Below are 123,494 nucleotides of genomic sequence, written 5' to 3'. Positions count from 1 at the left end.
AGACATGCAGGCTAGATATTATGCATACAAAAGGCCAAACACAAGATTAGTTATCAAGGAAGTCAATCATTCCATTGTTCTTCCAGCCACTAGTCCCATTGTGTGGATGGGGATTGTAGACCCAGCAGAGCTGTCACTACAGAGGGTCTCACATGCAGTCCCAGGTGAAGGGCTTATGGAATATTCTTCATTCTTTGAGCTAAAAGTAAATGTTTAAGGGGAGGGTGTGAAGAATTCTGCACGTTCAGGGGGCTGAACCCAGGAAGGGAGGAAAAGGAGCCACAGTTTAATCAGGGAGTTGGGAGAGTGACGTTGAAGGGAGAGGATGTAGACAGAAGTCAAGGAGCCATGGATGGATGGCCTATGGAGTTTTGGAGATCGGTTTTCGGCTGGGATGGAACTCCTGCTATGGTTGAGGGATCTGTTGTCTGGGTTTCAGGAACTTTCTTAAGGTTTGTTGCTCCTAGATACATGGGCTTCGGCTGAACAGGCGTGGAATGTGCCTACAAATTGTACTACTGACGTGAGATGTAAAATCTGTAGGCCAACCAAAAGCTGGGAAACAGTGTGTATCGCCTGGCACGAGAGCAGTGGGACTACCGGTCCCGGGGAGGGGATTTTGTGGACTGGGGGCAATTTATTTTGACCGTCTACCTGGATTTGCTGTAAAACCATGGACTTAAGGAATAAAAAATAGTTGCATTGTTAACCTGCCTAGGTGATTATTACAACCCACAACCTCAGATCCCCAAAACTGGCCTATTAGTGGAAACAGCCTGCGGCCTTCTCCATTGATTGTCAGTCAATCGTGCAATTGTCCGGATGATAGAGGGCATCAGAGAGCTGTACAACACAAAGATTCTGCGTGACCTTCCTGGGCTGTGATATCTTGACAGAGAGAGAAGGGGGTAGAAAGAAAAAGATAGGAAGAAATGGCAAATAAGGAGAAGAGGATAGTGGAAAAAAGGGAGGGAGAATGTGAAAAAGAAAAGAAAGCCGGAAAGAAAAAGAGGAAATGACAGTCAAAGAGAGAACAAAAAAGGGCGAAATGGAGAGAGAATGGGAGAAGAAAAATGATACAAGGTAAAAACAGAAAAAAGAAAAAATAGAGAGGGAAAGGCATATAGAAACGTTAGGAGGGAATGGCAAATAAAGAGGAGAGGATAGAGGAAGAGAGAGAGCGGAAAAAAGGAAAAGAGAAAGGGAAAATGGAAGAGAGGTAAGGGCAGTCATAGAGAGAATGAAAAAAAGAGGAAGGAAGAGAGAGAAAAGAGTGGAGAAGAGGAAAAGTAGAGAGGAGAAGGGATAACAAAAGAAAGAGCAACATAAGGGAGAGCGAGGTTGAGGGAGCAATGGAAAGTTAAAGGGTAAAAGAGAGGAAAGATGAAAGGAAAAGAGAAGGTATATGGGAAGAGAGAGCAAGGTGAAGGAATAGTGGAAAAGAAAGAAAAAAATGAAGGGAGTGGAGTCAAAAAGAAACAAAAATGGAAAGAAATGGATGTAGAGAAACAGAGAAAAGAAGGAAGTGGAAGGAACAAAGAGAGAGAACAAGCAAAAGAAAGGAAAGAGAGAGGACAAAAAAGAGAAGGGAAGGAAGTTAGAAGTTGAATGGATGAAGAAAAATAAAAGGAAAAAAAGAGGAATGGAGAGAAATAAAGTCAAGGAGGAAGGGAGGAAAAGTAGAGCGAGCAAAGAAGGGAGGATGAAAGAGGACGGAAGACAAAAGGAGGAAGTAATAGAGAGGAAGGATGAGTGAAAACAGGAGATGAGGGAAGAAGAGGAAGGGATAAAAGAAAAGGGAATGAAAAAGATCAAGGAAAATAGGAGAAAGAGAGATGGGAAATACAAATGTAGAAAGAGAGACAGAGTGAGTGAAAGTAAAGAAGGGAGAAAAAGAGACAGAGAAAGAAGTGAGAGAGGTAAAGAAAGACAGAAAACTGAAAAGAAGAGAGAAAAAACAGAGGAAGCAAAATAAAAGGAAGAAGTAAAGGAGGAAGAAAGGAGAGAGGGGGATGTAAAAAAAGAGGAGAGAGAAAGTAACATGAAGAGGGAAAGGAGAAGATAGAAAGTATTAGAGGGAGTAAAAGTTGAGGATAGGAAAATAATGTGAGGAGGGGGAGGGGAAGGATTAGAGGAAGAGAAAGCGAGAGAGATGAAGAGAGAAGGAGAAAGTAAAGGTGGAGGGAATGGAGAGAGTGTTCCATGCAAACAAGGAAGAGATAGAAAGAGAGAAAGATGGAGGACGGAGAAAGTAGAAAAGAGAACAGTGGAGCAATAGAGGAAGGAAGGCAAAAAGAGTAAAGTGAGGAGAATGCTGGAAGAAAGAGAGAGGGAACGTGGGTGGAATTCTGTAAAAACATGCGGCAGTCCTATGAATATTTTTTCTGATACAGACTGGAATAAAAAAAAAACACATAGAAAAACTTAAAAAAAAAAAAAACCTTTGAACCCAGATGGCCATTGTTTCTTTAGGCTAACACATATTTTCAGATGAGTTTCGGCTGCACTTTCCTTGTGTAAGTCGGTGAAGAGTCATTTCAGGTTTCTCATATTAAGTCATAAAATCAAACAAATAAACCCATTTGAGAGGCACATTTTTTTCTCCGCTTAATGAGAACTGAGATAAATAGTTTAAATATATACTGATTTTGACAGAAAATTGTTCCAAAATAAATATATTTGCAGAAAAAAAGCACAGATGGAAGTTGACTTGTGTTCTACACATGTCCTGGCATATATTACAGCTTTCAAATCAAATTAAAGTGAGCGTGCAGAATGTTACTTTATAACTCTTATTTAAGGATAAAGTCCACATTTTTAAGCTTTTTTTTTGTAAATTGTTAATTATTGCCGGAAACCCCTTTTTTATCCAAAATATTTCATTGTCTGAAATTTCCCCATCATGGGTTTGGTTATCACGGATTTAAGAATGTGAGAGTGTAGTATTTTGTTATCCAGTTATCATATGTTCATTATCTTAAAGGTAAAGACTATAGAGTTAAAATAAACTATAAAGTATGATAAAGCCATTACACCGTTCAAAAACTTTGGAAGCAATCATAATATATTAAGGATCGGTTTACATGAAAGGGCGGAGAACAAAAATCTAAAATGTTCCTCCTCCTTGTTATGGCCCCATAAGCACACAAAAAAAGTCAGATTATAATCCACAAAAATGGCCAATTTTTCTCCTTCGTTTTTATGCATCAAAATTTATTAAAAAAAAGTTCTAAAAATGTACAAGACCAAATATACACTGCTCAAAAAAATAAAGGGAACACTTAAACAACAGAATAGAACTTTAAGTAAATCAAACTTCTGTGAAATCAAACTGTCCACTTAGGAAGCAACACTGATTGACAATCAATTTCACATGCTGTTGTGCAAATGGAATAGACAACAGATGGAAATTACTGGCAATTATCAAGACACCCTCAATAAAGGAGTGGTTCTGCAGGTGGGGACCACAGACCACATCTCAGCACCAATGCTTTCTGGCTGATGTTTTGGTCACTTTTGAATGTTGGTTGTGCTTTCACACTCGTGGTAGCACGAGACGGACTCTACAACCCACACAAGTGGCTCAGGTAGTGCAGCTCATCCAGGATGGCACATCAATGCGAGCTGTGGCAAGGTACACAGGAGACGTGGAGGGGGCTGTAGGAGGGCAACAACCCAGCAGCAGGACTGCTACCTCAGCCTTTGTGCAAGGAAGAACAGGAGGAGCACTGCCAGAGCCCTGCAAAATGACCTCCAGCAGGCCACAAATGTGCATGTGTCTGCACAAATGGTTAGAATCCGACTCCATGAGGATGGTCTGAGTGCCCGAGGTCCACAGATGGGGGTTGTGCTCACAGCCCAACACCGTGCAGGACACTTGGCATTTGTCACAGTACACCAGGATTGGCAAATTCATAACTGGTGCCCTGTGCTCTTCACAGATGAAAGCAGGTTCACACTGAGCACATGTGACAGACGTGACAGAGTCTGGAGACGCCGTGGAGAGCGATCTGCTGCCTGCAACATCCTTCAGCATGACCGGTTTGGCAGTGGGTCAGTAATGGTGTGGGGTGGCATTTCTTTCGAGGGCCACACATCCCTCCATGTGCTCTCCAGAGGTAGCCTGACTGCCATTAGGTACCGAGATGAGATCCTCAGACCCCTTGTGAGACCATATGCTGGTGCGGTTGGCCCTGGGTTCCTCCTAATGCAGGACAATGCCAGACCTCATGTGGCTGGAGTGTGTCAGCAGTTCCTGCAAGATGAAGGCATTGAAGCTATGGACAGGCCCACCCATTCCCCAGACCTGAATCCGATTGAACACATCTGGGACATCATGTCTCGCTCCATCCACCAAGGTCACGTTGCACCACAGACTGTCCAGGAGTTGGCGGATGCTTAATCCAGATTTGGGAAGAGATCCCTCAGGAGACCATCAGCCGCCTCATCAGGAGCATGCCCAGGCATCGTAGGGAGGTCATACAGGCACATGGAGGCCACACACACTACTGAGCATCATTTCCTTGTCTTGAGGCATTTCCACTGAAGTTGGATCAGCTTGTAATTTGATTTTCCACTTTGATTTTGAGCATCATTCCAACTCCAGACCTCCGTGGGATATTAGTTGTGATTTACATTGATAATTTTTAGGTTTTACTGTTCTCAACGCATTCCACCATATAATGAATAAAGATTTGCAACTGGAATATTTCATTCAGTGATATCTAGGATGTGGGATTTTAGTGTTCCCTTAATTTTTTTGAGTAGTTTAGTTTCCTATGTTAAAAAATTGTAATAAAAATCGGATGCTACACGATTAATCCATATGGGATCGGAATTGTTTTGCGCACCCATAGGCTTGGCGAGTCTCATGCGAAACCCAGAAGAGAAAAATGCAGGCTGCGATTTTATTCATATGAAAATTGAGCCAAATTGAATAAAGTTGGTCCAAATGTTGTCAGGTTTTTTATTTTTCACTCAGACCAAAAATATGGTCATGTGACTGTAGCTTTACAGAGATATAGACATGTTTCTGCTTTGTTCCAGAAATGCAACAAATATTGGCTTTCAGATTAAAACTATATGAACATGTTTGATAAAATATTTTTTTTACATAAGCTATAAGTTTTAGTTAAAACAATAAGTTGCAGTCTGAAATGCCCATTTCTTCATTAATTTTTAAGCCTACCTGATATGTAGCTTTCAGTCTTTTCCTGTTCTCAGACTTTTCATTCATGGGAGTGGCTATCTCAGAAATACATGCTGGATGTGAGGTCTGTATGTCCAGGATGCTGTTATCTTCATTAGTTCTCATATATTAGCACAGCTTCATTTCTGTATTGATTTCCTCTTTTTAAGCTCATGAAACTCCAACTATTCAACCTGAGTTTTCCTCTAAATACTTTTCCTTCCCTTCTGTTCTATTTGATCTGTTATGTATAGGGACATAATGTGACCATTACCGAACACGTGCTAGAGATTTGAAACGAGGGACAATATTTCTGGAAGGGGTTCAGGATGGGGGACGTTATACTAGGAAGATGCTCAGGACAGTGGACATTGTTATAGGAGGGGGTACAAGATGGAGGGAGGCATTATTACAGGAAGGGCCCAGGAGATGGACATTATTACTGGAGGGGGCCCAGGATGGGAAACATTAAACTGGGATGAGAGACATTATTATTGGAAGCAGTCCAGGATGGGGACATTAAACCAGGAAGGGGCCTAAGATGTGGGACATTGTTATAGGATGGCAGGGTGGGATGGACATTTTTACAGATTGGGACCCAGAACTGAGGGCATTTATTCAGGAAGAGGCCAGGAGGGGACATTATAACAGGGAGGAACAAGATCAGTCACATCATTAAAGAGGTTTCCACTACTAGGACAACCCCTTCTTAAACTAAGTGTTTGGCCCCTCGCTCTCTATGGGGCTGTGATGTGGTGTTGTGACACGTAACACTGGTGCCCAATCAGCACTGATGTCACTGTCTCCACCGTCAGACGAACTGAACATGAAGAGGAAGTTAGGGCCTCAGCTCATCCTGGACTTCCTCTTCATGTTCAGATTTTTCGAAGGTGGGGACAGTGACGCCGGTGCTTATTGGTCGCCGGGCATCACCTGTCATTCCTCCACATCACAGATGTGGGCAGCGAATGGTGACACCGCTAGAATGGAGCTGGCAAGAGAGGTGAGTCTAGGCTTTGTTATTTTATCAGGGCTGAACAATTAGATTAAGAAATTGTTGTCCTAGTAGTGGACAACCCCTTTAAATGAGGTAGAATACACACATTTGTATAGGTTCTAGAACGGTACAAGGGCCCATACATCTGACCAACATGCAGGTAGGGGCCCAGGTCCAAATTTTGCACCAGGGCCCCGCAGACTCTAGTTACGTCACTAGTTATGTACAACCTCCTTCCCTCCCTGCCACTGTCTTTACCAATGTGACAGCAAAAAGATTCAGAAAGAGTCAAGAACAGAGATTTATGCCAGTTTTTTCAGACCAACTAGTTGTGTGAAGGACTCTGCCGGAGAAAAATAGTACTACATTTATTTAATGAAGGCTATTTAGAAAGTTGCTTCACTTTGAATTTGGTAAGCGCAAAAAAATAGAATGTGCAATAAATATGTATTTTTATCTACCTGGTGTAAATGCCAGTGTTCTCCTGAATCCAGTGATGTTTTTCTTTTTCGTTTCTGAGATATAGCTGTATCTTTCTTGTGTGTAAATGCCATTTTTGTCAAATGGGTGTGGCCTTCAACTCCTCTATGTGGGCGTTTTCTTTAACCACACCCACTCGGCAGACAAGAACAAATTTATATACAGTAAATAGAAGGCCATATCTCAGGAACGGAGAGGCGCAGGAAGAAAAGAAAAACATTTCCGGATTCAGGAGAACAGCGGCATTTACACCATATAAAGAAAATCTCTAAAAATGTGATTGATACATCGATTTTGTATTCCATACAGCAGATATCGTGACCCTGCTTTGTTCTCAACTTGTGCCATGATTTTCATGACTTGGTTTAATAATGGAAATTGAGAACTAATGTAAGAGAAGAGAATTTACCACTCGGAAGACTTTCTAATTGTCTTATGATATGATCAATTACAGCAAAAGCCACAATTTGTTTATCTACATTAAGGAAATAAATTGCAGGCTAGACGGGTGAATTAGCCGAGAGCTCAGGTAAATGAGCCATTGAGCTGGTGGAGAGATGACGCTGCGAGATGAGAAGGCGGCACGCCATCAGATGTGGAGGTTTTTTTTTATATTTTACTTTCTGATCTTTCTGATACCTTCCTTGACCTTGTTCCTTAAGACTAATGAGAGGAGTCTCTAGAAACTTGCTCGGGAGAGAGTCGTCTGATATATTGCTGCGCACAAGAGAAATCTTTTTAGGGACGAGACTTTATCATGATCAGTGAGCGTTTATTTCATATATCTCCTTTAGGAACAGTGACCAGGTCATTGTCCGGCGTGAAGGATAACTAATGGAGGAAAACTTTGCAAAGTGTGCAGTTTCTGTGGAATAGTTATTATCGGCGTGGGCAGAACGATTCCACTCTATACAGATGTAAGAATAACCTCCAATCTGACCGTAACATAGGATGAAATTATAATAGAAATATCTTATTATTTATTGTACTGGATTAAATAGCGCCATCATATTCCATAGCGCTGTACAGACATCATCACTGTCCCCATCGGGGCTCACAATCTAGATTCCCTATCAGTATGTCTTTGGAGTATGGGAGGAAAACGGAGAAAACCCACAGAAAAACGGGGAGAACATACAAACTCCTTGCAGATGTTGTCCTCGGACCCCAGCACTGCAAGGCTACAATTCTAACCACTGAGAATACTACACCAATCGTACAATTCTCCGACACTTAAATGCAAATGATAGATAATAAGTTATTGATCGGTCGTGGTCCAACCGCTGGTACCCTCATTGAAAGGGGTACTTTTATCCCTGTAAGAATTGAGACCACCAATCCATTTATTCCCTACGTGACTGCGGCTTTGTCGCACAGCCATGTAGAGAATAAATGGTGGTTGAGCGCGCACACTCCATTCCAATGGGGATAAAAGTGTCCGTTCTGATGATTGGTGTGGCAGGTCCCAGTAGTCGGACCCCCAGCGATCTGCAGTTTGTTATGTAATGATGGGGGCCGTGTGTCCAATTACCTACAGAAAATGGTTTTAACCGGAACCTTTAAATATAGAAAACTGCAACACCCAACAGGACCCTATGCAATTCTTTTATACTCTATAAATAAAAGTGTCCTCCAAATATGAATAAATGTAGCAGGAATTCAATTTTTTTGTCAAATTCGAGCAAACTCTTTCGTATCTCAATACTGGACATGATTATATACACTGTTATTATACTCTATACACAGAATATTACAACCCCCCTAATGTGACCTGACCATTGGCCATGAGATACAGGGCATGCCCAGGACATTATAAGCCCCCATTGTGACCTGACCATTGGCTATGTGATACAGGACATACACAGGACACTATAACACTCTAATGTGACCTGACCATTGGCCATGAGATACAGGGCATACGCAGGACACTACAACCCCCCAATGTGACCTGACCATTGGCCATGAGATACAGGGCATACACAGGACACTATAACCCCCAATGTGACCTGACCATTGGCCGTGAGACACAGGACATACACAGGACACTATAACTCCCTAATGTGACCTGACCATTGGCCGTGAGACACAGGACATACACAGGACACTATAACTCCCTAATGTGACCTGACCATTGGCCGTGAGATACAGGGCATACATAGGACACTACAACCCCCCCAATGTGACCTGACAATTGGCCATGAGATACAGGACATACACAGGACACTACAACCCCCCAATGTGACCTGTCCATTGGCTATGAGATACAGATCACAACAACCCACCAATGTGACCTGGCCATTGGCCGTGAGATGCAAGATATATACACAGGACACTACAATCTCCAATGTGCTTGACCATTGGCCATGAGATACAGGACACACACACAGGCCACTACAACTCCCGACAAGACCTGACCATTGGCCATGAGATACAGGGCATGCCCTGGACATTATAAGCCCCCATTGTGACCTAACCATTGGCTATGAGATACAGGACATACACAGGACACTATAACCCCCTAATGTGACCTGACCCTTGGCCATGAGATACAGGGCATACATAGGACTCTGCAACCCCACCAATGTGACCTGGCCATTGGCCGTGAGATACAGGGCATACGCAGAACACTACAACCTCCCAATGTGACTTGACCATTGGCCGTGAGATACAAGATATATACACAGGACACTACAATCTCCAATGTGCTTGACCATTGGCCATGAAATACAGGACACACACACAGGACACTACAACTGCCGACAAGACCTGACCATTGGCCATGAGATACAGGACAAACACAAGACACTACAACTCCCGACAAGACCTGACCATTGCCGTGAGATACAGGGCATACACAGGATACTACAACTCCCCAATGTGACCTGATCATTGGCTGTGAGATACAGGGCATACACAAATCACTACAACTGCATGGCCTTTAAGTCTCCTTACATTCATCCAGAAGAAAGGTTCCTCCTTAGAACATTGTATCTCTGTGTCCCAATATTTACTATTGTTATGTAATACAATGTATCTTGTTGCTTTCACATTCTTCTAAAATGGCATCATTTAGCAGAACTTTCCGGGGAGCTCATTATAAATCTCTCGGAGCAGAATCTCAGGTTAAACAAGGATTTCTCAGTCGTACAATGAGACTTTCTGTCAGACGAATATTTCATCCGCGTCTATGGGTGAACTCTGAATTACCCTCGGCCTTTCATATTTTCCAGCTAACATACATGCAGCTGCTCCCGACATGTAATCAACTGATTGTTACACGGGCATTTTCCAAAGGTACGACAAGCCGAGATTTATAAGGTCGCCCGGTGCAGACATAATCCATCCGATAGCTACAATTTATTGTCTGATTATAATTGTATACACAAACAGCGCCGTGATTTACGTGACGCGGCGCGAAGATGAAATCCCTTTATTTTAAAAGGGGTTCTAACCTCGAAAATAAGTTACCAGAACACCTTCCTGTGTACCCTTTTAACAGCGTTGTTATTTTGTCTTATTGATTGGGATTTTATCACCGCAGTGACACTTATATTTCATGTTAATCGAAGAAGATGTAATTTTCCTGCATGTTTTTTTTTTGCAAGAATATGACTGCAATTAATTACAATGCTATTATACTCCGGCTGCGTTTTGAGTATTTAGTTCTCGGAAGAGGTAATCGTGCACAGAGACTCATGGATTGTTGTATGCCGTCATTGTGAACGTATATGGGGGATAGATAATAGATAGATGGATAATAGATAGATAGATAGATAGATAGATAGATAGATAGTTAATAGATAGATAGATAGATAGATAGATAGATAGATAGATAGATAGATAGATAATAGATAGATGATAGATAGATAATAGATAGATGATAGATAAATAATAGATAGATAATAGATAATAGACAGTTAATGGATAATAAATAGATAGATAATAGATAGATACTGTAATAGATAGGTACTGTAGATAGATAGATAGATAGATAGATAGATAGATAGAAAGATAGATAGATAATAGACAGATAGATGATAGGTAATAGATAATAAATAGATAATATATAGATTATAGATTATAGATAGATAATAGATAATAAATAGATGATAGAAAGATAGATAGATAGATAGATAGATAGATAGATAGATAGATAGATAGATAGATAGAATTCACTTCCAGGAGGAATAACAGAAATGACACAACATAATTCTAAAAAAAAAGAGTAGATCCAGAATTGTAGACTACAAGTTCTCACTAATCCGGAAGACATGTAACAAGAGCTGACCGGTCTTTATTTCCAGTAAGGGTATAAGACATTACATAGATTGATGTTCTGTCTGACTGGAGCAGCATTTGGGGGTCTCCGTCAGAAGCCCCCGCAGTGTGGGATCAGTAGTCAGCACTCCGCTGCACTCTCACTTACTGACATACTTTCCCCCTTATAAGACCCCAGTGATGATAACACTTAGAAATGACATGTGAATACGTATAGCAATAACTGGATCACATGTTGTAGAATTTCCAGTCGTGTCTTGTAAGCGTGGGCCGGACTTATCTCCCGCTAAGTGCAACATTTATTATGCTGAGTGCACTTTAAATGGAAGACACGTAGAAAATAGTAGTTTTCATCATAGTAAAGTGAAAAATACATGGTTGGAGAACTATGGGAAAATGTCTTGATATATTTGCATTAATCATCTTCCATTTGCTAAGTTTCGCAAATTCATCAAATGCACCCCTCATGTGTGACTCTCCGCAGCCCTCCACTATCAATCAGGACTGATTTTTGATGCTAGGGTATAAGTAATAAACATATAAATCACAGTAATAAAAGCAATCACACTTTGGCTTCTGCCTTCAGACATCATCAATAGAATAAATCTCGTTTAATTTATTAGATTCATTTAACAATGAAGAGTACATACATAATCCCCGGAGTTTTCACTCTTGCCGCTTGCTAGCTATTTATGCTTAATAGATATTCATGCCTAATTGGGAGCAGTGATTATCTCCTCCCGCGAGACCTACCCATCTCGATGCTAATTCAGATTTAGGAAAAGCCCTTCAAATAAACCCTCCAGTTAAGTACAATTAAACATTTTTGGTCCAATTGCAGGGTCATTCCATATAACCTTGTGCGGGTAATTAACGACTCGGCCAACAATTACTGGAGATTGCAAGATTGGCATAGACTTAGAGATGTAAACCGTAGGTGCTATAATTAATGAGGTTGTGCAGGATTGGAAAACTAGGGCTGCTTGCTACCAAAGAAACAGCACCCCATTGGGTTACAGGTTGCGTGTGATATTGCATCTCAGCCCCATTCATTTCAATAGAGCTGCAATACCAAAGACTACCAAGGTGGCGCTATTTCTGGAAGAAAGTAGGTGGGTTCTTCTATTAGCAGACAACCCCTAGTGATGCACCCATATCTCTTCAAAGATGTAAAAAGTAAGATAACTTTTTGACCTTGACTGACCTTGTCTGGTCTCAGCGCTGGAAGAATCAAAAACTTGTGTGGAGCATTGGGAAGTGGAGGAGGAAATGGCCAAAGGGTGTATAGGATAATACAGAGCACAAATTTTGAGGTTTGAAGGCACAGATGTGTCCCTCCTTATCCTGGCTGGGCATTTCTTGAAATAAGTGGCAATTACCAACTTGGAAAACAAACCACATTGTTTTGTGCTACTATGTTGGAAGATGTTTCTGCCGTACGTCTCCACCCAGTACTTCACCCAATATTGAATCTATTTACTGGAAACTATTCCGTGAAGATGCATTGAACAGAAAAACCTGGGGTCCTCCTGAGTTCAAACCCCAACATCTCCATGAAGTTTGTATGTTCTTGCTATACTTTGGCTTTATCCAGGTTTACTCCAAAACCCTAACATTCTAATAGGATTATTAACTTCATTCACTCAACATCATAGAGAAACCAGTGCTACCCACCTGTCCCAGCTGAAGAGTTGACTTCCCTGCTTGTCAGCTTCTATGGCAAGATTTTTCTGTTGCGCTGCATGTTGGCTTATCATAGAAACATGACGCTCCTCAATTTTAATATTCCCTGGCCAGCTCAGGCCGTGAATGCCACATGAGTATTCAGGTAGATGACATTGAAGCCACTATTTATGAATATTCTACTGTTCTTTTCTACTGAACATCGCATGAGTGATTGTCCTGAAATACTGAGCTCTGCAAAGTCTCAGGGCTTTGCTACATTAACATTGAGTCTTCTGACTTACTCAACTTTGTTACATCTCTAAACTCTGCTATATAGCTACAGTAAATCTTCTAACTTACTCAATTCTGTTACATTGCTGTGCTCTACTACATTTCTACAGTGAGTCTCTTAACTTACGCAATTATGTTACATCCAAAGACATACTGATAGGGAATTTAGATTGTGAGCCCCATTGGGGACAGTGATGATAATGTGTGCAAACTGTAAAGCGCTGCGGAATATGTTAGCGCTATATAAAAATAAAGATTATTATTATTATTATTACATCGCTGGGCTCTACTACATTACTACAATGAGTTTCTTAACTTACTCAATTATGTTACAACACTGGGCTCTACTACATTACTACAATGAGTTTCTTAACTTACTCAACTCTGTTACATCGCTGGGCACTACTACATTTCTACAGTGAGTCTCTTAACTTACGCAATTATGTTACATCGCTGGGCTCTATTACATTACTACAATGAGTTTCTTAACTTACTCAACTCTGTTACATCGCTGGGCACTACTACATTTCTACAGTGAGTCTCTTAACTTACTCAACTCTGTTACATCGCTGGGCACTACTACATTTCTACAGTGAGTCTCTTAACTTACTAAATTATGTTACATCACTGGGCACTACTACATTACTACAATGAGTTTCTTAACTTACTCAACTCTGTTACATCACTGGGCTCTACTACATTACTATAATGAGTTTCTTAACTTACTCAATTATGTTACATCACTGGGCACTACTACATTACTACAATGAGTTTCTTAACTTACTCAACTCTGTTACATCACTGGGCTCTACTACAATTCTACATTGAGTTTCTTAACTTACTAAATTCTGTTACATTGCTGGGCTCTACTTCATTTCTACAGTGAGTCTCTTACTCAATTCTGTTACGTTGCTGGGCTCTACTACATTTCTACAGTGCATCTCCTAACTTACTAAATTCTGTTACATCGCTGGGCTCTACTACATTTCTACACTGAGTCTCTTAACTTACTCAATTCTGCTACATTGCTGGGCTCTACTACATTTCTACAGTGCATATCCTAACTTACTCAATTCTGTTACATCACTGGGCTCTACTACATTTCTACAGTGAGTCTCTTAGCTTACTAAACTCTGTTACATCGTTGGGCTCTACTACATTACGACAGTGAGTTTCTTAACTTATTCAATTCTGTTACATCGCTGGGCTCTGTTACATTTACGTGTTTTCTCTGCTGTGTGAAGTTATTTTTTGCTAATTTAATCTCTTATTATGCTCTCCAGAACCCAGAGCATAGCAAACATAATATGTAAAAAAAATAAAAAAAAAATCCTTATACTCACTTCACTGCTCCTCACCGTCTCCCATCTGGTCCTTGTCACATCTTCTGATCACTGCTAGTTTCACTGAAATCCTTGGGCTTCTGACGCTGAGCCTGGACTTCACGAGTGCCATGACTTCACATACGCATGTACAGAACATTTCCCCTGTATACTCTAACTTGGAAGCGTGAGAGACCTGGGATCGATCTGAAAATGCGACGAGGACCAGACAGGTGACGCTGAAGAGTGGAGGGGCCATCGAAGTGAGTAATGTGAGTTTCTTTTTTCATTTTGATTTTTTAAGGTTCCAAAAAAGACCATGTTGCTAAATCCTTGCAGAAGCAAATTATTTAAAAAAATCTACATTTTGTAAATTTCGAGTAGAATTCAATTTCCCCCAAAATTTTTTGCACCTTTCTATTGCCAATTCTACTTGGCCCATGGATAGATGGAGGATGGGCAGCACTCCTGTCCTGTATTATTATTTTAATTTTCTGCCCTTCCCTAAAAAATAATAAGATGATAGTAATGTTTGACAATGTTATTTTAGTTGTCAAAAATTGTGTAAAAATTCTAGGTAACGTACACGTACACAATAAGCCGAGAAATACGAGTCGCTGTAAGTCACAGCTGTCCGCACACTCTAGTTACCAACAAAGAGCTCATTTTATTCATCCCTTTTGCCATGTAAATATATACATGAAGCTTCAATTTAGCAACTAAAATGGCTGCAATGAATAATTTACCTCCGAGACATCTGACGACCAGAATGATAAAAAATTAAGCTTTTTATGAGATAATTTTGATGCAAATGCTTAATAACCTTTTTACGATACAGTAAATTCATATAGGTCAAGCAGATTTTCCCCAGAATATTCCATTCTCCATAATAAATAATTTTCCAAATTATATCACTAGGTAGAGCCATTTTCTTTACAAGATCCTTTGTTAATTTGCTTTTAAGAATGTAACATGATTTATAGGTCTGGCATATTCTAACGAAGAAAGAAAAAGCCACATAAAGGCATAAAATCTACGCAACATAAAAAAAGCTAAATGGGTTTTAAATACCTTGCCAAAAAATGTCATCTAGTTTTTTTTTTTAGTTTGACATGTGGAGAAGATCATGTGTGGTCCAAACAACACGCACCTAAAAATGGTACATAGTGTGCATAAGGGAGATATTTTTAGAGGTGGCCGACAAAAGACGGAGAACATCTAAAAATCATTTCATGGTACAGTTGTGTACCTCCTTAACTTTCTATGAATTTCTTTAGTGTTTACTCATTTTTTCGCTAAACATTTCCATATATCAAAAACTCTTGATATTCTGCAACTCATATCATAACCACATTCCATATAGACACAGATAGCATAAACATCTCCTAGCAGAGTATCACCAAATCATGTGTCGAGCCATGAAGAAAAATTACAAAAGTAGTTGCTGAGGGTCAGAGATAGGGAGTCTGGCAGGACTTGAGTGTTGTTCCTAGATCCCAACACTCTGCCTCAACCTGGCTATTTAGGACAATTTATGGCAGCTAAATGCTGAGATAGTCGCCTGATCTTATAAATCTCAATTCCTCCATTATAGCACTATCAGTTTCCACTGATTCCACTTGACATACCTCTAGAAGCCATATAATAATTAACCATCCATCAAAGGTACTGGAAGTAGTGGGACAGATCATGTAAGGTATGGTGTAGCAACCTTGGTGTGCAGACATCGACAAGTCATATCATCAGGACTATTGAGCAAAGTTTTTGAACTCTGAATTTGCCAGCTTCATAGAATTTTTCACAAAAATTGACTTGCAACAAATATTTCAAAGCCACCAATTGCCCTGAAAAGACACATGTAACCCTCTAAGGTCTCATAGGACTGTATCCAAACCCCTTTTAAGATCTGTAACGAAAATACAGCCATATTAATGTTAAAATGACCTCAACATATCTGATTATGGGTAAACGAGTGCTAACTGTTGCAGTTTCATAATTGACTGTGGCCAAGGAACGCTGTGAGTGACTGCTCAGCTTCCCTATGGAGTCTGGAATTTGCTGGACTACTGGTTGTGTGAGTGACTGTCCAGTCATCCAATCTGATCCTAGGGTGTGCTGGGCTGTCAGCATTTTGAGTGATAGCCCATGCTGCTCTATCTGGTTTAGTCTGCGGGTCTTTCCTCAGGTGTCTCCTGTCTTTAATCATTTGCAAGGTATTTAGCTGACTAGCTGTTAGTAGTCAGTGTCAGTTGTAGCTTTGCCTAAGCTGGATGTGTTTTCTTAGTTTTGTGTCTCTTTCCTCTAACCCTGTTGCTGGACTTTGGATCTGTTGTTACTTCTCTTGTGGATTCCCATTTCTGTTTTTGAAGCTCTCAGATTTTAGGTATCTAACCCTGGAATTGGTCTCTGACTATACATTTGTTGTACTCCCTGGTTTTGATGTACATTCCTGGCATTTGACCCTGGACTGTTTCATGACCATGTCTTTGACTAACCCCTCTGTACTTCAAGCCCTCCTGGTATCTGACCTCAGAGCTCCTGTCTGTAATATCTCATGGATTACCCATGAGTGGTGACTCAGCATCACACTAGCTCTTCTTCATGCCTGTGCTATTTACTCATTTTCTGTAAGGTGTATTCGTTGTTTTAAAACGTTCTCTAACTATTGCTACGCTGTGAGTTTTGATGTCTTCTTATTTTTCAGATTCACTACAAAACATCCGCTACTTTTCCTGCCTCAACTTTTATACAGGCTATGATAGTTAACAATCCTCTGCTTGGCATCCTGGGTGGTTCTGCCACTTATTAGGTTCCACAACGTCATGATATAGCGGCGCAGCGCATGTCATGACATTATGTGAGGCCTAGTGACTATGAGTCACTGGGGTCTAGTCAACGGTAGAGGCACCTAAGATATGGGGCAGAGGATTGCAGGTGCAGAAGTCAACATTGCCCTGATTCAGTATGGAGACATGGAGAACCAAACTGGATTCTCGATTACGGTAATTCAAATATTTTCTCAAATCTAGTTTCCACCACACCATTCCACTAAGGAAGAGTCTAAAGAAAAGTGACTGTAGAGAGGCTGCTGAATTACACCATGTGCAAGAATCATTGAATTTCTGAACTTAGTACTGGTCCTTTAACATCTCAAATGCCCCTCCCTCTTAAGTATACGCCCCTGCTTAACACACTCACCTATTATATTAGTAGTAAAAGTCTTCAATGAACCTTTTTTCCTTTAGAACGGTTTCGAATGAGTTACCAGGATAACCCAATAATTTGTTTAGTAGTAATTGAGAGTTTGATTTATTAATAGACTGGCATATTTTACTCCGGGTAACAGAGCTAAATAATATATTCATTTTGGATTACCAGTTTTCTCACGGGAGTGTTGCTGTTTGCTAAACTGCTTCTTCAATAATTACTCATTGCCTGAAAAAATGAATTATTTCTTTTTTAGTGACTCTTAATTTTGCTTACCAAGCGTGGCCTAAAGCATGCTGGAAATCCGCCTCTACATAAAAGGGCTTTGTTTGTTATTTTTTGTTCCCGAAACATTTTATTTTATAATTTTGCACAAGCTGATCATTATCCGGAAAGTGTGAAAGCTATGTAAAAAAAAAGCCACCAACCTTTTATTTTTCTCTTTTTTTTTCATTGCACGCTTTTAAATTGGCTGAAAGTGCTTTGAATGTAGCGTAAATTACAACAACCTCATGTAATGGCAGATGTATAATGGAATGTGATACTGTGTATATTATTGTAATTTGTTTTCAAAACATTTTTGCATCTATCAGGACATGTCGGTAAGCAAAGATTTTTTTTGTATATCTGTAAGCAAAGTCTAGGTGTTTAGTAAATTTTATAGTAATATTGGTTTCTGTATATGGGATAAAATCTGTATTAGAGTCCACGACCATATTAAAGCACAAGACAGTGGAACTAGTGCTTTTTATTTTAGGTCATTATTCAGAAAAGCCATCAGATAATCTTTATAAATATCATTCATACTGGATATATATATATACTGTAGTCAAGACAAAGTGGCCAGTTGAATAAAATCATAACTCAGCACCTCAGGGGTGTAACTTCTCTCACTGTAGCTCCACCCCTGAGGTGAGACTTTGTTTCTAAAATTTTATATATCCACCACAGTCATACACTGTTTACTATAGAGACCATCAGCAGTGACTTGAGTAGAAAACAGTCATCACTGGTTGATCCCCAACCTTTTGGGCCTGTTTTTCTAATTTCATACTTAATCCCATCATAGACATTTATGACATATCTACAAGATGCCCAGTAGAGATGAGAGAATCAATTTGTGGTTAATCAAATTTGGTTCAAATTTTCCAAAATATTCTGAATCACTAAAACCAATTTTTTTGTGCAATTCGAATGCGTTTAATCAAGAAAAACGGACACTAGTTTGCTTGATTGTTTTTGAGGTCAAGATGAAGTTTTAAAGAAAACCTCATGATACTCACAAGTCATGATGCCACATCTCCTTGCCCTCCTCTACTGTCTCACTTCCTCCCTCCAACTCCTTTCTCACTTTTGTCTTCATTCTTAGGTGCCTCCAGCACTGACAAAGCTTAAAGTGATATTGGAGCGCCCCCACGTTCAGGGCAATGGGGTACTCGGTACCGGGTCTATCTCTTCTCGGTTCTGGGGATGTCACGGTGGCCCGACCCGGTCCGTGGCCCTTCTGAGGGGCGTCCAATCAAAGGAGAAGTTTGTCTGGTGTTCGTGACGCCACCTGTGGCACTCGGTCAGAGTGACCGACGCTGCTAGGGGTCCGCTGGGGTGATGGAATGGCAGCTAGATGGTATACCTTCCCACAGGTGAAGTATGTCCCCAGGGCTTCCCAGATGTGTAGGTGGTGATGGTGGATGTTGTAAGGCGCAATGAATAATGAGGACACAAGTTTGCAGTCTCTTTACCTTTTACTGAAGACTTCAGGGTCGACAGTCCAGAGTACCGTTCACAGGGCAGGCAGAGTCTGGCCGGTCCGAAGGCACATCCAGAGTTCCCTTATCCAGGTGGAAATCAGTAGCCTTTCTACTAGCGCCTGTGTGTTGTAGTACCTCCCTGCTGAGCACCACGGGATAGTCCTCACAACTTTCGTGGATGTTTCTGATGTTCTCTCTCTCTCTGTCCCCCAGATGATATGGATAGGATGACCCGTATGAGGGGGTAGGCCTGGAGCTAATTTATACGGACCCTGGTGACGCCCCTCTCCCACAATTTGCCTCCGTGTCTTCTTAGGTATTAAGGTCGGGCAACCAACTTGGAATTGACTGTCCTGCCGATCTCTGAAGTAATACGTAGAGTCAATTACTCCCTCGGTGTTCCGGCCACCGGCTACGCGCCTCAGAAGGAGGCTGCCGATCTTGGGGCAGAACTCCTCCCGGTGTTATCTCCTTGTGCTGTGACTTCGTTTCTCACTCTCCACAATACAATTCTCTTCATGTCCTTTCTTAGGATGCTGCCGCAATGGGTGCAGGCGCAGCTCCGTAACTATCTATCTCGTGCTTGGCCTCTGTCAGGATCCCACCCCTGACAGGGACCCTCTGTCTGCAGCTCAGATGTTCCTCCACTCCCCTGTCTGCCTGACAGTTCCTCTCTGGGTCAAACCCAGGTAGCTTCTGACTAACTTCCTATTCAACCCACCAGTTTTACCCGTGTGTGAGGAGTGCCCTAATAGGTAGAAGCAAGGCTCCCCCTGGTGGACTGGAGTGTGAAGTGTAGTGTGTGACTTGTGATACCTGGTGAACTCCTTTAGTACCATCAGACGTAATATCACTCTCCCTGGTGGAAGAGCGACATTACTGCAATGACCAGGACTCTGGGGCGCTGCACTATCATGAGACAGTCTAGTCAACGGAGGAGGCCCCAAAGAGTGAAGAAGACTGACAAAAGAAGAGAAGAATGGAACTGGATGGATAAAGTGAGTAAGCCAAGGACGGTTTTCAGGACAGGTAAGGAACAGGGTGAATATAATATTTTTTTAACCCCTCCCTTTATTAGGTTCTAGGGTCTGGAGATATTTCTTTTTCTACTCTTGTTGAAAAAAATTGATGCAAATCTAATGTCCTGCCTGTATTCAAAGGAATCTGAGTATTCTAATTGTGGTTTGTCCTGATGAAGAGGTTGAATAACCTCAAAACATGTTGATGATTAAAACCGCATCTACACTTCATTTGGTTTCCCATTGTATATTATATCTTTTGGCTTTACACCCATCTCATTGCAGCGCCCAGAGTCCTGGTCGTTGCAGTAATGTCGCTCTGCCACTAAGGGGAGTGATGTTACGTCTGATTGTACAAAAGGAGTTCACCTGACCAGGTATCACAGTCACACACTACACTTCACACTCTGGCCACCAGGGGGAGCAAAAGGTCCTATCTATTAGGCCACTCCTCACACTCGGGTAAAACTGGGGGTTGGATAGGAAGTTAGAGAGAAAGCTGCTGGGTGAGACCCAGGAAAGACCTGTCAGGCAGACAGGGGGAGAAGGAGGAACATCGGAGCTGCAGACAGAGGTCCCTGTCAGGGGTGGGATCCTGACAGAGACTTAGCAAGAGATAGAACGTTACGGAGCTGCACCTGCACCCCATTGCGGCAGCATCCTAAGAAAGGACACGAAGCAAAGTATATTGTGGAGAAGTTAGAAACGGGATCACAGCACAAGGAGATAATACCAGGAGGAGTCCTGCCTTGAGATCGGCAACATCCTTCTGAGGCGCGTAGCCGGTGGCCGGAACGCCGAGGGAGTGATTGGCTCTACGCATTACTCTGAACTACAGCAGGGTAGTTAATTCCAAGTTGGCTGTCCAACCTTTACACTTAATGAAGACAACGGAGGCAAATTGTGGGAGAGGGGCATCTCTAGGGTCCCTATAAAAAAGCTCCAGGCCTACCTCGTCATACGGGTGCGTCCTATCCATATCATCTGGGGGACATAGAGAGAGAGAAACAGAAACATACATGACAGTTGTGAGGACTATCCCGTGGTGCTCAGCAGGGTGGTACTACAACACACAGGCGCTAGTAGGAAGGCTACTGATTTCCACCTGCAAAGGGAACTCTGGATGTGCCTTTGGACCGGCCGGTCTCAGCCAGCCCTGTTAGCAGTGCTCTGGATTGTGGATGCCGTAGCCTTCAGTAAAAAGGTAAAGAGACTGCAACCCTGTGTCCTCGTCATTTACTGTGACCTACACCATTACTATCTACTCATCAAGGGAAGCCCTGGGGACACACTTCACCTGTGGGAAGGTATACCATCTAGCTGCCATTCCATCACCCCAGCGGACCCCTAGCAGCGTCGGTCACCCTGACCGAATACCACAGGTGGCGTCACGAACACTTGACAAACTAACTACACCTTTAATTGGGCACCCCTTAGCAGGGTCACGGACCGGGTCGGGCCACCGTGACATCCCCAGAACCGAGACAGAAGGGACCCGGTACCGAGTACACCACTGCCCTGTGCCTGGGGGCGCTCCATCATCTTCCAGCATTTGCTTCAAATCTAGTTTTGGCAGATTCACTCATCTTTAGTGCCCACCAATCTCATAGTTTCCAACAATCCAAAATTTTACTGGTACTGTCCGAAATCCTTTTAGAAACAATTCAATTAAGTCCTGATTTGGAAATAGGTGGATTAAATAAACCACGACCAGTCATGGAGTGTCCCATTTGGTTTGGGTTTTCAGGTGGAGTGACTGGGGACAAGACTTTTTCCACCATCAAGTTCATGAATGTTCCTGGCTGAAAATGGGTTTAGTTGACAAAAACCCAAGGAGGAAGTCATCTCAGTTGTGAGTGATGGACTGCAGCAGTCACATATCTCTGTCGAGACATCATCACTAGACACAAAAGAATAGAGTCTGGCGGAGGACCAGGAGGCATCGAACTGAGAATCGTGGATGATCAGCAGAATCAGTATTACATTTTTCAATATTTCATGATTTTCTAAGTGACATCTATGGAAATTATAAGGGGAAACTCTTTAAGTGTAAAGTTCTGTTGCTTATAATGATGATTAAGTCTTATGTTAAAGCGCTTCATGGTACAGCCAAAACCAAATGTTCCCATGAAACGACAGGTCGGGACTAAAATATCTCTGTTTTACCAACAGTGATGTTAGTACATGCGTGCCATAATGGAGTTTCCGCCCCCTATATCACATCTCTTCTGCAATAAATGTTGATGACAACCCATGTTCACAGCTCTCTACATCCATTACCACAAAAGATATAGAAAGATCCAAGGAAGAATGCCACCGCCTCATTCCCCACCAGCATGTAGCAGCTAGTAGCCATCTTACTAGGTGGGATATGGATGGGGTCCCCCATTTAGGAGATAGGCCTGTGTCCTAAGGATGGAACTTGCTCCGATTAAACATTTTAACCCATCCTGTGGATTTACCATAAATACTGTTATTACAGATGGTCGTACCCCTTTAAATATCCTTCTCATTTTGAGTAATACAATTAGTTCTTAATCATAAAATTAAATTCCTAATTGCATAACAAATAAATAAGTCATGTATTCCTGCTTCGTAGTGTTTATTATCGAATAACATTTCATTATCCCGCTGTTATGTGCAGCCTGGTTTGTCGCGTTAACAGATTAAACCACAAACAATTAATTAAGATAATATCAGAATGTAAAAACATCTTAAACATTGAGATGTGAAATCAGTTTCTTTCCAAGTTCGGCTTTTTTTTCACCTCGTTAATTAAGCGAATCAGACTGATCAGCAAGCAACAACAATAGCTCCAATCATTACAAACATAGCCACAATAGGATATTTCCATTATGTTAGTTCCTCACCGATCCCAGCGAACCTTCAGCCTTCCAGATGCTCGAAAAAAATCTCGACTTTTTGGCTTAGCTATGAAGACTATCAGCAGTTCCACCTTTTCCTGGAACTTCAATCATGTGTACATTGTGAACCTTCAGTGGCTGGTGGCAATAGCTGTAAGCAAGGGTGGCGTAGGGGTGCAGAGGACTATAAGCACCCAGATCTTGGTGTTAATAAAGATGCACTAAGTTTTTAGTCTGCAATCTTTTATTCAAAGGGCCTTTAGATATTCTTTAAAATTTAGCCATGGATAAACTTTTTATTGCACTGGATATGCATCTGTATTATAGCGAAGGAAAAGTGTAATGTTGCACCAAACCAGCGCCAACACCTCAGGGGCATAGCTACCCTTACTGTAGCTCCACCCCCGAGGTACGACTTTGTTTCTAATGGTATATGTTGAGCCTGTTTTTATAAATCCAGTCATTTATTTTTAGACACTTATTCAAGTTTCAGATTTTTAACTTCTGGGATTCTCTCTCAGAAATATAGGCTGGATTTGAGATCAGTTTTATCCACATTGCTGTTGTCTTAACTTGGTTTCCTGTATCACCACAGCTATCCTCTCCATGTGCTTTCTTCTTTGTCTTTAGCTTGCTTTTTTTCTGCTCTGTATAAGGCTTTAGGTACTGTGACATCTGTATCGGTGCCTACCCTTCCTGCCTCTACTTCTGTTGCTAGGCCGCCCCACACTGTCATTGCTGTTGACGTGGGTTGACAGTTCTAGTTTTGTGTTCTCTTGGACTTGAAGCACCGTCCATAGATATTGAGATAACTGTTGTGTGGTTTGGGTGGGACCTGCAAGCTTTTGAAGATCCTGAAATCCTGCTGTCCGCTGCCAGTTATATTTTGACTTTCTTCTGTGTAGCTTGTGCCATACTATTTTCTCAGTGGACATTCTTAATTTTTGACCTTGGCTAGCTTTTTGACTATTCTCATTCTTTATTATTTTGTCCCTACACCGACCTCCTGATTCTGACCTGGCTACTCGACTATTCTCTTGTCTCTGGTTCACATCCTCCAGACAGCAACCCCTCCATGGAAGCAATCCAGTGGACCCTGTTTTACGTTCAGATCCCTGTACAGTGGCTTAAGGGTCAAGGCTGGGGTTCTTTGTGAATGTGCAAGATGGAGTGGCTCATGTCATATCTGTCCGAGGTAGCCTTTCCGAGCCTGCGGCCTCTGTCAGACGTGACAGATACTAACTCCTCTCTCCATTGCAAATCTGTGTACTTCCCCTCCCCCTCTATCCTGCTATCTCTAAGTATATGTTCACTCTTGCATTTTGAAATTAAACAAAACACCTATAGTATATCCTATATGGTAGCCAACCAATACAAATACACCTACAAAGAAAGGCACCACACACAAACAATTTAGCAATAAAAAATATATTTATTCATAACAAGGGATAAAACAAGACCAAACATGGTCATAAAAAAGCCATATAGGCACAGATAAGAAACAACAAACACAGAAAACAGATGGACAAACCTGGAGAATAATAGTACAAATACCAGTGTATAAATATAAATCACTCTTGGGTAATGAGTGGTAAGTAAAAAATAGAAAGAGACAAAAAAATGGCACTAATTTTTCATTGCTAGCCAGTGCTATACCATCCAAACTAGTAGATGGAGATAAATATTAAAACAGATTACCATATATACATATTAATACAAGGGAATCAAGCATTTATATAGTATTAATAAATGGGGCTAAATGTACCACCCATGACAAAATACATTGCGTCTAAGTACAGCCATTTTACAAATATGTCTAATGAAATACACAGAACACACTCATTTACCAGAACAGATAGAGGGAATCCAGGTGTCCACCACACCCGACGCGCGTTTTGCAATGAAATGCTTTGTCCAGGGGGAAATTAATGTAAAAACCAGATCCATTTCATAACTGATGTAAACGGAAGCATAGGAACCGTATTGGTAATTTTCCCAGTATGTCTCCGCTTTCAAAAGGTAAGATAAAGCACAGGCAGCTAAACTTTTTCTTTCTTTCTAAAAGATGACATACAATGGAACCCAAATGGGGCCCATAATGATGAAAGGGGTCTCTCTGCTTCCTTTCGCATCAGTTATGCAACGGATCAATTTTTAAAAAATTATTTCAAATTTGTTCATAAAAATGGAAGCAACAGAATGTAATATTGGAAATGGGAACATAGCCGAGAAAGGAAGCGAGAGCAGTGAGAACAGTCAGAATCAGGAGCAGGAGCTTTGACAGATTTTTATCAGTTTTGCAAATACACTGAGCTGCATAATAAAAACTTGCTTGCAGAGACTCTGCGGGAGCAAAATGGTAGAAAAATTGTATGAAGACTGTTTAGAAAGTTGCTTAATTTTTGCATTTAGGAAGCAAATGAACAATAATAAAAATGGTGCATGTAAGTGTACATATATAGCCTTTAAATTCAGATCTGACCCTACGAAAATCAAAATCTTAAATGTAAATTGAGTCTATTTTCTTTGAATTAGCCCTTAATAAAGCTGTGATTCTTAAGACTCAGCTTTCAGAAATGCATTTACCAATCCTCGGAGAAAATGGTTTGTTTAACGCCGTCATTATTTCTTCATTATTTATTCCAGATACTTCCACATTTGCAAATGCAACAGTGTGTTTATATAGCACAAATCTTTCCTTGCTCCATTTGCTACCTGGTCTATCTATTAGTTTCATAGAAAGGCCATTCCATTTCGTTACAATGTTTATGTGTGTATTATTTTTTTTTTTTTTCCTCCTGTATAATTATTTTTCTCCAATTCTCGGAAAGTGTTACCAGTTTTCATGGATAATTAAATCAAATCTGAATATCTCCTCTCCCTTGATGTTCAATTACTTTTACTTTGCTTCCATAAATACGTCCCTACGCCCCGGTTGGTATGGATAGCTTAGTTTTACTGTCCGTATAAACCTGTTTTAAACTTCTGGTTCATCTTCTGTGCTCAGTTGTTAAAGTTAATAATTCAGAAATTCCAGCAGAGGGCAGCCAAGCAAGAATAATGAATTCTTTAAAGACTTTGCTGACGATGATGATCTTGGCTTCAACAAAAGTTTTTCTCGAGGCTGTTGTCTTCTATTTTTTTTTTAGTTCTTTCAAAAAGGAAAGAACAATTGAAAAAGATAGGATAAGATTTGATTTATCTGCTTAGAAAAATGTTGCATAAAGTCAGTTTCCCATCATCACTTTAAGGGGTCGTCTCATTGCAGATATTATATACAGGATACGCCGTATGGAGATTTCCTTCTCTTGAATGACCCTCATTCCTCCAATCAAAGAAGCTATCGGCAGCATCCCAGTAGGGCCAGAATGGAGACATGGCCATGTATAAAAGTGAATCTCCATGGAAATCTATTGGAGTTGTTTCTATAGTCAATAGACTTCAATAGAGAAAGCTCCAGGAATCCTGGCTGTTGAATAGGGAGGTTCAAGACATTAAAAAAAGTGTCATATATTTTCTGGCTATACCATAAATGCATGAATAATCCACCATATCTGATGTTCTTGAGATACAGGTCTTTAATACAGATGAAAATTAAAGGGGTCCGCTCCTGTGGACAATTTTACTTGTTTGAAAGTTACTTTGACAGTAAGGTGTTCACAAATTAGCCACATGTTGGGACCTCCAGCGATCAGTAATGAACGGTTGAGGAATCTGGGAGTAAGTGTTCGGTTTGCCTGCAGCACCTCTACAGGGGAAAATAGGTATAACATAATATTCATTCAAACCAGTGGGATTTCCAGAGTAAAAAGATGCACGTTTTATCGGTCTTGTTAGACTTTCAAAACTGGGCAACACTTTAAAATTTGACATGCTTAAAATTTTCTTGGTCAGTAGAGATCAACAAATTGATTTTTAATGATTTCCATTGTGTTGGATTCTTTATGGGGTGTGGAAAAGGCCTAAAAAAATAATTAGCGATTATATCTACCTGTCCTTGACCCAATCCACACCTGTCCTGCTGCTGCAGCTCCATGCCTGGTCCTGTGCTTGCATTAGGTCTTTGGTCCTAATGTCTTTAGACTTCTCATCTTCGCTCTTCTATTCTTCTCATCATCTGTCCAGTATCTTCCGGTGCTGACAAAGTCTCAAACTAAATGGCATCCAAGGAAGAGAGACTGGAGGGAGACAAAGAGCAAAATAGTGTCTTATCTGGGTAACAATATTAGGATCAAATTGTGCTCACCTGGTTGGGCTGTGTGCACACAACCATTGAGAGCACGTAGGCTACTGCAGACCCACGAGGAGATGAAAGCATAAATAAAGGAAAATACAAATGGATGGTTGTCCTGATGAAGAAGTTGTATACTATGAAGCTTGTTGACAAATAAACTTCTTGCTATTGGATGAGCATCGTACCCCATCTGACCACATTGTAAGGACCAAAAGATCCCAGACAGAAGATAGAAGAGTAGTAGACTGAGGGTGAGAAGACCAAATTTCCTGAAGAGAAAAAAACCGAAGCGAAGACCGAAGATCCTAAAGAGGAGAAAACCAAAAAGAAGACCGAAGATCCGAAAGAGGAGAAACCCGAAGAGAAGACCAAAGATCCTGAAGAAGAGAAAACCAAAAAGAAGACCGAAGAACCAAAAGAGGAGAAACCCGAAGCGAAGACTGAAGATCCAGAAGAGGAGAAAACAAAAAAACGACCGAGGATTCCAAAAAAGAGAAACCCGAAGCTAAGACTGAAGATCCTGAAGAGGAGAAAGCCAAAAAGAAGACCGAAGATCCGAAAGAGGAGAAATCCGAAGAGAAGACCGATGACCAGAAGAGCGTGGAGGCCCGGTGGCATGACAGGTGAGGGGCAGGCGAAGGATAGGTGAGTATAATCGTTATTATTATATTTTATCCTAATTATCTTGTAACCTCTCTAGTCTTCTATTTATTATGCTTTGGGGTCTGGAGAAACCTGAAAGCATAAGAAATGACACTTTCGTTTCTGATCAAATTTATTTGGGTCAAATCAAATTTGCCACCGTTTAGAGGAAATCTGCCTAAAATAAATTTCTAGAGGTTTTCTTATCCTTTAGTTATCATAAATTTACCTTAAATAATTTACACCAGCTTTAATGGGACCTCATTGGTGTCAGACTAGTAGATATTCCATTTAATTCTAGATATAAAATCCACTAGTAAGGTAGAGAAACTCAGGATGAAAACTCAAATAATATGAGGACCCAGGACATGGAAAACTTATAGATTTCAATAAAAACAGTGTAATGCTTATTTTTTCCTGCAGAGGCACTGCAGGGAAATCAAACACCTGCTCAATGTCTGATCAGGTTCTGATGCGGAATATTATAACTGATTGTGGAGGGTCCCAGTTCTCTGAGAGTGGTGATCTTCTTTGTAAAGCAAGGCAACCCCTTTAATTTAGATTTGCAATGGAGAACTTTGGTTTTTCATTTGAGTTTCCCTTTTAACTAACGGAATAGATTAAATAGTTCTAGATTTATTGAGTAAGGTGCATTATGCAATCTCACATATCAGAATGAAACAGTTTATAAAAGTAAGAAAAGAGAACGTGAATTCTGAATTTTTCTACATTTTTTGGCTTGCAAACCTTTTTCTATCACTTCATTTATAACAGGCACAATCCGGGACTTGTGTATTCTGTTATTGTAATTTTAAAAAAGCAAGACAAAGAAAAGTGTTTTATATAAGTTGTATAATAGTGCGAGGAGAGATTCTGCCAGGCTTGTTGGAAATTTGCCCCCAAATTGAATATTCCAGTAAATGCTTTCTTAGTTGTAAGCCAAAGCAGAGACTTGCAGGTAACTTATCAAAGTCCACGGTGTCCTGTACATACGACAGTCATGTGAAGTAAAGTCTACATTCAGAGCTTTTCTTAAGATTATCGAGCCAGACATGGACATCCTATAACACCCACCCAATACCATTTTTGTCTCTCTTGTATCTAGGAAACTTGAGGACCCCATTGAGCTTTTAGTGGCCTTAGGAATTGTTAAACTCTTCCTTTCACATTACGGATAGTGTAGGTTTCTCCCCAGAGGTATAATTTACAAGTTATTGCCGCAAATGTAAAATCCGCCATCTACTGTCAGGGAGAGACTAGGTGAGCGAGAGCTAATAACCCGGGCTCCTGCAATTTCCCTAAGACTAGGGAAATCCTGACTGACCCTCTACCTGAAGTTTACACTGATGGTGTGCATGTTCAGGCCTCGAACCTCACCCTAACTCCTGAGCTCAGCCCTAGGCTGAAACCTCCGCGCACCACCCAGTGAAGAGGTAATACTTAAATACCCACAGTTAGCACAGACAAGGATAAAGGAAAATATACACCACGCCGCAGACACTCAGGAATACACTATAAATGTGCAGGGCAAAATAAACACAAATATAGGAAGGAGTAAATAAGACGAAGGAATATGCACCACCAGCAACGAATCTCCAACCACCAGCTCTCTACTCCAGACCGAGATAACAACGCAAGACAGAAGCTATAATCGGCGACACCCAATGATCAGGAGAACTATTTAAAGGCAATGGGCATGGCCCAGCCTCCAATCCGAGGATCAGGTAAATTAACCCCGGAAGAGCTAGACAAAATCTAGCGGACGCCAATGAGTAAATAGTGGTCAAAAGCGGAATTACCGCTGTCTGTCGGACGACCTGGTCTGAACAGCGTCCGACATGACATCTACCATGTGCCATTTAGAACACTAGTATATCTTACTTGCCAAAGGAGCATTTGGGAACATTAATCACCATGGTACAAGTACGGCTAACTCTCCTATAAGTGCGCCATGTTCCTGCTAGCTGACTAAAAGACAAAAAAATTGTAATGATTTGACACTAGGATGATATTCCAGTATAAGAGGGAATCTATCATCAGGATTTTATATTCCAAAATGATGGCATGTGTGGAGAAACTGGGGTTCAGTGGTTTGTCTCATCTGCTGTCCTGAACCGGCATGGACCAGGGCTCATCTCTCTGAATGTCTGCTCTCCATTCATGTGGGAATAATTCTAGTCAGACAACAAGGTGAGGGTAAAACAGTGAGGCAATACTCTATTGAACTAAGAAAAAAGACAAATAACATATATAACAGTCCTAGCAAAATGCCAAAGATAGTGCAAAATTACAGAGTCACTCCCAGGATTAGAGCAACTGCGACTTCGGGGCTTCTAGTTCGACTACCTCCACATGTGGCACACCGCTTTTGGCCGGCACACACAAAGAGGCAGTAACGTCAAGCTTAGGAAGCTGAAATTCCATTAAGGTATGTAGTCAGACTGGAGGGTCACAACCTGGCTTCTCGGAATGCCTCGATGGATCCAGGTGACCTGTGGGTCCCAATCATTGCTTCCCCAAATGTATCTATAGGGCTCAGGTGACTGGTGGGTCCAAATACTCGCTTCCCCAGACGTATCCATGGAGCCAGGTGACCGGATGTTTCCAACCTGGTGTCTTCAAAGATATCAAAGGGGTTCTGTGATAGTCAATGAAGTAGATCTGTATTCTTGCACCCGGGGCTGTGGTCTCCTAAGGTGGCATCCTGTAGAATGACAAATCTGTAACCCTCGTGATGGAGGCATGATGTCCGGGCTGCTGTCCTGTAGAGTGTTCCTGGCTGTGGTTTTGTAAAGAGTCTCTGAATCACCTTGCAGAATGATAGAAATCCTTTTTATGCCCACATCTGTGTTTCGGGTTATTATCCACAGATCAGGGAGAAGTGGTATAAGTTTAACTCACTGGTTGAGTATTTAATCAATTTGCATAGTTTTTCCTCCTCTGCTTTGCAGATCAAGAAACTATCTCTCCTGGTACAATCTGTACTAAACATATTAGCAAACAGCTATTGTTCAATTACCCTGCATCCCTGTCATCCAAGGAAACAGACAATAAGTTACAACAAACATCAACTCAAAAGTCAACATTAAAGGCTCATACAAACAACAGTCTGTTTCTTGACCAACCAAAGAAAAACACATAAACTCAAAAGTCAACAGAAAGATAATAGCGTATATGTCCTCGTCTATGGAATTTACATCGGGATAATTAAGATAAAATGCTGTGTCATCGTCTGTTTTGCCATTTTAGAGAAATCCATCATTGAAATTGTAAGTGAGTCGCAACTGCAGCAGGGTTGGACATTGGACTTGCAAAACTCCTGCCTCACTGCTTTTTCAATGCCCTACGCCTGTTTCCTGTTTCTGATTGACAGGTCACTCTTGTTTCAGTGACATGCTTTCCTTGACCGAAATCTCTTGTAGGTGCTATCAGTGCCTGAGGCAGCGTATGCCCATTAAAGTCCTCATGATGTTTCAAGACCCAATGTTTGTGTCACCGCATGTAATGATGCAACTTGCATGAGAGCTCAATCTAGGCAGGCAGGTTACATAAACATGAGTGACCTGTCAGTCAGAGGCACGAGGCAGGTGGCGGACGGAGAGGTTCTTGTGCAATGTCCAATCCTGCTGCACCTGTAATTCATTAGCATATTCTACCAAAGATTGATTTCTGAAAAATGCAAAAAAGAATTCCACAAGCAAGGTAAAGATTTAATTAGCAATAAAGTGCCTTGACATACATGCCATTAGTTTGAGGTCTGACATCCTAAAGGCAGGTTCCCGCTCAGTGAAAATAACAATGTGATGTAACTTATTCAACAAGTACCACATAACATGTACCATATTTACAGAAATTTTGTGTCATAATTGAGAAGGTAGCCTCTTGATATTGCCTCTTGTTGCTACATCCCTGTCCCTGGTCTGGACTCTGCTCCATCTGCCCCACTCCGTTGAACTTTCTTGTGCTCCACGTTGGGCTTTGCAGGTGGGCTGGAGTGTATTCATGTGATTAACTGTCTGGGCCTATTTAAGGTCCTCTAAGACACACACCTTGGTGTTTAATCTGAGTCTAACTTGCAGTTTGTGTGTGAACAGCTGCCTGGCTGCTGGCTGCATTCATGTCCTGTAGACCAGCGGCTTAGGCTTCTTTCACACTTCCGTCGTTCGGGGTGCGTCATAATGCAGTGAAGTGACGTATCGACGGATGTTGTGAAAATAGTGGAAAACATGTGTAACGCATCCAGTGCTATGACGGATGCGTCGAAGGAGTTCCTGCCTGCATTTTCAGGTATAAAAAAAATCCTTCCAGGCATGATCAGAATGAAAAAATGGGATACGTCGCTGTATTCTTGTGTTTGACGGTCAGCGACGGATCCTGCGTCCATAGGCTTCCATTATAGCCAACGATGGACAGCGCTGGATCCGTCGCTGACCGATTTTCTGACGTGCAGAAAAAAACGTTCCACTGAACTTTTTTTCCGCACAACGGACCGCTATTTTCCGACGGATCCACTGCACGACGGATGAAACGGATGGCCATCCGTCACAATCCGTCGCTAATACAAGTCTATGGGAAAAAACAGGATCCTGCAGAAAAATTTGCAGGATCCTGTTTTTTCAAAACTCAACGGATTTCGATGGGAGGAAAAAGACGGAAGCGTGAAGGAGGCCTTATATTGCCTCTACCTGCTTGTCTGTGGCTTCTAGTGATTCCATAGTTCTGTTGGCTACCTGTCCCCAGGGCTTCTGGACCTTTTCTTCATTTTCGCTTGTAGTTTTCAGGATGTTTTCCTGGCTGTGTGCATCTTTCTTGGTTGCTGACTTTTCCTTTACTCCAGAGTGTTATCTACTACCTGCCTGTGGTTTCCATCCTTGCAATAACAGTCTACAGTTTCCTGATGTCCTCCGCTTGCCTGTGGTTTTCTGCACTCCACCTGCCTGCCTGCTGTTTCCTGCACTCCACCTGCTTGCCTGTGATTTTCTGATGTACTCCACCTGCCTGCAGTTTCCTGCACTCCATTTGTCTACCTACAGTTTTCAGTCCACCTACTGACCAACCAACTACTCCTACACCCGTAGCCCATGTGCCCACCTGGACCTTGGCCATAGGGCAGAGACAGACTGCCATATTTCTCGTGCATGAATCGCATCGTAAACCTTGTACTGGCTGTTGGCTCTCCTGACCTGAGCTTGACAGCTACATAGTAATCCATCACTCTGCCTTGCTCAGATCAGGAGAGGTGCCAGGCCAGTCCATGCAGTGTGATGCAATTCTCGCATGAGAAATACAGCAGTCTGTCTCTGCTCTAAGAGTATCTACCTCACCCAGTCAGCTCCTTAAACTTCTCAAAACACTAGTTCAGTGAGCATCACCTAATTGGCATACAGGTCCTACACTCCAGAGAATACTTTTAGTCAGCTGAAGCTAAAGAGTTCATAGGAATAGTCAACTGTCTACAGTAATGTGTATTAGAGTCTTCCATTCTTCCCTGACATTAGCTTAAATTCAAACGCTCAGTTGCAAGTCAAATTCAGCTGCCAGAAGTGTCTGGCACAAGTTGACCATTTAATGTCTGTTGGAACCTACCAGTTGTCCACCAACATCAGTTTGACTTCAAATACAGTTGCCATGGAAGTTTGGCTATAAATTATGGATTTCTCCACCTAGAGAACACATGAAAGCTCAGCTGAGACAAGTGTTCCTGTTTATGGGTGAGTTCGAAGAGATAGATGTATTCTTACAGCTATCTTAAGATTATGGGCAGCCTAACAGTGTCAGGATTTATGTCAATGGACAGAGCATTATCATACTCCTCAGAAAATGTTAGGCATATTGAGACCCAAGATGTCTAACTATTGTTTTACCCTTTAGTTGATATTGGAACGCATTCTGAACATTTTTAGATTGTCGGTAGATCTATGTATGGGCAGCATAAAGGTGTCCATAGACATAAGAGAAAATTGTCTGAATCTGCTGATTTCTGAGTGATCTGATGACTATCTTAAGTTTGTTTTTTGTTTTTTTAAGAGCTTTTGGCTTGGTCCTGAGCCATGGTGATTTAATGGATGAATGCTTTATAGGAAGATCAATCGTGTGCAAGCCTACATAAGTTCACCAGGGTCTTCCCTGCCATGAACTTGATAGTATAAAGCCATCGGTTTGCAGGTCTCCCTCTTCGCCTTGTTCTTTCTGTTCTTCCGACCATGATGTCCATCTCTAGTGATTGCTGTCTTCGTATGATGTGTCCAAAGTAGGAAAGTTGTAGCTTGGTGATGCTTTCTTCGAGTGACATGTCTGGCTTGCTTTGTTCAAAAATTGATTTATTTGGTCTTCTTGTCATTTTTCTCTAGCACCATAATTTAAAGGCATCATTTCTTCTTCTGTCTTGTTTTTATATCTTCCAGGTTTTGCATCCGTATGTTACCACAGGAAAAAACAAACTATGTAAGAGCCTATTTGATTTGAAGACCTTGTCCAATGACTTCATTGTTGATCTACCCACAGCTATTCTCCTATTGTCTTTCGGTGTCTTTGCTGCATCTTGAGTGACCATTGATCCGAGTAGGTTGAAGTCCTTTACAACTTCCAGTTAGTCATCATCCATCTCAAATGTATCCTGGTCATACCTTTATACCTGGCACTAGTCAATATCTTTGTCTTTATTGTGTTGAGTAGCAGTCCCGTGCTTGAGCATTCCATCTTGACACTCACTAAGTCCTTCATTCCATTTACGCTTGTTGGTAACAATGTGCATGAAAAAAACAGAGGGATAACATTTGACTGGCAGCAATTGAAAATGTGTGTGCACCTTTAGTTGGTTTGACTAACACTTGAACTAGAAGATGGAACAGATAAGCTAATAGACATAGTAGCATTGGGCATAGTCCTAAGTGTATTATAGGGCGATTCTCATTGTTTTAGATGTCTTCTGTTATTCCAAAACCCATTTGTTTTCAGAAATATCTTGAAGACAGCGTGTTAGAGACTATATCACCAATTCCCAAACTTAACAGTGGAAAAGATCACCTTTGTCATTATTCTGAGATGTCCCACCTTTGAACCACTAAGGTCGGCAATACACATTAGAAGCCAAAAGATGCTTCAGCCAATCGTTAGGCCAACAGCCATGTGAGCTGACACTCCTATACACAGGAGGGCTTGCTCGGCTGAGTGCTCTTGTGTTCTCTACGAGAAAGGAACGTGTTAGTCAGCTGCTTATCTCCTGTAGAACAATGCGATCAGCAGTCCGAGATCAAATATGCACAATCAACATGACTTCCGACCATCTGTCGGCTGGCACCTCCATTCATTTTAGACCATCGGCCATATCCGCGATTATCAGCTGACATTAATTTAATGTTGGCCTTGAGATCCATGAAGAATAATTCTAAATGATATTGACCATGCAAAAACTCTGAAAGGTTTTGGAGGGCTGAAGTTTTTTAGGTTTTTGAGTTTCATATGAAGCATTATTATTTTTTATTTAGAAATCAGTAGGTAGACCTCCCTATCCAAACTGTCTCTTGACATATTACTTTTCTGTGATCGACATCTGTAAATTATACTGTAAATACATACTGTATACCAAAACTGAATTTTGAGAAACTCGTACAGGAATATCATCAGAAAAGATGAAGATTCAAGAGAAACTTTTAAATTAACCGGATCAATTTCTCCTTTATTATAAAAAAGTATTTTTCCTATAATTTTCTCTAGCTGTCTTTTGTAGCTTTTAGCACAAGCGACTGTGTGGGTAATAATAATAAGACACATATTATGTAGCAATTATCTATTATTGTTGAGTAGATGAATAATCTTGTCAGTAAAGTCAAGCATAGTTTGCATTTTTAAGCCATTTTGGAGGTAAAACGCAACGTTGTTAATAATGGTTTTTTAAGATGCAGTCCCACAAATCCCTTTTCAAGATTAATCTCTTGGTGAGTCCGTTACTGTATTTTTTGTATTTTTAGCATAAATACAGTAGCTGAATGGTTGTTGAAGGTAAGTACTTATAATTACACAATGATCCCGGCTTTGTGTTGCTTCCGGTAGAGAGATGCAGACTCTCCTGTCCACAATTGGTCTCCAACTATGTCAAGACAGAAAATTATAGTATCCTAACATCTCTATTCTTCCATTTTATTTCTCTATTCTTCATTTTTATAAAGAACCTTATTATGTTTTGTCCTGAAAAACGAAAAATAAGTCTATAAGTTGTAAAGTGCACCCAAGGTTTGAGACCTTTAACTACGAGAAACAGACTTTTGTGCAAAGTTTTACCGGTCTGTAACATAGCAGTCGATCAGATCTTAGAGTCTGATAGAGTCTGCTGCAAGCATAGCTTACTTAGCTCATAATATAAGGAATATTACACCACATCTCAATCATAAGTGTGATGTAGTGACCCCTGTTACAGGTAGGGGGCGCTGCATGGTCTTCCCAGGATACGCACGGAGGCGTATTGAGTTCGTGAGAGTGCATGGCAGTTGCACGCATATATATGATGGTGTGACAAAGTCCGGCATTATTGTGAATGGCCGGTATGTGTGTTGCAGAGGAAGTTACTCTGCACTGTCAGCTTAAAGCAATGTTGTAGTTCTGGGACCTGTAGTCCCACAAGTATAGTTGTTGGTATAATTATGAAGGGAGGCTGGCAGGGCTAGTTATGAGAGATGGGCGGGTCGAACTAGCCACACACACACTCCCATCTAGGGGAGTGGTTACAACCATATAATGTGACTGAGGTCTGGTCACATGAGCTCTGAGTATGGACCTGAATGGTTCTGTGCTGAAGGTCCTGAAAGAGCCTATGTGTTGGGAGTGCTATCTCCCTGAACAGCACATGGTGGGGCTTTGGACTTGGTAGCCTGGGATGTTGGACGATTGTCCTGAATAGCACCCGGACAGGCCACATGCCTGTGTGTTGGATGGTCGAAGGTGGGATGGACGTCCTGAATAGCGCACATTGAGACTGTGACCCTGGATGGTCTGTGTTGGAAGCTCCTGTGAGTGGAGTCTTCCTGGAGCACCTGAGAGATCATGGACCTGGACAGTCTGTGTTGGGGAAGCTACTGTCCTTCGGTGGCTTTGGACTGACTGATGTGTGCCTGCCAGGCAAGTTGGTGATCCCCGTGAGGCAGCTTTCCCATAAAGCGAGGACTGACAAGGAGTCAGTGTGAGGAGCGGAGCTCCTGGAAGGTAACCCCGGACAAGGGGATTGTCATATACTATAATATACGGCATAGAAGTGTATCTGCCATATGAACTGTGCGGTCACCCATGGCAACTGGTCAGATAAGGATCCGCGTGTTTAGTGACGCAAGCTAAAGATGTGAAGCCTGATATAAAGACTGTCCATCTGTTGTTGGTTTTAGTGGCTTATGCTGTATAAAATAAACCCACATAGACTGTTTAAGTGAAAAATCGTGCCCGTGTGCTTGAATCCCATGCCAAGCGAGTGTTCTCCAACACATGTAGTGAGTGCTATCTCACATAAGTGATAAGAATATAAGCATGGAGGTCCATGACAATGCAAAAATATTACACCTCAGCACGTGGGAATACTTGCCAAATATTTTTTCTGCATAAACACTAATCCTTTTCTACAGACCCTTCACAGTTCCTGCCAGCTGAATGTTCCATTGGTTACAAGAGTTTCGCGTCACGATTGAGGTGGTGGAGTGACTTGTCACCTCTTCCGGAAACCTGGCAGGTCTCAGTTTTGCCATCTCTTTTGAGAGCCTCTTTTTCTGAGAGCCTTCTAGACATTTCAGGAGAGTTGTCATCTATACAGAAATGTAAATCTTCTATGCAGTAGTAGCTTGTTCTTTATAATTTATAAGAGAGAGCAAACTACTCCATATCATGGACACCTCAGCTGTGGATGACCCTCTTCCTCTTCATGACGCTTCATGCCTACCAAGGGCATAATTATGAAAGAGGCTACTGTTGGATCATTGAACAAAGGAGGTCCAGCCCTTGTGTTTCCCTTTACTTTTCCACCAGGTGGTAAAAGACTTTCCATAGGGTGAGGAATTAGCCCAAAGGTGATGTCTTCTTCTATAACGGGTAGTCAATGAGGCTTGAGATGACTCTCATATTCTGCTTTTTCATTACTTTGAGGTTTCATGTTTTGCACATGTAAATGGCGTTTTAATTGGCACAGCTTTGCCAAGATATTTAGTAGCCAGAAAAGGCCATTGGGTCAAATACTGTTTCTACATGGTTTTCCAGTTGGCTTACACTGTCCCGTCACGTGTATCCAATTGGCCCATATTCTACCTTTGAATGCCATGTAACGGTAAATGTCTGTATCTTTCAGATGTTGCATAATAGGGGTAATCTTCTCTATAAATCTTCCCTACTTTTTTACTTACTATGTGGCTGCATGTATTGCCTACATAAGTGGTTCTATAATCTGCAAAGTTTTCCCAAAATACTGCATGTAAAGTTTAAAGGAAAGGCTCACAGAGTCATATGAAAGGGTCATATAGTCTTACAGCAAGATGTGATAAGCCTATACTGTAACTTCATGATCCTACAGTTGGCCCATAATAGATAACTATGTGTGTATCTAATTTGCCGACATTGCACCTTCATGTTTCTCCAGTTGCCCTATAATAATAATAATAATAATAATTTTTATTTATATAGCGCCAACATATTCCGCAGCGCTTTACAACTTATAGAGGGGACTTATACAGACAACAGACATTACAGCATAACAGAAATCACAGTTCAAAATAGATACCAGGAGGAATGAGGGCCCTGCTGCTCGCAAGCTTACAAACTATGAGGAAAAGGAGAGACACGAGAGGTGGATGGTAACAATTGCTTTAGTTATTTGGACCAGCCATAGTGTAAGGCTCGGGTGTTCATGTAAAGCTGTATGAACCAGTTAACAGCCTAAGTATGTAGCAGTACAGACACAGAGGCTATTAACTGCATAAAGGGTATGAGAACATGATGCGAGGAACCTGATTATGTGTTTTGTTTTTTTCTATTTTTAATAGGCCACACAGGGATAGTTAGGTTAATGCGTTGAGGCGGTAGGCCAGTCTGAACAAATGCGTTTTTAGGGCACGCTATAATGTCTCTTCATGGTTATCCAATTGTCCCATATTGCACTTTCATGTTCCTCCTGTTGGCCAATAATGTCCCTTCATACTTATCCAATTGTCCCATATTGCACCTTCATGTTGCTCTTGTTGGCATATAATACCCCTTCATACTTATCCCATGGACCCATATTGCACCTTCATGTTCCTCCTGTTGGCCTATAATGTCCCTTCATGCTTATCCAATTGTCCCATATTGCACCTTCATGTTCCTCCTGTTGGCCTATAATATCCCTTCATACTTATCCCATGGACCCATATTGCACCTTCATATTCCTCCTGTTGGCCGATAATGTCCCTTCATACTTATCCAATTGTCCCATATTGCACCTTCATGTTCCTCCTGTTGGCTTATAATATCCCTTAATACTTATCCCATGGACCCATATTGCACCTTCATGTTCCTCCTGTTGGCCTATAATGTCCCTTCATGCTTATCCAATTGTCCCATATTGCACCTTCATGTTCCTCCTCTTGGCCTATCATATCCCTTCATACTTATCCCATGGACCCATTTTGCACCTTCATATTCCTCAATTTGGCCAATACTGTCCATACTGTACATGTGTATCCAGTGATCCTGAATTGGACCTTCTTATACTATGTGATGGGAAATGATTTGATCCATCACATGTCGTATGTTCTCTAGAAGTTTTGGGAGTGTGCATGGCCATACGTTGGGCACAATATGATGGCTTGAGCGGTACCCAATTGTATAGACTCTACGCATAAGTTGTGCCGTATGCAATAGACATAAGACATCGTGATGGCATATTGAGCTTCCCCAAAATGACAAACTAAGCTCTTTTACTATCTAAAATGTAATTTAACACCCAGAATAAAGCTTTGAAATTCCTTCTGTTTTCTTATTGTTTCAAGAGAACCTAAAGATGCGAAGCCAACTCAGCATTGTGCCTTTCCCGGCGGCTGAGCAGCTGAAAATCACTCATCTGAGTGTCTCGGAGATGATCGGCTCTGTAGACCGTTTACAGCAGTTGTAAGCTGCAGTCAATTACATAATTGAGCTGGTAGTTGCCATCAATCAGTTGACTGAAAGAGCCGGCATTTATTTACTCTTAAGATGTTGATCATGCACTCTAAACAATAATCTAGAAAGGTTGGGAGATCACTGTGTAAAGATGAATCCCTCATCCTACAACATCAATATACATCACCGTGGAATTACCATGCATTATTGAAGATTACGAGACAAGCAAAGCGGAACGTGGACGATGTGTAGTGTACGCACTGATCTTTAAGGTCGCGTCTGCAAGAAAATGCAAGGAAATAGGGAATTTTTATGTTCTTTTTTTTATATCACTTAGTGGGAAAATGAAGCCAAATATATAGAAAGGAGAAAAATCATTCATCTCTGCATATCTTGGCACAGACCAGCAGCTTTTCAAATCTGTATAAATAATAACATTTCAAGACTCGGAAATCAACTCGGTGCAATGAGCATGGACTAGTGATGAGAGAACGCATTCGGATAAAGTGTTATCAGAGCATGCTCGGGTGCTAACCGAGTGACTTTGGCATACTCGAAAAATATATGGCGGCATGTATCACAGCTGTTCAACAGCCGCAACAGGGATTGCCTGTTTTTTAGGCAACCCCTGCATGCATTACGGCTGTCTAACAGCCGCGGGGAATCAAGCATATTATTCGAGCACACCGAAGACACTCTTATCCCAGCACCTAACATCCCTAACACCTTATCCCAGCACATTCGGTCATCACTTGTGTGGATGCGTTACTAGACAATACTAAAGAAGGGAACAATAGGAAATATAAGTTCTAAGCTGAAAATTTGGGGAATCATTCTTTTTTTTTAAGAAGGACATTAATAAAGGAAAGGGCAGATGCAGACGGGCATATCCGAGGTGCAGTTCAAGTGCGCTCCAAAAAACATTTCGGACCAATGTTAGACTATGGGGCCATGGACATGTCTAATTGTTTTCCTTGGACAAGGAAAAAATTACAGCATGCGCGATTTGTATCCGATATTTGGATCACACTCGGTCATGCAAGTCAATGAGTGCGTGGGAAACATCAGACTGCACTCAGATGACATCTGCGTACAGTCCAATTTTCGTGCACTGACAGAATGGAGAAGATGAAGAAATAGTTTTCTCCATCTTCTCCTCATCAAAGAGATTCGGATCACACTATTGTCACACTCTGATCAGAGTGTGATTAGCATAATTGGCCCGATTCTCTCCGAAGAGAGAACCTACGGCCATCCACACCTGCCCAAAGGAGAATAGGTTTTATACTACTTGGCTGGTTCAAAATGTTTTGGGGCATTTTTTCCATTTATGGCTCATGCAGACCTCTCTGGTTCCTTTATTATAGACTTGAAGTTGTCAAATTCTTCTATTTCCAGAGCAATGATACATCCCATACAAACATCTAGATGCAGCTGTACAGCAGATGACTTACCCACCTCAATGGAACCCCAATATTTTAAAGACCATGTTTATGAGTGTCTTCCCAGGACTAAAGTATAAAGCTGAAAATGTAAGGCTGGCCATCCGCATTAGATATCTATTGCCGAAATGCTCGTTTGGCCAAAACCTGTTCCTTACGATTTCTCCATTCATTTGCATGATCAATTTGTATGAGTGTGCATATGTTCTGCATAGGGGGAATGCTGGAACGAGATATATCCAGGCTTGGCTTATCTCTTGTAATATCAAAGGGATCTAGCATGTTGAAATGTAAAAGCCGATCCTTCTTTCACCGACATCTGCGGCCAGCGAAGAGTCAGAAGGTCATTATACAAATTGGACTGGAACCTGAGAAATGATCTGGGCACTGTATGCACTATTTGAAAAGGTAATGTATGGAACTATTTGTCCTTGGAAGGTTTAATAAAATAAGCACCTCTTTTGGTGCTGTTTTTGTCATACTGGCACCACTAATCAGAGGGTTGTGTGCCAGTATTTGTGAACATTAGGGCACTATTTATCTGGGCATCGCATAGAATTATCTGGGCAGTGTATGTGCAGTTTTTCTGGTACTGGCACTACTTATTTGAATATTGGGTGGCACTGTTTGTCACAGAAAAGTCCATCCATATACATTAGACTAATGTCGCCCAAAGCCACTGATATCAATGGGTTTGGTGTATAGACTACTGTGTATGGGGGCACAGTTGATTGTTGGGGAGTTAAGGATCCAGCATGTCTGATTTTGGAGAGCCAATACTTCTGTTCTCGAAGAGATAGGCCACCGTCAGAGACGTCTGGCAGCCACTTTCTGGGACAGTCGGGGGAAATAGCTGCTGACGATCAGTCATCATTTGGCCAACAGATATCTAAAATGTATAGGAGGCTTATGGAACTATTTATCTTGGCATCATGCAGAATTATCTGGCTACTGTATAATACAATCTGGGAACTATGTGACAAAACCTGTTCAATGTGTAATAAACATACACTATATGAATAAAATAGCTACTCTGATATATATGTATTGTAGCTCTCCTGGCATTTATTTTCCATAATCCTTCATCAAAATGTGAATAGTGTATTATAAGTGCAATAATATACTTACTGATTGTCGTCTTCTCCAGTTTCCAGCGCTGCTCTTTTCCTCTTCTGGATCACGTGTTCTCAAATTAGTGTAGCCAGCTGATACAAGGGTTAAAGTGATGACTGTAAATGGTTTTCTCAATGTAAGTCTATAGAGCCTCGTTCTCAGCCCCATAGATTTACTTTAGGAAAGTAAGTGGTCCTCACACAGCTGGGAAAGATATAAAGTGGTCACGTGATCTTGGAGAAAATTGGAGCAGTGATGGAAACTGGAGAAGATGGCAATTGGTAAGTATTTTGATGCACTTACATTAGACTGCTTACATAGTTAGAAAATTGTTTTGAGAAATTCTTTATAGGGGACCTGTCATATTTCCCGATAAATCTGTTTTAGTAAATACATGCATTCTCCATGGAAAAACAGTTCTAGAGCATAGTTTCTTAAAACATTGTGTTGCACCATTTTGTTATTCCTGATGCATATGTATAATTTAATTGCCAACTGTGAGTAGTCATTACCCTTGTCAAAGGGGTCCTCACAAACTTTGTAAAAGCACCGATTGGACAGTGACATCCTGTGCAGGGTCACAGGTGAAATAAAAGTTGCCAATTTGTTTCTACATTTCTAGAAGAAACACCATAGGAAGCGGGCAACATAGAGTTATGCGAAAAGATGGATATAATTAATAATAATAATAATAATAATAATAATAATAATTTTTATTTATATAGCGCCAACATATTCCGCAGCGCTTTACAACTTATAGAGGGGACTTATACAGACAATAGACATTACAGCATAACAGAAATCACAGTTCAAAACAGATACCAGGAGGAATGAGGGCCCTGCTCACAAGCTTACAACCTATGAGGAAAAGGGGAGACACGAGAGGTGGATGGTAACAACTGCTTTCATTGTTCGGACCAGCCATAGTGTAAGGCTCGGGTGTTCATGTAAAGCTGCATGAACCAGTTAACAGCCTAAGTATGTAGCAGTACAGACACAGAGGGCTATTAACTGCATGAAATATATGAGAACATGATGTGCGGAACCTGATTAAGGTTAAAGGTTTTTTTTTTGTTTTTGTTTTTTTGAATGGGCCACACAGGAATATTAAGGTTAATGCGTTGAGGCGGTAGGCCAGTCTGAACAAATGAGTTTTTAGGGCACACTTAAAACTGTGGGGATTGGGGATTAATCGTATTATCCTGGGTAGTGCATTCCAAAGAATCGGCGCAGCACGTGTAAAGTCTTGGAGACGGGAGTGGGAGGTTCTGATTATTGAGGATGTTAACCTAAGGTCATTAGCAGAACGGAGAGCACGGGTAGGGTGGTAGACTGAGACCAGGGAGGAGATGTAGGGTGGTGCTGAGCCATGGAGTGCTTTGTGGATGAGGTTAGTAGTTTTGTACTGGATTCTGGAATGGATGGGTAACCAGTGTAATGACTGGCACAAGGTAGAGGCATCGGTGTAACGGTTGGTCCGGAATATAATCCTGGCTGCAGCATTCAGGACAGATTGGAGTGGGGAAAGTTTGGTAAGAGGGAGGTCGATTAGTAGAGAGTTACAATAGTCCAGACGAGAATGAATGAGAAACAGTAAAGGTACCGTCACATTAAGCGACGCTGCAGCGATAGCGACAACGATGCCGATCGCTGCAGCGTCGCTGTTTGATCGCTGGAGAGCTGTCACACAGACCGCTCTCCAGCGACCAACGATGTCGAGGTCCCCGGGTAACCAGGGTAAACATCGGGTTGCTAAGCGCAGGGCCGCACTTAGTAACCCGATGTTTACCCTGGTTACCAGCGTAAAATGTAAAAAAAACAAACACTACATACTTACATTCACGTCCCCTGCCATCCGCTTCCTGGACTGACTGAGCGCCGGCCCTAACAGCACAGCGGTGACGTCACCGCTGTGCTGTACTTTCACTTTCACTTTACGGCGCTCAGTCAGTGCAGGAAGCAGACGGCAGGGGACGTGAATGTAAGTATGTACTGTTTGTTTTTTTTACATTTTACACTGGTAACCAGGGTAAACATCGGGTTACTAAGCGCGGCCCTGCGCTTAGTAACCTGATGTTTACCCTGGTTACCAGTGTAAAACATCGCTGGTATCGTTGCTTTTGGTGTCAAACACGACGATATACGCCGGTCTGATGACCAAATAAAGTTCTGAACTTTGTTCAACGACCAGCGATATCACAGCAGGATCCTGATCGCTGCTGCCTGTCAAACTAAACGATATCGCTAGCCAGGATGCTGCAACGTCACGGATCGCTAGCGATATCGTTTAGTGTGACGGTACCTTAAGAGTTTTTGCAGTGTCGAAAGTAAGAAAAGGGCGAATTCTAGAAATGTTTTTGAGATGCAGATAAGAAGAGCGAGCCAGTGATCGGATGTGGGGGGTGAAGGAAAGCTCAGAATCAAGGATGACCCCAAGGCAGCAGGCATGTTGCTTGGGAGTAATGGTGGAACCACACATGGAGATGGCAATGTCAGGCAAAGGTAGGTTAGTAGAGGGAGAGAACATGAGGAGTTCAGTTTTTGACAGGTTCAGTTTCAGATAGAGGGAGGACATGATTTTAGAGACAGCGGTAAGACAATCACTGGTGTTTTCTAAAAAGGCAGGTGTGATATCAGGAGAGGAAGTGTATAAAAGGGTGTCATCAGCATAGAGATGGTACTGGAACCCAAATCTACTGATTGTTTGTCCAATAGGGGCAGTATACAAAGAGAAGATGACTGATCCTGGAGGAACGCCAACAGTAAGGGGAAAGTGAGAGGAGGAACCAGCAAAACATACAGTGAAGGAGCAGTTAGAGAGAAAGGAGGAGAACTAGGAGAGAACGGTGTCCTTGAGGCCGATGGAGCGGAGCATAGTGAGGAGGAGCTGATGATCCACAGTATCGAATGCTGCGGAGAGATCAAGAGAATTTGCATGGATTAGTGACCATTAGATTTAGCTGTTAGTAGGTCATTAGAGACTTTAGTGAGGGCAGTTTCAGTAGAGTGTAAAGAGCGGTAACCAGATTGAAGAGGGTCGAGAAGAGAGTTATCTGAGAGATAGCGGGTAAGACGAGAGTGGACCAGGCGTTCGAGGAGTTTGGAGATGAAGGGAAGATTAGAGACAGGTCTATAATTAGCGGCACAGTTTTGTTCGAGGGATGTTTTTTTAAGTAATGGGTGTATGATGGCATGCTTAAATGAGGAGGGAAAAATACCGGAAGAGAAAGAAAGGTTGAATATTTTTGTTAGGTGAGAGGTGACAGCCGGGGAAAGGGACTGGAGGAGATGTGAAGGAATGAGGTCACTGGTGCAAGTGGTAGGGCGAGAAGATGCAAGGAGCCTGATTACTTCTTCTTCTGTAAGTGATTCAAAGTCAGAGAGTGAACTGGATGCAGTGGGGGAGGGAGGACAGTGCATGGTATGAAGGGATTGGGAGATAATTTCCTGTCGAATGTGGTCAATTAATTGGCCAGGTCGTGAGCGCGGAGATCTGTGGTTGGGGCCTGCACTCTTGGGTTGAGTAGGGAATGGAAAGTGTCAAAGAGACGTTTAGGGTTATTAGACAGCGAGGTGGTGAGGGTGTTAAAATAGGTTTGCTTGGAGAGGTGAAGGGCAGAGTTGGATGTTTTAAGGATAAACTTATAATGGATGAAATCTTCGGGTAGATTAGATTTTCTCCACAGACGTTCGGCGCACCTAGAGCACCACTGTAGGAAACGTGTTTGCAGCTTGTGCCACGGTTGTCGCCGTCTGTGCCGAGTTGTTCTATGTATAGGAGGTGGAATTTCATCCAGGGCACTTTGGAGGGTTTCATTGTAATGGTTCAGTGCAGAATCAGGACATGAGATGGAGAAGATAGGGGCCAATGAGGATTGCAAGCTCTGTATAAGTTTCTTGGTGTTAATGGCCTGTATGTTTCTATAAGTGTGGAAAGTGGGGGTAACCTGAGCGGGATGGCAGTTCTTGATAGAGAATGAAAGAAGGTGGTGGTCAGAGAGCAGGAGAATTGGAGTAGCTTCTAAAACTGACAAGTAGAAAGAGGTGAATGATCCCCATTCATATGCAATGTGTGGTTGGTGTGAAATACATAAAATAAAAACACAAAAAAAGTTTAAAAACTTTTTTTTAAATTACTTTTTTTTAAATTACAAGCCCTTGTGGACCTAAGAGGACCAGAAGTTAAATATTTTTGGAGCAGAAGTGAATGTTGATCGTGCAGTTAATGTTATGTTTTGGGTAAGTAGAACAGAGCCTAATATTCTATAAGATTAATGCCCCAATGATCTCTGGTAAATACAATATCCAGGAAGGAGAATTTTCCGCTGATACGGACGAGCTCCTGGTTGTCGGTAAACATTTTAATTAGAAAACAAGTGAAAAGCTTTTATAAAACTCGATGTATTGCCAACTGTCATTCCAAGTGAGTGAGTGTTTTCTGTAAGTTGGACCCTGTCTTATTTTTGCTAATGGTGAGAATTTTCCAGTAAAATACATTAACAGAAATGCAAATAGGGGTGACACAATAGGTAAAGGTTCCTGCTTTACACAAAAGGCCAGCCATCCATTCTTTGCAAGAGAAAGTACATAATCAAGGGTTATTCTCATCATTAAATGCCATCACCTCTCCAAAGGACAGGCAATAACTTGCAGATTAGTGGGGGTTTAACATCTAGGACCAACACCAGTCCTGTGACTGGGGCTCTGAAACGTGCAGATTAGTGGGGGTGTAACGTCCAGGACCAACACCGTTCCTGTGGACAGGGCTCTGAAATTCTCCATCAGAATAGACCAGCAGTCACGCATGAGCGCCATTGACACTATTAATTTTCTATGGGACGGCTGAAGACAACCAATGGAAGTGCTCTGCCTTTTCTGGTAGTTGAAGGCCACCATAAGAGACTGTGAGTGCTGTGGATTATCACAATCGTGGGGGAAGGGTGGCATCTGTCACTGTCATGGGGCACTATGAAAGAAACAGCAGATATTACGTCTTTCCAGTGGGTAATTGAAGAGTTGCGTGTTGGTAATGGCGGCATGGTTTTGGAAAAGAGTTGTCAGTAGCCAAAACCTCGGACAAGCGCTACACACTATGAAAGCTACATGAGACCCACCCAAGGCTAAAGATGATCCAGGTCAAAGATTTGTGCTTGCCCTCAAAGCTAAAAATTACCAACCAGCCAACGATTACAAAAGTAAAAAAATGACTCAACTCAAAAATGAAAAAATTTGTTGTTGGTAGAATTTTCATTTTTTATTTTTCACATGAAATATTAATAATGGTCTGGTGGTACAAAAAGTCTTGGAGGATCTCCAAAATTTGCCAGGTCAATTGCAGAATTTTCATTTTATTAATGTACGCAGCTCTAGCCACTTTTAAAAAGTTAGGGTGGTTAGCTATGCTGATAAGAAGAGATTAGTGATGAGCGAGTATGCTCGTTACTCGTTATTTCCAAGCATGCTCAGGTGTTCTCCGAGTATTTTGGGCGTTCTCAGAGATGTAGTTTTTTTTATGCAGCTGCATGATTTGCGGCTGCTACACAGCCTGAATACATGCGGGGATTCCCTAACAAACAGGCAATCCCCACATGTATTCAGGCTGTCTAGCAGCCACAAATCATGCAGCTGCGTTGACGAAAACTGAATCTCTGAGCACGCCCAAAATACTCGGAGAGCACCCAAGCATGCTCGGAAATCTCGAGTAACGAGCATACTCGCTCATCACTAATAGAGATGAGAAAATTTTCAGAACCCTGGTTCAGGGTAAACATCAGTATTCCATGGGCACCGGACATCTCTCACCTAACAGAGCCTCTGACTCCTCATTTGATTAGCTGGCCTGGCATGATGTCATCATCACCAGGCCAGCTAATCACAACAGGATGCCTGTATGTAGCAGGTGGTTCACAAGGCTCCCACCGGCAGCCATGGGATGCTAAGGTGGTGCATGGGCCAGGCTTCTGTGAATCGATTCACTCATCACTACAAATAAAGGTTAAGTCAAATTTATACATTGTGACTTTTTAACAAGTTGCATAAAAAGTTGTAACCTCAGCCCCGTAGAGTGATGGAGTGAGTAATGGGAAAATATATCTAGATAAGTTCTAGTTTTATTTCCAGATATATTTTATATGTAAAAATGCCCGATATTGTGCAACACTTTAATAAATTGAAGGCAAATATCGTGAAAGGAAGCACAAGGAAAAGTGATTAAAAAAATTCTCCTAATGATAAGTTCCCCCCAAAGTGTTTTGTGACATTGGGAATCATTCATGTCGGACTGCAGTGCTACGGTCACATGACTGTTTTTCTCTCATCTGACAAAATAGGTCCGATTATGCTATTCATGCTCTGATTAGACTTTGATCGTAGTGTGAGCCGATTTTCTCAGATTAGGAGGAAACATTTTTTTCCATCTTTTCCATTCAATCTGTCCATGAAAATTGGACCGTACTTGGATATCATCCGAGGGCGGTCCGAGGAAAAAATTGGACATGTGCACGGCCCAGTAGAATAAGATCGGGACCACTGCCATCCATCAGAACGATGGATAGCACTCTTCCAATTTTTACAGCCATAGCAACAAGCCCTAATTCATATTTATGTTCCGGAATTGCGGTATTGCAATATACCCCATGCCTATTATTAACTATATCAATTAATTTTTAGATCATATTTTTAATATATCATTTATAGTCTCATGGTATTATTAGTAGAGTTGGTGCAAATTGGTTCTCATGACCTGGTCCATCAGCCACGTCAGTAATCTGTGGCCACTGTATGGGAGCAATGATAACCACCTCTTACCTGAAGGTATATGCGGCTCTCCTTTTAATTAGCCAGCCTGGTGTGCTGTCATCATAGTGGTGTGATGTTGCTTCAAGCCGGCTAATTAAAGAAGAGCTGCGGATGCCATCAGGGAAGAGATGGTTCCTAAGGATCCCATCCAATGGCGGTAGATTACTGACGTGGTCGATGGCCATGGTCATGCGAATTAATTCTCACCAACTCTACTAAAAAATATTTAGAATGTCAGCTGTTCTTATTGTTTGTGTCTTAGGGAATGAGTGACATAATTTCTCTTCTAGTATGAGTGATGATGTCATCATACTTCCCTTTAACAATAACATTATTCAATGTGGACAAAGACTGAAGAGGTCAATTTCTCCGAACTATACAAAGCATAGATAAGAAGTCATTTTTGTATTTCACATGTATTTATCATCACGGTTTTTCTAGATAATCCCGGCATTGCTGAGATGGTTAATAATATTGTGCCGTACGGTGTTTTTCTGCTTAGGAAGCTTCGCAAGTGCTGAGTTGATTTTAAATATCTCATCAAATGTTGCCTGCAAAATCCCCTCGGTAGTAACTTAGATGATCCCTGGCATTAAGACAATTCTGGCACTGTGAAGTGAGTGCATTCCTGATCAATTCACTGCTGTCAGTATGAGAGAGCCTGGACAACAACACACAACAAGCAAATCCGCTCCGAGAGCAGGTGAAGTCCCGTCCATTCTTTTCATTTTCCAAAAAAAGAATATAGAATTTTGGTTTTTTCGCAAAGTTATAATATTTCTAAATTCTCGGTGATGAGGATGACATTTCATCCTAGTCTCGGGATTTCGATTTTTTTGGTTAAGTGTTTAAGGCATACTTTTTGAATTCTTCTTATTCTTCAGATGTCAGAAGACAAGACCAAAAAAAGTATAGAGATTTTCCAAAATGAGCAGGAAACCATCGCTTGGCTGGCAGGAGGTAGGTTACATTTTTTGTCTATTTCTATGCAAATATTTTACGTAAGACTAGATCGTGGACTGTTTAACTCTTGCTATGAATCTGTATTGATTGAGTCGAAAAATATACCTGCTAATTGAAAAATAGACTAACTGGAGTGGGAAATGTTAAACAACAAATTTTTAATTTTTATAAATATTTGATATTGCCATTTTTTTGTGAAAGCTGATGTCATTCCATCCATATTCGCTAATTGATAAGTTTATATCTCTCTATGGATTGGCTTGCAACAATTTCTGGTGCATATTGAGCAGCTTGATGCAGCTCTATGTTATTGGGTATATGACAAGACTGGGCGGATTTGGTCAACCGTTAACATATGGTAGAATTGTCTAAGACCCCAATTTTGAAAAAATATTAATTTTTCAATCCATCTAATCTTCGATGCATCTTATCATCCAAGGTTCATAGATAAGAGTCGATACATTTGATTGTCAAAACTTAGTCAAAAAGTAAATGAAATAATGTACAGATGTTAGCACAATGGAGATTTTTTCTATTTGATATTATGTTTTATCATTTCATATTTTCTTAGAATTGTAAAAAAAATCTAAAAGAACTAAAAAGTACTGTAACTCTAGTTGAGAAAGTCATAGAAACAAGAACTTTTCATTAGTGGAATAAGCCTCCCATCATTCTCTAGAACAGTGTTCCCCAACTCCAGTCTTCAAGAACCACCAACAGATCATGTTTCCAGGAATTCCATCATCTGTTCAATACTAAGGAAATCCTGAAAACATGATCTGTTGGTGGTCCTTGAAGAATGGAGATGGGGAACACTGCACTAGAATGAAGCTTTTAAAGACTCATAGGCGTTCATCGCAATTTCAGCTTCTGTTGACTTTTCCGGGCATTTTTTTTGAGAGCAATAAGAAGGCCCGATAAAATGAAATAGTAGTTATCTTCAAGTCTCTTAATAAAGCTGGAAAAGGTTCTGGGAGCTATATACTTCATTCTAGTGCATGGTAGGAGTTTCAGGGCCTGGATCTCTAAGATAGCAAGTTCTGATGTTTCTTGACATCACGTGACAAACTTTCTCAAACTGGATGTACACTTTTTTTTTAATTTCAGCCTTGACATGCAGGAGAGCATGATGGTTTAGTGGGTAACACTATTGACTTGCAGCATTGAGGTCCTGGGTTCAAGTTCAACTCTATGTGAAGTTTGTATGTTCACTGCATTCTAGCGGGTGTCTTCTTGTGTTCATGTTGTTGACCCCACCACCCAAAGTGATAGATTAGTTCACATTCTCTTTGAGGTTTATGCCACAAAGATTTCCCAGTGGTTAAAACGTTTGCCACTATAAACATGCAGTCATCGATATAGTAAACATATAGACGTCATCTATATATATATATATATATAGACCGCATCGGAAAAAATCCTACCATATGCCAACTTTTCTATTAGGCTCTCAGTTCACAACCTTATAATTTCTGTGTTTTTATCGATCCATTTCTTCTTTGATTTCCTTTATTTCTTCCAAGTACCATTATTTTTGCCAATACGTTGGATCTTAAGATAATTCCGCAAGATTAGCATAGCCAAAAATTTCTATAGTTTACCCCATATTCATTCAGATCTTCACTTATACTATAGGAAAAACAACGAGACCATGGCATTGCCAGATGACTTCCATTCCTTCGTACACGCTCTTCGGGGATTTCAAAGCATTAAAGAGACTCATTTTTAGAGATGAGCGAATTTGCTCTGGTTCCCTCTTATTCGGCAAGCTATAGTGCTTGCCGAATAAGCTGCTGAGGAAACCCGGCTTCCTGGATGGTGCTGGCCGATCAGCTGATCGGCACGACAGCTGCATGTGTCGCTGCTGTGTGACAGTCACGACACATGCATCGAGAGCCCAACTCACAGACTCTCCATCCATGTGTTGTGACAGTGAAACAGCGGCGACACATGCAACTGCGGCGCCGATCAGCTGATCAGCTGGTGCGATTCAGGAAGCCGAGTTCCCTCTGCAGCTTATTCGGCAAGCGCTATAGCTTGCCAAATAAGAGGGAACCCGATCCAATTCGCTTATCTCTACTCATTATAAATGTAATACTTTGTGTGGCTTTTGTACATCTAAAGGCTGATAGAGCATTTGAGGATTTGTAGTTTGCAACAGCTGGAGACCACTCCCCAAAATTTTTTTATTAAAAAATACCTTTATTATCCAAATTATTAAAAACTAGTGCACACAAAACCATCACCAAAGATGGAATGGAAAGGGATGGAAAGATATGTTATGTTGATAGATAAGGACCAAAGGATGGGGACATTGATCTATTAGGGCAATTCTTTTTGGGACAGCCGTCGAGGAGCAGAGGCGCCATATATCGTGAAAATTCAGGGTGCCAACCTCCGCTGTGAGGCAGGGCCAGATTATGGGACAGTCCCCATCCTTTGGTCCTTATCTATCAACATAATATATCTTTCCATCCCTTCCCTTATAGGGAGTTGTAGGATAGAAGGGACAGTCGACGGTGAGCGGGGGAGCCACTGCGCAGGTTTAGGGTGCCAACCTCCGCTGTCAGGTAGAGTGTTAATGAGTGATAGGCAATTAGGGATAGGCACTTCCCTAGGTCTTTTCTATTCAAGTGCCAAAATTCTTTGGTGATGGTTTTGTGTGCACAAGTTTTTAATAAACTGGTTAATAAAGGTATTTTTTACTAAAAAAATGTTTTGGGGTCTCCCTGTGAACTATTTACTTGAATTCCACTCCATTAACTATCGATTTTTGCTGTGTTTTTTTGTTAAATGGTTTATACCAGTTGGTTACAACATCATTGGTGAGTCCGTGAGTTTAACCTCCCTGTTGGTGATTTATTTCCAATACTTCCTGGTGCCTTAATATCACAATTCCTAGTGATCCGGTGTAGCCATTTGATCCCAGGTGGTGATATAGTTAGTCAAATCCTCAAATGATCAAACAGCTTATAGAATCCTTTATGACTTATTTACTAATTTTTACCTAGTGGCTTAGAAACTCTATTATTATCTAATGCTTTGAGACCATAGTCTCAAACCAGGGATGGAGCACCCATAGCAATAGACTATGCAGCAGCTATGGGGCCAATGAGTCAGGGAAACCCAGTGCCGAGCGGCTCTGCCCTTAACTCTCACCATTCGTTACAATTTTAGTGGTAGCTGAATCACCAAAATGCAGATACTGTTGAATATAATGGTGCAGCAGTGTCCATCGCGCCTGCTCCTCTGTGCTTCAGTCCACGTACAGAACAGAGCAGAACAGTGAAAAAGGGCAAGCAGAGTAGATTTATTTTTTAATCTCAGTGTTTGTGGGGGGTTTTTGGACCCTAACACTGAAAGTGGGATACATCTTACTTTGAGGGGAGCTATGGAGGAATTTACATTGTGTAGAGGCCATCATATGAAGTAAGGATGCTATGCGGGGCATATAATACTGTCTATAGGGATAGGGGGCATCATACTGTGTCAAGGCCATCAAATTGTGAGAGAGGCGAAGACACTATGTGTGGGGCACATCACACTATGTAGGTGCATCGTACTCTGTGGGGCAATGAGGGGACCATCATACTGTGTGGAAGAATGTGGGGTCAACCATACTCTCTGCGTAGGCTGCTCTGGGTCATCATAAAGTGTTGAGATGGTAGAGGCATCATATTGTGTGGGAGATGTGGGAGTCATCATACTTTGAGGAGGCTAACATATTGTGTGGTCCATCATACTGAGAGGGGACTGTTGGGGCCATCATCCTAAGTGGGGGGTCATAATACTATGTGTGGAGCACATCACACTGTGTGCAGGGGAACTTTTTTGACATCATGCTGAGTGGAAGGCATCTTTCTTTGGCAGATATTATATTGTGTTGGGGTCAATGTGGTGACATCAAACTATGTTGAGGACACTGTAGCGACATCCTGCTGGGTTAAGGGTATGAAGGCATCATAGTGTGTTGAAGCACTGTGGCAGCATCTTACTTTGGGGACAAATTGTTTGGGGGATTTCACTGTGGGCATATTGTCATGTGCCAGGGGGTGCATTTAATTTTAAGTGGGCCATGAAAAGAGTATTGTAGTGGATGAGAGCACAAAGGGGCTTCAGTGGGAGTTTCATTAGTGTGTATGTGCTGGAATACATGTCCCTCTCGTTGTTTTTAAAAGTTGGGAGGTATGAGAGGATCCTTGGTAAAGACCTTAAAAAATAGCACTAAATAAAGAGGACCATATTTCTGGAACTATAGGGTGGATTTAAAGAAGAAAAAAGTGGAATACTCAGAGGAGCAACAGCAATAAAATAAGAGCAAAAAAGTCTAGCTTTTAACAAAATCTGTGCAGTTTTTGTTCTTATTTTATCCCCAGTGCTTCTCTAAGTTTTCCATCTCTTTTTTCTTCAATCTGCCACACATCTCCAGAAACATGGGATTTTTAATTTAGTGCTAGCTCTTATGGTTACTAATGGGACATTGCTCGCAGAGTTATAGTGCAGAACAGCTTAAAGACACGCCCACGAGGATCCCGTTAGCCCCGCCTCTTGGTAAAGCCAATAAAATTAGCCCTAAATAGCTGTGTCCATATTTCTGGCACCAAAAGGCGGATTTACAGAGGAAAAAAGGCGGAATACTCAGGGGAGCAGTGGGAATAAAATAAGAAGAAGAACTGTTCTCTTTTTACCGGGTGACCAGCTCCTCTTTAAATGGTCTCAGACTCACATTTTATTGGTACCTGTATGATTTCTTTGGCACTTTTGCTCTATGTAAAAGCTTCTGTTAATGCTATTTCAAAGCCGCTTAGATTTCTCTTTTGCTCTCACCGAATAGAGACATTTTCCTGACCTGTAAATAAAGCTCATATATAGTTGCATAATGCTTATATTGTTTATGTACAATGGGAAATTTATTAGTGTATGCTCAGCATGTCTCCTTCCTGGTGATAAATATTTTACAACTGCATTCTAAAAGGAATGTATATTTCACATTTCGCTCGTATGATGCATTTAATTCAATATTTAAATCTGGCTTCTATTCACAGGTGATATCGTATCTGTGTAATGCAGTTACAAATGATTCAACCGTAAATATATAAAAAGCGAGCAAACAAAGAACTCACATTATGTACATGTCCCAGGGATGAATGTAACGGAAAAAAAAACATGTAAAATTATAACAGCAAAAATTCATTGATCTTTTATAAAAAAAAAATACAATAGTAAAAAATTAGATAGATAATTGTGTGTATTAAGAAACAATTGTGTTTTTATTAACTACATTTATCTTTAAAAGAAAGTTTGATGATTTGTAAAGAGATTTTTCAATATTTTTAAAAAATTGTCACAAAATATTAAAATAATAAATATATTTATAGTCACCAGGTAATAATAATAATAATCTTTATTTATATAGTGCCAACATATACACTTTATAGTTTAACAGTTCATACACAAGTCATAAGTAACAACATTCAAAATAATACAATAATTAAAGCAAAATAAATCTCACTCAGTCCCGTCAGTCTTTGTGAAGTGTGCAGAATTATTGATTGATGCTTGTGACCACTGCAGCCAAAGACTGGTCTTAAGGCCGGGGACACACACAAAGTGTAAAAAAACGGTCCGTATTTTACGGCCGTAATATGCAGAAAAGTCCCCAAAATAGTGATCCGTATGTCATCCGTAGGCAGGGTGTGTCAGCGTATTTTGCGCATGGCATCCTCCGTATGTAATCCGTATGGCATCCGTACTGCGAGATTTTCTCGCAGGCTTGCAAAACCGACATCTAATGGATTTATGTGCTCAAATGTTCGGTAAAACATATATACAGTATATATATATATATATATATATATATATGTCATTGAGACACACATATATATATATTCTGTATTTAGATTTCATTCAGCGCGATATCTGTGAAAAGCCGGTAATTCAATTGCCGGCTTTTCATTTCTCCTGCACAAACCCGACATGATATGAGACATGATTACATACAGTAAACCATCTCATATCCCCATTTTTTTTGCATATTCCACACTACTAATGTTAGTAGTGTGTATGTGCAAAATTTGGCCGCTGTAGCTGCTCAAATAAAGGGTTAAATGGCGGAAAAAATTGGCGTGGGCTCCCGCCCAATTTTCTCCGCCAGAGTGGTAAAGCCAGTGACTGAGGGCAGATATTAATAGCCTAGAGAGGGTCCATGGTTATTGGCCCCCCCGTGGCTAAAAACATCTGCCCCCAGCCACCCCAGAAAAGGCACATCTGGAAGATGCGCCTATTCTGGCACTTGGTCACTCTCTTCCCACTCCCGTGTAGCGGTGGGATATGGGGTAATGAAGGGTTAATGCTACCTTGCTATTGTAAGGTGACATTAAGCCAGATTAATAATGGAGAGGCGTCAATTATGACACCTATCCATTATTAATCCAATTGTCTGAAAGGTTTAAAAAACACACACACATTATTAAAAATTATTTTAATGAAATAAACACACAGGTTGTTTTAGTATTTTATTGTTCTCTCAATCCATCAGAACACCCTCGCTTGGCAAAATAATAAACCCACAAGATACATACCCTCTGATGACCTGTCACGTCCAACGAGGTAATCCATCTGAAGGGGTTAATTATTTTACAGCCAGGAGCTGTGCTAAAGCACTCGCTCGTGGTTGTAATCCCCAGGTAATGAAAGGAAATCTGAGTGATCTGTACTTACATTGAGTTGCGGTGAGGCGCCCTTCCTTGAGAAAACTAGTGATTCTGAGAGCCTCCACTGAAACAAAAATTTGAACAGGACCCTCAGTTTACACAGAACATTATGTTTAGTGATGAGGCAAACGTTGTTTGGGTGGGCCATTTATATGGATTCACCTAAATCAAATGGGAATGGAGACAGTTTTCTTGCGTAGGGTGTCTTACATTGAAATCTGCTGCAGTGACCCGGGTACTGTGTTCACCTGACATCAGCACAATTTCTATTCGCTCATCACGTGTTAACCTCTGCGACATGTCTATGGCTGTAAACAAAAGAGAAACTTGTAAATTACTCATGAAAGAATAAAGTTACGTTAAAACCAAGCACACCATTGTTTTTCTTGTGAAATTCTCAATAAGGTTGATGTGTCACATGACCCCCTTCCCATTGGAAAAAATAAAGTTGGATCCAAAATGGCCGACTTCAAAATGGTCACCATGGTCACCACTAGTGTTGAGCATTCCGATACTGCAAATATTGGATATCGGCCGATATTCGCTGTATCGGAATTCCGATACCGAGTTCCGATATTTTTGTGATATCGGAAATCGGAATCGGAAGTTCCTATAAGTTCCCAGGCGTGTGCAGTGCGTATGGTTCCCAGGGTCTGGAGGAGAGGAGACTCTCCTTCAGGCCCTGGGATCCATATTCATGTAAAAAATTAAGAATAAAAAAAAAAAATATGGATATACTCACCCCTCCGACGGACCCTGGACCTCACCGGTGCAAGCGTCTGCCTCTGTTCCTAAGAATGCAGTGAGTATAGGACCTGCGATGACGTCGCGGTCTTGTGATTGGTCGCGTGACCGCTCATGTGACCGCTCACGTGACCGCGACGTCATCGAAGGTCCTTCACTCTCTGCATTCTTAGGAACGGAGGCAGACGCTTGCAGCGGTGACAGCCAGGGGCCGTCGGTGGGTGAGTATATCCATATTTTTTATTTTTATTCTTTTTTTACATGAATATGGATCCCAGGGCCTGAAGGAGAGTCTCCTCTCCTTCAGACCCTGGGAACCATCCAGGATAGCTTCCGATATTTGTGTCCCATTGACTTGTATTGGTATCGGGTATCGGTATCGGCGATATCCGATATTTTTTGGATATCGGCCGATCCAATCCGATACCGATACTTTCAAATATCGGACGGTATCGCTCAACACTAGTCACCACCCATCTTGAAAAGTTTTCCCCCTCCCATATACTAATGTACAAGAAACAGGAAGTTTATATCACAAATCATTCCCATTTTATTCAGGTGTATCCATAAACATGGCCCACCCTGTGTACAGATCCAATGATTCAGAGATCCATCCTCCATCTCTAAAGAGCCAATGATTCAGAGATCCACCCTCCATCTATACAGATCCAATGATTTAGAGATCCACCCTCCATCTATACAGATCCAATGATTTAGAGATCCATGCTCCTTATAACCAGATCCAATTGTTCAGAGATCCACCCTCCATCTATAAAGAGCCAATGATTCAGAGATCCACCATCCATCTATAAAAATCCAATGATTCAGAGATCCACCATCCATCTATACAGATCCAATGATTCAGAGATCCACCATCCATCTATAAAAAGCCAATGATTCAGAGAACCAATCGCCCATGTATACAAATCCAATGATTCAGAGATCCACCGTCCATCTATACAGATCCAACGATTTAGAGATCCATGCTCCATCTATCCAGATTTAATGATGCAGAGATCCACCCTCCATTTATACAGATCCAATGATTTAGAGATCCATGCTCCTTCTATCCAGATTCAATTGTTTAGAGATCCATCCTCCATCTATAAGAGCCAATGATTCAGAGTTCCACCATCCATCTATAAAGATCCAATGAGTCAAAGATCCATGCTTCATCTATACAGATCCAATGATTTGGAGATCAACCATCCATCTATAAAAAGCCAGAGATTCAGAGAACCAATCTCCCATCTATACAGATCCAATGATTCAGAGATCCACCCTCCATTTATAAAGATCCAATGATTCAGAGATTCATGCTCCATCTAAGATCCAATGAACCTGAGATCCACCCTCCATCTGTAAAGAGCCAATGATTCCAAGATCCATGCTTCAGCTATACAGGAGATGTTTTCCAATCTATCTCCTAAAGATGTCTTGAGCGGGAGTTCTCACAGGAGTTATTATCATGAGACAAACCCTTTACTTAGAATTTACCTTCAAAGCGGTAAAGGTTCAGTCAGGACCCCCAGTGAAAACATATTTCACAGTCTTACTACCCCATTAGCCGTAAGAGGGTGTTCACACTGCGTCTTTTACTAGCAGTCTAGAGTTTAGTAAACTTGAAACACCTTTTAATATATTTTTTTGTCATTTCTGAGTGCTTTTTCAGTGTTTATTGTCAACATTTTTTGAGTGACTTTTTGTTGGCGATTTCTGGACTTTTTTGGAAAATCTATTTAATAATGAAGAAAACACTGGCGTATTTTTAAGCAAAAACACTGCCAACATGCTCAAATTGACACTTGGTCATGTTCTAAGCTTTTCCATTGATTTTTATAGTTTAGAATTGAGAAGGAAGACGAAAAAAAATGAACTTATCACTTGTTTTAATTTTTCTTTGAAAGTTTGGAGCATTTAAAAGACTCTATGAAGCCCAAACATATGAACAGCAAGTCTGGTCTGTCACGGTCAGCTGCAGCCGATGATGCGGCCGAGCCCATAGACGCCCCCAAGCCGACCGACCTCTGAAGGCATGGGGCGCGCGACTCCTGGGAACGCAATACGGACCCTATATTCTGCAGAAGGGGACCCTGGCCTACCTGAATTAGGGGAGGGCAGAGATCGGGGTTCTGTGGCAGCTGAGCATGTGGGCAAAGAAAGAGACACGTAGGACTTGATTACACCGCACAACTTCAGGCATAGAGAAAGTAAAGTTTACTAAAGTAAAGTCACACAGTACATAAGCAAAACATAATGATGTCAGGCTCCTGATTCCACACCTCCAGAAGGGTACCACCCAGTGGACCCCAAGGCACCAACGGATCACCGAGGCACACATAGGCAGGACATCAGGACACAGGCAGGACATCAGGGTACATGAGGTCATTAGGACGCAGGCAAGACATCAGGGTACAGACAGGACATCTGGACACAGTAAGGACATCAGGACATAAGGACACAGGCAGGGCATCAGGACATCAGGAATACTGGATAGACATCTGGGACACTGGCGTGGCAGCCCAGGTCATCAACTGGGACACTGACATGGCAGCCCAGGGCATAAGTTACATCAGGACATCGGACACAGGAAGGACATCAGGATATCAGGGTACACGAGGTCATCAGGACACAGGCAGGGCATCAGGACATCAGGAATACTTGATAGACATCTGGGACACTGGATTGGCAGCCCAGGTCATCAGCTGGGACACTGGCGTGGCAGCCCAGCGTATAAGTTACATCAGGACATCGGACACAGGAAGGACATCAGGACATCAGGGTCCATGAGGCCATCAGGACACAGGCAGGACATCAGGATACAGACAGGACATCAGGACATCTAGGCCCAGGGTCACCGGCAGACATCAGACAGGAGTCGTTCTGTTCCGGACATCCGACACGACCTACCAGCACCACCAGTCATCAGGCTTCAAGCTCCAGACAGCGGACATCAGGTTCCAGACTGCGGTTGTCAGGCTCCAGGCATCGGACCTAGGAAGGAACTCAAGCGGGATGGTGCTAGATCCACAGGACTGCTGGGCCTGCCAGGAGCTAACACCACATGGTATCCAGAGCACAGAGTAGATGCTCAGCAGAAACACCAGTTACAAGAGACTCAATGTCACTGGGTGCGAGGCTCCAGAAGCAGAGGGATTTCAGGAACATAATCACAGTAGACACAGTTCAGACAAGTTCAGGTACAGGACAGGAACAGGATCAAGGATTCGGCCTGGATATACCGCCTCCAGGACAGGACAAAACAGGAATCAAGGCAAGGACTTTGGTACCAAAACATAAACAGGAGAGGTGCAGGAACACAAACACACAAAGCAAAGTTCAGGAGCTTTGTGAGTGGCTCAGGCCCCGCTCTTAGGGCAGGGGAACTTTATATAGGAGCTGCCCTTCAGCAATTGGCTGGGGACAGCATTTCAAGTACGCACACACTAAGGGCTTGTTTCCACTTGCGAGAAACACGTCCGTGTCTCGCATGTGAAAACCAAGCTCTGGGGCAGGCACTTGGGAGCGGAGCGTGCGGCTCCATGTATTCCTATGCGGCCGCACGCTCCACTCTGGAGTGCCGGCGCCAGAGCTTGGTTTTCACATGCGAGACACGGACGTGTTTCTCGCAAGTGGAAACAAGCCCTAGCCCTGATAAAAGCAGGGGAGGTGTGGCCGCACACGCCCTTAGCACACACAGAAACCATTACAGCACAATCAGTGCAGGAACTGAGGCTCAGGGCACCTGGCTGTAATTGCAAGCACTGACACACGTGGAAAGTTATGCACCAGCTGCAAATGACCTCACAACCCGCGGACAGATTCCACAGCGGCAACCAGGGACCGCACATGAGGAAGGTCATGCAATAGAAAAGACCTAACCACCATGTACGGCTGCGCAGCAGAGCAGGGAACTGGGAAGGCTCCATCCAGGTAACAGCCAACAGTATCCCAGCTCAATTAGGGGGAAAGGAGCAAAGGGTTAAAGCAAAGACATGCCTTGTCACGCCGAAAACCAGACACAGACAGAACGGCGTGACAAAGTCGTTTTGCCAAACAAATTAATAGTAGCGTTCTTTTGATAATTTTATTAGAGCTTTTTCTCACATTTTTTCCGCTCAAAAAAATGGAAGAAAAAGTTTCAGTGTGAACATAGTCTAATAGGTGATATGGGCCCCAAATATTACCAGAACCATTGGTATCTGTATAGGGATGGGCAATCTGATAAAGGGTAATGAAACCGCCAAGATGTAGAAAGAAGCCAAAATATCCTCAGCAAATTTTATGTTTCCAGAGACTTCTGATGGGACTAAATAAAATAATATAAATATAATATAAATGTTTGTAAATTTAATCAATTCCAGATTTTTAAAAAATGCAGTTTTTTTATTGCTTTAAGACATAAAAACATAATTACTATAAAATAAAAACAATCAGATAAAATCCCCAATTATATTGTTGAAGACAATATCCTTATCCATAAAGTTTCTTCATATCGTTGTATATTAATGTCATTTTTTTAATTGTACCCTCCGTCACGTCTAAAAAAAAATAAAATAAACGGTTATGTGTTTTTCGCTTCTTCTCACATTATCTCAATTACACTCATAAAACTGTTGCCTCTTTAGTGAAGGTCGCAATTAAAAATTAAGTCGGCTCCTTCGCGCGCTATTCGGAATATTAAAAACCCTCGATAGGATTTCAGAAATAAACTCATTCTTTTCTTTCTTTTTTTTTTTTTTTAAGAACGTCATTGCCAGGAGCATCTTTATTTAAAAAAAAAATCATTATTATTTTTTTTTTTTGTATTCTGAAAATGAAATAATTTGTTAAAATAGGATTATTAAAGAGCCCAAGATTTAAAGCCTATTGGAGAATTAATAAATAGGCAAGTCCTTTACTAAATGAACAATTTGAATTACCCATTAAAGGAGAGAAATTGAGATTGTGTTTCAATAATAACTTCTCCTCTTCAACCTGTAACCCGCATCCTTCTCGGTAATTTTAAATCCCAAAAGTGCGAGGGAATCGGCTGCGACAAAACGCTCCCCCCAACTTGACCGGCCGTATTCTTGATTAGATCATGTAGCTGCGGATATTAAAACTGATATCATAGCCAAAATACCGACGACAATTGTGTATGCATATTTTTAATTGCGTTCCCTACTTCAGACCGCCAGCCATTTAAGAAACAATATTTTAATGTACGCCACCTAACACGAACGTCATTCAAAAGAGACCCTAATCATTCAGGCTGCGATTGCTTAAAAAAAAAAAAAAAATGCATTTTCAGCCATCAGTTTGATCATATTATTCAAAGTTAATTGCATTTGTCCTGAAGAGACTTGCAACTTGATATTATATTATTTTTGTCATTTTCGTTTTTTTCATCAGTCAATCTTATATTCTTTTTTTTTTCAAATTATAGTAGGAGCTTTTAAGGATTTTTTTTTAGAAAATGAAAGGAAACTTATTTTTACATTTAGGGGTAATGATGATATGATTTTGTCAACTGTCATTTCAGATGACTTTTCAGAATGGGCTGTCATCATCCCTGGTCATTATATAATGAGTCTCCTGTATTTTTCATCAGTTTTCCCCTCTACAGCCTCTATGTCTAATTTTCAGTTGTCTCTGAGCTAGTGGGTAGAGACTAGCTACTATGATGTCTCCCATAAACAGGACAAACAGGAATGAGAGATTTCTGCTCTCTTTTTTTCTATGTAACACAAGTTCAGAAGTAGCAGCAGTGTAGCTGTGATTCCAGCTCTGGGAATAGATAAATACTTACTAGAAAACAGTAACAGGATCTGTTTCTCTTTTTCTCTCACTTGCCATGCCACATTCCTCATAGACTGCACTGAGCAGCTGTAATCTGATATTTCACTAAATTGGCAGTCCATTTTTTTTTTAGCTTTGGAGGTAATGGTTTGATTCAGTCTGGTGACTTTTCAGAATGGGTTGTCACTTGTACAATCTCATTACTGATCATTATATCCTACATTTTTCAACTGCGCTCCCCTCTGCAGGCACTATATCTAGCTTGCAGTTGTCTCTGAGCTAGTGGGTAGAGACTGGCTATGATGATGTCTCCCATACCCAGCACACACAGACTTGAGAGATTCCTGCTCCCCTGTCTCTAGGTAACACAGGTTCAGAAGTAACAACAATGCAGCTGTGAATCCAGCTCTAGAGTGAGATAAACAATAACTAGAAAGCAGTAGCATGATCTTTCTCCCTTCTTTTCTTACTTACCCATAAACTTCACAAAATAGCTGTAATCTGATCCCTCAGTAAACTGGCAGTCCATCTTGTTTTGAATAAGATAGATTTTAGCTGTTTTTGAGATTCTTTATTACTAACCAACACATTTCGGTGCCGGACCGGCACATTTTTTCCAGTTAAAAAAGCCACGTGTTCAGTATACATTACCAGTGAGCTTTAAAAATACTAATAAGGGCACTAAGAGTGAGGGACACTTCTAAAAAGGGAGGAGAAAATTAGATAATATAAAAAAAATGATGGGGAGAGGAGAATGAGATAGTCAAGAGAAATAGATGAAAAAAATATATATATATATCCTATATCCTCCTGCACCTTTTTTTTCTTCATTTTTTTCTTCCTTTATTGATTATGCTATTCCCCTCCCTCCATCATTTTTTCTATTGTCTTTTCGCCTCCCTTTTAGGGCATTTTTAACTACTCTTGGCGCCCTTTTCAGTCTTTGTGCCGAAATGTGTTAGTTATTAATACAAAATCTTACTTTGATTGCGCTCACGGTGATCTATCTAAACCGGGAAGATTTCATCTCCTCCAGCCACAGAGCAGCAGCAGCAATTTTCCATGCTTCTTTAGGTGTTGCGCCACCAACACCTCCAGTGAGCGCCATCACCCCCTCTTTTCCTTACGGTATTGCCTATGGTGTGCGCTTTTGTCCTTATTCAGATTTGGGTGAGACATGTCATTGATGTAACTGACATAAGTCGCCCCCTCACATGATCGCATGAAGCCAATCAATGGCCTCAATGTCGGAGAAATTGGTGGCACAGGGACATGAAGAAGATTAAGGACTGGTTAGTGCAATGTGTTTTATTAACTGTTGTTCCCTCTCCAATTATGATGCTCTTGGGTCTGGGAAGATCTCAGAGCATAATTAATGACTTTTCTTCTCATTCAGGCCATTTCAATTTGAACTGATTTTATTTGGAGCGAATCAAATCTGCCTGAAATAAATTTCGGGAACTTGGCTCATCTCTAGCAAGAACACAACTTGAAGTTTTTTTCAAGCACCAAAGAAGTCACCAAATCTACCCTGTATGATTCCATTATCTAAATGAAATAGTATTGGCTTAGAATTGGGATAGTATCAGATTTTGTTCCGATAAGAACTTGTCCCAATTCGGGATCGATTTTCCGGTCATTTCTTGGAAAAAGGTGATGGTGGACACATCTGTCTTTGAAGATGTCTGCTGTTGCCTCCTGACTGAGACAAACCTCGCACATCAGGGATATCACATCCAAATTTATCCATAGCTTCCAAAGGGTTAAAGTGTGCCACTTGCCTGCATTCATTAGAAGACGTTCTTCGGAGTCGTGGAATTATTGCTCGTTGGCTTGTGCCTACAATTCATTACTGGAATGACACTTCCCTTTGAAATTAAAGACTTTGCATCAAAACTTAAGTATTTTTCTCCCCGAACATATTGTGCTTCGCGTACCTTCAGGTAGATTAGATTTACTTTTCTAAGGTCAAATGTAGGTTAGTCTTTACTTCTGAAGCTTTCAGAAATTATTCATTACAGTTAACAAGTCGTTCAAAACAAACCTTTGTAATTGTTCTTTAAAGGTCTGTCAGCTTGCTCAGCTAAAGCTAGTATCATGTAATTTAGTGTGAAGCTTTTTTGAAAGCTTTCACTCTCTGGGGGTGTCTTAGCTCGAAATGAAAAGAAAGCCTGGTTGCATTGACAGTTTGATCCCAAAGAGAGGAGGTGGCTGTCTGACAGCCCGGTCCTGGGAGCCTGCGTGAGACACAGACAAAGGAACATCCAGACTAATTGATGCTCTACAAGCTATCATTCACTGCTGTTAGTGTCAATAAAGCCTTAAAGGCTGGGGGCAACCTTGCAGATTCGTTAATGGCTGGAAATATATTCTCCAACCCCAGGTAAAGTACAATAATCTAAGTAGTCATAAAGTATAGAGAGATAACCAATCAGTGTGGTCCCTAACCCCCTTGAGACTGCCAATACGTCTTTTCGCACCCTAGAATAATAGCCGGTTGGAACGTTTTGCATGTAGTGGTGGCGGCGGAGGCCGCCAGGAACCCTCAACCAGAAGACAGCCTTTACTTCCCGCTTACTGTATGAACACTATGTAATAGCGGCACTAACTAGACCCACCACAGCCTTGACAGTGACAGCTGTGTAAAAAAAAGTCTATTAATAAAGCAAAAGAAAAAAATAAAAACTGAGCTGGACTATAAGCTCGTATACGTGTGTAAGTGCAAGTGCAAAGTGTAAGAGCATGTTCAGACTGTGGCCATTTCATAGACAAAACCCAAGAAAAAAAAACAAAAAATAAAAATGAGCATATACCCTACAGCTAGTAAATCAGTAAATGGTAATAGTAGATAAAAATAAAATAGGGTACTTAGTTAGTGCTATTTTGATTAAAGAAAGCGTAAAAGCCATCGTACCGCGTCAAGGTGTACCCAATGTGATGATCCTCACCTGTCTCTAGTATTAACTAAGTACCCTATATTATTTTCATGTACTATTACCAATTAATTATTTATTTGCGGTAGGGTCTATGCTCAACTTTATATATATATATATAATTATTTTTCTTCTTGGGTTTTGTCTACAGTAAAAAAAAGTATATAAAGATAAAAATCTACAAAACAATATATATATTACAAAAATCAATATGTCCAATTTAAAAAAAATAAAAAAATGCATCAGAAAGTTATAAAAACCCCACCAGCGAGAAGACCCATCAAGTATTAAAATAAACATTGGGCGATGGTTAAAAAAAAAAAAATTGGGGATGAGATTCAACCAAATATTTAGAATAAAAGGAATTTGAAAAATTAAAAATATGAAACTTAAAATACAAATGGGTATTATTATATTAAAATATTTTGTCAAAGCGCAAAATGAAAACTTTGAATGAAATAAAAATCAACAAAAGGTTTTGATATTTGAACAGTAAATGCAGTAAAAAAAATCTAGATATTCAGAGCAAAGTAACTTGTGTGTGTTAAGGGGTTAAATCATGTAATGCCAAAAGTGTAAAATATTGATAAGAGACTTTTTGAAATACAAACTAGAAAATTGACGTCTATTCGAGAGTTTAGAGTCTAGATAGAAATGTTTTTTTTTCTTCTGAACTAATTGTTCTAATATATTTAACATAAAAAAGCAACAACCTTATAAATAATTGTTTTTGGGTATACAGCATCAGTGCAGATCTATGTGTCTCCATGGTTACAGACCATAAACTGAGCAACAAATGGTCAAACTGAAGTCAATAACATTGTATGATGAGACTTTACACAAATTGTTTGTAGTTTGTAACCATGCGGACAAATAGGGTTACGCAAAAACTAAATGAAAAATAGTCAAATGTTTTTCATTTACTCCTTTTTTTATTGCTTTACTTTTTTTGTTTTGCACAGTTGCTGAACTTTTACAAGCATAGAAACTATAAAAGCTTTTTTTTTGCCTTTAAAAATCTCTAATAAAAACAACATAAACACTAAAGAAAAACCACTAAAAAAAAGGAAAACATTTCCATTATAATTCAAGACAAAGATCCACCATTATATCATCACGGAATCACATACGTATGTATTATTGAAATAATAAATAAAACCTTTTAACTTTTTTTATTGCAATTTTAAGACGATTTTATCGAAATCGCTTTCAAAATATATATAAAAGAACTGGGATGATTGATTTTCTAAAAGTGAAATGTGTTTGAATTCTTAATAAAATAGGTGCTCACCCTTAAAAAAAGAAAATAAAAACCTTGCAGATAAAACTGTATAGAATGTTAGGTCTAGCATTTAAAATTCCATACGCATCTTAACATCGTTGCACCTTAAGTAGAAAAAATACACCATATTTTACAAATGTATAGTTATAAGATCTATTATCAGACACCCATAGACTGACATTTTCAGATGAAGTGCTTTACTTTTTGAAATTCATTGCAAAGAAAAAAAAAAAAAACCTCTTGCATTTAGTCAAAATTAATGAACCCCATGTGGCTGGCAAATGTTATCATCATGTAAAAGATGCAATCTAAAGATTTTATTTGACATTCATTCCCTGCCATCTTCGTCTTTTGTGTCATGAAGGCAGAGTGATTCCCAGACAAAACTAAGTGTGTCAGCTTGAGTTGATCATTTTGAAAAGAACGTAGAATTAGCACTAAAAATTTAACACCTATGCTGCCGTGTAAGACGGGAGCGATTTGTATTACAAGGTTTTAGAACACAATGTATCCCATCATACATTCAATGTTATTCCGTAATACCTCAAGACATAGGTGGGCACGAGATGATCTTGACCTCTAATTTTCTAAATTCAGACCATTGTTGTTTAAAGCTTATCATATTCTCATTTTCTCGATATTCTTCTACAGGACCATTCCCAAATCTTTGACCCATAAGAGTTTGAGTCTTAGACTGTAAACAATCTAACCAATGCTGGATAGACCTCAACCCTATCAGTTGTGCACTAGATATGGTCAAGGATGGTGGGAATGAGCAAGAGCATTCCATGGACAGTCAGGAACGCACCTTCTAGAAATGGGGATAACGCACAGCTCAACACTCCTAACATCTACTTGATGATTCTCATTCTTGGACCTATAAGGGTTGTAGGCAGCCATCCTTTTGAGTTTTTAACTTGGACTGTAAGCCTTATAATCAAGTCTATCCACCCTATTAAGTTGTGTTCTAGATATGGTCAATGATGGTGGCAATGAGCAAGAGCTTTGCATGGACATTCATGAATGCACCTCATAGAAGTGGTGATGACTTACAGCCCAACACTCCTAATTTCTACAGGACTATTCCCATTCTTAGACTCATAAGGGCTGTAAGCAACCAATCTTGTGAATTTGAGTCTTAGGTCGTAAGCCATCTACCCAATGCTGGATAGACCTTTACCCTATCAGCTGCTTTCTAGATGTGGTCAACAATGGTGGGAATGAGCATGAGCTTCGCATCGATAGTTATGAATGCCCCTCTTAGAAGTGGTGATGACACACAGCCCAACATTCCTAACTTCCACAGCTCCTTTCCCATACTTGAACTCAAAAGGGCGGTATGCAGCCATCTTTGTGAGTTTGAGTCTTGGACTTAAAGCCATCTAACCAATGATGGGTAGACCACAACCCTATGAGTTGTTTTCTAGATATGGTCAATGATGGTTGGAATGAGCTTTGCAAGGACAGTCATGAATGCACCTTTTAGAAGTGGTGATTACTCACAGCCCAACAATCCTAACTTCTACATGGCCATTTCAATTCTTGGACCGTTAAAGAGAACCTGTCACCAGTTTTTTAACCTATGAATAAGTGCCACCAATTTTAACTGCTTCTGTGCTGCATTCCAAAAAATTTCTGTCAGATCCTGACTCCACCTGTATACTCCTCAAAATGCCATTTGATATGCTCCCACACTGTATGTAAATGAGGGTGGTCCCGTCCCATGGGCATTCTCACTGCGGCATCTGTCTCTTCTTTCTGCTCCTAATCGCGTCCTCCTGGTTTGATTGACGTAACCCGTCATCCACATAAGGTTATGTGCACACATTGCGGATTTTCCCGTGGATCTGCAGCGTTTTTGATGCTGCGGATCTGCAGCAGTTTTCCATGCATTTTACAGTAGCATGTTAACCTATGGAAAACCAAATCTGCTGTGCACATGCTGTGGAAAACACATGCGGAAACGCAGTAGTGTTTTTTCTGCAGCATGTCAATTCTTTGTGCGGATCTGCAGCGTAGCTGCACCCATTGACTTGCATTGAGTCAGGCACATCCACAGTAAAACCACAGATGTAAAAAAGATCTGCGGTTTAGCTGCGGATGAACTGCTGCAGATCAGGAGGAGGGAAGTGTGTGGGCGGAGTGTGGGTGGAGCTATGTGCATGTCTGTGTGTGCGGGCAGGGTTTGCGTGTCTGTGTGTGTGTGGGGGTCGGCAGGGCTGTCTGTGGGTGTGTGGGAGTCTGCCGTGGCTGTCTGGGGGTCTGCCGGAGCTGTCTGGAGGTCTGCAGGCTATCCGTGGGTGTGCAGATGTCTGCCGGGGCTGTCTGGGGGTTTGCGGGCTGTCCATGGGTGTCCATGGGTGTGCGGGCTGTCTGTGGGTGTGCGGGTGTCTGCCGGGGCTGTCCGGGGTCTGCCGGGGCTGTCCGGGGGTCTGTGGTGCTGTGTGTGTGTGTTTGTGTGCAGGCATCATCCGATGGGACTACAAGTCCCATCCCGCTATGCCTGCTACAGTGACAGTGATTGACACATTAGCCAATGATGGGACAGTAGTAGTCCTATCATCCGTCTAATGTGTTGAATGTAAAAAAAAAAAAAAAAACACATGCACACATATACAGTACATACAACATACAACATACAGTACATACAGTACATACAACATACAGTACATACAACATACAATACATACAGCACATACAACATACAGTACATACAACATATAGTACATACTCACTAATCACCTTGATCCCGAAGCCATCGAGCACCTGTAAAACATATTAAAATAATAAACCAATAGTATACTCCCTGATCCGCAGTAATCCATGTAATAACGAGTGTCCCACGACGATCTCCTGTGGAGAGCTGCCACATCAGCTGATGCGACCGCTCTCCAGGGGCTCTGGGATACAATGATGGAAGGTATCCTTCCGCACTGTATCCCTCCGCCACTGTGAGTATAGTTCATACTCTCACTTGTGGCACTGTTGTGTGGGAAAATTCCCACACAGCATTGCCATAAAGTGAGAGCAATGAACTAAGGCAACCTCTTCAGTGATGCACTGCAGGAGCCATTGTCTCCTGTCAGTGTGTCACTGGAGGCACTATAGATCGGTGACATCACCCAATGTCACTGTTCTATAGGGGAGATCGTCATGGGACACTCGTTATTAATTGGACTACGGCGGAAAGGGAGTATAACGGTTGGTTTATTATTTTTTATTTTTTGCAGGCGATCAAGGGCGTCGGAGGAATTAGGCTTTGTTGTAAGTATGGTGAAATTAAGAATATTAAAATACTTTATTCTTAAGTGTGTGTGTTTTTTTTAACTCTTTCACTACTATAGGATTAGTAATGGATAGGTGTCTTATTGACACCTCTTCATTACTAACCAGGCTTAATGTCACCTTACAATACAAAGGTGACATTAACCCCTTATTACCCCATATCCCACCTCTACACGGGAGTGGGATGAGAGGGGCTAAGTGCCAGAATTGGCGCATCTTACAGATGGGGCAGCTGGGTGCTGATATTTGTAGCTGGGGGGGCAATATCCATGGCCCCTCTCTAGGCTATGAATATCAGCCCGCAGCTGTCTGCATAGCCTTTCTGGCTATAAAATATAGGGGACCCCACATCATTTTTTTTGGGGGGTCCCCCTTTTTTAAAAGCCAGTAAAGGCTAAATATACAGCTGCGGGCTGATATTCATAGCCTGGGAAGGGGCCATGGGTATTACCCCATTCCCAGGCTACAAATGTAAGGCCCCCAGCCGTCGGCTTTCCCCCTCTGGTGCAGAAAAATTGCACAGGAACCCACGTCATAGAATGCCAGTCACACAAGTATGTGTGATGCAAAGTGTCTGGCTTACAGCCTATTAATGACGCCCATAATATTATCAGGCGGGCTGCCCATCACTATATACATGTACCCCACAGGGACAGACGCCCCAATACACCAAGCCAACAAAGAGGGGCCTAGCTGCATCCTGCAAAAATGATAAAAAGTGCAATAAATAATGAAAAAAAAATGCATATGATAAATACATTAAATAAGGTATTGGTTAATATTTTGGCCAAAATAGATAAGCTCGCAACCCAACGTCAAGGGTCCTCATGTTTGCGAGTCCTATCACTAATTTCAAAAATGGCTAACTAATAGAAAACTTGAAAAAAATACACATATCATAAGGATACAGCCTTCCCAAAACCTGTCAGATGACAAACCACTATTAAAGGCAGGTGCACCACAGGTGCAAACTACTGATAGAAACACCCGGCGGGTTTGGCTGAACGTCTGAAAAAAGATTGGTTCAAGCACAAGAACGGTCCCCAAACCTGGATCCCATTTAGATGAATGGGTGGCCCATACATCCGTTGTTTGCCACACTGTCTTCTGTGTGACAGCACAGCAAACATGGGCTCTGATCAGCAGTAAGATCATTACCGCCGGTCTGAATGCTGTGGTTCCCATGCTGTCAAATAACAGCGTGAGCCAGCAGCAGGGATCGGCCATAAAAAGGTTACTGCCAGTCACAGAAGTTGGTTGATGAGAGAGCACTATTCTCACCAGCAAACGCCTGTTGTCCCTGAAACAGCAAGAGCAAGTGCTGCTGATGGGAGTATTTATTCTGCAATGAATAAATAATAAAAAGAAAATGATGTGGGGATTGTTCTATTTTTGATTACTAGTACAGGCAAAACTGACAGCTGCGGGCTGCAACCCTCAGCTGTCAGCTTTATGAAGCCTGTTTATCAAGAATAGAGGGGTTCAACGCCATTTTTAAAAATTAGCTACATAAATAATAAAAAAAAAAACATTTTGGGGTCCTCCCATTTTTGACAACCAGTTAAGCTAAATCAGACAGCTCAGGGCTGGTATTCTCAGACTGTTAAGGGGTCATGGATATTACCCCCCAAGCCTAAAAATAGCAGCCCACAGCTGCCCCAGAAAAGGCGCATCTATTAATTGCTCCAATTCTGGTACTTTGCCTTGCTCTTCCTACTTGCTCTTGTGCGGTGGCAAGTGGGGTAGTATTTGTGGGGTTGAGTTTAGCTGTTTTATGGCCTATGACATTAACCCCTTCACCCCAAAGCCTGTTTTCACCTAAGTGACACGGCCAATTTTTACAATTCTGACCACTGTCATTTTATGAGGTCATAACTCTGAAACGCTTCAACGGATCCTGGTGATTCTGACATTGTTTTCTCGTGACATATTGTACTTCATGATAGTGGTAAAACTTCTTCAATATGACTTGCATTTATTTGTGAAAAAAAACAAAAATTTGTTGAAAATTATGAAAATTTAGCAATTTTCAAACTTTTAGTTTTTATGCCCTTAAATTAGAGAGTTATATCTCATAATATAGTTTATAAACAACATTTCCCACATGTCTGCTTTACATCAGCACAATTTTGGAAACATAATTTTTTTTTGTTAGGGAGTTATAAGGGTTAAAAGTTGACCAGCGATTTCTCATTTTTGCAACAAAATTTGCAAAACCATTTTTTTTACGGACCACCTCACACTTGAAGTGACTTTGAGGGGTCTATATGACAGAAAATGCCCAAAAGTGACACCATTCTAAAAACTGCACCCCTCAAGGTACTCAAAACCACATTCAAAAAGTTTATTAACCCCTCAGGTGCTTCACAGGAATTTTTGGAATGTTTAAAAAAAATTGAACATTTAACTTTTTCACAAAATTTTTACTTCAGATCCAATTTGTTTTATTTTACCAAGGGTAACAGGAGAAAGTGGACCAAAAAAGTCGTTGTACAATTTGTCCTGAGTACGCCGATACCCCACATGTTGGGGTAAACCATTGATTGGGCACATGGCAGAGCTCGGAAGGGAAGGAGCGCCATTTGACTTTTCAATGCAAAATTGGCTGGAATTGAGATCGGAACCCATGTCGCGATTGGAGAGCCCCTGATGTGCCTAAAACAGTGGAAACCCCCACAAGTGACACCATTTTGGAAAGTAGACCCTCTAAGGAACTAATCTAGATGTGTGGTGAGCACTTTGAACCTCCAAGTGCTTCACAGAAGTTTATAATGTAGAGCCGTAAAAAAAATTCATATTAATTTTCACAAAAAATTATCTTTTTGCCCCAAATTTTTTATTTTCCCAAGGGTAACAGGATAAATTGGACCCCAAAAGTTGTTGTGCAATTTGTCCTGAGTACGCTGATACTTTATATATGGGGATAAACCACTGTTTGGGCGCATGGCAGAGCTCGGAAGGGAAGGAGCGCCATTTGACTTTTCAATGCAAAATTGGCTGGAATTGAGATCGGAACCCATGTCGTGTTTGGAGAGCCCCTGACATGCCTAAACAGTGGAAACCCCCACAAGTGACACCATTTTGGAAAGAAGACCCCCTAATGAACTTATCTAGATGTGTGGTGAGCACTTTTAACTCTCAATTGTTTCACTAAAGTTTAAAATGTAGCGCTGTGAAAATTAAAAAATCATTTTTTCTTTCCACAAAATGATGTTTTAGCCCGCAATTTTTTTTTTTCCCAAGGGTAACAGGAGAAATTGGACCCCAAAAGTTATTGTCCAATTTGTCCTGAGTACGATGATACCCCATACATTGGGAGGAACCACTGTTTGGGCGCACGGCAGAGCTCGGAAGGGAAGGAGCGCCGTTTGAAATGCAGACTTAGATGGATTGGTCTGCAAGTGTCATGTTGCATTTGCAGAGCCCCTGATGTACCTAAACAGTAGAAACCCCCCACAAGTGACCCCATATTGGAAACTAGACCCCCCAGGGAACTTATCTAGATGAGTTGTGAGAACTTTGAACCCCCAAGTGTTTCACTACAGTTTATAAGGCAGAGCCGCGAAAATAAAAAATATATTTTTTTCCACGAAAATTATATTTTAGCCCCCACGTTTTTATTTTCCCAAGTGTAACAGGACAAATTGGACCCCAAAAGTTGTTGTCCAACTTGTCCTGAGAACGCTGATACCCCATATGTTGGGGGGAACCACTGTTTGGGCACACAGGAGAACTCAGAAGGGAAGGAGCACTGTTTTAGTTTTTCAAAGCAGAATTGGCTGGAATTGAGATCGGACGCCATGTCACGTTTGGAGAGCCCCTGATGTGCCTACACAGTGGAAACTCCCCAATTCTAACTGAAACCCTAACCCCAACCCTAACCCCAGCCTTAACCCTAGCCCTAACCCCAACCCTAGCCCTAACCCTAGTCCTAACCCTAGCGCTACTTGCACACTGGCGTTTTTTTGCATATGTCGCAATGCGTCGTTTTGGCGAAAAAAACGCATCCTGCAAAGTCATCTGCAGGATGCGTTTTTTCCCCATAGACTAACATTAGCGACGCATTGCGACATATTGACACACGTCACAACCGTCGTGCGACGGTTGCGTCGTGTTGTGGCGGACCGCCGGCAGCAAAAAACGTTACATGTAACTTTTTTGTGCCGACGGTCCACCATTGGAACTCCGCCCCCACCTCCCCGCACCTCACAATGGGGCAGCGGATGCGTGGAAAAACAGCATCCGCTGCCCCCGTTGTGCGGCGCTTGCACAGTATGCGTCGGTATGTCGGGCCAACGCAGCGCGACAGCCCCGTACCGACGCTAGTGTGAAAGTAGCCTAACGGGAAAATGGAAATAAATATATTTTTTAAAATTTTATTATTTTGCCCTAACTAAGGGGGTGATGAAGGGGGATTTGATTTACTTTTATAGCGTTATTTAGCGGATTTTTATGATTGGCAGCCGTCACACACTAAAAGACGCTTTTTATTGCAAAAAATAGTTTTTGCATCACAACATTTTGAGAGCTATAATTTTTCCATATTTTGGTCCACAGAGTCATGTGAGATCTTGTTTTTTGCGGGACGAGTTGACGTTTTTATTGGTACCATTTTCGGGCACATGACATTTTTTGATCGCTTTTTATTCCGATTTTTGGGAGGCGGAATGAACAAAAACCAGCAATTCCTGAAATTCTTTTAGGGGGGGCGTTTATACCATTCCGCGTTTGGTAAAAAGGATAAAGCAGTTTTATTCTTCGGGTCAGTACGATTACAACGATACCTCATTTGTGTAATTTTTTTATGTTTTGGCGCTTTTACACAATAAAAACTATTTTATAGAAAAAATAATTGTTTTTGCATCGCTTTATTCTGAGAGCTATAACTTTTTTATTTTTCTGCTGATGATGCTGTATGGCGGCTTTTTTTTTGCGGGACAAGATGACGTTTTCAGTGGTACCATGGTTATTTATATCCATCTTTTTGATCGCGTGTTATTCCACTTTTTGTTTGGCGGTATGAGAATAAAGTGTTGTTTTTTGCCTCGTTTTTTTTTTTTACGGTGTTCACTGAAGGGGTTAACTAGTGATATAGTTTTATAGGTGGGGTCGTTACGGACGCGGCGATACCAAATATGTGTACTTTTATTGTGTGATTTTTTTATTTAGATAAAGAAATGTATTTATGGGAATATTTTTTTTTTTATTTTCTTTATTTAGGATTTTTTCTTTCTTTTTTTTTTTTACACATGTGGACATTTTTTTTTTAAAACTTTTTTACTTTGTCCCAGGAGGGGACATCACAGATCGGTGATCTGAGAGTGTGCACAGCACTCTGTCAGATCACCGATCTGAGAGGCACGTTACAGAGGCTTGCCAGCGCCTGCACTCAGCAGCTCTCAGCAGGCGCCGGCAAGCAGGGTCATCTCATGACCCGGAAGGAGTCCCGCAGCCATCTTGGATCCGGGGACTCCTTCCAGGTCACCGGAGCAGCGCGATCTCGTCGCGCTGCTCCGGTGGGAGAGCGCAGGGAGCCCCCGTCCCTGCGCGATCCCCCTCTATGCCGCTGTCACTATTGACAGCGGCATCAGAGGGGTTAAATGCCCGCGATCGGCGATAGCGCCGATCGTGGGCATTGCTGCGGGGTGTCAGCTGTCATATACAGCTGACACCCGCAGCCGATCACCGTGGCGCTCAGCGCGAGACCGCGGTGATCGAGCCGCCGTACTAGTACTGCGGCTGTCAGTAATGCAGTGCCGGCAGCGCAGTACTAGTACGGCGCATGTCGGGAAGGGGTTAAGCCCTCAGGTTAGTAATGGAGAGGCATCTATAAGATGCCCCCATTACTAACCCCATGGTTACATTGTAAAAAAAAACCAGCCAGAATAAAATCCTTTAATTGAAATATTGACAGACTTCTTTATTTTAAATAAAATAAGAAAGCACAGTTATACACACCTTTACACCTAATCCATTGATGAACATGTCACCTAAAACACGAGAAAATAATAAACAACCAAAATAGGCACCTTTACGCCTAAATCACCAATTCCCACCTCCCCTGAAAAATAATAAACAATGATACGGATGATTTAGATAGCGATCACATGAGTGATTTGACCGCTATCCACGCCAATGGGCTCATACTGAGACAGGAGCGTAATCACGCTGCTGCAGTGTGTAGCGCTGAGTGTCCGTGAGAAAGGTCACCAGAGTTCATAGCTGATGAACCCCGATAACCTCACTTAAGGTACCGCTCGCTGTGTGTCCAAACCATCCAGATGTTCATGAGACATTCTGACTGTGTTTTTTTTACAGTCGCCTCTCCATTACTAACCTGTGGACTTGATGTCATTGGCCGTAAAACAGCTGATATCAACCCCACAAATAATACCCCACTTGCCACCGCACCAGGGTAAGTGGGAAGAGCTGGGCAAAGTGCCAGAATTGGAGAATCTAATAGATGTGCCTTTTCTGGAGCAGTTGTTGGCTACTATTTTTAGGCTGGGGGGGCCAATATGCATGGCCACTTACTAGTCTGAGAATACCAGCCCTCAGAAGTCTGCTTTAGCTTGGCTGGTTGTCAAAAATGGGGAATACTCCATACAGTTTTTTAAAGTATTTGCTTAAATAATTTAAAAAATGTTGTGGGACCTCTCTAGTCTTGATAACCAGCCATGATAAAACTGACAGCTGAGGTTTGCAGCCCACAGATATCAGATTTGCCTGATTATCAAAAATAGAAGAGTCCCTACATCATTATTTTATTAGCGACAACAGGCGTATGCTGATGAGGGTAGTACTCTCTCATCAGCCGACGCTTGTTACTGGTGGTAACCTTTTTTCCTGCCGGTCACAGCTGCTGGCTCATGCTGGACTTCCTGGAGAAGTCTGTGATCGGGGTCCATACACGGACACTAGGTGTTCGGTACAGACCCAGCATTTTACTGTTTGGATTCACCCATCTCTTGTCAAGATAACTATAATGCGAGGGCCACAGGAAATGCAGTGACACATATAGTCTGGCATATGTGCCAAACTCCTTACAGCAAACATTTCCATGTCTCCACCATGATGACAACTCTCCATCTCCTCCTCCTCTTCCTCCTCACTCCCTTCCTCAGCCCATCCACATAGAAGAGATGGGACGAATCTTGTGCTAGCCTCCACTGTGCTAGCTGCCAGCTCCTGTTCCTCCTCATCCTCAACCTCCTCATTATTACCCAATCCACGCTAAGCAGATGAGATGAGGCTTGGCTGGGTAGTATCTCCCTGTCTCATGTCTTTCTCTATCTCCACCTGGTCTGTATGCATAGCTTCATGTTTAATTGTGAGCAGCAACTGTTTAAGTAGGCACAAAAGCGGGATTGTTGCGCTGATTATGGCATCATTACTGCAGTGCTCACCATCTTTGTGGAGTTCTCAAAGTCTTGGAGAACTGCACAAATGTTAGCGGCCCAGTCAATGCCCAGTCTTCAGTTGTTATGTGCGGAGGCTGTCCAGAATACCAACGGGCGTCTTGGAGCTGGTACTGTCATGAATCCCAATGGCTAGGGATAGCACAGGACAAGCAAAGTACAAATAAATTACGGACGAGCTCTAGGGTGATGGAACCTGGGCTGACCGCTGCCCTACGCCTGACAAACGCAACTAGAGATAGCCAGGGAGCGTGCCTACGTTGGTTCTAGACGCCACACACCAGCCTAAGAGCTAACTAGCACTGCAGAGAAAATAAAGACCTCACTTGCCTCCAGCGGAATGAACCCCAAAAGATATAGTTGCCCCCCACATGTATTGATGGTGAAATGAGAGGAAGGCACACACATAGAGATGATATATATAGTTTTAGCAAATTGAGGCCCGCTGTAAACTAGAAAGCAGAACGATACAAAAGGGGACTGAGCGGTCAGCAAAAAACCCTAATCAAAAAAACCATCCTGAGATTACAAGAACCCATGTGCCAACTCATGGCACATGGGGAGAACCTCAGCCCACTAGAGCTACCAGCTAGCATAGAGACATAATAAGCAAGCTGGACAAAAAAACAAACAACTGAAAATCAGCACTTAGCTTATCCTGAAAGATCTGGGAGCAGGTAGGCAGGAACCAAACAGAGCACATCTGAATACATTGATAGCCGGCAAGGGAAATGACAGAAAGGCCAGGTAAAATAGGAAACACCCAGCCACTGATGGACAGGTGGAAACCAAAGGCCGCAACCCACCAAAGTCACCCAGTACCAGCAGTAACCACCAGAGGGAGCCCACAAACAGAATCCACAACAGTACCCCCCCTTGAGGAGGGGTCACCGAACCCTCACGAGAACCCCCAGGGCGATCAGGGTGAGCTCTATGGAAGGCGCGGACCAAATCAGACGCATGAACATCGGAGGCGACCACCCAGGAATTATCCTCCTGACCATAACCCTTCCACTTAACCAAATACTGGAGTTTGCGTCTGGAAACACGAGAATCCAAGATCTTCTCAACAACATACTCCAATTCTCCCTCCACCGTGCAGGAGGCTCAACCGAAGGAACAACGGGCACCTCATACCTCCGCAACAACGACCGATGGAACACATTATGAATAGCAAACGATGCTGGGAGATCCAAACGAAAAGATACAGGGTTAAGAATCTCCGAGATCCTATAAGGACCGATGAACCGAGGCTTGAACTTAGAAGAGACCTTCATAGGGACAAAATGAGAAGACAACCACACCAAATCCCCAACAAGAAGTCGGGGACCCACGCGGCGACGGCGATTAGCAAACTGCTGAGTCTTCTCCTGAGATAACTTCAAATTGTCCACCACCTGATTCCAAATCTGATGCAGCCTGTCCACCACCACGTCCACTCCAGGACAATCCGAAGGCTCCACCTGACCAGAGGAAAAACGAGGATGAAACCCCGAAGTACAAAAAAAGGAGAGACCAACGTGGCCGAACTAGCCCGATTATTAAGAGCAAATTCGGCCAGTGGCAAAAAAGCAACCCAGTCATCTTGATCAGCAGAAACAAAACACCTCAAATAAGTTTCCAAGGTCTGATTAGTTCGCTCCGTCTGGCCATTCGTCTGAGGATGGAATGCAGACGAGAAAGACAAATCAATGCCCATCTTGGCACAAAACGTCCGCCAAAATCTAGACACAAACTGGGATCCCCTGTCAGAAACGATATTCTCCGGAATCCCATGCAAACTAACCACGTTCTGAAAAAATAAAGGGACCAACTCAGAGGAGGAAGGCAACTTAGGCAAGGGCACCAAATGAACCATCTTAGAAAAGCGGTCACACACAACCCAGATAACGGACATTTTCTGTGAAACCGGGAGATCAGAAATAAAATCCATGGAAATGTGCGTCCAAGGCCTCTTCGGGATGGGCAAGGATAACAACAACCCACTGGCCCGAGAACAGCAAGGCTTAGCTCGAGCACACACTTCACAAGACTGCACAAAGGTACGCACATCCCTAGACAAGGAAGGCCACCAAAAAGACCTGGCCACCAAGTCTCTAGTACCAAATATTCCAGGATGACCAGCCAACACAGAAGAATGGACCTCGGAGATGACTCTACTGGTCCAATCATCCGGAACAAACAGTCTTTCTGGTGGACAACGATCCGGTTTATCCACCTGAAACTCCTGCAATGCACGTCGCAAGTCTGGGGATACGGCGGACAATATTACCCCATCCCTAAGGATACCAGTAGGCCCAGAGTCTCCAGGAGAGTCAGGCACAAAACTCCTGGAAAGAGCATCTGCCTTCACATTCTTTGAACCTGGCAGGTATGAAACCACGAAATTGAAACGAGAAAAAAACAACGACCAACGAGCCTGTCTAGGATTCAAACGCCTGGCAGACTCAAGGTAAATGAGATTCTTGTGATCAGTCAAGACCACCACACGATGTTTAGCACCCTCAAGCCAATGACGCCACTCCTCAAATGCCCACTTCATGGCCAAAAGCTCCCGATTACCCACATCATAATTGCGCTCGGCGGGCGAGAATTTTCTAGAGAAGAATGCACATGGCTTCATCACCGAGCCATTAGAACTTCTCTGTGACAAAACCGCCCCCGCTCCAATCTCGGAAGCATCAACCTCAACCTGAAAAGGAAGTGAAACATCTGGTTGACACAACACAGGAGCAGAAGAAAACCGGCGCTTAAGTTCCTGAAAGGCCTCCACGGCCGCAGGAGACCAATCAGCAACATCAGCACCCTTTTTAGTCAAATCAGTCAAAGGTTTAACAATACTGGAAAAATTAGCAATGAACCGACGATAAAAATTAGCAAACCCCAAGAACTTCTGAAGGCTCTTAACAGATGTAGGTTGTGTCCAGTCACAAATCGCCTGAACCTTGACGGGATCCATCTCAATAGTAGAAGGAGAAAAAATGTACCCCAAAAAAGAAATCTTCTGGACTCCGAAGAGACACTTTGAGCCCTTCACAAACAGCGAATTGGCCCGCAGAACCTGAAACACCTTCCTGACCTGTAGAACATGAGACTCCCAGTCATCAGAAAACACCAAAATATCATCCAAATACACAATCATAAACTTATCCAGATATTCACGGAAAATATTGTGCATAAAGGACTGAAAGACTGACGGAGCATTGGAGAGTCCAAAAGGCATTACCAAATACTCAAAATGGCCCTCAGGCGTATTAAATGCGGTTTTCCACTCATCACCCTGTTTTATCCGCACCAGATTATACGCACCGCGAAGATCTATCTTAGTGAACCACCTAGCCCCCTTAATGCGAGCAAACAAATCAGTCAATAATGGCAATGGATACTGATACTTGACTGTAATCTTATTCAGAAGGCGATAATCTATACAAGGCCTCAGGGAACCATCTTTTTTTTGCCACAAAAAAAAACCTGCTCCCAGAGGGGACGAAGATGGACGAATATGTCCCTTTTCCAAGGACTCCTTAATATAATTCCGCATAGCAGTATGCTCTGGCAGTGACAGATTAAATAAACGACCCTTAGGGAACTTACTGCCAGGAATCAATTCTATAGCACAGTCACAATCTCTATGCGGAGGGAGCGAATTGAGCTTAGGCTCCTCAAAAACATCCCTATAGTCAGACAAAAACGCAGGGATCTCAGAAGGAGTAGATGAAGCGATTGAAATCGGAGGTGCATCATCATGAACCCCCTGACATCCCCAGCTTAACACAGACATTGTTTTCCAGTCCAGGACAGGATTATGAGTTTGTAACCATGGCAGACCAAGCACTAGTACATCATGTAAATTATAAAGTACAAGGAAGCGAATCACCTCCTGATGAACGGGAGTCATGCGCATGGTCACTTGTGTCCAATACTGCGGTTTATTCATAGCCAATGGTGTAGAGTCAATTCCCTTCAGAGGAATAGGAACTTCCAGAGGTTCCAGACTAAAACCGCAGCGTTTAGCAAATGACCAATCCATAAGACTCAGGGCAGCGCCCGAATCCACATAGGCATCGACGGAAATGGAAGACAGTGAAAAAATCAGAGTCACAGACAAAATGAACTTAGGCTGCAGAGTACCAATGGCAAAAGATTTATCAACCCTTTTTGTGCGTTTAGAGCATGCTGATATAACATGAGCTGAATCACCACAATAGAAACACAATCCATTTTTCCGCCTATAATTTTGCCGTTCACTTCTGGACCGAATTCTATCACATTGCATAGTCTCAGGTGCCTGTTCAGAAGACACCGCCAACTGGTGCACGGGTTTGCGCTCCCGTAAACGCCGATCAATCTGAATGGCCATAGCCATAGACTCATTCAGACCTGTAGGCGTAGGGAACCCCACCATAATATCCTTAATGGCCTCAGAAAGACCATTTCTGAAGTTTGCAGCCAGGGCGCACTCATTCCACTGAGTAAGCACCGACCATTTCCGAAACTTCTGACAATATATCTCCGCTTCATCATGCCCCTGAGAGAGGGCTAATAAAGCCTTTTCAGCCTGAATCTCCAGGTTAGGTTCCTCATAGAGCAATCCCAATGCCAGAAAAAACGCATCCACACTGAGCAATGCAGGATCCCCTGGTGCCAATGCAAATGCCCAATTCTGAGGGTCGCCCCGCAGGAAAGATATTACAATCCTGACCTGCTGAGCAGGGTCTCCAGAGGAGCGGGACTTCAAAGAAAGAAACAATTTACAACTGTTCCTGAAATTCAGGAAGGCAGATCTATCTCCAGAAAAGAACTCTGGAATAGGAATTCTAGGTTCGGACATGGGAGTGTGAACAACAAAATCCTGTATGTTTTGAACTTTTGCCGCGAGATTACTCAGGCTGGAAGCCAAACTCTGGACATCCATGTTAAACAGCTAAGATCAGAGCCATTCAAGGGTTAAGAGGAGGTAAGAAGCAGCTAAACAGCAATTAAGGGCTAGGCAGCAAAACTCTGAAGGGAAAAAAAAAAAAAAAAAAAAAATTTCCCTTAAACACTTCTCTTTCTCCTGCTTCAGCCCAAACAATTAACACTTTGTGGGCCGGCTATACTGTCATGAATCCCAATGGCTAGGGATAGCACAGGACAAGCAAAGTACAAATAAATTACGGACGAGCTCTAGGGTGATGGAACCTGGGCTGACCGCTGCCCTACGCCTGACAAACGCAACTAGAGATAGCCAGGGAGCGTGCCTACGTTGGTTCTAGACGCCACGCACCAGCCTAAGAGCTAACTAGCACTGCAGAGAAAATAAAGACCTCACTTGCCTCCAGCGGAATGAACCCCAAAAGATATAGTTGCCCCCCACATGTATTGACGGTGAAATGAGAGGAAGGCACACACATAGAGATGATATATATAGTTTTAGCAAATTGAGGCCCGCTGTAAACTAGAAAGCAGAACGATACAAAAGGGGACTGAGCGGTCAGCAAAAAACCCTAATCAAAAAAACCATCCTGAGATTACAAGAACCCATGTGCCAACTCATGGCACATGGGGAGAACCTCAGCCCACTAGAGCTACCAGCTAGCATAGAGACATAATAAGCAAGCTGGACAAAAAAACAAACAACTGAAAATCAGCACTTAGCTTATCCTGAAAGATCTGGGAGCAGGTAGGCAGGAACCAAACAGAGCACATCTGAATACATTGATAGCCGGCAAGGGAAATGACAGAAAGGCCAGGTAAAATAGGAAACACCCAGCCACTGATGGACAGGTGGAAACCAAAGGCCGCAACCCACCAAAGTCACCCAGTACCAGCAGTAACCACCAGAGGGAGCCCACAAACAGAATCCACAACATGGTACTCAACAACTGGTCTCTGCTGCTCACAAAGCCTTGCCAGCATGTACAAGGTGAAGTTCCAGAATGTGGGCATGTCGCATGCCAGTCGGTGAGCTGGCACTTGCATGCAGTGCTGCAGCATTGCCAGAGCGGCGGCAGTTGTAGCTGACATGCGGATATGGGCACTGACATGGCGTACGTTGACCAGAAACTCTGGCAAATCTGGGTATGTTATCAGAAACCACTGAACTATCAAAATAAGCATGTGTACCAAGCATGGTACATGTGTGAGCTTTCCAAGCTTCACAGCTGCCACCAGATTACGCTCATTATCACACACGACCATGCCTAGTTGGAGGTTCAGCAGCAAAAGCCACAGATCTGTCTGGCCTGTTATTCCTTTAAGTAACTATGCCACGGTGTGCGGCTTGTTGCCTAGACAAATTAGCTTCAGCAGAACCTGTTGCTGCTTCACTGAGGTAGTGCTGCACAGTATCCAGCTTCCGGCTGATGTGGACGATGTGCTCTGAGATAACACATCGGAGATGGAAGAGGAGCAGGAGGGGGTGCAGGAACTGATGTATGACATCGAGGAAACCCTGATAAAAGTAGGGCCAGCAATCCTTGGCGTCGGGAGCACATGTGTCGTGCAAGGGTGGGACTCAGCTCCAGCCTCCACAATATTCATCTAGTGTGCCATCAGGGAAATGTAGCATCCCTGGCCACAAGCGCTTGTCCACATGTCGGTCGATAAGTGCACAATTCCAGTAACTGCATTGCTAAGGGCATGGGTGATGTTCCTGGACATGTGCTGGTACAAGACGGGGATGCAACACTGACAGAAAAAGTGGTGGCTGGGAACCGAGTATCAAAGGACAGCTGCAGCCATTAGTTGGCAGAAATCCTCCGTGTCAACAAGCCTAAATAGCAACATTTCCTCCAAAAGCATCCTGGAAAATGTGTTTGTTTAGCCTTTGGGCCTGTGGATGGGTGGCTGGAAACTTTCTTTTCAAAGCCAGGGTAGGAACAGCTGAACGTTGCACTGGGACAAGGATTTGGAAATACCTGATGACTGTGCATCAGAATGTGCATGGACAGGTGCAGGGTGAAAGGCATATGTACCAGTATCATGAACAGGGGATTGAGAAGCACCCAGCACAGGGTAAGAGGCAGTGGTTTCACCCGCTGGCACAAATCATGGACCCAGGTGTTTGGCCCACCAAGTTGGGCACTTACAGTAGATGACTTGTGCCTGATCATGCTGGTGGTGGTTAGACTCTTAGTGGTCAAGCCTCTTCTGGCATAGCGCAGGTTGCAAATTACTAACTTTTTTTCCCTCAAAACTCTCATTTAAAAAAACATCCCAGAAAGGGGAACACCTAGTTCTTTGATGGAGAAATTCAGGAGTGTCGTGCTCTGCGGAACAGTTGCCCTCCCTCTGGTTACCCCACTGACTCTTCCTGTCTGTTTTGGGGCTGTTGATCCCCCTCCTCAGTGCTGCTGGCCTCTTTTCCCAATTTGGGTTGGTGACTTCATCATCCACCACGTTGTTTTCCACTGCCGCACCCTGGTCCTCCTGACTTGGTGACTTAACAACATCCTGACTTATCAGCAACTGTGTCTCATCATCATCTACCTCCTTACACAAAATTTGCCATTCCCAACTGTTATCTTCATGTGGCCATGGCTGGTCTAAGTTTTATGCATCACTGCACAGCATTTCTGCCTGTCCCTCTTGGAACATGCAGGGTGAGAGGCCCCTATGAAGAAGTGATGTAAAGAGCTCCTCTGACTGTCCTAGTGTGGAATCACTAGTGTCCTGGGATTCTACATGGTGGGAGGATGGAGGATTAGGGTGAGGATTAAGTGATCCAGACTGTTGGCTGGTGAGACTGGAACTTGTGGAAAACTGGGTGGTGCTGCCAAACATGTTGGAAGCATTATTTGCTATCCAAATGACCATCTGTTCACACTGCTCTGGCTTCAGAAGTGGTGTACCATGCCTCCCTGCAAAGTGGGACAGAAAACTGTGTGTTGTGGATGTGTATCATTCTTTTTCTCCAGCAACAGGCATAGTCACACCTGACCCACGCCCTCGGTGTCTGCATGCACCATTAACAGCACTTCCACTTCTCCATCCCTTACCACAAGCCTTACACATTTTCTAATTGCTAGGTCTCTTGAAACCACTTTTTTTTAAATTAAAAAAGGTCACCTGCAGCAATCAAAGCAGTTTTTTGGCGTTTAATACCACCGTTATCTACCACAATTCATGTAAAACTCTATGGATGAGTAATTGAATACAGAAAAAATTTCAACGCATTTTTGGAGTGTTATATACCACAGAAATGTACCACAAAGCATCTAATACTCTATTAATGAGTAATTGAATTCAGAACAAAAATATGCTTTTTTGGAGTATTATATACCACCAAATACAGCACGTAATACTGCAAGGATGAGTAATTCAATCCAGACACAATTTTCAACATTTTTTTACAGCTTTATATGCTACCAAAATGTACCACAAAGCATGTAATACTCCATGGATGAGTAATTGAATCCAGAAAAAAATTTCAACACTTTTTTGGAGTGTTATATACCACAGAAATGTACCATAAAGCATATAATACTGATGAGTAATTGAATCCAGACACATTTTTCAATGCTTTTTTGGAGTGTTATATACCATCAAAATGTACCACAAAGCATTTAATACTCTATGGGTGAGTATTTGAATCCAGAACATTTTTCAACACTTTTTTGGAGTGTTACATACCACAGAAATGTACCACAAAGCATGTGATACTCTGTCGGTGAGCCATTGAATCCAGAAAAAAAAATGTCAATGCTTTTCTGGAATGTTATATACCACCAAAATGTACCACAAAACACGTAATACTTTATGGGTGAGTAATGGAATCCAGAAACATTTTTCAATGCTTTTTTGGACTGTTATATACCACCAAAATATGCCACAGAGAGCGTAATAATGTGTGGATGAGTAATTAAATTCAGAAAAAAATGTCATCGCTTTTTTGGTGTGCTATATACAACTGAAATGTACAACAAAGCATATAATGGATGACAATATACTTAATTCCCCCCCCAAAAAAAAAATGGGGTCACGTGTTGCAAACATATGTTTAGCAACAGACTTCAAAGCCCTAAGCCCTGCCTAGAGACTGTATTCTGCCATTCTCTCTGCTCCTGTAACTCCCTCCCTAGGCTAAATGCAGAATGTATTTGATGCAACAGTAAAGCACAGATTTAGTCCTTACAAGGGCTGTTAGTATGATGGTCGAGAATCAGCACCGGTATCAATGATAGGGAACACTGATTTGTTCAACTGTGCACACACAGCCCTGGACAAGCACTTTCTCCCTCCAATAAAAACTGTCCCTGAGCTGTGCAATGACGTCAGTGAGTCGAGCGTGGTGGCGCCTGTCCTTTTATAACCCCTGATGATGTCATACGGCCCGCCAATCACAGTAAAGCCGCTACCAAGATGGCTGCAGCATTACAGTGACTCGAAAGCAATCCTTGAATGCTTTTTGGCTGTATAACAGGCGTTGAACATGCGGGGCAGGGAATTGAGTTTCAAATTCGAGCACCGGCTAGTTCTCGCTGAGTGCCAAGCACATCCGAGCACCCAGACACTAGAGTGATATCTGAGTATCACCAAGCATATTCACTCATTCCTATTTGCCGCAGATTGAAAGTACTTCAAATCCTCCAATTGCTCTGAAAAGTTGTGTATGATACTAAAATCTTCTCACACACTAATCTTGCTTCCTGCTGTGCTGTCACACACTATCTGTACAGTTTATTCAGTATTATATGACTTTCTCTCCCTATCTTTTCTACTGTCTACTTGCGGACATTGACACCGAATATCCGAGCATTGATCAATCTCACAATTTACAGCTGTTCCTTGTGGCATTGTGGTGAGTTGATGGGTTTTTTATCTTTCTTTTGTCCTTTATTCACCCACCCCCAGGTCCATTGCTTAGTCTCCGCCGCCTCTTCTGTTGTCCTTTATTGTCTGCAGCACTGATTCACATTCACATTGAAAGCACTGCAGCCAATCATTGATCTCATAGGCTTGTCCCGTAAACTCAAGAAGAGCCACTCAGAGATGCTGAACTCACTGATTGGCTGCAGCGCTATCAACATGATGTCAACTCTGCAGACAATGACAGGTTCCAGATGCAGCGGCGGAGACTCAACGCCGGACCTGGAAGATGAACAAATCACAGGGCGTTTTTGCTTGATTTTTTTTTAAGGGATAGGAGTTTTACAAAACCGGAAAACCCTTTTAATTCAAAATTCGTTAAAGCCCAAAATTTAGAAAAATTGTTAGGATAGCGTACTGAGCCTAATGCTGAGTTTGCAGGCAATATCCCTGAGCAGACCCATTAAAGATTATTACAAACGGCCCTATCAGTATTAGGGTAATATGTCTTTTTATTTTTTGTGTCGCCGCCGTAGTTGAACAGAAATGTGCTGCCATTAGGCACTTACTAGTACACGGTTCCATGCATCTATCACGCCTATAAAACATTTTATAGTTGCTTTGTATCAGTTGAATCACTACCCCAGAGATCACCAGAACTATTAAACTCATCTCCTGCAGTAATGGAAGGTCATTATTAGTCATAAAAACTCAAACTTCTTGCTTGGCTTTAGGTTCACACTGGCTGGAGAAATTAATAACCTTGCACTCATAATTTCAGGAAACATTTAGAGCAATGCCCATTGCATTGTGTTAATAATTAGATGGAGAATTAAAACATTTTGAAAAAAAAACAGGCTTAAAGAATAAAAAATTCAGCTGTCGGACTAAACGACGAGAAATGCAAAATTGCTTTTGAAACATTTTTCGAGCTATAGTTTTGTGTTATTTTTGGTCAGGTTTATGGGGGATTTATTCAACAATAAGCTCAAAAGGTTGCAAAGATTTTGACCATAATTGTTTAACCGGACACATATGAAAGGCACTTTTTTTGGCACTTTTAAATGCACTTTAAAAAAAATTCCAGAACTTTCTTCCTTAATTTCCTCCTCTGGTGACCTTTCCAAGAGAAAATAGTGTCCACTGTCCACCAAAGGCTTAGCCAACCCATGTCCTGCTCTGCAGTGACAAAGGATAAGAAATCCAAATTAGTGGTGTGCAGATGAGTGTTTTACCATCTGAAGAGAGTCTGGTTAGCAAATATCTTTAGTCTTGTTACAAGGTCAATGAAAGGAACTGTCACTGATTGCCAGGGCAGCTATCCCTAACAAGTGGCACTCAAGAAACGATTTCCCTTCTGGAGGAGAGAAAATTTGCATACCTATTTTCGCAGATAGTATTATACAGGGTGGGCCATTTATATGGATACACCAAAATAAAATGGGAATGGTTGGTGATATCAACTTCCTGTTTATGGCACATTAGTATATGGGGGGAATGCATATGTTCATGGAGGAATGCTCGGACCTGACTCCCAAGATGGCGCACCACCACATTATGGGTGTCAGGTCCGAGCATTCCTACATGAACAGTTTCCTGGAAAGTGGATTGGTCATCGTGGGCCAGTTGAATGGCCACCAAGGTCTCCCGATCTTATCCCCTTAGACTTTTATCTTTGGGGTCATCTGAAGGCAATTGTCTATGCTGTGAAGATACGAGATGTGCAGCATCTGAAGCAACGGATACTGGAAGCCTGTGCCAGCATTTCTTCTGCGTTATTGCTATCAGTGTGTCAAGAGTGGGAGAAGAGGGTGGAATTGACAATCCAACACAATGGGCAGCACTCTGAACACATTTTATAAGTGGTCATACACTTGTAAATAACTCATGAAAGAATAAAGTTACGTTAAAACCAAGCACACCATTGTTTTTCTTGTGACATTCTAAATAAGTTTGATGTGTCACATGACCCTCTTTCCATTGGAAAAATTAAAGTTGGATCCAAGATAGCCAACTTCAAAATGGCGGCCATCTTGAAAAGTTTTCCCTCCACTCATATACCAATATGCCACAAACAGGAAGTTGATATCACCAATCATTCCCATTTTATTTAGGTGTATCCATATAATTCGCTACTTGCGGCGGTTTAGGAATACATGAAGGCAATACCGGCGACGGCAGGAGAGAGTGCGGGGACAGAGATGAGGACTACGGCCGTTTCGCGCAAAGCGCTTCAACGGGTCCACGTGCAAACAACACACATGTCACTTCCTTTTGAGGGGATAGACAATCACGTGATAACATTTATAAAATTAGTGAACAGAGTAAAAACATTCAGTTTGCAAAGGAAATGCGTACAAAGACTTCCTATCGCCATAATACTAACATCGATCAAATTCTATAAAAAAGAGAGAAAATGTGACGAACATATGTAAACATCAGGGCACCCTATATTAAATTGTAAGATATTATAAAAATACCACCATGTCCAATTTATCATTTAGCCCCAAAGGGCCTTGGGCGTTCGTGTCAAGAATCCATCTCGCTTCATGCTGAAGCAGGATTCTATTGCGATCGCCTCCATTTGCTGGAACATTCACTACTTCTAGACCAGCGAAACGCAATACATCAGGATTCGCCTCATGTTCATTTCTTATATGCTCAATTAATCTTAAAGAGCCTTTTCCTGTTAAAATTGATCTGTGATGTTCCCTAAATCGGGTTACCATGGGGCGTATGGTTTTGCCAATATAGAAATACTGACATGGACAAAAAATTGCATAGACAACGTATTTACTTTTGCAGAGTATAAAATCATTGACCATATGTGTTACTGCACCTAAACGTAAAGGATTTAGCGTTAAATGGAGCTGACAAAAGTTACAATTGCCGCATTTGCGGTTTCCTTTGGGAAGAGATCGTTCTATCCAATTTTGGCTTTCTGGCACTAATCGATTGTGCACTATTAAATCACCTATATTTTTGGTGCGTTTGTACGCAAACTGTGGTGGTGCAGATACGATTTTCGATAGATCTCTATCATTTTGTAATATGTGCCAATTTTTTCTGATAGCCGAATATATTTCCCTGTCCATTACACTATGAGTGAAGGCAAAAGTAAATCTTTGATCTTTAACTGTTAATGCTCTATTTCTTTTACGGTTCTGCAGCAGTGCCTGTTGAGATAATTTGAAAACTTTAGTTTCGGCTTCGGTTAATAATTTTACCGGATAATTTCTTGCCAGGAAATCTGATTTTAACTCATTGAGTTGCTCTTTAAGAATACCGTCATTATTGTTAATTTTTCTATAGCGAATCATTTGACTGTACGGGATGCTTTTTCTTGTTCGTAGCGGGTGGGCACTATTAAAATGGAGGAGGTTATTAGTTGCCGTTATTTTTTTATGCACCTGGGTGATCAGTTCTTCATTAATAACCTTAATTTTTACATCCAGAAACTCCAACTGGTTTTCACCAAAGGTGGAGGTGAACAACATATTGTCTTTATTGTTACAATTGATATATGTAACGAAATTGTCAAAATCATTTTTTAAACCATCCCAAATCAAAAAAATGTCGTCAGCAAACCTTACATAAAACTTTATATGCTTCAAGAACGGATTAGCAACCGATGTAATGTATTCTTCCTCAAACGAGGCCAAAAAGAGATTTGCAAAAACACATGCAACAGGTGTGCCCATGGCAGTACCTGTGCATTGCAAATACCACTTGTCTAGGAACTTAAAGGCATTGTGTGATAATACAAAATCCAGACTTTCTGCAACAAATGCAATGAAGTCTGGATCTTTATCCGTATTTAGTAAAATTTTCTTAATAGCTTCAATACCGTTACTCTGAGGAATACGGGTATATAAGCTTACAATGTCAATAGACGCTAAAGCAAAGGTAGGCTGCCATTCAAAAGATTGTAATGCTGAAAGGAAATCTCCCGAGTCCTTCACAAAAGATGGAATTTTTTCTAGCAATGGTTTCAGGAGCCAATCCAAGAATTGTGATAATGGCTCAGTTAGGGATTCTTTTCCTGCAATTATGGGACGCCCCGGCGGATGTGTAGCATTTTTATGTATTTTTGGGAGGCTATACCAATGGGGTGTTTTTGGGTGTTCTGGTAAAAGCTTTTCTGCACGTTTCTTGGATAGAGCCCCCCTTATTACAAATTTATTGAGTAATACCCGTAATTTCTCTTTGAATTTAGTAGTAGGGTTATTGGCTAGGGGTGTATAAGTAGTGCTATCATTTAATTGTGATAAAGCTTCCGCAATGTAATAACATCTATCCATTATAACTATATTTCCCCCTTTGTCCGCCTTTCTTATTACCACATCAGACCATTGTTGGATTTCCCGTATAGCTTTTTCCTCATTTTGCGTTAGGTTTTTACTCGGTTCTCTGTAAAGAATGGCCTCCACATCTTTTAGAACTAAATCATGGAACAAATCGATTACATTCCCTGGTGATACCATTGGCATATAGCTAGATCGAATTCCACCTCTAAAGGGTTCAAATGTGACATTCTCCATATCATTTCTCGAAGATACTATACTTTCAATGGAACTATTGTCAAGATTACAAAGTAACTGAATGTCTTCTAGTTCTCTAACGTCCACAGGGGGGACCGCCATGAAGCCTAAATTTCCTATAACAGCCGGTTGTTCAGTTGTGGGCTTTGCTGTGGCCAGCGTTTTTTCCGTGTTATTAGCGAATTGTTTATGTAGATGCATTTTACGTACACTTTTAAACAAATCTATTTTAAAATTAGTTAAATTAAACCGTTCTGGTAAGCAAAAATTCAGTCCTAAAGACAGGACACGCTCTTGTTCTGCTGACAACACTTTATTAGAGAGGTTGATGATCCTTAAGGTTCCTTCATTGGTATTTATTTCCTCCACGAGACCTGCTTGCGTTTCTTTTGTCCTTTTGCGTTTGCGGCCTCCGCGCCGAGTTTTCTTTCTAAAGGGACAGCCGTACTTGATGTACTGGGTGTACTAGCCTTAGGTTGGTTGTCTCCTTGTTCTTCCTGACCGCTGGAATCAGAGTCCGTTATCCACCCGTCTTTACTATATTTTTTCTTATTCATATTTTGTCCTGAACGGTACTTAGAGAAGAATCTTCTTTTATTTTTATTCCATGAAAAAACTTGCCCTTTATCAAAGTCATTTTTGTCTCTCAAAAACTTCTCTTTTTTCTTTTGTTTAGTTTCCATTTGTATTAAAACCAGTTTTTTCTCTAGTTTTTTCAGAAAAAGTTTTAGTTGAGGTTCCGCCAATCTAGCAGTTAATTCTTTTTTTGCTTTATCAAGTTGTTCGCATAATGTGGTATACTCTTTTTCATTTTGCGAAATCACCAATAATAGTAACCTCTTGGAACACTCCAGATGTATCTGCTCCCAGGCATCCTTAAAAGACGCATCTTCCGTAAATTGAGAAATGTCTTTATACACTCTGAGCCCTCGTGGGACCCTCTGACAGTCCACATAGGACTTCAATGATTTAATTGTCCAATACAGTCTAATTTCTTTTTCGGCTAGGGTGTAAATTTTAAGTTCTAGCGTCTTTGTACTAATCATTTCCAGCTCCTCTTTATGGTTACAATCCATAAAGAATTCCACCGCACCCTCTCTGCCCGCCATTAAGCCTAATTCAGCTGGAGAGTTTAGATCTGCTTCCATTTGAACTTCCTCCGAAAGTTCCATGATGTCGATTGCACTTATAAATTCACCTGACTTATTTTACACCTGTGCTCAGCACTTAAAGTATGAATTCAATTCGTGACACACAACAAAACGTAGATTCGTGCGGCACCAGGTTCATAAATCTTCACAGGCAACAGAGTCTATTGGAAATCTCAGACCTTTTAACAATTTCCAGTTAAAAGCATATCAGCGGTGGTGCATCACAAGCATTGTATCGAAGCATTCATCTGTTTCAACATATGTAGATAGAAGAAAATGTGGCACTCACCAGGATATTGCTGTGAAAAATCCTTTATTCGCTACTTGCGGCGGTTTAGGAATACATGAAGGCAATACCGGCGACGGCAGGAGAGAGTGCGGGGACAGAGATGAGGACTACGGCCGTTTCGCGCAAAGCGCTTCAACGGGTCCACGTGCAAACAACACACATGTCACTTCCTTTTGAGGGGATAGACAATCACGTGATAACATTTATAAAATTAGTGAACAGAGTAAAAACATTCAGTTTGCAAAGGAAATGCGTATTTAACTAATTTTAAAATAGATTTGTTTAAAAGTGTACGTAAAATGCATCTACATAAACAATTCGCTAATAACACGGAAAAAACGCTGGCCACAGCAAAGCCCACAACTGAACAACCGGCTGTTATAGGAAATTTAGGCTTCATGGCGGTCCCCCCTGTGGACGTTAGAGAACTAGAAGACATTCAGTTACTTTGTAATCTTGACAATAGTTCCATTGAAAGTATAGTATCTTCGAGAAATGATATGGAGAATGTCACATTTGAACCCTTTAGAGGTGGAATTCGATCTAGCTATATGCCAATGGTATCACCAGGGAATGTAATCGATTTGTTCCATGATTTAGTTCTAAAAGATGTGGAGGCCATTCTTTACAGAGAACCGAGTAAAAACCTAACGCAAAATGAGGAAAAAGCTATACGGGAAATCCAACAATGGTCTGATGTGGTAATAAGAAAGGCGGACAAAGGGGGAAATATAGTTATAATGGATAGATGTTATTACATTGCGGAAGCTTTATCACAATTAAATGATAGCACTACTTATACACCCCTAGCCAATAACCCTACTACTAAATTCAAAGAGAAATTACGGGTATTACTCAATAAATTTGTAATAAGGGGGGCTCTATCCAAGAAACGTGCAGAAAAGCTTTTACCAGAACACCCAAAAACACCCCATTGGTATAGCCTCCCAAAAATACATAAAAATGCTACACATCCGCCGGGGCGTCCCATAATTGCAGGAAAAGAATCCCTAACTGAGCCATTATCACAATTCTTGGATTGGCTCCTGAAACCATTGCTAGAAAAAATTCCATCTTTTGTGAAGGACTCGGGAGATTTCCTTTCAGCATTACAATCTTTTGAATGGCAGCCTACCTTTGCTTTAGCGTCTATTGACATTGTAAGCTTATATACCCGTATTCCTCAGAGTAACGGTATTGAAGCTATTAAGAAAATTTTACTAAATACGGATAAAGATCCAGACTTCATTGCATTTGTTGCAGAAAGTCTGGATTTTGTATTATCACACAATGCCTTTAAGTTCCTAGACAAGTGGTATTTGCAATGCACAGGTACTGCCATGGGCACACCTGTTGCATGTGTTTTTGCAAATCTCTTTTTGGCCTCGTTTGAGGAAGAATACATTACATCGGTTGCTAATCCGTTCTTGAAGCATATAAAGTTTTATGTAAGGTTTGCTGACGACATTTTTTTGATTTGGGATGGTTTAAAAAATGATTTTGACAATTTCGTTACATATATCAATTGTAACAATAAAGACAATATGTCGTTCACCTCCACCTTTGGTGAAAACCAGTTGGAGTTTCTGGATGTAAAAATTAAGGTTATTAATGAAGAACTGATCACCCAGGTGCATAAAAAAATAACGGCAACTAATAACCTCCTCCATTTTAATAGTGCCCACCCGCTACGAACAAGAAAAAGCATCCCGTACAGTCAAATGATTCGCTATAGAAAAATTAACAATAATGACGGTATTCTTAAAGAGCAACTCAATGAGTTAAAATCAGATTTCCTGGCAAGAAATTATCCGGTAAAATTATTAACCGAAGCCGAAACTAAAGTTTTCAAATTATCTCAACAGGCACTGCTGCAGAACCGTAAAAGAAATAGAGCATTAACAGTTAAAGATCAAAGATTTACTTTTGCCTTCACTCATAGTGTAATGGACAGGGAAATATATTCGGCTATCAGAAAAAATTGGCACATATTACAAAATGATAGAGATCTATCGAAAATCGTATCTGCACCACCACAGTTTGCGTACAAACGCACCAAAAATATAGGTGATTTAATAGTGCACAATCGATTAGTGCCAGAAAGCCAAAATTGGATAGAACGATCTCTTCCCAAAGGAAACCGCAAATGCGGCAATTGTAACTTTTGTCAGCTCCATTTAACGCTAAATCCTTTACGTTTAGGTGCAGTAACACATATGGTCAATGATTTTATACTCTGCAAAAGTAAATACGTTGTCTATGCAATTTTTTGTCCATGTCAGTATTTCTATATTGGCAAAACCATACGCCCCATGGTAACCCGATTTAGGGAACATCACAGATCAATTTTAACAGGAAAAGGCTCTTTAAGATTAATTGAGCATATAAGAAATGAACATGAGGCGAATCCTGATGTATTGCGTTTCGCTGGTCTAGAAGTAGTGAATGTTCCAGCAAATGGAGGCGATCGCAATAGAATCCTGCTTCAGCATGAAGCGAGATGGATTCTTGACACGAACGCCCAAGGCCCTTTGGGGCTAAATGATAAATTGGACATGGTGGTATTTTTATAATATCTTACAATTTAATATAGGGTGCCCTGATGTTTACATATGTTCGTCACATTTTCTCTCTTTTTTATAGAATTTGATCGATGTTAGTATTATGGCGATAGGAAGTCTTTGTACGCATTTCCTTTGCAAACTGAATGTTTTTACTCTGTTCACTAATTTTATAAATGTTATCACGTGATTGTCTATCCCCTCAAAAGGAAGTGACATGTGTGTTGTTTGCACGTGGACCCGTTGAAGCGCTTTGCGCGAAACGGCCGTAGTCCTCATCTCTGTCCCCGCACTCTCTCCTGCCGTCGCCGGTATTGCCTTCATGTATTCCTAAACCGCCGCAAGTAGCGAATAAAGGATTTTTCACAGCAATATCCTGGTGAGTGCCACATTTTCTTCTATCTACATATGTTGAAACAGATGAATGCTTCGATACAATGCTTGTGATGCACCACCGCTGATATGCTTTTAACTGGAAATTGTTAAAAGGTCTGAGATTTCCAATAGACTCTGTTGCCTGTGAAGATTTATGAACCTGGTGCCGCACGAATCTACGTTTTGTTGTGTGTCACGTATCCATATAATTGGCCCACTCTGTATGATTCCCTACTAGTGATGAGCGAATATACTCATTACTCAAGATTTCTCGAGCACGCACGGGGGTCCTCCGAGTATTTTTTAGTGCTCGGAGTTTTAGTTTTTCTGTCCGCAGCTGAATGATTTACATCTGTTAGCCAGCATAAGTGTATGTGGGGATTCCCTAGTAACCAGGCAACCCCCACATGTACTTATGCAGGCTATCAGATGTAAATCATTCAGCTGCGGCAAGAAAAATGAAAACTCCGAGCACTAAAAAATACTCGGAGCACCCCTGAGCATGCTCGCGAAATCTCGAATAATGAGTATATTCGCTCATCACTGTTCCCTACACCATTTGGCATTCTCTGCTAAAAGAAACAATAAGCCCCTGAGACCTCATGAAAACCTAAGTTTAGCCATGTTACCCATTCTTCTTTTTACTTTTATGTTTCAGTCTGGGAGTGGACTGGCTGCAGCCTTTTTCATGTTTTTTCTTTTTTCTTTCTTTCCTTCTTTTCTCTCTCTTTCTTTCTTTTCTCTCTCTCACTTATCTTTCTATGTTTTCTTTCTTTACTATGTCTTTCTTTCGCTTCTCCATCTCTCTCTATATATATGTAGAGAATAGCATGATCACTCTCCTGATATATCGCACATACAATTTGTTTCCTCCGGCGGCTGCAGACACGTCTCGGAGATGCGGCAGCTTTTATCTGACACTTGCTTTGGTAACAGTTTAAATAAGAACAGCGTCCTGATAGTATAACGAGAATGTTCTTCATGCTCCACGTGGAGGATAAAAGGCTGATAATCTCGACATTCAGAAAGATTTTTGTCACCAGTTCACACGAGGAAGACAAAACACCCCGCATGTATGTGCCGCGGTGATGATGAGGTGGGGAACAGGTGGAGTTCGCTTTCAACATGTCAAATGATATGGCGGGGAAAACAGGATATACAAAGGGTGCAAACAGCTATGTCATCTCGTTCACAGAGCTGATAAAAGATTTTCATATTTTAGGAAAAGTGGGACTGAAATAATCCCCACGGTGCTTTAATAGAGCTGACAGGAGAGCTGAGGTGATAATTCCTTTGATTCTGGAATCAAATAGTCATAAACCTTATTTTACACATATTTTAATTTGCCGGCTACACACGAGAAAGATTTATGCAATTTGCAAACAAAGCAGGCAACTGAAAAGGCAAATGTAATCAGTACAATTATTATGCTGTACAAATTATGGGGGGCCAGTGGGGTATCTACCTGGGTGCTGGGTGTGATGGGTCACCATTGGCAATGTAGGTGAAAGGACTCTCTGATCGCATACATTAATCGCAGGTTGCAAGGCTTTGCCATAAAAGTCCAACTGGAGTGACCCAATGGAAAAGGTTTCCCACCTCCTGAACTTCAGAAAGAATTGGTAAATCTCTCTTCTGCTTGAAGAAACCTAACAACAGCTCTTCAAAGTTTCCTGTGCAAGACATCATGCTGCTCTGTCATTAGTGTCACAAAAGGTCTGAATAGGCAAGGTGGATCCTCTTAAGCCAAGGTCTGGGTGGACACACAGTCCATAGGTGTCGGTGTAAAAGGCAGATGTAGCATGCAGGAAACAGAGGTAGCAGAGTTACTGGAAGCCAAAGGCAAACAGGAGACATCCTGGAGACCATTGAAAGGTAGCAGACATACTGGAAGCCGCAGGCAGACAGGAGAAGTCCTGAAGACCACAGACAGGTAGCAATTTTTTTCAATAAGCCGCAGGCAGACAGAAGACATCCTGGAGACCAAAGACAGGTAGCATTGTTACTGGAAGCCGTAGGCAGGTAACTCAGGGACTGGAAACAACAGACAGTCAGGAGACATCTTGGAGACTGTAGACATGAACTGTGCACAGAAAAATCAATAGTCTTACCTGACACCCATAATATGGTGGTGCACCATCTTGGGTGTCAGGTCCGAGTATTCCTACCTATACAGTTTCCTGGAAAGTGGATTGGTCATCATGGGCCAGTTGAATGGCCACCAAGGTCTCCCGATCTGACCCCCTTAGACTTTTATCTTTGTGGTCATCTGAATGCAATTGTCTATGCTGTGAAGATATGAGATGTGCAGCATCTGAAACAATGGATACTGGAAGCCTGTGATAGCATTACCTCTGCGGTGTTGCTATCAGTGTGTAAAGAGTGGGAGAAGAGGGTTGCATTGACAATCCAACACAATGGGCAGCACTTTGAACACACTTTATAAGTGGTCATAAACTTGTAAATAACTCATGAAAGAATAAAGTTACGTTAAAACCAAGCTCACCATTATTTTTCATATGAAATTCAAATAAATTTGATGTGGCACATGACCCTCTTCCCATTAAAAAAATAAAGTTGGACCCAAAATGGCCAACTTCAAAATGGCCGCCGTGGTCACTACCCATCTTGAAAAGTTTTCTCCCTCCCATATACTAATGTGCCACAAACAGGAAGTTGATATGATAGGAAGGTGTATCCATATAAATGACCCACCCTGTATATATATATATACACTCACCGGCCACTTTATTAGGTACACCATGCTAGTAACGGGTTGGACCCCCTTTTGCCTTCAGAACTGCCTCAATTCTTCGTGGCATAGATTCAACAAGGTGCTGGAAGCATTCCTCAGAGATTTTGGTCCATATTGACATGATGGCATCACACAGTTGCCGCAGATTTGTCGGCTGCACATCCCAAAGATGCTCCATACAAGGCAGGATGGATCCATGCTTTCATGTTGTTTACGCCAAATTCTGACCCTACCATCCGAATGTCGCAGCAGAAATCGAGACTCATCAGACCAAGCAACGTTTTTCCAATCTTCTACTGTCCAATTTCGATGAGCTTGTACAAATTGTAGCCTCAGTTTCCTGTTCTTAGCTGAAAGGAGTGGTACCCGGTGTGGTCTTCTGCTGCTGTAGCCCATCTGCCTCAAAGTTCGACGCACTGTGCGTTCAGAGATGCTCTTAGGCCTACCTTGGTTGTAACGGGTGGCGATTTGAGTCACTGTTGCCTTTCTATCAGCTCGAACCAGTCTGCCCATTCTCCTCTGACCTCTGGCATCAACAAGGCATTTCCGCCCACAGAACTGCCGCTCACTGGATTTTTTTTCTTTTTCGGACCATTCTCTGTAAACCCTAGAGATGGTTGTGCGTGAAAATCCCAGTAGATCAGCAGTTTCTGAAATACTCAGACCAGCCCTTCTGGCACCAACAACCATGCCACGTTCAAAGGCACTCAAATCACCTTTCTTCCCCATACTGATGCTCGGTTTGAACTGCAGGAGATTGTCTTGACCATGTCTACATGCCTAAATGCACTGAGTTGCCGCCATGTGATTGGCTGATTAGAAATTAAGTGTTAACAAGAAGTTGGACAGGTGTACCTAATAAAGTGGCCAGTGAGTGTATATATATATATATATATATATATATATATATATATATATATATATATATATATATATCTTTTCTTGCGCTACATTATACAACAAACCTGAAATTTTGGTTTAAAGTTTTCTGAGAGTTTTACATCAAAGCTGATGGGCTGTTAGGTACTTAAAGGACACCTCTGGCCAAACTTTACTTTTTATTGATGGCCAATCGTTGGGATAGGCTATCAATATTTGCTCGGTTGGAGTGCGAAACCCAAGACCCCCAGCAATCTGCTGCTGCACCAGTGCTGACCGGAAGTTTTCAGATACTGTCAGAACACAAAATATCCGTCATTTCTACAATGACCATGGCCGGGTACTGCACATCCACCCTCTATTCAAAAGAATAGAGGGTGGATCAGTAATATCTGGCCCTGGCTATCGTAGTTATGATGAAGCTGTTGTGTTGCAGCAACATTTGGGAACTTCCATACGGTCCTGTTGACTGTTGATCAGCAGGGGTATCAGTATCAGATGTTGCACCCCACATGACATATTGATAAGGATATTCCATTGGCAAAATCGTACTGGCCAACCACTGAAAATTGACTCTTCATGCTGCAGCAGCGCCCATGCAGTAGCCAATGTCACAGTAGTGCATCCATTGGCCACCTTGTGTGGTTATGGTTTTAGCCACCGTAAACTCTCACCCCTTCACTTATTTATCAGTTCATGATCAAATTCATCAATGGAGCCCCCACGGATTACCATAAGAGGGTCCTGAGTAATGCACAACACTTGGCTGCTCCATAACTTTCTTAACAAGATGCGTGACTGTCGCTTTATTCAAAACTCTTTTCGACCAAAATCGTGTAAAAGGAGAACTTGAGCTCCCCACCCGACCCCCGGTCTACGCAGTGCGCTCTCTTTGATCAACCATTTTTCTCCTTTTGCCCCGGAAGTATTTTGCTGTGTTCCGGAACATAGTGCACCGGCGCATGCGCACTAATAGTTTTCGGCTTTGCCCGCAGTTGGGCAAAGCATACTGCTCATCCGCAAGGCAAGATTGCTTTGCGCACGCGTTAACTAGGGAGGAAAGCGAATCAACGTCAAGTCAATTTAGTGACCAGCGTGCAGCCAGCGGTTAAAAAAGGGGTTAAGAAAAGACCCGAAAACACCGCCCATATGACCCAAAAAAGGACCCGCCAAAATCAGGTGACAGGTTCCCTTTAATACCAATATTTTGGAATAATGCAAATAAAAAAGTTTCTTAAACAGAAAGTTGAAGGGTCTCACTATAAATAATGAACCTTTTATAATAAATGATTCCTTTCTGATAAGACACGAAATAATGAACATAAAAGTCAGAACTAACAAAACCTTAGGCCACGGTTGGAAAAGGGGTTAAATCAGAGCGATCACGTCCGTATGAAACCAAAAGATGAAAGTGTTCTTAATTGGTGACACGTCGGTAGCGCTCGCGCTCCGATCATTGATAGTGTTTGTCGCCGCTGTAAGGACACATTCAGCCTCCCTTGTAATTACGCTGTTATTTTTCAGCTTCATATATAACATTGACACTAAATGTTTTCAATTTGTACATAATGCTTCGTTAAAAGCCTATTTGGCTTCATCTGTGTTTCCAAGCACTTGGGCCATTATTAATCCATGGAGTGCAGGCTGAAATAAAATAAAGAATGTTAACCACTCATTATACGGGACAAGCCGAAGCTCTCCACCTCTCCAGACAGTCAAATCCTGCATTACATTCATACAAGATTGCAGACAAACCCACAAAACTCATCTGGAAATACCGTAACTGCACAGGAGGGAAGACGGGAGGATGAGATAGGCTGAGGATCGATCGGGTTTCTGCGCCATCAAAGGCGCACACTTTCCTGTTAATTGATGAGATGCAACATGGGGAATCACAAACCATCAAGTACTACAATACCCATCAGGAAATGGATAATGAGTTAAATAATGGCGAGTTTTGATGAAATAAAGTGATTTTTATAATGAAAGAAGATTATGAGTGGCGTCATTAAAGGGATTGTGTCATCAGAAAATAAACCATTGTTTAAATAGTTGATTTGTGTTATGTGTATTTTTTTTTTTACATTTTTGAAAAATAAAATTTATTGTGATATTTATTAGGAAAGGAAATTAGCAATCCTGCAATTTTTATACTGTCCACTGGGGCTCTTTAGACTCAAATATCCTGAGGATTCAGGAACAGTTTACAGCAGGTTTTTTTTTATCATCAGAGACAGAATTACAATAACTGATGACACCTCTATATATAGATTATACTTAGCACAGGATCCACCATTCACAATAGCTGATATCACAGCTCACCTCCTCCTCCTGTCCAATGACTGATAACACCTCTATATATAGATGATAGCACAGCATCCACCATGCACAATAGATGATGTCACAGCTCACCTTCTCCTGTACAATGACTGATAACACCTCTATATACAGTAGATAACATAGGATCCACCATTCACAATAGGTGATGTCACAGCTCACCTCCTCCTCCTGTACAATGACTGATAACACCTCTATATACAGTAGATAACACAGGATCCACCATTCACAATAGGTGATGTCACAGCTCACCTCCCCCTCCTGTACAATGACTGATAACACCTCTATATACAGTAGATAACACAGGATCCACCATTCACAATAGGTGATGTCACAGCTCACCTCCTCCTCCTGTACAATGACTGATATCACCTCTATATACAGTAGATAACACAGGATCCACCATTCACAATAGGTGATGTCACAGCTCACCTCCTCCTCCTCCTGTAAAATGACTAATAGCACCTCTATATGGAGCGCTCCCACCGCCGCAGGGCCGAGGGACACCCGGTACCGGGCCTCTGAGTCTCTGTTCTGGGGTTGTCACGGTGGCTAGGCCCGATCCGTGGCCCTGCCTGCGCAGGGGAGTCCAGTGAAGGAGTGGTGAATGGTGGTGCAGTTGTGAAGTGCCGGTCGCAGTAAATAACGAGGACACCAGGTTGCAGTCTCTTTACCTCTTTACTGAAGGTCTCTGGGTCCTCAATCCGGATAACCAGGCTGCACAAGTCCGGCCGGTCCAATGGCACCTCCAGAGTTCCCTTTGCAGGTGGAAATCTGTGCCTTCCTGCTAGTGCTATGTGTTGTGGTCCTCCCCTGCTGTGCTTACGGGATAGTCCCCACAACTGTTGTGTCTGTTTCTCGTGTTCCCTCACAACTCGATTAGATGATGTTCTGCTAATCCGTCCCTCCCTGATGGTATGGTTGGGACGCACCCGTATGACGGGTAGGCTCGGAGCTCTTCCGGGACCCTAGAGTCGCCCCTCTCCAAAGGTTGCCCCCTATGTCTTCGTAGGTGATTAAGGTGAGACAGCCCGCCTATGACTGACTGTCCTGCCGTTGGTTTGAAGTATTGCCTGGAGCTCTATACTTCCTCGGCGTTCCGGCCGCCGGCTGTGCGCCTCAGTAGGATGTTGCCTCGGTCTTACAGCACGACTCCTACTGGTATTCTCCTTCTTGCTTTGATCTCGTTTCTCACTCAGCACAATAAATCTCGCTTCTGTTCCTTTCTTAGGGCACCGCCGCTATACTGTGCAGGCACGGTCCCGTAACGTTCTCTCTCGTTGCTAGGCCTCTGTCAGGATCCCACCCCTGACAGGGACCCTACCGAATCTTCCCCTGCAACACCCTCTGCCACAAGGTGTTGCTTGGGTCCAACCCAGTCAGCTTTCTCATCTAACTTCCTGCCTGACCCCCAGTTTTACCAGTGTGTGAGGAGTGGCCTAATGAATAGAACCCTTAGCTCCCCCTGGAGGCCCGACTGTGAAATGTATTGGTGTATGTGATACCTGGTCAGATGAACTCCTTCAGTGCCATCAGACGTACCATAGCCCCCCTTAGCGGCAGAGCATCAGTACTGCAACGACCAGGACTCTGGGGCGCTGCATATATACAGTACATAACACAGGATCCACCATTCACAATAGGTGATGTCACAGCTCACCTCCTCCTCCTGTACAAAGACTGATAACACCTCTATATACAGTAGATAACACAGGATCCACCATTCACAATAGGCGATGTCTCAGCTCACCTCCTCCTCCTGTACAATGACTGATAACACCTCTATATACAGTAGATAACACAGGATCCACCATTCACAATAGGTGATGTCTCAGCTCACCTCCTCCTCCTGTACAATGACTGATGATAACACCTCTATATATAGTAGATAACACAGAATCCACCATTCACAATAGGTGATATCACAGCTCACCTACCCCTGTACAATGACTGATAACACCACTATATACAGTAGATAACACAGGATCCACCATTCACAATAGGTGATGTCGCAGCTCACCTCCTCCTCCTGTACAATGACTGATAACACCTCTATATACAGTAGATAACACAGGATCCACCATTCACAATAGGTGATGTTGCAGCTCACCTCCTCCTCCTGTACAATGACTGATAACACCTCTATATACAGTAGATAACACAGGATCCACCATTCACAATAGGTGATGTCACAGCTCACCTCCTCCTCCTGTACAATGACTGATAACACCTCTATATACAGTATATAACACAGGGTCCAGCATTCACAATAGGCCATGTTGCAGCTCACCTCCTCCTCCTGTATTATGACTGGTAACACCTCCATATACAGTAGATTACACAGCATCCACCATGCACAATAGGTGATGTCACAGCTCACCTCCTCCCCCTGTACAATGACTGATAACACCCCTATATACAGTAGATAACACAGGATCCACCATTCACAATAGGTGATGTCACATCTCACCTCCTCCTGTACAATGACTGATAACACCTCTATATACAGTAGATAACACAGGATCCACCATTCACAATAGGTGATGTCACAGCTCACCTCCTCCTCCTGTACAATGACTGATAACACCTCTATATACAGTAGATAACACAGGATCCACCATTCACAATAGGTGATGTCACAGCTCACCTCCTCCTCCTGTACAATGACTGATAACACCTCTATATACAGTAGATAACACAGGATCCACCATTCACAATAGGTGATGTCACAGCTCACCTCCTCCTCCTGTACAATGACTGATAACACCTCTATATACAGTAGATAACACAGGATCCACCATTCACAATAGGTGATGTCACAGCTCACCTCCTCCTCCTGTACAATGACTGATAACACCTCTATATACAGTAGATAACACAGGATCCACCATTCACAATAGGTGAGGTCACAGCTCACCTCCACCCCCTGTACAGTGACTGATAACACCTCAGGTTTTCATCAACATACATCAGATCTGTTGGGCTCTGTCTCTCATCACTTCTAGGGTATTCAAAGTGCGTTTTTTTAAAGCAATTTTTGCTAAATTGTGGCGATTTTCCAGAAAATAGGGAAAAAAATGCACTTTGACCATGGCATGTGAACACATCCTAAATATACTCCTTGAATTACTAAGTATTCTTATTAATCTGCAATCTGCTCCGTGTGTATATTTCATCCATTTCATTAGATTAGAAGATGCTGACTAACTTTGTTTTTTACATCTCGGTGTTAAAGTCGCTCTTTTGTCTTACACGCTCTTCTCCGTTCTATAGAAATTCTTCAGTAGGAGCTGGAGTGACGTGCAGTCTGGTCTCCGAGTGATAATTTGGATTGATTGTTAATTAACTCTGCAAGTAAATAGCTCCGCAATCTCCATAATCATCAAAGATTTCCTATCTGTCAACCCTTCCTGCCCATCTATTTAATATATGGACACAAGAAGACGAGACGACACCAGCAGACCAATCACTGCCAGTCGCTTTTCTTTCAGCAGCTTCACATTTGTCATTTTAACTAAAATCCTCAAGAAAGATACTAAAAAAAAATGTATTTAAAGGAGAATTTGATTAAGAATTTATATAAAAGTGGATATTTTACAACAAATCTCTAAATATTTCAGTGGTGTTTCTTTGACGACCCTAAGACACTTTAGGGATGAATATCAAACTTCAGGAAGATGGCAACATTATTATTTGGAGCCTCTGATGGAGGTTCTGGCCATTCCTACCCTCACAGAGATCTAGTCTTGGCTTGAACATGGTATTGACCCACATTATGCCCATGGTCGTTACAATATTGGGTGGGAAACGATCACCGAACCTCAATTTTTGAGACGTCCTAGAAGCTTCTCTGAGACATAGGAAGATACCAGTTTTATAAATGGCACAACCAACGTGTGGACCCTATTATAGATTTTAGAGCCCAGGACCTCCAAGTTACACCTCTGATCTCTCCATAGACCAATAGGTTTACATGACCATTCTAAAAAGTAGATCTATCTACAGACCCATAGTCAACAATTTACCCAAAACCATCCATGACCAAAACCACTTTGTCCATTCAGCTTTTGCCAGAAACAACACCAATCATTACTGAAGCCCCATCCAAGGTCCTAGTTTATATTACATTCATGGGAGTGTGACTGTAGAGGATGCGGAGGTCCCAGTCATCATTGAGCCTCGGAGCCTGAGAAGGTCTGAAGTATCTCCGAGGCCAGGTGCTTCATAGTACACTTCTACTCCAACATATTCTCCATTGGCACTATTGGTTAAAAATTGAACTAGCCAAAAAAGGAAAACTCCATGGGAAAACAATAATGATCTTTTTCGAGTAAACACATGATAGTTACCACGACGCGCGTTTCACATCAATGGTTCCTCCTAAAGTATAAACTGTATAGTGAATGAGTAGATCCCTGTGTTTTTATGTATCAGCGCAACCAATGGGCTGCGTCAATGTCGGTCAGCTGTGTGCTGCGCTCACGTGGGTTATCTATGCCACTATTACATTTATTGCACTAGCACTTTATTCATTCTATACTATGTGACACTATCTGGGGTAGTCTAGCATCTTCATACTAAATGTTGTTTCAGTGCCCTTCTAATGATTTATTTTGCATTGCATCCACTTCATGTAGTAATCTGTATACTGTTTAACATTATACCATTAAGGGTAGCTATGTTGTGTCCTGTGACAGCTTTCAGCTGTCTTTTTCACACAGTTCTGAGCCACCTGGCATACATTTGTTCATGTGGGCCATAATATATCTCATTGTTTTGCATATTTTTTGTAATATTTATATATGCTTTTGAGCACATTATTTGAAGGGCACAGAAATGTGCTGGATAATTACCACATTGATCAGTCTCGGCAGCTATCCTTTTTACTTTTTTTAATTGTGTTTTATTGTCTGTGTATTTGTACTAAATAAAGAACATTTTTGTTTTCCTATGGAGTTTTCCTTTCTTGTCTAGATTGTTGTGTTATCTAACTCCAAGACATTATCATTTTTTGGACCTCATTTAGTTAAAAAAAATGACCTTAGATATTGGTAATTGTACAGGAGGAGGAGTAGGTGAGCTGTGATATCACCTATTGTGAATGGTGGATCCTGTGTTATCTACTGTATATAGAGGTGTTATCAGTCATTGTACAGGAGGAGGAGGTGAGCTGTGACATCACCTATTGTGAATGGTGGATCCTGTGTTATCTACTGTATATAGAGGTGTTATCAGTCATTGTACAGGAAGAGGAGGTGAGCTGCGACATCACCTATTGTGAGTGGTGGATCCTGTGTTATCTACTGTATATAGAGGTGTTATCAGTCATTGTACAGGAGGAGGAGGTGAGATGTAACATCACCTATTGTGAATGGTGGATCCTGTGTTATCTACTGTATATAGAGGTGTTATCAGTCATTGTGCAGGAGGAGGAGGTGAGCTGTGACATCACCTATTGTGAATGGCGGATCCTGTGCTATCTACTGTATATAGCGGTGTTATCAGTCATTGTACAGGATGAGGTGAGCTGTGACATCACCTATTGTGAATGATGGATCCTGTGTTATCTACTGTATATAGAGGTGTTATCAGTCATTGTACCGGAGGAGGAGGTGAGCTGTGACATCACCTATTGTGAATGGTGGATCCTGTGTTATCTACTGTATATAGAGGTGTTATCAGTCATTGTACGGGAGGAGGAGGTGAGCTGTGACATCATCTATTGTGAATGGTGGATCCTGTGTTATCTACTGTATATAGAGGTGTTATCAGTCATTGTACGGGAGGAGGAGGTGAGCTGTGACATCATCTATTGTGAATGGTGGATCCTGTGTTATCTACTGTACATAGAGGTGTTATCTGTCATTGTAATCCTGCCAATGATGATAAAGAACCTTTGTAAATTCTTCGTGAAAGGAATGAATTTATGAGTCTAAAAAAGTGCCAGTCGACACTAAAAATTACAATTTTTTGCTAATTTTGTTTTTAAATAAGAAAAAATACATGTAACCTGAAACTTATTTTTAGTCTTTTATTAGATTCCAATTTTTGTAGGTAAGAGTCTGATACGTAGAACCTGCACCTATCAGGTATTTATGGAATCCTGTGGTTGTAAATACTTTTATGCCCAAAACTGACAAAAGTATTCTCAGAGTGATACCTTTATTGGCAAATCAGAAAAAAAACACATTTGCAGCTTTCAGAGCACAGAGGCTCCTTCTTCTGGCAGGTTGCTCTGTGCTATGAAAGCTGCAAATATATTTTTTTCTGATTTGCCAAAAAAGTATCACTCTGAGAATACTTTTGTCAGTTTTGGACATAAAAGTATTTGCATTGATTTTTCTGGCTAGCACGATATCACAATAGAATTAATTTGATATTGTATGTAATGGTATCCTATGGATAGATTTTAAGATGGGTCTACCCATTTAAATGACCAACATGTTTTATGACGCCGTTTTTCGAAACTCTCAACAACTTTTCTGTCCACCACACTTGTCCGTTCTTCGCGCAGTATCTCATTAAGCGTGGCTTTGTGCAGAAAAAAATGTCGAAGGAGCTTGGATTTCTTTATTTCCAGCAGTCGGGACCCCAAAATTATTGCAATATGCTATTGATTTCTTAGGTATAAAAAAAAACCACTTTAGCATGTTTTTATAGTTAAACCTGTTTATGATTGTAATTACATTCGTTCACACTCGGTTCCCTTTGTGCAAACACCCCCACATATCATGCGTTGGTGGAAATGGTCACGTCCCCGTGTCGTCGCGCAACAGTATTTGGTAAATGTTTCCATTAACCGTTCCTAGATGTTAACGTGTTGATTATAAATGTATATATTTATATGCACATGTAATTATCTCTCGGAATAAAGTCTGACTGAGACGGAACCGTATCTTCTAAATTATGTACATTTTTAATGTCTTCATCTTGTGTACATTAAGAAACGCTTTTTTTTTTCATTACGGGGATAACAGCCGACCATTGATTTTCAAGTATTTGAGTCAATTTAAATTCTTGGGAAAGCTATAATTTGCACATATCGATGGAAGAAGGAAGCTTATTTTGCATAGTGTTTTATCAAAGGTCATTCGGCTATATCACTTTGCAGAAGAAGAAAAAACATTTATGTTCTGTGTCTAACTTGACCCTTGCACTCGTATGTCAGAAAACTGAAATATGCAATTTTCGGGACGGAGATGGACATTGCCGGAGCGCGGCGTTTAATCCTTTTTATTTACTTTAAGGTTTCTGTAATTGGAGGCTGCTTATCCTACATAAGATAGCGCTAATCTTGAGTGCCCTTGGACACAGGGCATTATTCCGGTTTTATATAATTTATTATCAGTCATACGCTCAGAACGCCAGGGGGGCGATTGTCCAATATGGAGGAAGGAAGAGGGAAATATTCATGAGAAATAAGGGTGTTGGTTGGAAATAGCAACTGAAATGGTGCCAAGCAGAGATATAAAAAATCATTGGTGCCACCGAACTGGGGCCCAAGAGGTAAGAGGGTCATTACCGTCTACAAAGCAGTTAGAATTGTGGAGCTGTTGGGCTACAAAGGACCCAGATATTGTTATTGCACAGAGGCCCTCTTTTGTCTGTGCCCCCCAGTGGTGCAGAGGTGTTAAGTCCATCCATGTCCTGATGCATGAGCCCCTCGGCCGCACGTGAAGACCCCATTCATATAAATGGCAGATAGAAAAGGGGCCGTGCTGTAGATTTTGCATTGGGGTCCATGAGTTTACAGCTAGACTTTTGTATGTACAGGTTAAAGGGATTATCCACTTTCTACAAAGTGTCCCCCATAAAGAACATAAAAAGAGAAGCTTATCAGATTCTCTCTGGATCCAGCACCAGATCCCTGGTGCCGTGATGAGAGCAGTTATCCATAAATGTAAGTGCTCTAGCCACGCACTGAGCTAGAGCGTTTACATACAAGAGTGGTGACATGGTGCAAGCAGTGATTGGCCACCACGATCGCTCTGATCTTGCAGTTAAACAGGTGTTGGATTGTCAAAATGTATGACCAATGCATGTGAGCATGCTCTGAGACAACTTGGTGGTTAAATGGTGGTTTAGTGATTAAGCTTTATAAATCCATAGGCGCAAATAAAATCAGAGAAACCAATAGCCTCTAGGAAGTTAATTTTCCTTTGACTTCAAACGGTTTATCTGTATTATCATGAGAGGCATTTAGAAGTCGGTTTTGCTTGTGGCGGTGTTGACATTAATTGCCACACAGTGGTTGATGATAAGTTCGGCAGATCGGTATATATAATTTTTCTGTCTAAAACTCTTTTTTCTATTTTTTACTCCACCCATCCTCTTTTTTTAAAAAAAAGTTGAAATTATTTGCACCACTAACTACACCCAATTTTACATCTACTTTTAAAAAGTGCCAAAAGCAGAGTATAATAGCAAACAGCATAAGTGTGCCAAATGTTTAAAATGCTTTGACACATTCCACCTTCCTTTTTTCTCAATTTTTTAATTCTGCATAATTCCATACAAACACGTCGTCTCTATAAATATCATTGTGTACACAAGACAAATCATAAAAAATCTATTAGTTTTTAGTGAAAGATCTTATAGAAAATAAGCCCAGAAGACAAGATGTTGGCTCCTCTTAATTAGCATTCTGCCAGCACTATTGGTGCTGGAACTTTTTTTAATCTCTCTCTTCCATACATTTATTGTTCCAGCCATTATCCAGTGATTTGCCTGCCATGAACAGAAAGTATGTATTATTGATGTTATGCAAATTGAAAGACAGCAGAGAAAGGAGAAAAAGACAAAGACCTTCCCCACTTCCTATAAAGAGACAAAGACCTTCCCTGACTTCCTATAAAGAGACAAAGACCTTCCCTCACTTCCTATAAAGAGAAAAATAACTGCTTTCACTTCCTGTAAAGAGAGTAAGACTGGCCCTCAATTCCTGTAGAGAGACAAAGACCCACCCTCACTTCCTGTAGAGAGTCAAAGATCAGCTCTCAATTTCTGTAGAGAGATAAAGACCCTCCTTCATTTCCAGTAGAGAGACAAAGACCTGCCCTCTTCCTGTACAGAGTAAAAGACTAGCCCTCAATTTATGTAGAGAGATAGAGACCCCCTTCACTTCCTGTCAAGAGACAAAGACTGACCCTCACTTTTTATAGAGCAACAAAGACCCTACTCAACTTCCTGTAGAGAGGCAAAGACCCTCCTCAACTTTCTGTAGAGAGACAAAGACCCTCCTCAACTTTCTGTAGAGAGGCAAAGACCCTCCTCAACTTCCTGTAGAGAGGCAAAGACCTCCCCTCACTTCCTGTAGAGAGACAAAGACCCTCCTTAACTTTCTGTAGAGAGGCAAAGACCTCCCCTCACTTCCTGTAGAGAGATAAAGACCACACCTCACTTCCTGTAGAGAGATAAAGACCGCCCCTCACTTCCTGTAGAGAGACAAAGACCCACTCACTTCCTGTAGAGAGATAAAGACCGCCCCTCACTTCCTGTAGAGAGACAAAGACCCACTCACTTCCTGTAGAGAGATAAAGACCGCCCCTCACTTCCTGTAGAGAGACAAAGACCCACTCACTTCCCGTAGAGAGATAAAGACCTCCCCTAACTTCCTGTAGAGAGACAAAGACTGGCTCTCCAATTACTATAGAGAGACAATGACCCTCTTCCATTTACTGTAGAGAGGCAAAAACATGTCTCCATTTCCTGTGAAAAGACAAAAACCCACTCACTCAGAGTCAAATCTAGCCCTCAACCTCTGTAGAGACATAAAGACCCTTCTCTACACCCTATAGAGAGACAAAATCTCTCCCCAACCTCTGTATAGGGACAAAAACCCACCTTGACTTGCTTCAAAGACAAAGGCTGGCCCGCCACTTCCTGTAGAGTGATGAATACCCTCCTCCACTTCCTGCAGAGAGGGAAAAAAAATCAATGACTTCCTGAAGACAAAGACCTGCCCTCATTTCCTGTTGACCGGTAAAATCTCTCCTGGCATCTTTACTGCTAAAGATGGATTACACCTGACAACAGGCACAGGACAGCAACCTGAAATCAAGTTGTCTGAAAGTACATGGACCATATACAGAACCATGTTATGTTCTTCCACATCAATAAATGTTGATTTGACCACCCACAGTTCTCTATTTCAGAAAAAAATATTGCCAGTGGAAGCCGAGAAGACCGATCTACATCTAAAGAAAAGTTGTCTCCAAAACATAAACCACCACCAAGTCCCGACACGGGAGATGAGTCCTTCCAAGAAACTAACCATCCAAGAAAGCAACTGGTTATATATTCTTCAAATGAAGAGTGTAGCAAAATTCTCTCCTACAAAGAGGCAAAACAGATGACAACTCACCAAACGAATAATGAAGGTACGCACCAATATGATGTGATCACAGATAATTCTCACCTTCTTCTGGTTTATTAGACGGGATTAGAAAAACATGCACCATCTCTATAAGGGCTGTGTCTGGTGTTGTATCTCCGTCCCATTGAATGAGTGGTGCTATTTCTAGTAGAAAAGAGCTATGTCTTTCTGATCCTTGACAAATCCTTTCACGGTTTAATTAGGATTATTTTTCCACTTGATAGGCTTGATATTATCTAATTTCTGTCATACTGTACTCGTAAGTAACAGTTCATACTTTTCAGAACCCTCCAAAAGATAGTTCACCATTAGAGATGAGCAAATAGATTAGAGGTAAATTCAATTTTACCCCAAAAATTTGAATTTGCCATAACCCTAATTTTTTAAGATTTGCTTACAGTGAATTGTGCATAATGGTGGCTAAAGTGTCGGGAAAGGGGAGAAAAATAAATTGTTTTAAATTAAAGCATGCTCAACTGTCTCCGACTTTTTTCTGCACAACTCCTAACCTAGTCCTCCTGTCTTCTTAACGGTGCTATGAGTCCTTTTCTAAGTTACTTCTGTCCTCTTCTACAGTGACACGTAAAAGTTTGGGCACCCCTGGTCAAAATTACTGTTATTGTTAACAGTTAAGCAAGTTGAAGATACAGTCGTGTATTTATGTGGGGTGCTCACCAATCCATGAGTCCAGACCACCGTGACGTATTCGGCGCATGCCCCGTTCGTCTGCCTTCTATATTGTATGATGTCTCTTCCAGAAGACCCTCCCTGACACATTGTTTGAGGACAATTGCCAAAATGCTGGAAATTATTTCTAAATATTACTCTTGTAGTTAAAGGTTTGGTAGTCAGATAAGGTGCATTTTGAGGTGTTGAAGACCACTTTGAAGACAAAAGATGATTGGAGGCACCTTGAATAAGACTGGTGACACCTAGAAGAGGACATGAGGTATCTAGAGGACAGGTGGCACTTAGAAGAGGATAGGAGGCACCTAGAAGAGGACTGGTGGGTGGCACCTAGAAGAGGACAGGAGGAGCCTAGAATAGGACTGGTGGCACCTAGGAAAAGATAGGAGGCACCTAGAAGAGGACTGGTGGGTGGCACCTAGAAGAGGACAGGAGGAGCCTAGAATAGGACTGGTGGCACCTAGGAAAAGATAGGAGGCACTTAGAGGAGGACTGGTGGGTGGCACCTAGAAGAGGACAGGAGGAGCCTAGAATAGGACTGGTGGCACCTAGAAGAAGATAGGAGGCACCTAGAAAAGAACTGGTGGGTGGCACCTAGAAGAGGACAGGAGGAGCCTAGAATAGGTCTGGTGGCACCTAGAAAAAGATAGGAGGCACCTAGAAGAGGACTGGTGGGTGGCACCTAGAAGAGGACAGGAGGAGCCTAGAATAGGGCTGGTGGCACCTAGAACTGATGGCGTCTAGGAATGGTGGCACCTAGAAAAGGTAAGGACTGGGAGCAGTGAATATACATTCTATTACAAAAATAACTCTACATCTACATCTGGAGAGTCCTCCAAGTAAAGTAAGGCAAATTGCATTTGCATAGTTTAAATTTCGCATGAATTGAATTTTTTGGCCAAATTGGAGCAAATCTGTTATTTTTAAATTGGGCTAGCATCTGAACTAAAAGAAAAAGGCCATCCATTGTAAAGAAAAAACATACACATACTCACCTTCCATGCCTCTGTCATTCCTTTGTTGCGCTGTTCAGGTTTCCCGTCAGTTTCATCACTTCCTCTTCTATCTGGGATGATGTGTAACCACTGCAGCCAATCAGTCAATCAGTGGTTGACAATCCCTTTGTTCAGTTCTTTTCTTTTTTTTTTTAAACCCCTATAATCTGCAGGATTTCACCTGCTTCTCTTTGAGTGGAAAGCATATGTCTGCAGGAAAAGGACTAGAGCAATGACCTCAGTGGTCTGTAGCTTGTTTTCACAATCACTAATGATCTCTCGGAAATATGCAGCCATAGATTTTCTTTCTAGACTATAGAAACTACCTAGGTTAGCTAGTAACCTAAAGGGTTTGTCCAAAGCTATAATATTCATGACCAACCCTCGAGAGGTCATTAAAATCAGATCAGATGATTGAAAGTACAAAATCTAGCACCCCAACCTATCCAAAGAATCGGTCATCGGAATCGGTCATCCTAGTCCAGGATAACTTTTCTAGAGCTTCAGAACAACAATGCTAATTTTGTAGTGGTCTTATCTCCACCATGTGCCATTTAGAGAACTACTGTTTTTTTTTAATTAAAAAAAAAAGGCCCCCTCGAGCAACAATCCTGAACATGGTGGCTATTTTTGCAGTGCTTATAGGGTGGTGCTTAAAAGTGTGTGATCACTTCAGAATTTTCCTTATTATCTTTGTACGTTTGACCTAAAACAACATCAAACTTTCACAAAAGTCCTAAAAGTAGATAAAGAACCAAAATCAAACAGGTGAGTAAAAATCAACAACTCTTCTTCAGAGGTCTTCAGAAATCTCTTTTGCTTGTGCACCGATACTCTTCTACAAACATGTGCTGCGAAGATCAGCGAATTCCTGTTCTTTAAATCAAACAGGTCACCCACTCACACCTGAATGTCATCCCATTGATTGAAAACACCAAAGTCTAATTTCACCTTCAAAATGATCCTTTATTGCTCAAGGTTCACATAATTTTGCCACTCATAGACATGTAAATAATGGATAATTTCCATGGCAAAGTCTAATATTATGGATGATTCCTTTCTTGCTGTCTTGTTTGTGAAAATCTAATGTGGTTTTAGATCAAATTTACATGGAAAATTCTGAATGTTTCGCAAACTTCCATACACCTTCTGTAGCTACACCTCTAGATTTTCTTACATACATTGTGCTCTTTTAGCAACATTTGCTATTTTTCAAAGCTGATTCCCATAACCTGAATTCCTCAGTTGTATAAGTCGCTTTTAACGAAAGGAGAAGATCGTGAACTTTACCAGTTTTTTATTACTCTTTGCGGTAAACTTATTTTCTCACCAGTTATGGAAATGCATAGATGCCTAATTGTCGTGATCAATTATTTATCTCAACTTCCACTCTAAAAACAAGCTAAAAAGGCCCACATATGCAGATTTCATAAAACGCGCTGCCTCCATTAGTAAAGTTCATGCTGTATGGCTTGATGAGGTTTTAAAAGCATCTCTGCAACCCATCACAACTCTGCGCGCCGCAATGCTATTATTAAAACATTGAGCCTTGTTGGAGGGTCCCGATGCAAAATAAAAATGTCAAATCTTAAGATGATCTATTCTATCTCAGATTCCCAGGGGACAGGGACGCTCCCGGTGCATGCAAATTTAATGCAAAAATGTATATGAATAATAGAACCTGCAGACATCTCACCTTCGAAAATGTATCAAAGTTCTTCTTTTGATCTTAAAATGGACCCGTCACCTCTCCTGACATGTCTGATGTGAAAAATATTTGCATTTCATATGATAAAACGATTCTGCAATATGTCCTCTTAAAATTCAGTGTTGTTACGGCCCTCCGTTATTCTTCCTGGAAATATAAATATGCAAATAGCATCTCATATTTAAATTACTGGCAAGGCTTGTAAATCTCCTTATGTCAGCTTGGCTCTGCCCACAAGGAGAAATGTCCACCCTCAGTCCTCATGGAAAGGTATGAAGACATTAATTCACAATAGGTGATGTCACAGCTCACCTCCTCCTCCTGTACAATGACTGATAACACCTCTATATACAGTAGATAACACAGGATCCACGCTTCATAATAGGTGATGTCACAGCTCACCTCCTCCTCCTGTACAATGACTGATAACACCTCTATATACAGTAGATAACACAGGATCCACCATTCACAATAGCTGATATCACAGCTCACCTCCTCCTCCTGTACAATAACTGATAACACCTCTATATACAGTAGATAACACAGGATCCACCATTCACAATAGGTGATGTCACAGCTCACCTCCTCCTCCTGTAGAATGACTGATAACACCTCTATATACAGTAGATAACACAGGATCCACCATTCACAATAGGTGATGTCACAGCTCACCTCCTCCTCCTGTACAATGACTGATAACACCTCTATATACAGAGATAACACAGGATCCACCATTCACAATAGGTGATGTCACAGCTCACCTCCTCCTCCTCCTGTACAATGACTGATAACACCTCTATATACAGTAGATAACACAGGATCTACCATTCACAATGGCTGATATCACAGCTCACCTCCTCCTCATGTACAATGACTGATAACACCTCTATATACAGTAGATAACACAGGATCCACCATTCACAATAGCTGCTATCACAGCTCACCTCCTCCTCCTGTACAATGACTGATAACACCTCTATATACAGTAGATAACACAGGATCCACCATTCACAATAGGTGATGTCACAGCTCACCTCCTCCTCCTGTACAATGACTGATGACACCTCTATATACAGTAGATAACACAGGATTCACCATTCACAATAGGTGATGTCACAGCTCACCTCCTCCTCCTGTACAATGACTGATGACACCTCTATATACAGTAGATAACACAGGATCCACCATTCACAATAGGTGATGTCACAGCTCACCTCCTCCTCCTGTACAATGACTGAAAACACCTCTATATACAGTAGATAACACAGGATCCACCATTCACAATAGGTGATGTCACAGCTCACCTCCTCCTCCTGTACAATGACTGATGACACCTCTATATACAGTAGATAACACAGGATCCACCATTCACAATAGGTGATGTCACAGCTCACCTCCTCCTGTACAATGACTGATAACACCTCTATATACAGTAGATAACACAGGATCCACCATTCACAATAGGTGATGTCACAGCTCACCTCCTCCTCCTGTACAATGACTGATGACACCTCTATATACAGTAGATAACACAGGATCCACCATTCACAATAGGTGATGTCACAGCTCACCTCCTCCTCCTGTACAATGACTGATGACACCTCTATATACAGTAGATAACACAGGATCCACCATTCACAATAGGTGATGTCACAGCTCACCTCCTCCTCCTGTACAATGACTGATAACACCTCTATATACAGTAGATAACACAGGATCCACCATTCACAATAGGTGATGTCACAGCTCACCTCCTCCTCCTGTACAATGACTGATGACACCTCTATATACAGTAGATAACACAGGATCCACCATTCACAATAGGTGATGTCACAGCTCACCTCCTCCTCCTGTACAATGACTGATAACACCTCTATATACAGTAGATACCACAGGATCCACCATTCACAATAGGTGATGTCACAGCTCACCTCCTCCTCCTGTACAATGACTGATAACACCTCTATATACAGTAGATACCACAGGATCCACCATTCACAATAGGTGATGTCACAGCTCACCTCCTCCTCCTGTACAATGACTGATAACACCTCTATATACAGTAGATAACACAGGATCCACCATTCACAATAGGTGATGTCACAGCTCACCTCCTCCTCCTGTACAATGACTGATAACACCTCTATATACAGTAGATACCACAGGATCCACCATTCACAATAGGTGATGTCACAGCTCACCTCCTCCTCCTATACAATGACTGATAACACCTCTGTATACAGTAGATAACACAGGATCCACCATTCACAATAGGTGATGTCACAGCTCACCTCCTCCTCCTGTACAATGACTGATAACACCTCTATATACAGTAGATAACACAGGATCCACCATTCACAATAGGTGATGTCACAGCTCACCTCCTCCTCCTGTACAATGACTGATGACACCTCTATATACAGTAGATAACACAGGATCCACCATTCACAATAGGTGATGTCACAGCTCACCTCCTCCTCCTGTACAATGACTGATAACACCTCTATATACAGTAGATACCACAGGATCCACCATTCACAATAGGTGATGTCACAGCTCACCTCCTCCTCCTGTACAATGACTGATAACACCTCTATATACAGTAGATACCACAGGATCCACCATTCACAATAGGTGATGTCACAGCTCACCTCCTCCTCCTGTACAATGACTGATAACACCTCTATATACAGTAGATAACACAGGATCCACCATTCACAATAGGTGATGTCACAGCTCACCTCCTCCTCCTGTACAATGACTGATAACACCTCTATATACAGTAGATACCACAGGATCCACCATTCACAATAGGTGATGTCACAGCTCACCTCCTCCTCCTATACAATGACTGATAACACCTCTGTATACAGTAGATAACACAGGATCCACCATTCACAATAGGTGATGTCACAGCTCACCTCCTACTCCATCTATCACAATGTCCTTTGCACATGCTCATTAGAAACAAAAGATAGGGTCTAATTCTGTCTATTGCTGCTCATGTGCATGGGTAATTTTCTGGAAGTTGAGATGAAAAAAAAAAACATTGTTAAAAAAATGTTTAAAATATATATGTAACTCTTTCTTATGACAGCTTACTTATAAAACATATCAATGTTCATTACTAAGAAAACAATCAAATTTGTTTAGAATTTTTCAAAATTCCCAGATTGTCATAAATGTGAATTTTAGGGAGGTCAATTAGCGCAAATCCAGCAGGATAGAAAGGAGAGACCTCCGAGCGTAATGGCGAGCTTCTATTGATGGCAATTGAACGAATTCGATGCAAATCAAATTTCCAGTCTGAATTTGATCCCGATCTGCCAGTTTTGAATTTTTCAGTATTTGCTCATCTCTATTAGGTGTGTTTTATCAGAGAATGGGGATCTTGTTCCGTACCTCCCAAAGATTTCAATGGAGAGAGACAAACACAAGACTGACCAACACTCCATTCATTTCAATGGGCAAAAGCAAGTCAAAATCAATTTTTTATTATATGATGAGACCCCTAAAGTTATTTAGGACTTTTCCTCTGAACATGTCATGAGTAACTATAAAAGTAAAACCTCAGTAAAAAAAGTTATTCAACTTTTTAGGCCAATGAAACTTATTGGAACTCGTTACCGCCACCTAGTGTAAGCATGTGTTATGATTCCCACTTTGGAGAGATTACATGGGTACCATTGTTTTTTTAAATGGACATGCCCTTTAAATATCTTCTGTATGCGCTAACCGTGTGAGATCACCGTTAATACATGTAGTTGTATGCTATTCCTTACAGGGGAATGTGCATCTCTAATCCTGGCCTGCTTGTTCTGCCACTTCTGTGATTTCCTGCTTATGTTACCTACTGTGTGCGAGAATATGGTGACCACCCTGTGCTGCCCATCTAACAGGTACCGCCACACCACCGACGAGGAGCTACCTAACAATGACTGCAACTGCAGCTGTGACTTTGACTGCGGAATATTCGACATATGCCAAGAATCAAGCGAATGTTTGGAACTCGCCATGGAGATTTCGGAAGTTTGCTTTCACTGAGAGCGAATTGACTTTGCCGTCATGAATCTGTTTAAAAATGTATTTGGTTATTAAAAGTTTCCTTTTTTTTATCTTCCTCACTTTCTGCTTGGGTGATTTGTATTTAATTTTTCGTTCGTTTTACATGTGGATTACCTTTAAGGAGAATAGAATATCAGATTGGACTGTTGTTATCTAAAACTCGCCACTAGAGGGAGCATTATATTCTATGTATGCAGTATGCTCCTAAGCTCCCTCTAGTGGTGGTTGCAGGCAGTTTTAGGTGAAAATTTGCGGCTCTAAATGAGAAAAATGGAGCGTTATAAATATATATTAATTAGTACAGTATCCTGGACCTATGTACATTAAAAGCAAATTGGTGTTCAAGAGAAAGTATCACAAGAAAGTTACTTCTTTTTCAAATTAGTTTTTGTTTTTAACATATTTTTACATTTTTTTTGCCATTTTTTCGTATCACAGTATGTATTAAAAAATAACAAATTAACAAAATATAGAAATCTTGCAACATTCCCACTAGGGCTATTTTAGCCTCATACTTCCTGTAGTTTACATAAGACTTCAGAATAATATAATCATCACAGTCAGGATTACATGGACAGTTTATACCTCTATCCACAGCTGATAACACAAGTTCCACCAATGCCAATAGGTGATGTCACAGCTCACCTCCTCCTCCTGTACAATGACTGATAAATCCTCTATATACAGTAGATAACACAGGATCCACCATTCACAATAGATGATGTTACAGCTCACCTCCTCCTCCTGTACAATGACTGATAAATCCTCTATATACAGTAGATAACACAGGATCCACCATTCACAATAGGTGATATCACAGCTCACCTCCTCCTCCTGTACAATGACTGATAACACCTCTATATACAGTAGATAACACAGGATCCACCATTCACAATAGGTGATATCACAGCTCACCTCCTCCTCCTGTACAATGACTGATAACACCTCTATATACAGTAGATAACACAGGATCCACCATTCACAATAGGTGATATCACAGCTCACCTCCTCCTGTACAATGACTGATAAATCCTCTATATACAGTATATAACATGATCCACCATTCACAATAGATGATGTCACAGCTCACCTCCTCCTACTGTACAATGACTGATAACACCTCTATATACAGTAGATAACACAGGATCCACCATTCACAATAGGTGATATCACAGCTCACCTCCTCCTCCTCCTGTACAATGACTGATAACACCTCTATATACAGTAGATAACACAGGATCCACCATTCACAATAGGTGATGTCACAGCTCACCTCCTCCTCCTGTACAATGACTGATAAATCCTCTATATACAGTATATAACATGATCCACCATTCACAATAGATGATGTCACAGCTCACCTCCTCCTACTGTACAATGACTGATAACACCTCTATATACAGTAGATAACACAGGATCCACCATTCACAATAGATGATGTCACAGCTCACCTCCTCCTCCTGTACAATGACTGATAAATCCTCTATATACAGTATATAACATGATCCACCATTCACAATAGATGATGTCACAGCTCTCCTCCTCCTCCTGTACAATGACTGATAACACCTCTATATACAGTAGATAACACAGGATCCACCATTCACAATAGGTGATGTCACAGCTCACCTCCTCCTCCTGTACAATGACTGATAACACCTCTATATACAGTAGATAACACAGGATCCACCAATCACAATAGATGATGTCACAGCTCACCTCCTCCTCCCCCTGTACAATGACTGATAACACCTCTATATACAGTAGATAACACGGGATCCACCATTCACAATAGATGATGTCACAGCTCTCGTCCTCCTCCTGTACAATGACTGATAGCACCTCTATATACAGTAGATAACACAGGATCCACCAACCCCAATAGTTGATGTTTCCTCCTCCCCTCACAATGACCTTTGCACATGCTGATTAGATGCTTCAATACAAACGTTAGGGTCTGAATCTGTTGCTGCTAATGTACAAGTGTTCTTACCTAAAACGACAGAAAGTAGGAAGATATAATAACCCCAGTGGCCAGTGTGAGAATTGAAAGATTTCACGTTTTTAATTCAATCTGTAATATGAAAAATACAAAAAATAAAAAAATATATATTTAAAATAAAAACCTGATTTAAACTAAGGAACATTTACTGATAACACATTCATTTTATTTATGTATGATGCACACTGATAACACAATACCTGTCTGTAGCGCAGACAAAATTAAATAGAAAATATGTTTTGCAGAACTCCTACCCCCCTACAGTGCAATCACCACAAGGAGGCGCTCACTGCTTTATTCCAACTGTTCCTTTCAGTATAATTGTAACTGTATACATCCAAATGCAGTTAGCTCCCTCTGGTGGTGGCAACAGGTAGCACAATTATTATTTTTTTATTTGCAGGTGAAATTATAGTAAAAAGGACTATTTTGCTCTGGGGTCCTATGGTTTCTGAGAATGCACTGACTTTAGC

The 123,494-nt window shown here is 41.6% G+C and overlaps 1 protein-coding gene across 1 annotated transcript; it reads left to right on the top strand.

The window, feature by feature from the left end:
- The first annotated feature begins 46,747 nt into the window (after positions 1-46,747).
- Positions 46,748-121,007, top strand: MDFIC2 (MyoD family inhibitor domain containing 2). The gene is made up of 5 exons (XM_077276141.1): positions 46,748-46,834; positions 49,896-50,096; positions 50,278-50,353; positions 113,344-113,568; positions 120,739-121,007. Exons 3-5 carry the CDS (start codon positions 50,278-50,280, stop codon positions 120,996-120,998), a joined length of 561 nt encoding a protein of 186 aa, XP_077132256.1. The 5' UTR covers positions 46,748-46,834; positions 49,896-50,096; the 3' UTR covers positions 120,999-121,007.
- The last annotated feature ends 2,487 nt before the right edge of the window (positions 121,008-123,494 follow it).

The sequence above is a fragment of the Ranitomeya variabilis genome, chromosome 8 (assembly GCF_051348905.1).
Source record: "Ranitomeya variabilis isolate aRanVar5 chromosome 8, aRanVar5.hap1, whole genome shotgun sequence".
In the NCBI taxonomy this organism is placed as follows: domain Eukaryota; kingdom Metazoa; phylum Chordata; class Amphibia; order Anura; family Dendrobatidae; genus Ranitomeya; species Ranitomeya variabilis.
The sequence above is the reverse complement of the archived record's forward strand: the minus strand, read 5'-3'. Positions and strand labels throughout refer to the sequence as shown.

Excerpts from the sequence above, each read along its gene's own strand:
- MDFIC2 (XM_077276141.1), top strand. The coding sequence starts at position 50,278 with ATGTCAGAAGACAAGACCAAAAAAAGTATAGAGATTTTCCAAAATGAG. Across the intron at positions 50,354-113,343 it reads CATCGCTTGGCTGGCAGGAG|AAAAAAATATTGCCAGTGGA; the intron begins GTAGGTTACATT and ends TCTCTATTTCAG. Across the intron at positions 113,569-120,738 it reads TCACCAAACGAATAATGAAG|GGGAATGTGCATCTCTAATC; the intron begins GTACGCACCAAT and ends TATTCCTTACAG.